We start from the raw sequence: 127,416 nt of genomic DNA, 5'->3' as shown, positions 1-127,416 counted from the left end.
CTTCATTTTCTATAGGAGATCTAGCGTGTAGGGGCTGGGGCATCCACAGCCCCCACGCTGGATCCGTCCCTGTCGGCTACCTGGCACCTCGTTGGTCACTCCCAGACCTCCTCTGTCATGACCTTCTCTGCCATCACCACAATGCTGGCTGTGGTGGTATACGGTGCAACCAACAAAACATGAGTGCTTGTCAGACGGAGGCAACAAAACAAAGAATTTTTAACTAACCAAAACATACCCTACACCTTCCCTGCATACGTGCACTTAAGGAGAATTGACATGTAACATGTATTTTAAAACATTTGTAAAAATAATTGCGCCTAGGATAATGGAACAAAGGGAGGATAAAATAAAAACTTACTTTACAAATGCCAAATAAACTTTTATATAAAAAAAATACTACCTTCGTTCTAAAAAAGTGTATTTTGCATTATTTATATTCAGCGGATTATTTAAAAAGTTTTATAATTAATATTTTATTTCCAGCAAAAATAATAATATTTTATTGTTATTAGATAATAAAACATGAACAATATTTTATATGTGATTATTTTTATATATTTTTTTAGAAAAATTTAAACAAGACGAACGGTTAAACATTGAGTAGAAAAATAAAGTCAAATTAGGATGTACGTAGTTATTAGGTCAATCTCAATGCCTAGTTTCAATGCCTAGTTTCGCTGTACAGTTTCAAAATAGCTAGCTTAATGAAATAATGTATGAAACAACTATTTACAGCAACAATGTTTCATTGTATCATTTTCAAAGCTATATAAATCATTTAATTAATTATACGCAGACAATGTTTGATTCTATGAAACGCCTTAAGCCCCTCAATGTGAATATCACTGCTTTACCGAGGACCTGGTAACAGCGCTCAAATATTTTATGGCCATAAAACTAATTCCTTCTCTCTGCTCATAGTTTCATGCAAATATTCTCTTTAATACTGATGTGTTACTTGATTAATGTGCATGCCATCTCCATAAAACCATCATTGAGATTGACCTTAGGCCAGTCTCAATGCATAGTTTCATGGCATAGTTAACTAGATAGCCGAGCCAGATGAGTTTCATAGGAATGAAACTCCTCTCTTATCTCATGAAACTCCCTCATTTAATGACCCTGCCAAGTCATCAAGTTTGCTGACGTGATACTCTATTTAATGTGCATGACACCCCATGAAACATGCATAGGCAAGTTTCAATGCATAGTTTCATAATATAGTTACAAAGACTGTAAACTAGGTAACCGAGCCAGATGAGTTTCATAGAGATGAAACTCTTCTCTCATCTTATGAAACTCTCTTGATTAATGTCCCTGCCAAGTCAGTAATTTTGTTTATCCGCTACTCTATTTAATGTACATGACATCCTATAAACATACCAGGTTTAGCAGTTTCAAAAACACGTTCGCTCAAAGACCGCAAGCCTAAAAGCGACCTGTCTCGGGGGCTGTTTAGTTCCAAAAATTATCACCCAAAAACATCACATCGAATCGTTGAACACCTAAATAGAGTATTAAACATAGATAAAACGAAAAACTAATTGCTCAGTTATGTGAGGAATCGTGAGACGAATCTTTTGAGCCTACATAGCACGTGATTAGACATAAGTGCTACAGTAACCCAGGTGCGCTAATGATGGATTAATTAGGCTCAAAAATTCGTCTCGCGGTTTCTAGGTCAGCCGTGAAATTCGTTTTTTCATTCGTGTCAAAAACACCTTTTGACATCCGATCGAACATTTAACGTGACATCTCCCAAAATTTTTTAACCTAAACGGGCCTCAACATGAAAGTCGTATTCAACACTGCGCAAATCAAAACGCGAAGATGGATATCTAAGGATGGGCATGGATCGACCCACGGATAGTTTAGAGTCAATTCTAGTTCAACAAAATAAACTAAGTTTCACTATAAAATAAAATTTAGTTCATTTAATTGAGCTAGAGTCGACCAAAACGGCCATCCCATGGATATCCGAAAAGCGAGAACGTCGAGGATAGGCTCCGGCCGGTGGCTATTCCCGTCAATTCCTCCAAAATGTCCAAAGCAGGAAACAAAACGTCCGGAACGTCCTATCTACCCACCCAGCGGCCCACCACCCCCAGCCGGTGACAAGTGGGCCAGACCACAACCTGTCCCCACGAGTCATACACTGCGCCCGCACTGCAGCCGCTGCAGCACGCGGCAGATCGATCGATCCCCCGCAGGCCGCACAGCCGAACGCATCTCTGACACACCAGAGACCCGACCGCCTCCGTCGCCTCGCCGTCGCCACGAGAGCGAGAGCCGCCCTACAAATACGCCCGCCGCCGCGTCGCGGATCCCGGCACGGCAGGCCCGAATTCCGAAATCTCCTCCTCGCGTCGGCTTCGGCTTTAGCTTAGCTCCCGTAGCTCCGGTGCTAAGACGGGGCCGCCGAGGGGGGCCCCGAGCCAAACCCCCGCGTGCTAGGGTTTGGTGTGTGTGTGTGTGGGTGGGTGGGGGGGGGGGGGATTGGATCGATCCGGCCGGCTGCCCCAATGGGGGATCGGGAGGAGGAGGAGGAGCTGCAGATGGCGCTGCGCATGAGCCTCCAGGGCTCGCCGCCGGCGCAGCAGCCCGAGCCGAAGCGCAGCAAGCCCCCGCCGCCCGCCGGGGAGGAGTCGCTGGACGCGGAGGCGGAGGCGCGCCGCAAGCAGAGGGAGCTCAGGGCCGCTGCCGCCGAGAAGCGGCTCCGCGCGTTGGGCTCCTCGCCCGTCACCGCCGCGGTGTCGCCGCGGCGGCCTCCGCATCAGCCGGCGGAGGCGGTCGCCAAGGAGGTGGAGGTGGAGGTGAAGGCGGACCCGGGACCGTCGGGGGTTTCTATGGAGGAAGCGAAGGAGGTGGAGGTGGAGGTGGAGGTGGAGGCAGCGGCGGCGGCTGCGGCGGAGGGGGAGCAGTTGCCTCCCGATGCTGCTGACAAGCTGTGGGTAATGGTGTTTGGCAGTAAGCTTCAAAAGGAGGTCTTGGCGCAGTGGAGCAATCAGGGCATCAGGTCAGTTCTTCCTGTCCTTCTATTGTCTCTTTCTTTCCTCTTGTCTGAACGGCGGTTGCAGGAGATCTGCAACCCTTCATCTTTCAGTAGTATATTAGAGGAAATAAATGGTCTGGTTATAGAACTTCAAAGTCCAGAGATGAAAAAAAATTTGATCCCATGCCACACATGTTATTGGTTACGTAACACAATAAAGATAATAAGCATGAAGAAGGTCCGGTTCAAGACAGCACCAAGAAGTGACTTTTAGTAACTTTTGGGTTGTCTGATCTTAAGGTTGTATACGCATCAACATATTTCTGTTTCCATGGCGTTGTTAGTTGACACGGAACATATGTTACCTTGATTAAATGGGTAAGGATGGACATCTGGAAGTGATGAAAGGGAGGGTATCCCTGAAATCCTGAATCCTCCTGAACCTGGTACCACTCTAGGTTTTAATTTTCGACTTTGCACTGGCAGTAGTTGTTTATATGTGCTATATTTATTTATATGTTAGATTAGAGGTTAGAACCAATATTGTAGTTGTAGATTAGGAAATAAGAGCTATCTGTGGTGCTTGTGGTTTGTTAGATTGGCAGCTAGTTATGCTTAACTTTACTCAAGAGTAACATCAATAGTGGGCAGGACCATCAGCAGTTAGTAGATATTCCATGTGCACGAAATATAGAAATGCACATTTTTTTTTAATTTTTGGTCACAAAATAGATGTCTCAAAAGCTTAACGCGTTATTTTGTCACGTGCTGATTTGCATAAATTACTAACCACGTGCCATACGTGCAAACAGTAAGCACGTGTGATGGTAGCAGCAAAGCAGGTTTCTTGTTTTAGAGATAAGATTTGATTGAGTTATTTGTTTCCTTAATTGTTAGTGATTAGAGATCAGCCTCTTGAAGGTCAAGTTATCCTATGTATATATAAGGACGGGGATTGTATCTCTATGAAGCAACCTAAGATGAATAGACATCCAGCCATAACACGTGCTCTTTCCTAAGGCCGTCTATTCTAAATCTATTCCTCCCCAAATTAGTACTCTCCTTCACCTACTGCTGTTCTACATCAAGTTGTCACCGTCCGATCTCCCTCTGATGGACATCTAAGCATCATTTACATCTTTTTCTCCATACACTTATTATCTATACTACTTAAAACATTAGTGGTGGTGTCCATTCTGCCTCATCCACACCCAACAACTTCCATCTGAGTCCACAGTGTCAAAAGCTCCCATACCCTGCCTCATCAACCCCTGCAACTTCCCATCGATTGCTGGTCGCATGCAGTCCTCCACCCCTCCACAATGCACCTTCTACCGACTAGAGTACAATGCATCAGGTTCACAAGCTACTGGCTGGAGGGATATTTATGTATGTGTATTTGACGCTGTATGCTAATTTCCCTTGTGTGCATGGTCTGCAAGTTTGCATGCTTCTGCATTGATGCATGACGTTCAGCATATCACTTAAATACTCTAATCAGGTTTATTTTCATAGGTTTACTATTGTTGTTACTAACCCTAAGCGATATTATGAGACAAATATCTTGATAAAAATCCTACAATTTTTCCCAGAAAACCTATAGTTTTACGAAATAAGGATATACAATGCATATTAATTCTAACATTAAAATTATTGGAGATAGCATTATATGCTTTGATTATCTGGCCATGCTAGAAGCTTATAATTTTTGCTTTTATCTCTTGAAATATCTGTTGCAACACGCGGGCTTTTAGCTAGTTCTCCATAATATTTGTAAGCTACTGCACAAGTTGAGCCCCCCTTGTTTCTTCAAAGTGATTATGATGTATAGTACAGCTGTTTTCTTGTGTCATTCACTCACCTGCTTAATTGATCTGATGGTTAAAACACACCGTAAATAGGTTTGAAGAAGTATCATATTAGCTGGTGAACTTTTTCCTTCACTGAGTTCTCAATGTTTGTAAACTGAGAAGGTTGAAATTTGATTCTTGTTAATTTTTGTAGTCAACAATTCATGCCATATATAGGCTGCTGTTGTTTATATTTGTGGTTTGCGCTGATGATTTATATATTAGAGTTGGGTGTTACAGAATGAGCCATATGTATTTTTAGCGGTTACGAATGATGCACATGTGATGCTAAATTCAAGATTTAAAGGGTAACTAATTCTGTAGTATTTGTGAAACAAGAGCTGCTAGGTGTTGCAAATCAATATACTATCTTCAATGAATAGGCGTTGTTACTAGGTTGATTTGAGGCTCTGAAGTAGGACTATTGTGGTATTGAACGAACCTGCATGCATTGTTTTTTGAGTCACTGACACTTCTTTGTAGATTAATCATGGTGCTTGTCTATGGTGGATGTATATGATTGTAGCTTAGATAACTGTATCTTGTTTACCTAGGGGTTGTAAAGTCGGTAACAGTCAACAATAAAAGCAGACCTCATGGATTGTCATCCCACTTCTTAAACCAAGAGTCTGATTAAATATGTTCCTGCCTCACTGACTTGATGCATAGAAGTTCCTTTTTTGGTAACACAATTACACAAGGGTGTGTGCGTGTGTGTGTGTGTGTGAGCCTTTGGTAGAAGTCTGTGCCCACCTGTTTAGAACTGTGTAACTACTGATGGGATGAAGAGTAGTGTGATAACCCCTGCATAAATTGCATAAGGAAGATGAGAAGCAGCTCGTAGTTAATTTTGTCCGTCATTCTATTCCCTGACTGGCTAGAGCTTTACAGACTTTGCACACTAGATAAGAACAACTACAACATATTTTAATTTCGATGCAAATGATTTGCTTGGATAGCACTGAGTCAATCATATCATGGCTTTTGTTGCACAGTTCAATGCTGTCCGATTAATCTGCTATTGTCTAATTATTATTGGATGCAAGCAGATTTAGCTCTGATCCTGAAACAACCATGGGACTGGTACAGCATGAAGGTGGCCCTTGTGGTGTCTTAGCTACAGTACAGGTACCTCTTCCTTGCTTTACCCAAATGCGATTAGTTGATTGTCCTTTTTGTATAGAAATGTTAATATTTTTCTAGCCTCCCTCTGATTTCAGATTTCCATGCTGAATTACTGACTAAAGTGTTTATTGTTACTTTCTGATGCTGCAACGTGTTATGATTTTATGAATTTATTAGTAGCGCATAACGACTAAATGATTTGAGAAACCATTGTAATTGCTGCAACTCCCTAAATTTTTGTTCACCTGTTCTGGCAACTCGAACTTTTTAGTTGGACTGCCTGTACATGGTCCTCACAACTAACCTAAGCAACCTGTCTAGTTACTGATGAAAGAAATTCAAAGTATCTTTACAAAGTGTATGTACACCCTCTATTTCAAAACATAGCGCATTTTGTTTTGATAGGACAACGATTTGACCTAACATTAATATATTAGGGTATAACTTTCATGACACAAAATTGAAATTATTAGATTCGTATTTTTGAAAGTACTTTCTTATGATTATACTATCTTTGGTCAAACCATTGTCCTAATGAAACAAAATATGCCCTATATTTTGAAATGGAGTACAAACAAAAATATGTTAGCAGGAGAAAGGTTGGAGTTTTGTGCTGTTCCATTAGATTTAACAGAAACAATGTTGTTTAAAGCTGAGTAGCTTCTTGGGATGTATTTTATGCACGATTTTCCTGATTTGTGACACTAATGTATCAGATAAACTCAAGGTCCAACAATATTTCACTATTTACTTCTGTTTTCTTCAAATCAACATTTCTGATGGTATGTTTCTTTGTGCAGGCCTATGTTCTTAAATATCTTCTGTTTTTCTCTGATGACCTGTGTAATCCAGAAGTTAGTGATCCGTTTTATGCACTGGGACAAAGACGCTTTTATCAGAGCTCTTTTGCTGCAAGGGACGATTTTTCTTCTCTGACTGATGACAGAAAGACGAGGTGGTTTCTTTGCTCCTTTTAGATGATTCTGATGTGATCATAATCTTTTGGTTATTTCTCCGCCCAAGTTCATATCAGGGAATGATAATTCCAATTTTGGCCAAGAAAACACTGGTCCTTTTCCCAACAAAACTTTGTTACAAATAAACTATTGAAATACTTATCAGAACAACATTAAAGCCTTAGTTTTTTTATTAGAGACCTTTTAGAACTATCATTTTCCTCTTTTCATTTTGTTATAATTTCCTTTATATTATTTACAATTGATTATTCTGAATGTCTCACGGAATATATTAAAGATGCACAATATGTACAGAGTAGTGTTTCCTTAATATTCTTTGCATTAAACTGATTGTTATTGAATTCTTATCTATTTTTTGTTAGAGCATTGGTTCATGCTATGCTGGAGATTCTATTTTTATGTGGAACCAGGAAAAGAGCTGTTGTAGCATCTATTGGAGATGTCAATCGAGTGGTAAGTGGATGTATTGAAAGATCAATCGATTCTAAGCTGTTTATACTTCCATCTTGAACATGCCAGTGATGCTCTTATGAAACTTATTGCAGGACACGGCTGCCTTCTTGGAAGGCCTTTCCGTTGACTCAGCTATAGATTTGCAGAAAGTTCTTAGAATAAGTACATTTACATCAAGGAAGGATGCATTTAACAATCTTCTAGCAAACATTTCTTTGTTTGAAAGTCGATTAGGAGCCATGCTATTTCTTATCTCTGCTCTTCTGTCACGGGGATTGGTATGCCTTTGTTTATCCTGAAGTTCTCAACTTTTTGTGCATTCTATTAATCTGTGTTCAATAAGTGAAGACATCACTATTTTAAAAATCTTATCAGAAACTTTGTGTATGTACCCTGGTATAACCCCCAATGACTTATTATGCATGCATTGGTAACACAAAATCATATTACATTTAAAATTGTCAATGTAGTAATATAATGACAGGGGAAATTGATGAATTGTTGTACCAATGAGAATGTGGTAATGAAAACGAGTGTTCCTCTGTTTCATATTGTAAGACGTCTTGGCTATGCCTAGATTCTTTGTATATCATCAATGTATATTGTTTATATATATATGTCTAGATTCATTAGCATCTATATAAATATAGACAATGCTAGAAAGTAGCATTGTGAGACGGAGGTAGTACATAGCAAGATTTCAAAGAGATTGGTTATATAAAGGGAGCTTTTGGGTTAATTCAGCTACCAGGATATTGGACAGCTAGTTATTAGTTATGCTTCCATTTGGATCAGGTCTTACTTCTCAGAAGAAAACAGTGTCTTATTCTATGATTACCGTTAAATTGTTTCTTCAGTTCATATATGTGCATGTCAAAGCATTTTGATATTGTCTTCATTTTCTTGCAATTTATGTCTTCGTATATGCAGGAATCTATTCAAGCAGATAGGGATGACCCAAGCCTCCCATTGGTCACTGCCCCATTTGGGCATGCTTCACAGGTATGGATGGCATTGTACCATTGTCATGGTAGATATTTATCTAGCAGAGTAGGCAATACCATGTTAGTCATACTGCACTTACTATTGCAATGTAGTGCTGAAGTCACTGGAAACAGTTTATATTGAACCAACGTTGTCAACCAAAATGTGATTTTGCAGGAAGTTGTGAATTTATTACTTTGTGGAGAGGCCGTGTCAAATGTATTTGATGGCAAGGTGGACTTTGGTGGTGGCATGTTCCTGAAAGGGATACCTAATGATGTTGAAGTTGGTTTCCTTACCCTTCTTGAATCGTTAAACTTGTGCAAGGTTGGTCAATACCTAAAATGCCCTAAATGGCCAATATGGGTGGTAGGAAGTGAAAGTCACTATTCCGTCCTTTTTGCGCTGAATCCCAATGTCCAAGAAGAGAATGAGCTGGAAGAGCGGGAATCTAAAATAAGGAGGGCATTTGATGCACAAGATCAAAGTGGAGGTGGAGGCTTTATTAGTGTTGAGGGGTTCCAACAAGTTCTGAGGGACACTGACATAAATTTTCCTTCTGATAAGCTTGAGGACCTCTGTAATGCTGGCATTATAGTATGGAGTGAATTCTGGCAGGCACTACTCCAATTGGATAAAAGGGCAGGAGGCATGAAGGATCCTACCGGCCTTATGGGCAAGAAGCAATTCACTATCTACCACTTCAATGGAATCGCGAAGTCTGTGCTTAATGGGAATGCTAACGCCGGAGGTTCAACTCCAATACAGAGACCCAGGCTGTGCAAGTTAACTGTCAGTGTCCCGCCAAGGTGGACCCAAGATGAGTATCTAGCTGATGTAGTAAGTGCGTCAACCAGTGGAAGCAAGGATGATGGTGTTCTTTCCCTTGCTCCACCGGTTCAGACTTCACAGCATGCACCGTTGGCGGACTGCATTAGAACCCGATGGCCACGTGCAGTTTGTAGCTGGATTGGAGATGTGCCTAGTATTGTCTGATGCGATGTCACCTGCTAGTCTGATTTCAAAGTGACTATTGCAGAATGCAGAGCAGGCTGCTTGAGCTTGGGCCATGAGGGAAGGAAGCCGCGGAAGTGACAACCTGCTCCTGTACTCCTGGTGCTGTTATTGTTGCAGCTGATGAATATATGATTTTTCTTGGTTGAGTTAATTGTCCTTTGATGTAATTTTACCAGGGACCTGAACATTCTTTTTCCTATATCGACATTAGTTGTATACTCGATTTTATGAATATGTTTTCTGTTCAAGATACATTCTTTTTTGTACACATACAGCTTGCAGTTCTATTTTAAGCCTGATAGAGTTGGTGACCTGAAGTCCACTTTAGTGTTTTTTTTTTCATTTTCTCTTTTGGGTTCAAACCCGAAACCATGTGAATTAAGTTTATTAACTATAATGTAATCAAATGTCAGTTTTTGAGGGAAACATCACCATCATGTTCTTTTTTCTTGTCCCAACTGGATACATTCATTTTAGCTTCCTCTGTATATTGGGAACTTGTGTCTTGCTAGTACTATTCTTTCTCTGTATTCTCTCTTGTATTATATCGTAAGACTTTTTTGGATATATATATATATATATATATATATATATATATATAAATATAATACACACACCATATGAACCTAAACGATATTACATTATGATAGTATTTAGTTTTTGAAATGTAAACAAGCAAAATATGGATTACATGGAAATAAACAAAACTGGATCGGTAAACTATTTAATGTAAACAAGACTAAAAGTATAGATTAAATATGGATTTCAGACTAAAAATATAGATTAAATATGGATTACAGAAAAAAACTGGCTTCGTAAAACAAGCCTGAAAATATAGATTACAGAAAACGACTTTAATTTGTTAGAATACAAAACTGGGTTCATAAACTAATTCTTATATGGCTAACCACACTAGTAATCCTTCTAGTGAAAAATATGCGAGGCAAACAAATTTGAGCGGAGGAAAAATCATCTTACCTTGGTGCATTTTGAGCGAATTTTCTCTCGTGGAAACAAAACGAACAGAGCAGAGGTTTTAACATGTTCCAAGCCGTTTTGTCCAAACGCAAGCGGCTTTCTTAGATGCAATATCTTCTTTGCGCGAAATTGTATTTTCCGTATGCGATGTCTTCTTTGCGCGAAAAGCGTCTTCTACATGCTGCCGTTTCTGCAGGAACAGAGCACGGCGACGGCGAGCAGGCTCCCCTCGCGCCGGCGATGAGCTCCACCGCAGAGTCCTCTCCCCCCGAGCAACCCCCAGCTCCAGCACCACCACTAGCGCCACCTTCCCCGCCTCCACAGCCCGCCGCCTCAGGCAATGAGGGCGCCCTCTCAGCCGCGCCGAAACCTAATCCCCCAACCACAGCCGCGGCAGCCCGGAATGCCTCGGTGGCTAGTGCTACCCCCGCCCCCGCGCCATCCGGATCGGTGGGTACCCTCACCCCCGCCCCCGTGCCATCCCGCAAGGCATCTGTCGCTACCTCCTCCTCCGCCGCCCCCGCCGCTGCTGCCCCCGCGGCGCCCCGGAAGGCATCGGGGGCAGCCACCACTAGTGTGCTACCTCGGAAGCCCTCGGGGACGACTACCCCCGTGGCCGCGGCACCCCGGAGCGCCTCGCGGGCCACCACTACCGCCATCGCGGTGTCCCGGAAGCCCTCGGTCGCCGCCAGAAATCCCTTGAGGGTAGCCGCCGCCACGACCGCCGTGGCATCCCGAAATCCCTCCTTGACGGGAGCCGCCGCCGCCGCCGCCGCCGCCACCACCACCACCGCTGGCGCGGTCGGGAGTGGCGGCGTCCGGACCGCTCCTACCCGGCCGGAGGAGTACACGCCGCGGATGGGGATGGAGTTCGAGAGCGAGCACGAGGCGTACGAGTTTTACCGCTACTACGGCTGGAAGGTAGGGTTCAACGTGCGGAAGGAGTACGCCAACAAGAGCAAGAAGACTGGTGAGATCACCTCCCGCAAGTTCGCCTGCTCCCGTGAGGGCTACCGAGCCAATGTCAAACGAGGGAATCAGATGGTGCCTATGCCGGACTCGAGGACGGGCTGCAACGCGCACCTCGTCATCCGCCGGAAGAAGCCCGGCGCCAGGTTAGAGGTATACGCCTTCCAGCCGCGGCACAACCACCCACTCTTCTCTACCTCCTGCATGCCCAATCCTCTGCAGCCCAATATTGTGCATTGGACTACATTGCCTGATGCTGTTACACCGCCTGACCTTTTGATGAATGGGGGTGAGCTGGGAGGGCAGAGTTCTTCTGAAGAGAACGGTAATGCGAGTGCAAGGGAAGCGCGCCGGCAGCCATTGCGAACTAGGAGGCAATGGGAGATGAAGTATGGAGAAGCCGGTGCTTTGTTGAATTATTTCCAAGAACAGTCTCTGGCAAACCCCTCATTCTACCATGCTGTGCAGTTGGATGTTGAGGATAAAGTGGCAAATGTTTTCTGGGCTGATCAAAGGATGATTACTGACTACAGTCAGTTCGGTGATGTTATTGCATTTGATGTGGTGTCTAGGAACAGTATAAGCCTCCGCCATTTTTGCTCTTTTGTCGGTTGTAACAATTTTGGTGAGCCTATTGTTTTTGGGCTAGCGCTCATGTATGACGAGACTGCAGAGTCTTTCCATTGGCTGTTCGAGACGTTCTTGCATACAATGTCTGGACAAGCACCTAAAACTTGCTTTTCACACCAAGATATGGTTATAGCAAACACTGTCTCTTTAGTGATGCCTGAGACAATTCATGTTATATGTGCATGGCACCTAAAGCATGCCGCAGCGAGGAACATAAATCAGCTTAAAGGTGACAGTGATTTCATGAAGGAGTTCAAGGCATGCGTCAATTTGTATGAAGAAGAGACAGAATTTCTCACTTCTTGGGATACTATGATCAATAAGCATAACCTCTGTGATAATGTATGGTTGCAAAAGGTATTTGAGGAAAAAGAAAAATGGGCTAGACCTTATATGAAAGGGGTCTTCTCAGCTGGGATGAAAGGCACACGATTGAATGACTGCTTACAGTCTGATGTGCGTGATCATCTGAGACCCGAGGTAAATATTCTTATACTGTTGGGGCATGTTGAGGCAGTTATAAATGATAGGCGGCACAAAGAACTGGAGGTTGAGTATAGTTCAAGGCTAAAGTTGCCTTACTTCAAAATTAAAGCTCCTATCCTGATACAAGCTTTTGAGGCTTATACCAATATGATATTTCCACTTTTTCAAGAAGAATACGAAGAATTCCAGTCAGCTTACATTGTGAACCGTGATGAAAGTGGCCCTTGTCGTGAGTATGTTGTTTCAGTTGTTGAGAAAGACAAGCAATATACAGTTTATGGAAACCCTACTGAGCAGACTGTTTCATGCTCATGTAAAAAGTTTGAAAGAAATGGTTACTTGTGTAGCCATGCGCTGAAAATTTTAGATGCAATGGATATAAAGTATCTACCAGACAGGTATATTATGAAGCGCTGGACCAAATATGCAAGGTGTTTGACGTTTGGAGATAGTCAAGGTCAAGCAATTCAAGCAGATAAATTATTGGAATCCTCTAGTCGCTATCAACACATATGCCCAAAGTATGTTAGGCTTGTTGCTCGGGCGTCAGAATGTGAGGAGTCTTACAGAGTACTAGACCAATGTTGGGTAGATCTTAGCAACAAAGTTGAAGAAATACTACAGAAACAGACTAGTGTTGATGCAACTCTGTCCCAGACTGATGTTCAGAGCCTTAAGATATCCTTACCTTCTATCACAAATGACACTGAAGCAGAAAATATCATGGACAAATCAAGTGGCACAACAGCAAAAGAATCAAAGAAGAAGGGGCAGAAAAATAAGGTCCAATCAAGAAATTGCATTGAAAAAGGTTTGCGAAAGAAGCAGAAGGTGCACTCAGAACAACCTGCAGTGCAGTATACTTTGTTAGATGGTTCTCAATCTGGAAACATGTTCCAGGTATTTTTCCCAACTTTTGTATAGTCAAACTGTAGGTCTGAATATTTCTTCATTTCAAACTATGAAATTGTCTGCTGTCTGGGATTCTACCCGTACCCCACATTACTTTGTTGAGAGATTTCATGCATTTTTTAAGTTTGCTTCTTGTACCGTTGTGCTGAAGTGATGAGGTACTGTTTCATCTGAAGTAATATTGCAATCTTCATGATATCATGTTAGCTGACTGTAATGTTACATGCATTGGTCTCAGTAATCTAACTTAGTAATTTTACGTTTATGTCGTGCTACATTTTTACTTAGTGCAATAAATATTGATGACGTTTTTCAACATTCAGGCCTTTGAGGGTCCTCCTAACATGTCCCCACTAGGTAGCCAAACTCCAACCTATAAAACCTACAGGGTATGAACTATGAAGTTACATATGAAGCCTCCCAACATATATGATGTTCTTTTAGTAGTGTTGTATTGGAAGTTTTTATTTCCTTTTAATCTAGAGGATTGAGATAGCTGTTTATTTGCTTTTAATCCAGGGGATTGATCTTTCAAGTCCGATGGGCCCAATTAGCTATGATGAAATGCCCTCTGGCTTGGATCCGACTTTCACCCCGGTATTAAGAACTTTTGATTAAACCCACCATGCCAATTCTAGCCAGCCTATTGAGTATTGGAAATAATACTGACATAATTCGTGATCGACACTTTTTCAGCATCTAGGTTTTGCAACCTATCACACTTCTCAAGTGTCAAGTAGCAGCCAACACAACCAGGTAAATGAGTAATAGACATGCCATATGTGGGTGCCCTTCTATGAATTTACATGTGAAGCTTGGTTTATTGAAATTTTGTTTCTGTCTGGTTTTTGTTGTTGTCTTCATCTACCTGATGAGAATTTATGCACACAAACATCTGAATTGACCAATCTGCGTTCTTCTCTGTAGGTCTTGTAGATATAAATGTCTACTTACAAGGTGTCGTGCTTCTCTCTTTGGAGCACAGCATGGAACACGTGAGCTCTGTCTGTCTTGGCGCCTTGTGGACTGGAGGCTTTTGATGATTACATGTCATCCATCAACTGTAGATGACAAGGACCAGCTAGAAATGGGCCTATACATACTGGTATGCTGCATTTCACTTGGTACAAGTAGTTGTAGTTAGTAGTTACTCTTGCTAGCAACTTGAGTTGATTATTCCCTATTGTAGTTGACAGGTTGGTACTACGAGCTGCATACCTCTTTAGCTTAGCTTGTATGAATGTATATATATTCTTGGATGTACAAACTGTAGTTCATAAGATGGCTGCTGCTGTTTGTGCCCAGGAAGTGCTTCAAGATGTAACCACAACTTAATGTATGTCATGCTCCCTAGTTTTCTGTTTTTAGTTACACTAGGGAGATTGACTTATGTACAGGACTACCATGGATGTCTGGTTAACTGTAGATTCACTTTGAGAAGAGGAGGGATGCATATTTTTAATTATCTATGATTATAGTAGATGTTGCATATAAATTACCTGGCGTTTATCTATTATTGCTAACTGTCCAAGGAAAGGTCAGTATTCAATATAGCATCCAATGAAGTGTAGAGGTCTGGCAATACATAGCAGTTGGCCAAGATGCTGGTATTTTTGATAGCTGGGTGTACATTTCACCAGTGTACTCACCAAATCATGCACACCAAGGTTGTCATGTTTTGGATGCAATGTGATCAAATACCCTCTAATAACAAACACAGTCCTAACTTACTGATCAAATGGTGTGATGTCAATTCTATATTTCATTACTAACTGAAAGAGAAAAAAATGTTGTAGCACCATTCTGATTTCCACTGCTGTGTATGAATATGCTGCTGCACTCATCAGAGCTTATGAAAGCAATGGCTAACTATAGTGTTAAATGATGACTAACAAATTAATCGTTCACCATTTGACCTTTCCAATGAATGTGTTCTTCTACCTTACCCCCTGTCGCACTGACTGTTGGGTCCATGGATCATAGCACATCTCTCAGGTCTCACCTTGTCATGTAAAATAAGAAAGTGAAAAAACAAAACTGTGGCTGGGTGGTACACCACCAGAAAAGGGCTTTAACCGAATAATACATGACATTATCTTGGATGGTCTAAGTCAGAACACCATATCGAGCAAGGGGCTAATCCAATTCTACTTTCTTGTTCTTACCATCGACTTGCCTTGACCTGTTCACCAAGGTAACCTTTTGTTTAGCCACACACTTCTATTCTTCTATTATGTTCTGTTATTTACTCATGTTGGCACTTATCTTTCTCAGATCAATAACCAGTTAAGTTTTGATGGAAACTGATGCAGTAGGTTGTCTCTGGTGGATGGAACAGCCTATAAATCGCACTATCTGCAGCACAGCAACTGTAGATGAAGAAAGAGAGAGAACCAAATGTGCTCATTTATTATCAGCCTTCAGTGATCGGTACCTGCTGTGCAACATGCCACAACTTAAATTCCTTGCAGTTCAGGTATTCGGCATTTCGACTTACAAATTACTCTACCATACAAAGTTCTTTTGTTGTAGTTGTAGAATGTGCTTACCCTTAAAAAAACAAGTAGCCAGGCTTCTCCCTTTTGTTCGCCAGTGAACAATTTTGCCTCTCATGTATAGGTCATAGATTGGCCATATTTGCATAATATGAACATAGCTGTCAAGCACTCACGATGTCACGCATTCCTAATATTGTTTCCGTTCTAGATGCTGTGGCAAGAGAGTATTTTGTGGTGCACTGCTGGGACAAGAGCTCTTCACGAACTCTTAGCCCGGTTGCTCCCCTAGGAGCTTAGCTCCTGCAGGTTGCACATCGCTTTGGCAATGCCTTTTTGTGTTTTCTTATTTCTTCTTTTTTATTTCTTTTGAGTAGTCCTTTTTTAACTGATCTTTTGTATTTTTTCTCCTCCTTAATGAAATGAAACACATGGCTCTTGTGTTTTCAAAAAAAAAAAAAAAAGAAGAAGGATGTCACACATTTGCCAATGTTAGTCTCAACAATCCACTCTCAACTGACAAGCCAATGCCCCCTGCATTTTCAAAAACATCTCAATTGACAACATGACAAGTGTAGGTGGTACACTGATACCTACAGTTTTTACATATGACACAACGTATTATTTTGTTAGTAAGGCTTGCATGATCTCCTTCTTGGTTACAGAGATCTTAATTTACATGTTACAGTACTGAGTTTATTTGATATAAGACATGATCTCTTAGAGATCTTACATGTTATGCCTAGTTATATTAAAATGCAAAATGAATTATAATGTTCTGATAGACTACTGGAAATTGTGAATCAACATGCAGATTTAGAATCAAAATACTGTGGTGTCACTGGATGTGAGCCTCCTGTGATAGCATTCAGTAGTCTTGGCAATGGAGGCATGTCAAGTTCAAGTAAACCCTCAAGGGACTGTACCACCTCACCCATTGTTGGTCGATCAAACTCATTGTCTTGAATGCACCAACATGCAATTTTGCAAGCTCTTTCAACCTCCATTAGGTTCACATCGCCTTTCAAATTGGCGTCCACAATACTTCCAATATCTCCATAGAGAAGCTTGCGTGCAACTTGCATGGGGAAAAAGAAGGAATAATCACCATCTCTGAAATATTCATGACTTGAGTTCCTCCTTCCTGATATGATTTCAAACAAAACCATCCCATAGCTATAAACATCTACTTTGGATGTAACAACTGTTCCACTAATCCATTCAGGGGCCATATATCCAATGGTTCCTCTCATTGTAGTCATAGCACGGCTAAATTCTCTCCCCAAAATCTTTGCCATTCCAAAATCTGCAATTTTAGGCACATAAGATGCATCAAGAAGTATATTCTCCGGCTTGATATCACAATGTATGATGCAATCCCGGCAACTATTATGCAAGTAGGCAAGACCTTTGGCAACTCCCATAGCTATTTGGTATCTAATAGTCCAATCCAAAACTATATTATTAGCCTCAAATAAACACACATCAAGGGAGCGGTTTTGCATGTATTCATACACAAGTAATCTATTGTCACCTTCACAACAAAACCCAATCAGTTTAACTAAGTTAATATGTTGGATGATTCCAATTGAATTCACTTCAGCCCTGAATTGCTTCTCTCCTTGACGGGCACCATCAAGCCTTTTCACTGCTATGGTAGAGTCGCTTAGATACCCCTTAAATACAGAACCAAAACTGCCTCCCCCCAACTTCTCTGAAAAGTTTTTAGTTGCTCGTTGCAAATCAATATATCGAAATGCAACGATCCCAATGCCACACTCAGGCTGTTCCTGTGTTGGAGCAAACCATTTCCGTTTTCTCACCCAAACTATCAGTAGAAGGATCATAAGAAACAAAGCGCCAATGCTCGCACCAATGGCTACCCGAATTATTTTTGCACTCCTTTTCCTTTCTGAACTTTGCAACTCTTTTGCAGCAAGGCGAATGTAAAGAACTCCCTCATTCCCATCAGAAGTATCAGATAGTTGCTTTACATTATACAAATCATCATGCCAAATGGAGCAGCCACCTTTCCCATAGGAATATGCAGTACAGGAGCAGTTGCTCAGGCAAACCTGTGAGCATTCATCTCCACTGGTAGCAGCCCGAACAATTTCAGCATTATGAGGCAGTCCAATGCTTTGCACAGGGTAGAACTTATCTGTGAGACCTGTCCTGTCCTTGCTACTGTCACAACTTAATGGAGTATTCCTGATGCACCCTCCTGTTCGATCATCAAGCTCCCAGTCCTCCTGTGATCTTACAGAGAAACCTTTCATACAGTCGCAGAATGGATCCTTGTTGTCATCGCAGATTGTGAAAGGTCCACAGATTGCGTGCACATCGCAATGAACTACTGGCTGTCTGTAATTCATCAACCAGTCTTGTTTCCCTTCCAACCAGATACCCACCAAACCTCTCCCAAAGACATCTAGTCCAGTGTGCACGATCGCTGTGTCATCATACAAAGTGTATGTGAAGTAGGCCTCTTGGTCATTGTGGACAAATGTGAAATTTGGCATGACAGCTCCAATCATCTCCGGCGCTAGGCCGAAATATCGGCCATTCCAGTCGCCACTGGACCAATACGTTATGGTTGAGTTCCATAGCAGATGACCATCACCATTGAGCCCTAACTCCAAGGAGTATATACCAGGAGCCTGATCAATTGAATTCTTCCTGGAAACAAGACGGCGGTTCAGGCCCGTGACCTTGTCCCAGCCGATCTTCGCACCAGCAAAAAGCGTATCTGTTGGGTAGTCGAAGCTCTGCCAGAATATGTTGGATGAGTTTGATGAGCTTCGTAGGACAAGGTTGCCGTTGTTCAGCAACACGGCGATGGTGTCATTGGCTGTGATGTTGGCACGGGTAGACCATATGATGGACTTGGTGGCATGATCGAAGATGGCCAAGTTTCCGTCACCGGAGATCGTGAGCTCCGGTGAAGCAGGGTCCACCACCGGGTTCTCGCCATTGGCGGTCCACAGTGGGGTTAACTTGGTGACCTTGTTGAACCATATGCCAAGGTAAGTGTTGTGGTTGGTGTTGGATGACTCATTGCCTGGCTTGAAGAAGCCGAGCGCAAACTTCTTGTTGTTGGAGACAAGCTTGTTGTTGCCGGCGAGTGCATAGGCAGGTGACACAGTGTCCGTGGCTGCAGAGCTCACCGGAGTGTGTAGGGAGAGGAGGAAGATGAAGCCAAGAAGGACGTGATGAAGGAGAGGCATCAGAGGAAGCTGGCAAGGAACAAGGGGGGAGCTTGGTGGAGCTGGAGGAGTGGGATGCTGCAAGCCGGTTCAGTTGCTGTTAAGAAATTCAGACCAGCGATTAGTTCAGCTCACAGAATCGCAGGTCAACGTGGTGGTGTGGGCACACATCTCAATCAGTCCGTATCAACTAATGATATTGTGTTTAACCTGAAACAGACCTCGGGAAGTATGATGGATTATATTGATATGTTATCATCTTGGTCAATCCTCAATGCTGGAGCGCTTGGACTTTGGACTAACAAATGATCCATGGCAACTAGTACACAAGAAGAAAAAGGTTGTTTTATGGGTCTGCCAGCAACACGAAGGTGAGTAGTATGTTCTTTAAGTTAACTCCTTTTAAACCTTGCAAAACACTGTACACGTTCTTCCATAACACAAATGCAGTGGTTTATTGACTAAGAAATGGTGTCAGGTCTAAATGAAAACCTCAGCTAGGAGGCAGAAAAATTAGGCTAGTTTTCCAGTGAGGCACTGATGAGATCGAATATGACATTCCTTACCCAAAGGCAAATCAGTCTGATGTTGAGCACAAATATGGACCACTCGATGGACCAAGCGATGCAAGATGTCGACTTCCAATGTCATCTTATGCCGACATTAAAAAAAAAATCCTTTCACACACGAAGCCGCAGAGAGCACAGTTCAGTCCATGGCCAACAAAAAAGTAGTCCAGAAAGGATGCGAGGGATTGGAGTAGATGCAAGAAGAAGTGAGGGAGTCAACGCAAGAGCCAAAAAATGGAAGCACAGGCATCAGAATTTTTTGAAAACGAGACAAGCATAGGAAGGGGACCATAGGAATGGACTGAATGGCGCTCATTGTGCAGGCACGTGTGTTAATGCTGGTACGCAGAAATCTTCAACCCTATCTTTTCGCTTTCACTTATGCTTATAAGTTAAAATTTGAATTTTCGATGTTAAATTTAGAGTTGATTTTGAGGTTTTTTTATTGAAGTTTATTTTTCAACCCTGGTTTTTAGATCGTTAAGAATATATATATAAAATTTTTATTAAAAAACATTTTTTAGTTATAAATATGCTGTTTGTCATCCCCTTTAGTTTGATCAGTATCAGGACCCTGAGATTGCGCAACTAGCTGGTACGAGCTTTAATTTTTTTGTTTGAGATCAAGCTGTTTTCCCCCTTCCCTTCCACATGCAGTATTTTGATTTTCTTTAAACAATTTTGATTTGAAACATGGTGCATTGGTGCATGTGATAATATTAATGCATTAGGTATGTCTAAAAGATTTCCAGGTTCATCAGGTTCCATGCACAGATGTTCTATTAATTAATTGTCAGATTAAATGGCGTGATGCCAATGCTACAACGAAAGCTTTCTCTGGAGAACAATGTGAAAATGGACACCACTACGCATGTTGCGAGTAAAAACAATGTTCAATCGTGCTAAAAATGATTATCCAGTCCACTTCCCATCCTTTTCGGTGCCTTTTCCAGAGATTGTGCTCACCTTCTCAGGATCTTGCATTGCCGATTGGATTATTGGAAGAAGAGTGTGAAAAGAGAGCAGAAAACTGTGGCTGGGCTTTGCACTGTTGCACACAAAGCGTGTTGAAAAATGGACACCCTCGGCCACCAAAATAATGGGGGCACGGCAAACGATGATTATTAAACAATACTGTCACACTGATTAGTGCCTTAACTATATTTTATCATGTCACGTAGGTGCGTAATCATCGGCACTAAAATGTTTGGTGCTGGCCGGCCACATTGTTTCCATGTTTGCTTGTCATTGAGCACAATCGGCGCACTAAATCGGTTGATCTGTGGTCTGAAAGTGATGGAATAGAATACACGTACGATGGCCTCTGCCAGATCGAATGTCTTCTCGTATTTCCTGCAGCCTGCCGCTTGTCGCTTTTATTGTTTGCCACTAAAGAATTTTTTGTCTATATATGCCATATATAGACTACATTTGTATAATGAGCATAACAATCAGCTTGTCACACATTTGCTAATGCTAGGCTCAACAATCCACTCTCGGCTGACAAGGTACTCGTCTCCTGTGCTTTCAAAAACATCTGAGTTTTCAACATGACAAGGTATATGCGGTACCGTGATATCTACATATCTTATTTGTTGTACCAAGTATATATATTTTGTTAGTAAGGCTGGCATGATCTCCCACCAAAAAAGGAAAAAAATGTGTGCAATATATTGAAAGCGAATTAAACACAATATATCTGAATTACTTCAATTACTTTCCCCTTATGGACATCTATTGAAAAACAGGAAGGGATTATTTGCAGTATGGTTTCAAACTATTTGTTTTTAATTCTAATTTTCTAGCTATGAGAAAATTAAATATAACTCTAGATTTATTAATGGTATTAATTGTAAATTTATGACACAGAAGGAAACATTGATCATTTCCTTACGGCATGCACAATGACGATTATTAGCTGACTCTCTCTATTGCCACATGAGTAAATATGATGACATGGAGGAAGGAGAAATAGGGAAAGATAAAAATAGTTGTTATGTATGACCACGACAGAGTCATCGTACTCTTATCATTTATTTAAGAAATTTTTATCACATGGGGTAGAATAAAATGAAAGAATAGTAATAAAAAACATTCTAATGTATTAACAAAGAAACTATACTCTGACTATATCTTTATAGATACACTTATAAAATAAGTTAGTGTTGCTGACGTGGATGAAGAAAGAATCAATATTAGACTCTACCTTTGAACATGCTCTTAATTTTTTAAGAAAATAAAGGCTTAACTGAGACACAAATTTAACGTGGAAACTCTTATGGGAAAAAATCACGGGCCAGCCGGTAATAGCCATTATGAGGTGATGATTACAATAGCAGGGAAATACAATGGGCCATCACACCTTTCTCGTGGAGCTTATAAGAGAGATATATAAGAGAAAATCCAAGAGTCCTAATAGAAAAAGACTCAAAGCCTTATTAGGAAAATCTACGAGTCTCAAAAGAAAATACTAGGATTCATCTTAGAAAACTAGAAATATAATCCAAATACATTGTATATGATAAATCGGATCATATCTCTCATATTTTTACAATAGAGAACGATTGTATACCTTCGAATGATAATAGGTACGAGGAATGCTACTCCTTGGATAGGCATACAGTGAGCGGTTAAAATATTTGGTGTGACATAAATAGTTTGTGTTCGGCAGCCCTCCTAGTTAACTTATTTTCTTCGTTTTTCGCGCGCACGTTTTTCGAACTGTTAAACGGTGTATTTTTTGCAAAAGTTTTCTATAGGAAAGTTATTTTAAAAAATCATATTAATCTATTTTATATTTTTTAATAATTAATAATTAATTAATCATGTACTAATCTATTACTATATATTACTTTTTTAACTACTGATTTATATTTGAATTTGAAGTTACTTAATTTCATTAAATTTTGGACGTTGCGTATAAAACACGTCCAATACAAAACATTCTTTCCTTTTATTTGTTCATTTACATACCTGCCATATTACATTATATCCTATGTGATAACTTATTTAATTCTATGAAAACCAATATAGTCATTACACCGTGAATGCCCTAATGCTATGCCCGATTTTCTTAAAACACAAGATAAATTATGATAGACCATTAGAAATTACAAATCATCATAGAGATTTAGAGTGACTCAAAATATTGTGGTGTCGCTAGATGTGAACCTCCTGTGACAGCATTTAAGAGTCTCGGCAACGGTGGCATATCGAGTTCAAGCAGACCCTCAAGGTACTGTACCACTTCACCCATGGTTGGTCGATCAAATTCATGATCTTGAATGCACCAGCATGCAATTTTACAAGCCCTTTCAACCTCCACGAGGTTGATGCCACCTTTTAAATTGGCATCCACAAGACTTTCAATATCACCATTGAGAAGGTTGCGTGCAGCGTGCAAGGGAAAAAAGAACGAACAATCACTATCCCTGAAATTTTGATGACTTGAGTTCCTCCTTCCTAATATGATTTCAAACAAAACCATCCCGTAGCTATAAACATCTACTTTAGATGTAACAACTGTTCCACTAATCCATTCAGGAGCTAGATACCCAATAGTTCCTCTCATTGTAGTCATAGCATGGCTAAATTCTCTCTCCAAAATCTTTGCCATTCCAAAATCTGCAATTTTAGACACATAGGATGCATCTAGAAGTATATTCTCTGGCTTGATATCACAATGAATGATGCAATCCCGACAACTATTATGCAAGTAAGCAAGGCCTCTAGCAATTCCAATAGCTATTTGATACCTGATAGTCCAATCCAACACTATACCATTACCCTCTAGCAAACAAACATCAAGGGAGTTATTTGGCATGTATTCATACACAAGTAACCTATTATCACCTTCGCAACATAACCCAATCAATTTAACTAAGTTAATATGCTGGATGATTCCAACTGAATTCACTTCAGCCCTGAATTGCTTCTCTCCTTGACGGGCACCATCCAGCCTTTTCACTGCTATGGTAGAGTCACTTAGGTAACCCTTAAATACAGAACCAAAACTTCCACCCCCTAACTTCTCTGAAAAGTTTCTGGTGGCCCGTTGCAAATCAGTATATCGAAATGCCTTGATTCCAATGCCACCCTCATGCCTTTGCAGTGTGTAAGTAAACCATTTCTCTTTTATCCTCAAAGCTATCAGTAGAAGGATCATCAAAAACAAAGCACCACCGGTGCTTGCACCTATGGCAACACCAATTAATTTTCCACTCTTCTTCGTGTCTGAACTTTCTAACTCTTTTGCAGCAAGGCGAATGTAAAGAACTTCCCCATTTCCACCAGAAGAATCATCAGATAATTGCTTTACATTGTACAGCTCATCATGCCAAACAAAGCAGCCACCTTTCCCATAGGAATATGCAATACAAGAGCACTTGTTCAAGCACACCTGCGAGCATTCATCTTCACTGGTTGCAACCTGCACATTTTCAGCATTGTGAGGCAACCTAACGCTTTTCACAGGGTAGAACTTATCTGTGAGGCCTGTCATGCCCTTGCTGTTATCGCAACTTAACAGAGTATTCCTCGTGCACCCACCTGTTCGATCGTCAAGCTCCCAATCCTTTGGCGATCTTATATGGAAGCCCTTCATGCAATCGCAGAATGGGTCCTTGCTGTCGTCGCAAATTGTGAATGGCCCACATATTGCATACACGTCACAGTAAAGTACCGGCTGCCTGTAATGGATTAGCCAGTCTTGTGACCCTTCCAACCACATGCCTGCAAAACCTCTCCCAAAGACATCTATTCCAGTGTGCACGATCGCCGTGTCATCATGCAGGGTGTATGTGAAGTAAGCCTCTTTGTCGCTGTGAACAAATGTGAAATTTGGCATGACAACTCCGATCATCTCCGGCGCTAAGCCGAAGTATCGTCCGTTCCAATCCCCGCTGGACCTATATGGCACAGTTGAGTTCCATAGCAGATAACCATCCCCACTGAGCCTCAGCTCCAACGAGTATATACCGGGAGCCTGATCAATCGAATTTTTCCTAGAAACAAGACGCCGGTTCAGGCTGGTGACCTTGTCCCAGCCAATCTTCGCACCGGCGAAAAGTGTATCTGTTGGGTAGTCGAAGCTCTGCCAGAAGATTTCGGACGAGTTTGAGGAGCTTTTCAGGACAAGGTTGCCACTATTCAGTAGTACGGCAACGGTGTCATTGGTTGTGACGTTGGCATGGGTGGACCATACGATGGACTTGGTGGCATGATCCAGGATGACCAGGTTCCCGTCACCGGAGATCGCGAGCTCCGGTGAAGTGGGGTCCACCACCGGGTTATCGCCGTTGGCGGTCCATAGTGGGGTTAGCTTGGGGACCTTGTTGAACCATATGCCAAGGTACGAGTTGTGGTTTGTGTCGGATGAGGGCTTGAAGAAGCCGAGGGCGAACTTTCTGTTATTGGAAACAAGCCTGTCGCCGCCGACGAGTGCATGGCCAGGTGACAAGGCGTCGGCGATGGTGGAGCTCGCCGGAGTGTACAAGGAGAGGAGCAGCAGGAGGCCGAGAAGAAGGACATGATGAAGGAGAGGCATGAGGAAGCACATGATGAACAAGGGAAAAAGCGTGGTGGAGATCGAAGAACTGGAGGAGGAACGGGATTGAAGCACAGTTGATGTTTAGAATTGAAATCAGGCAAGCGATTAACGCAGTTCACAGAATGGCGTGTTGTGTGGGCGCGCGCACATCTCGATCACTCCGTGTTAATTTTTTTTCGAGGAAGGCGGCAGGAGGATCACTCCGTGTTAATTGATGATAAGTGTGTTTAGCCTGAAATAGTCCTCGAGAAGTATGATAAGTTATCTGGAATAATCTTCTCATCTTGGTCAAACCTCAACGCTGGAGCGTTTGGACTCAGAAATTATCCCTGCCAACTATTCAAGACAGAGAGTGAGGTTATTTTATGCCTTCGCCATCAACATGCAGGCCCCATCTTTTTGATTATATATGGCTATGTTTATAAGCTAAAAAAAATCTAAATTTTAAAACTTAAATTTAGAATTGATTTAAGTTTTTTAATTATAGTTTATTTTCTAGTCTTTGTTTTTATATAGTTAAGAATACGTACTAAAAAATCTATCCATAAATTATTTTTTAATCGTTAATAAGCGGTTTCACTTATACTTCTAAACAGGCAAAAGATGTAAGTGCGGGGTTATTTCTTGATACCAATGCAGTGGACTCTACTTATTTCATTTTCTTGACCAAGAATCCTTATTGTTTTTCTACTTATAAGCATAAGCGTAACAGCATATTAATGATTAAAAATTAATTTGTAGCTAAAATTTTTATCCACATGTTCTTAGTGACCTAAAAGTAATTGTTAAAAAATAATTATGAAAAAACCCTTTAAAATCAATTCTAAATTTTAAGTTTTAAAATTTAAATTCTATCTTATAAGCATTGATGGTGGCAAGTCCAAATGAAAACCTCAGATAGGAGACAGAAAATTTAGGAGCGTACTCGTTGTTTCCAGTGGGCACGGATGATATCCGACGTTGAACACAAATTTGGACCACAGGATTGATCATGACCAACGATGTAAGATATCAACTTCAAATGACCTCTTTGCCGATATCAGAAAACACTGGTCATCGATTTGCTTCTAACATGTATAAGCGAAACCGTCTATTAACAATTAAAAGATAACTCGTCGTATATGTAAGACTTTGTATACATGTTTTTAGCAATAAAAAAAATAAAAGATTGAAAACATAAATTATAACAAAAATATCTTAAAATCCACTTTAAATTTAAATTTTAGTTTATAAGTGTAAACATAATTATAAGCATAACCAAGAAGACCTGGCAGCCCTGGAAGTAGTAGCAGGATAGGAGATTGCGCTCTGACATTAGCATGTTTGCTCAGAAAAGGGTGTGAAAGAGAACATAACCGTGGTGGCCTTGCACAGAAGTAATTTTAGCAGTTCACGAGGAGAAGGTATCAGGAGATATCATTTTTTCTATGTAAATTTTAGTATCTTCTAGTACCTTAGGTACCAAGAGGTACCAAATTTTACACTGAGCTTTTTTACCATCTTTGAAAAATATCTCAAGTTACCAAGAATTTTAGTACAAATTTTTGGTACCTCAAAGGTACCGTAATTTTTGAGTTTTTTCACCATCCTTGAAAAAGTATCTCAAGTTATCACTTTTTAATGTAAAAATTATAGTGTCTTGAGGTATCAAAAATTTATAATGAAATTCTTAGTACCTTGAGGTACTTTTCAAGGATGATAAAAAAACCCCACACTTTTTACACTAAAAATGATAGTATCTTAAGGTATTTTTTCAAGAATGGTAAAAAAACTCAAAATTTTAGTAACTATTAGTAACTACTCAAGTCCTGCAAAATTGCTCACGTTGAAAACTGATCAGCTGGACTGCCGGACTCCGGAACTAACGGAGACAAAAAAAAAAAGAAAAAAGAAAAAAAAAGATTAACACATATTGACTAAGGGGCTTAACTATATTATCATGTCAAACCGTTGCGTGATCGTACTTGAAGGATTGACACTGAACACCAAATTTCCTTGATCTCCATATATGTTTAGCTGAGTGCTTGCCATTGTGCTCAGCATGTCATTATAAATATAAGTACTATTTCACACGCTTTGAAATTTCTCCGTGAATACACAATGGTTGAACTGATAGAGTGCACGTATGATGACCTTTGGCAGATTGAAAGGTTACTGATTTTCCTTTTTTTTCTTTCATTACGCAGAAGACGCACAAAGAGCCCCCCCCCCCCCCCAAACAAAATATTTATCTATTTTTGTTCCATACATAAGTTAAAATTTAGCGAGATTATGATAGTGTTGATGAATAATACGGTGCATTTGAAGGACACAGGGATCAACTGACATGAGTATGCAAACGAATTTATCGAGAGGGCAAGAGAGACAAGATTTTTATACATGTTTAGACCTTTGAGGTGGCTAACAGCATTATGTCGTGTTCGACAGGAGACCAGCGTTCGCCCTATATCAATCTCTCATGAGAATAAATCATGAAAAGAAAAACCATAATTTAGTCTGCAACTGCATTGACAAATCTTGAGCATAGATGTTGGTGGCTAGGTGTTGTTGAACTTCTCCAATATTAACTCAATGAGACTGGAGATGGTTTGTATTGTCTTGGCTACGAAGGCCGCCCACTTCACTTCTTGGAGGACCACCTGTATTTACACCTTAAATGTTTCCTTGTCCTGATGAAACTAGGAATACAAATATAGGTACTGTCTGAATAGTCTTGGTACAAACAAAATTCTATATTTGTTTCAAAGTAGTATTTGATTGAAACTTTATCCATATGTATGGGTTTCCGGACCTAGTATGTAGTACACATGCTAAGGTGGTGTTTAGTTGCCAAAATTTTTTGATAAAAACATCACATCGAACGTTTGATCGGATATCGGAAATGGTTTTTTGGATACGAATGAAAAAACAAATTTCAAATTCTGGCTGGAAACCGCGAGACGAATTTTTTAAGCCTAACTAATCCATCATTAGCACATGTTGGTTACTGTAGCACTTATGGCTAATCATGTCCTAATTAGACTTAAAAGATTCGTCTCAAGATTTCTTCCACAACTGTGCAATTAGTTTTTTGATTCATTTATGTTTAATGCTCTATTTAAATGTCCAAAAGTTCGATGTGATGTTTTTGGGAAAAAAAATTGAGAACTAAACAAGGCCTAAACTAGATACTTGTAATGGGGCATCTTATATCTGTTAGACTGATAAATAGATATATCACAAATTACTTCTCTACATTATTTTACAACTTTAGTTACTGTTTACATAGGTTGAAAGCACCTAAAACTAGTTTGAACATTCAAATTTGAAAGTTCAAGCTCACTGTCATAAAAAAACTGAAAATATTTTTGAGCTTTGATAACGATGTCATATTTCTACAAAATTGCAACTAAAAACACACTTTCTATAAAAACAACAAAAGAAGAATGTTATTTGGGAGCAAAGTGAACCATTTTATAGTTTAGGGTAAAATGAGAAAAAAAACTAGTTTAGGTTTAAGTGATCCAATAAAATAATTCACGCGAGTAAAGTGTTTTTTTTAATTTAAACATGGAAACTACCACAAATTCCTAGTCTTGTTAAATTTTATATAGAAGCATGCTCATGTAAATATAATTAGCAATTTTACAGTACCTGAGTAGGTATCAGGAGGTATTTTTGGCACCTCCTGGTACCTTGAGAAGGGCTGTAAATTAAATTGCTCAAATATAATACGTGTTTGCATTCAAATGGTGGGTTTTTGCACGTGTATATAAGCATATGTGTTTGTACCGTGCTTTTTTTTAAAAAAATATTTATGGACAAAAGAATAAATCATGTGCAATGATTTTGATGATATAATGACTTTGTTTTTCTTCATTTTCTATCAAAAATTTTCAAATTATTTGAATTTGGATGGTTTTTCTCGGACAAAACCGAAGCCGTCTCCCAGCCGTAGGTCCAATTATTACGATAATCACGGTAAGTGGAACCATGCTAGCAGGGGGGCAGAAGACTCAACAGGCCTGCAAAAGGAAAGAAATGGGCCGTTTCCGCGGTGGCCACTGCGGAGGGCCGTGGCTGCCTCATCGCTCGGCGTCGTGGTCGTGGACGAGACGAGGACAGTGAGCCGCCACTGCCGTCGCCGACGGAGATGACAGATTACGCCGCGGCGGGTGCAATCTCTCCGCGTGGTAAGGTTTCGCCGTCTCTATGCGTTTTGGATACTGTTCTTTCCACCGTCTCTTAGACCAGTCTCAATGTATATTTTATAGAGGTGTCATACATATTAAATAGAGGACACACTATTAAAATTACTAACTTAGCAGCATCATTAAATGAGAGAGTTTCATAAGACGAGAGAGGAATTTCATCCTCATAAAACTTTTCTAACTTGGTTACTTAGTTTACAGTCTTATTAACTATACCATAAAACTATATATTAAGACTGACCTTTGTTTGTTTGTTTGCAACTAGAGCAGGCCAAATTTCTGGCGATATATGTGAAAGAACTAGTACCAGCAGCAGGATTGTATGCAGGACAGAGACTGGACAAGACCAGCAATCCCAGTAAACGATGCAGAACTGTGGGATAGCAAACATCGATCTACCTATCCATGTGAATACAGGTGTTGAAAACTCGAAAGCAGTAAACCACTTTCTTGGAAAGCCTAGAGGGCATGCATGACCTTCCATATTCTACATTGCTACAGAGGAAGCAATGGTGCCTGCTGTTGTGATTTCATCACTGATTGAAATTTCAACATATATCGACAATTTAGCTTACATTTGCGACTGGCAATCTTATACAAAGGAAAGTTGAATATAACGCCTCTCGCTGGTTATGGAAGAATTCTGTTTAAATATAAATGATTGTGAACATACTATTATCTGGATGTAGAACAAGAGCTTCCTGCAATAGCTTGTAGTAGTCTTGGCATTGGAGGCGTGTCAGGTTCAAATAAACCCTCCAGAATTTGAACCACTTCACCCATACTAGGTCGGTCGGACTCATTATCCTGAATGCACCAACAAGCAACCTTACAAACTCTTTCAACCTCTTTTAAATTGGCGTTGCCATGTAAATTCAGATCTACCAAGCTTTCTACACCTCCATCGAGAAGCTTGTGTGTGACTTCCACCGGGAAATAAACATCCTCATCGCTGCTAGTGGAATATCCTCCACTTGAATTCCTCCTTCCTGAAACAATTTCCAACAAAACCATCCCGTAACTATAAACATCAACTTTTGGTGTAACAGGCACTCCGCTAATCCATTCGGGTGCAAGATATCCTACGGTTCCTCTCATTGTCGTCAAAACTCGACTAAAATCTCTTCCTAGAAACTTTGCCATTCCAAAGTCCGCAATCTTGGGAGCGAATGATTCAGTGAGAAGTATGTTTTGAGGTTTAACATCACAGTGTATAATGCAGTCCCGACAGCTCTCGTGCAAATAAGATAGCCCTCTAGCAACTCCAAGAGCTATTTGATACCTAGTGTCCCAATTCAAAATTTTATCTGTTGAGAATAGATGAAGATCAAGGGAACGGTTGGGCATATGTTCATAAACAAGTAGCTTGCTATCATTGTCACAGCAGAAGCCAATTAGTTTTACTAAGTTTATATGTTGGATTAGTCCAATCGAGCTCACTTCTGCTCTGAATTGTTTTTCTCCTTGATGTGCACCAGCAAGCCTTTTCACTGCTATGATTCTCGAGCCATGGAGAAACCCCTTGAATACAGAACCGAACCCGCCTTCCCCCAGCTTTTCTGAGAAGTTTTTAGTCGCATGATGCAGATCGATAAATCTAAACGCGACGATTCCACTCTCACCTTCAACGTTGTTTGATGTGCAACTGTACCTCTTTCTTTTGTTCCACCAAATCACCAGTGCAGTTGCCAGCATAAACAGAGCAACGAAGCATAAATCGACCCTCTTGTGTTCTTTTTCCTACTTTGCTCCTCTCTTGCAGCAAAGCGGATGTAGAGGTTCCTTCCATTAGAATCAGCCATGCCATCACACTGCTGCTGTTTTACATTGAGCAGCTCATCGTACCAGACCGAGCAGCCACCATTGCCATAGGAATACGCAGTGCAAGAGCAATTGCTTGAGCAAGTTAGGGCACACCTATCCACGCTCGTAGCAGCTTCAATGCTGTAGCCATTTTGGGGCAACCTTACACAGGCTATAGAACGGAACTTGTCAGTCAAACCTGACGTGCTTCTGCTGCTAGCACAGTCTAATGGAGTGTCTCTCACGCACCCATCTGTCCGATCATCCAATTCCCAATCCTGTGGCGACTTCACGGAGAAACCTTCCATGCACTTGCAGAACCGAAGCTCATTGTCATCACAGATCGTGAAAGGTCCACAGACAGCAGAGACATCACACTGAACTTTGGGTTGGGCGAAGGTCATTACCCAATCCTGTGAGCCCTCGAGCCAAACGAACGTCTTTGTTCTACCCGAAACGTCCAAGAAATGATGGAAAACCACCGTCTCATCTAGCAAGTTGTACGTGAAGTACCTCTCTTGATCGTTGTCGACGAACGTGAAATTCACGACAAAGGGTCCTGCCATCTCCGGAATCGAGGGGAAGTATTGGCCGTTCCACACCCCGCTCGACCAGTATGGCGTGGACGAGCTCGATGCCGTAAAGATGTACTGATTGGCACCACTTGGATCCAACTCAACACGGTATCTGCCAGGAGCTAGGTCAGCTGAATTCTTCCTGGAAACCAGATGGGTGTTCAGACCACTGATCTTGTTCCAGCCAAGCTTTGCTCCGGGGAGGAAAGTATCCGTGGGGTGGTCGAAGCTCTGCCACAGCACGTCGGACGGGTCCGAGGAGCTCCGTAGGACGAGGTTTCCGCTGTTCCGCAGCACGGCAACGGTGTCGTTCATCGTGGTTCTTGTTTGGGCAGACCAGACGACGATGGATCCGTTAGATCGGTCTACGACGACGAGCCCGCCATCGCCGGAGATTGCGAGCTCTGAATTGCTGGGGTCCCTGACCGGGCTATCGCCGTTTGCCACCCATACCGGAGTTAACTTGGGGATTCTGTTGTACCATATGCCTAAGTACCAGCTTGTTGAGGTGTCGTGAGAGGAGGACTTACTGCTGCCGGTCTGGAGGAAGAAGCCGAGCGCGAACTTGCCATTGCTGGAGACGAGCTTGTCGTTGCCGGAAAGCGCTTGCCCGGGTGTGATGGTGGCGTCCATGGCAGCACAGCGTGCAGAGATGCGCAGCGACAGGAGTAATCCGAGAAGGGTGACGGCGAGAGGCATTCTGGATTAGTGGGAGAAGAGAGCGCGCGAACCGAGCAAGGAAATTGGGATGGAAATGGGGAACTGCACGGCTCCTTCTCCCCCTTCCTATCTCGTTGGTGAGCAGCTTCCTTGGGATGCCAATGCTCGACTCCATTGCCTGCTAAAAATGGGTAAGTTGGGTCAATGAATCTGTTCGTTTGTCACCTGTATGACCACGCAGGTACACACATGCTGCAGAACGGATGAAATACATGCTCTTCCTCATTTTAATGAATAATGATTTTGATCATTCGTTTTATTTAAAAAATTCGTGAGAATTTACAAAGATATAAATTATAACTAAAATATATTTAATAATAAATTTAATTTAATTAAAATAAAATAAATAATTATTACGTAAATCTTTTTAATATAATGAATAATCAAACGTACTTTAAAAAAATCAATAATGTCAGCATGTTAAAATATCGAGGGGATACTATTTTAGTAGTGATCAGTTTAGGAGGTGTTTAGATTGAGAAAATTTTTAGGAGAAGTGTTACATCAAATGTTTGACCGGATGTTGAAAGGGATTTGTGGACACGAATAAAAAAATGAATTTAACGGCTAGCCTGGAAACCGCGAGACGAATCTTTGAGCCTAATTAATTTGTATTAGCACATGTTAGTTACTGTAGCACTTGTAGCTAATCATGGACTAATTAGACTTAAAATATTCGTCTCAAGATTTATTCCGTAACTGTGCAATTATTTTTAGTTTATCTATATTTAATGTTTTATTTAGGTGTCCAAAAATTCGATGTAATGTTTTTGGAAAAAAAATTTGAGAACCAAACAAGACCTTAGAGTAAGGTTAATAATATAGCCAATAAGCTGGCTATAAGGTTTCTTATAGCTTTTTTTAGCCCACATATATACTAGTTAGTTATTTATCATTAATGCAGAATCCACATGTCACTCTCACAGAGTTTTTTTTTTTCCTATGTCCAAGCTGGTCATTAATGCAGAATCCATATGTCACTCTCACAGAGTTTTTTTTGGTTCCTATGTCCAAGCTGGCTACAAGCTAACAGACTGCTTACACTTTTTTCTCTCTGTATAAACGTATAGTCAGCTTATGCCACGCTCTCTTATAACTACTAACCGCTGCACCATTTTCTTTTCCGAGATCGCTTTCTCGTCCTGTCAGGCTCCTGCCATGGTGATTTGACATGTGATGCGTATTTTTAAAAATGAGAATGCTTGATCGGCCATGGAAACCGACTAGGCCATATGCCGTTTAGTGCTCTAATCATGAGAGTAATCAAGGTTGGTACTGACCGTCTCACGCTATGAGCTGGGCTTCTTATCTAGTTTTGTTGAACCGTGGGTCGTTGGTGCTAGTTTGGTAAAGCAGCTTTACATATTATCAGATCAGATTTGCGAGTTTTGCATCATGCTACGAAAATGCAACTTATACATATTATCAGACCAGATTTGAGAATTTTACATGCTACGGAAATCTTATAAATTTATACATATATAATATATTAGCATATTATTTTTTACAATGCTATTTATTTTAGTGTATGAAATTTCAAGCTAAGGGTAAAAGAAACATTTTTCACTATAAAGAATGTGATTAGCCATGTGGCATATCATGTGAATCTAAGTATGATTTTAAACCAAAATAAATAAGTTGAGGACATATATGGAAAAAATGAAAGCTCACGGGCTAAATTGAGCCTTTGATAGAACTTATTGGATGAGATTGGGTATTCACCACAGAAATAATATGAACTAAGCACCCTAAGTTTTTAATAATGAGCATAGATAGGGCAGGACGAAAATATGAGCAGATACAGTAGAGGTGAAAAATAGTCCTGCTTAGAGGGGAAAAGATAAGAAAGATCATGTTTCTTCGACAAGAGATCACCCAGAGCGGTGGGCTTGTGCGCTTTGTTGAAGTAGGCGGGTCGGAACTGGCGTTTACGCGCGTGGTACCTATCGTTGGTCCACCGTTGTCCACACCACCACGTGGGCCTACCGTTGAGCGTGCGACTGCATTAAAGGTCTGCGTTTTTTCAGGGACACGGGTCGACAGCCTCGAACGGCCGCGCCGCGCGCCTCGCCACGTGAGGCTGCAGACGCAGGGCTGCGCGGCACGACGGGGAAGCGCGATTGCACGAGTGTAAATGAAGTTGATGAGATTAGGTTGGCCGCAGCCCCGGACCAGACAGGGCCGAGGCGTGCGAACCTCCGCTACGTACGCGCGGGGCGGGGCGGGGCGGACGGCGGCGAGCAGTCACCGGCGGAGATGAGGATGTTGGCAGATGCGCGATGGCAGCATCTCCTCTCCTTGTAGTTCCTTCCACGACTCGCTCGGGGATTTTTTTTATTTGGAACAATTTCGTTCCTGTTTCGATTTTAAGTTTAATATTGATTTTATCCTTTATTTTTAGGGTTTTCGTTTTTACCCCTCTTTTTTAACCGAATAAACTGTTTGTCTCTATTTTGGATGGAAGTTATGTTGATCGTTAGTTGATCAATATATTTAATATAAAAAATAAAAGATTTACTTCCTGAAATAATTAATGATGAAATTACCATGCTTAAAAATTACATAGTTTTGAAACTCTGTCAAATATTTTAAAAAATTATAAGGTTTTAAACATATCATTTGAATTAATAATATATTGCTTTTGTATATTTCTATGATTTATAACGGAGGATAACAACACAAATGACTAAAAAAACAGATCAAAATAATATTCTCGTGCATGGGTAAAATAGTCATTTAACATGTCATTTAACACCGTTAGTCCTTCCATTCAAATGAGGGCAACCAATTCATTCAATTAAAAAAGTAAGGATAAAAACGAAACTCTATAAAAAAAAGAGCAAAATCAGTATTAGAATATGAAACAGGGGCAGAAACGAAATTGCATCGCTCTGAAACAACGGAGGGTAGCCCGCTCGCCAAACGCGGGTGGGATTTGTGGGATGCGCCGTTCCCGCCCTCCGCGCATCATTTGATTGGAAACTTTCGCCATCTCGTGCCGCCAATGGTGTTCGTTGAAAACACAAAAGATAGATTTGGATAAATTAGTTTAATTTTTTTGTTCTAGTTTGTGTGCCAAAGATTCGCTCCAGGGATATAATGCTAATATGCTACATTTAGGGTTCATCGTTCGCTGAACAAGTGGATAGTTAGATCGACAGTGCTGTCCAGGTGCTGGGCAGCTGGGCTGAGTCAGATTCTTACTGGAAACAATGCGCCAGTGCATACCACTGAGTTTGTTCTGGCCAATCTTTGTACCAGGGAATTAAGTACTTGCCAGGTGCTCAAAGCAGAGCCACAGATGATTTCGATTTCTGCAGTGAATGGAATGCATTTGTGCTAGTTGGTTTCCATATTCTTTTAGTTACTGACTGTTACCATCTCAGGTGAGGTGGTTTCTTGTTGTTGGTACAAGAACCTCCGTTTTTAAGCTTTGCATATATTTCATGCAGCGTGCTATTACATGTTGCATGAAGAAAGATACCAGTTTATGTGTTTGCAGAGAATCTAATATTCTAAAATGTTTTCAGGGTTCAGACTTCATGTAACTATAAACTACTTAATGGAGCCTCCCAGGTTTAAACATCGAACCTATCTTCATGTAATGTGTCAACCTCTTGTGAAGTTTGGTCCAGGCACACAACAACAACCTGTGAAGCTTCTTGCAGTTACCCTGCTTGTTATGAAGCTTGGTCCAGGTATCCTTCAACTATCTGCTCATATGGAAAAGGTGCAGTTAGGCCTTCTGGCAGTTACAATGATGACAAGTTCTCGAATTAAGATGCTATGCAAAATTTCTGTTCACTTTGAGTATGGGTCATATGCTTTTAGGGATCTTTTATCATCCTTAAAAGGTACCACAAGATACCAAGAATTTTAGTACAAATTTTTGATACCTTAAGATACTACACTTTTTACACTAAAAAAATAAAAAGTGTGGTAACTTGAGGTGATATTTTTTCAAGGATGGTAAAAAAGCTCATACTTTTATGATATTATACGAAATGATGTAGTGGGTGGCAACACATCATATTCTTATCATGTTTCTCATCCGCATATGTTTCAGGAGTATGATAAGTTCTCAAATTAAATGTTTGTATAAGCAAAGAAAAAAAAAATCTGCTCACTCTGAGTATGGGTTTCCTGCAATAGCCTGAAGTAGTCGTGGCACTGGGGGTATGCCAACTTCAAGAAAACCTTCAAGATATTGAACAACTTCACTCATTGTTGGTCGATCAAGCTCATTATCTTGAATGCACCAGCATGCAACCCTGAAAGCTCTTTCTACCTGCTCCCAATGAACATCGCCATGTAAATTTTGGTCCACCAAACTCCCAGCATCACCATTCAGCAGCTTATGTGCAACTAACACAGGGAAATATTCATAGTCATCACGAGTTGCAAATTCTTTGCTTGAGTTCCTCCTTCCTGAGATGATCTCCAGCAAAACCATTCCATAGCTGTAGACATCAACTTTTGACGTAATAACTGTACCACTAATCCATTCAGGGGCAAGATAACCTATAGTCCCTCTCACTGTAGTGAGAACTTGACTAAACTCCCTTTCCAGAAACTTCGCCATCCCAAAATCTGTAATTTTTGGAACAAATGATGAATCAAGAAGTATATTTTCTGGTTTAATGTCACAATGTATAATGCAATCACGGCAACTGTCATGAAGGTAGGCTAGTCCTCTAGCAACCCCAAGAGCAATTTGATACCTTGTGCTCCACTTCAAGGATGTAGTATTACTATGAAATAAATGAGTATCGAGAGAGAGATTTGGCATGTGTTCATAAACAAGCAATCTTCTATCACTTTCACAACAGAAGCCAATTAGTTTAACTAAATTGATGTGTTGGATGATTCCAATTGATCTCACTTCAGCTCTGAATTGCTTCTCTCCTTGGCGAGCACCATCAAGCCTTTTAACTGCTATGATATTAGATTCAGTAAGAAACCCTTTGAACACTGAGCCAAAACCACCTGCACCTAGTTTATCTGAAAAGTTGTTTGTTGCATGTTGCAGATCAGCATATCTAAATGCAATAATACCACTACCATCATGAAACTTCTTTACTCTGTGACCAGATAGCCAACTCTTGTTCCTTCGAATCATCAGTATCAAGAAGACTGTCAATAAAGCAAAGGAAGCGACACTTGCACCAATGACAACACCAATAGTTATTGGTCGTCTGTTGCTTTTTATACCTTGCACCTCTTTGGCAGCAAGGCGAAGGTAAATTGTTGCTCCATCAGTATTATCATCACAAGGTAGCTGCTTCACATTAATCAATTCGTCATTCCAAACAAAACATCCATTATTACCGTAGTAATATGCTGTGCAAGTGCAGTTGCTTAGGCAAACTTGTGCACATACACCTGAACTTGTAGCATCTTCTATGTTGTGGCCATTATTGGGTAATCCAACACATGGCATAGGGAGGAACCTGTCTGGCACACTTGTGTTTTTGTTGATGCCACAATCTAACGGAGTATTTCTCATACAGCCGCCAGTTCGATCACCTAGATCCCAGTCATTGGGTGATCGTATAGAGAAACCTTTCATACAGCTGCAGACAGGAAGCTTGTTTTCTTCGCAGATTGTGAAAGCTCCACAAATGCCATATACATCACACTGCTTTGGGTTTGTGTAGGTTGGTACCCAATCTTGTGCCTGCTCCACCCACAAGAATATCTTTGCTTGACCAGAGATGTCCAGCGTAAAACGCATGATTGTTGTGTTATGTAGTAAGGTATATGTGAAGTACTCTTCTTCATCATTGCTGACAAAAGTAAAATCAATTAACCGTTTACCTGTCATCTCTGGTATGGAACCAAAGTAATGGCCATTCCATTCTCCACTAGACCAGTATGATATGGAGCTGTGAGCTGAAAGGATGAACCTGGCAGAACCATTGTTGTCAATTAACTCATAACTATACATGCCAGAAGCTGGATCCACGGAGTTTTTCCTGGAAACAAGACGCCGGTTTAGGCCAGTGACCTTGTTCCAGCCTAGCTTTGCTCCGGCGAGATGGGTGTTTGTTGGGTAGTCGAAGCTTTGCCAGAAGACAAGTGAAGAGTTTGTGTTCTGTAGGACAAGGTTGCCATCATCTGATAGCTTGGCCATTGTCGTGTTGGCTGTGATGTTAGCCTGGGTAGACCATATGATGGACTTGGTGGCCTGATCTAAGATGACTAGGTTTCCGTCACCATAGACTGTGGCCTCCGGCGAAGTGGCGCTAGTGACAGGCTTATCTCCATTGGCAACCCATACTGGAGTGTGCTTTGATACTTGGTTGAACCATATGCCCAGGTACCAGTTGGAAGCATTGTGGGAGGACTCGCTGCTGGTTTTGAAGAAGCCAAGTGCAAACTTGCCATTGCTGGAGACAAGCATGTCGTTGCCGGTGAGTGCCTTCCCAGCTGAGACGGTGTCCGTTTCCGTCGCCTTGCAGGATGCTGGAAAGTGGAGAGTGAAGACCAAAGGGACTAGCACAATGATGGGGAGAGACATGGTGAAACAGAATGGTTAGCACAGCTGCAATGGTAACTTGGGTCAGGTTAGATGAGAGAGGATGCAACTGCTACTTCAGCGTGTGGATACGAGAAAACACACTAGTGGATACGAGAAAGCTTGCATGGTCGTTGGGACTTGGCAGGTGCAAACATATTTGAAGGCAGAAGCTAGAAAGATGGAGTCATTGGCCTGACCTAGCATATACGGCATTAAAAAAAGTACATCATGACAGAGACATATGCGCGACTCTTAGGGCCAAGTGACCAATTAATCGGCTGGTTAATTAAAGAATCCGAAAGTACAGCTGATTTTTTTTTTTTGTCAGTGATCATCGACTGGGTTGAAATGGTACCTTAACATTGGCATAAATAACATCTGAAATCTTGCAACTTGTACCTGCTAGTGACGGATGATCCAAATTTGGGCTCAACATCTGCATCGGCCGGCGAATTAAAGAATGCGAAAGTACGGGTGATTTCTGTCAATGATCTACTGGGTTGAATTTGGATCCAGTCATGGGTAAAATGACATTTTGACAGCGGCACAAATGACATCTGATAGCTCTCAACTTGTACGTAGTGACGAATGATCCAAATTTGTGCTCAACATCTGTTTGTTTTCAACTTTGAAAACTAAATCGGGTCACGTCTTCCTGGACTTCTGTATTATTTGAGATGTTTTTAATGTCTTATCATTGCGATGTTTTGGACTGTGGAGCTAAGAGATAACCTGGTCAAACAGCTCGGCACAAAGTTGGCGTCCAGTGCAATGATCTTCAGAGAGAAACCGTCGTCTGTTTAACCTTTAAAATGCAATCAAGATTAGCATGGTCATTAAACAAATGTTCCTTGTAAAGTTGGCACAAATTCGATCATTCGCTGGAAGGCCATAATTAGCCAAACACGCGACGGGGTTGCTATCTGACTGATTTCGATAATCTTGGATAGATTCTTTGATATGCAGATTAACGACGTAAGAGCCTCATCTTTTCACTTATTTTGAGATTTTTTCTTTGTGGTTGCTTGTAGATCACTGTGAATATGTATATAAAAATTTTATTTACATATTATTTTTTTGTTTATAAATACATTAGTTTGCTATTTTTCTTCTAAAAGCCAAATGATGACAGATTTTATTCTAAAAGCCAAGCCAAATGATGACACGGAACGCTGCGTTCTTCAGATGGATAAGTAACCGGCGTATAGAAAGCGTAGCAGGAAATTAATTAATTTATTAGTTATAAAAACATAAAAAGTGGATTGATATAATTTTTAAGCAATTTTCTTATAGATATTTTTTGAAAAAAAATATAGAACATGAGTTAGTAAACCTATCTAAAGAACGCGGAGTAGTGTAGTGACGTTAGGACTACCAAGAAAATGGAAAGCGAGACGTGTGGTTTATCTCCACGTGGCTGAGGCACGGTCAGCTCAAAAGTAGCTACTAGTTATAAATAACGCTTCATTCTAACATATACGGATTTGTTTGGTTTGAGAATAACCTGAGATTATAGTCGGCCATAAGGCCCGACGGCCCGGCAGAAGGCATGGCGTCGTGACCCGGCCCAAGCACCAAGGGTAATACTGTTTTTTTTTAAGTTTCTCTTTCCAAGTGTAACAAAAACACTAAATTAATGTCGGCGGTGCCCAGTGACAAATTATCCGTTTCTTTTTATGCCTTGGGGCCAAAATGCGATTTTACGGCTATGGCAAAGAGTGCCAAATTTGAGTGTCCTGTAGCAAATTTTTCCTTTTTTTACTACTACTTGAGATACTTGTGTCGTCTGGCGTAGTCTGTAATATAAAGGAAAAAAGGAGCGACTCATTGGGAAAAGTATTCTAAACTCTTTAGAAGATATTCTCTTGTATATTACATATTATTTAAATAGTCATCAAAAAATAAAAAAAATATGAAGGTAAAATAATATAATATATATCACTATACAAACTTATAACTTCAAATATAACTTCTACCTTCTATAACAAATACGAAGGCTCTCAGAAATGAGACTATGAGAATCTTGCGATCCATGGTTGGTCGTTGGACGTTGGTCTTCTTGTCCAAACCGTCAGTTCATTGACCCACGTGTTCAGCACTTCAGCTGGTAGCTTGTTGTGCTGTGCAGGGAGGAAACGGATGCTGGGCCTTTTATAGGGTGAAAGATCCATAGCTGTTACCGACTATACTATTCGTTTCAACAATAGTCTTTCAGGGAGATATTCATTACTTATATAATTTATAAATAAAAAATAATTTATAAATAAAACTGTTATATATGTATTCTTAGTTATCTAAAACAAAAGACTGAAAAAAGTTCAATAAAAAATTTTAAAATTAACTTTAAATTAAAGATTAAAAATTTAATATTTAGCTTCTATATATAAGCATAAACATAAGTAAAAAAAAGACTAGGGCAAACAAAAAATAAAAAGCTAAATCTCTTGGGAGTTCGTGATAACAAATCTTGGTGCCGACCATCATGTGATTTCAATTTACCAGCTCAAGTTTTCAATTGAGAATAATCCGTACAGGGAAAATTAATTTCTGCACAACTATCATTCAATGAAAATTATCAAATATGACTATCTTAGAATATGCAATATTATGAAAAGCTCCAATATAAATATATAGTAGGTGCGATGATGAAGTCATCTATTATATGTATAAAGTAATAAAAAAGGAGCCTCCATGTTGTCTCTCACGGGCTAGAAATTCTGAGATTAATCGAAGAAAAATAAGAGAAAAAAGGAAAAAATCAGTCGGTCAAAAAGAAAATCTATTGATGATTATTAGCAAATTCTATCTTCAATCGGACAAAAGAAAATCTATCGAATCCATCATTAGCAAATTCTATCTTCAATCGGACAAAAATAAGTCTATCGAATCCTGGTCATTAGCAAATTCAATCTATCGTCCCTAGAAAAATAAGAGAAAAAAGGAAAAAAAATCAGTCGGACAAAAAGAAAATCTATGGATGATTATTAGCAAATTCTATCTTCAATCGGACAAAAGAAAATCTATCGAATCCATCATTAGCGAATTCTATCTTCAATCGGACAAAAGTAAATCTATCGAATCCTGGTCATTAGCAAATTCTATCTATCATCCCTAGCTTAAGTTCCGATCTCTGTACACGTGTTGGAATCGGACAAGGAAAATCAACAGAAAATATAACAGTTTTGCTGGAATTGAACAAGGAAAATCAATGGAAAATAAGAGGAAAAAAAGAAAAGATAATATTTTTTGAATCGGGCAAAGGAAAGAAAAGATCAATTAAAAATAAAGAAAATAATAGAAGAGTCCATGTATAAATATAGTTTAGAAAAATCCAAATCTCGGATTTAAAATTTTAAAATAATTGATATTGATGGAAGAGTCCATGTATAAATACAATTTGGAAAGATTTAAAATTTTGGTTAAAAAATTAAGAGAAAGAGTCAATGTATAAATACAATTTAGAAATATCTAAAATTTGAATTACAAATTAAATACTATGCATAAAAGAGTTTACGTATCCATATAGTTTATAATACAAGTAAATGGGTTTCTATGTCAAAATATAATTTAGAAAAATTAAATTCGAATTAACAATTAAAATATAATTATTATCAAAATAATAGATACTATATAAATATAATTTATAATAATGCTAATTTAGCAGCAAAGAAACTACATTGAGTTCCACGACCATGCTTGCCTACACTTTGAAGAACCATGGGCTAGCTACACATGGACCGGAGGTTAATAAAAATGTTGTTTGGAAAAAAGCACTATTACAAAACTTTAAATATATATGTCAATCTTTTACTGTTTGTATCGTTAGATCGTTATCACATATCATCAAGTTTAGAATTGTTAATGAGCCGAGCATGAGCGAGCTCGCCTGAGCTAAAAATCAAGCATGTATAACGTAATAGGAAAAAGAGCCTCCATGTATCTCTCATGGGCTAGAAATTCTTAAATTAATCGAAGAAAAAAAAGAGAAGAAAAAAGAAAATATCAACCGGACAAGGAAGAGATAAAAATAGAAGAGCACTAGGCGCATGCACGCATCGATCGACCTCCATGCATTGGACGGGGACGTTGGATTTGCAATCGGACAAGGAAAAGAGAAAAAAAATAATGTTTTTGGAATAGGACAAGGAAAGAAAAATCAATTAAAAATAAAGAAAAATAAAAAAGAACTCCATGTGTAATCAAGTTTACAAAAATCCAAATCTTGGATATAAAGAAAAGAGTCAATGTGTAAATACACTTTAGAAAAATCTAAATCTTGGATTAAAAGTTTTAAAATAATTGATATTGAGGGAACAACCCATATATAAATGCAATTTGGAAAGATCTAAAATTTTGGTTAAAAATAGAAAAATTAAGAGATACAATTTCAAAATTAAAAATAAAGATAAATAATAAAAAGTGTCTGCGTGTAAATAATTCTCGGATTAAAAAATTTAAAATAATTGATATTAAAGGAAGAGTTCATCTATAAATATAATTTGGAATCATCTAAAACTTCGGTTAAAAAGAATCAGATTAGAAATATAATTTCGGAATTGAAAATAAAGAAAAATAATAAAAATAGTCCAGGTGTAAATACAGCTTAGAAAAATCAAATATTTAGATTAAAAACTTTAAAATAATTGTAATTTACGAAAATTGAAATTCAAATTAGAAATTAAAAAGTAACTATTATCTGTATAAGAGACCCTATATAGATTCAATTTATAACGGCTAGTCGCGCAATATGCGCGGGCCACCGTGCTAGTTCATATGTATTAGGTATTTAGGTGCATTACTTAAAATATCAGAATTTAAATGTCGACGTGGACAATTATGTTCATACAGGACAGGTGTACTCCTAATAGGAATTTAATTCGATAGGGATTTATCGCTAACCCCTATGTTTTTAAGTGTGTTTATGGGATGTATGTATCCATATATGTGCGTGCATCTTTTGTGCAAGAAAAATAAAAGAATGGATTCATTTCCGGTGTATTCTAGTTGCAGTAGAATTTAATCGACACAATTGATTTATTTTTATTGAACAACTATGATAAATTATAATACCAATGATATTAGGTGTAATAGAAATTTGAAGGGGTAATATAGTCATTTTATTGTGATCTTTATTGCAAAAAACAAAACACTATTAATCAATTAATTAACAAAGTGAAAAAATATCATTTTTAATTAATGACTGGGATTAGTTTTACTGACAGTATAATACTATTGGTAGAATGTACTGGATAGAGAATCTAAAAGAATAAGCCGTTATTTTCAGCACGTGTCATTTGAGCCTATTGAAATCCCAATGATGTAGGCAGTACATGGTAGACCCTGATATTGGTCATATAGCCCCCCTGATATTGGTCATATAACCACCAGAAATTGGCACATATGCCTAGGGCGCCATCATGGGTAATCAAAGAAAACCAAAAAATAAAAGACATAATCCACATCATCAAATTTTAGTATTTGCATGCACCAAGAAGAGGGAACGCAACAAAGCCTTGTTGCACACAAAAGAACCCATCAGGGTCGCCAGAGGGGTGGAGGTACAACATGTTTTTTTTTTCTGGCACAAAGAAAAAGAGAAGGTAGTCAGTTGCAATTTATAAAGAAATAAAGAGAGCAAGTGCAGTACATGTTGAATGTCACCTTCCAGCAATAGCTTCGAGCAGCCTCGGCATTGGGGGCATGTCGACATCAACAAAACCCTCGAGAATTTGAACCACCTTACCCATCGTTGGTCGGTCAAATTCCCTGTCTTGGATGCACCAGCAAGCGAATTTGCAAGCTCTTTCAACCTCATTGAAGACAACATCACCATGCAGACTTTGATCTACAAAGCTCATGACATCCCCCTCGAGAAGCTTACGTGTAATTTGAATGGGGAAATAAGCCAAGTCATCACCATTGCTACCGTATTCTTCATGTGTATTCCTTCTTCAGAAATGATTTCAAACAGTACCATACCATAGCTATATACATCCATTTTTGGCGTAATGGCCACTCCACTAATCCATTCAGGCGCAAGATATCTAATAGTTCCTCTTGCTGTAGTCACAACCCGACTGTAGTCCCTTCCTAGAAGCTTTGCCATCCCAAAATCTACGATCTTCGGAACAAATGATGTATCAAGAAGTATATTTTACGGCTTGATATCACAGTGTATGATATAGTCCCGACAACTCTCGTGCAAGTAAGCCAATCCTCTAGCAACTCCAAGAGCTATTTGATATCTGACGTTCCAATTTAGAGTTGAAGCACTTTTCTGGAATAAATGAGTGTCAAGAGAACTATTCGACATGTATTCGTAAACAAGTAGCCTTTTGTTGCCCTCACAACAAAAACCAATCATTTTGACTAAATTAGTATGATGGATCATTCCTATTGAACTTACCTCAGCCCCAGAATTGCTTCTCTTCCTGGTAGGATCCATAGAGCCTTTTCACTGCTACAGTGGTGGACTCATCAAGCAACCCCTTGAACACAGCACCAAAGCCACCTGCCCCAATCCTCTCAGAAAAGTTTCTCGTTGCGCGCTGCAATTCTTTGTATTTAAATGGAATAAGTCCACTCCAAACGTGACTACTCTTCACTAACCTCCTTTTGTTCCTCATGACTCTTAGTATTATGATGAGTGCCAAGATACCCAAAGTTACAGAAGACGCAACAATGGTAAAAACTCCAATGGTAACTCCATTGTTTCTTCTAGCTCGAAACTGCTTCTCTCTTGCAGCGAGACGAATGTAAAGAGCTTCTCCATTGCTGGTAGCACCATCACTCGGATGGTGATTCACGTTGAGCAACTCACCGTGCCATACGGAGCAACCACCGTTGCAAAATGAATATGCAGTGCAGGAGCAGTGACTCAAGCAAACCTCCTCGCATTCGCCTGCGCTTGCGGCATGCCCTATCTGCTGAGGATCAAAGGGCAGCGTAGCACCCGCCATAGCATAGAATTTGTCGATCAAACCCATAGTGCCATTGCCGCCGCCGCTGCTGCTGCTGCAATCTAATAGGGTGTTTCTTGTGCATCCACCAATGCTGTCTTCAGCTGGGTCCCAACTGCCGGGTGACGATAGCTCCTCGGTGGTGAAACCGTTCATGCAGCTGCAGGACAGCAGCGTCGTGTCGTTGCAGACAGCGAAGGAGCCACACGCCGCGTGCACCTCGCAGTACTGATCGCCTGGGTGGGTGAACACCCTCACCCAGTCCTGCCTGCCATGGTGCCAGACGAGCACCTTCGCCTGCCCGGGCACGTCCAGGAAGCTAGCTGTACGTCGTCTCCGACTCATCGCGCAGGTGGAAGTGGAACGCGTAGGACACCTCCTGGTCGTTGTTGACGAACGTGTAGCTGAACCGGTGGCGCGCCGCCATCATCGGCACCGAGCTGAAGTACTGGCCGTTCCACTCGCCGCTGGACCAGTACGGGACGGACGAGTTCCACAGCATCCGGACGACGCCGTCGCGGCCGAGCTCCATGGAGTAGACGCCCGGAGCATGGTCGGTCTTGCTCCTCCTTGAGACGAGGCGGCGGCTCACGCCGGTGGTCTTGTTCATGCCGATCGTCGCCTCGGGGAGGAGGGTGTCCGTCGGGTGGTCGAAGCTCTGCCACAGTACGTCGCCGCCGGAGCTGCGCAGGACGAGGTTCCCGCTGTCGAGGAGGACGAGCACGGTGGTGGTGTTGGCTTTGATGCTCGCTTGGCTGGACCAGACGGTGGCGTTGGTGGCCCGGTTCACGACGGCGAGGTTGCCGTCACCGGAGAATGCGAGCGCCGGCGAGGTGGGGCACTCTACTGGGCTGTCACGGCTCGCTACCCACACGGGGGTCAGCTTGGGAACCCTGTTGAACCATACACCTAAGTGCCATAGCTTCAGAGCGTCGGTGTGATCGGAAGTGGACTTACTGCTGGTATGGAAGAAGCCGAGCCCGAACTTGCCATTGCTGGAGACAAGCTTGCCGTCGCCGGCGAGCGCCTGGCCAGGCGAGAGGGTATCCGTCGCGGCCGCGGCGCACCATGCGCGGAGGAGGGCTGCCACTAGGACGAGGAGGAGAGGCATGGCGATCGAGGAGACGGGGAGATCGAGTTCAGGTTGACACGACGTGTAGTACGTAGGCGTAATTTTGCTCAGTGGAGTAGGTTGTTCTAACTTCTACGGAATGCTAAGGCGTCGGTAAGCTGCCGAGTCAGAGTCGGTGGTGAACGACTGAACGTACTGGCCATGCTAGCTGCTCCCCCGTCCTAAGTTTATTTTTTTAGATTTGGGTTACAGATGTTTAAGTCTTCGTCTTATTTAATATTATTTTGCTATTAATATTTTTATTGTTATTAGATAATAAAATATAAATATTACTTTATGTGACTATTTTTTAAATTTTTTTATAGTTTTTTTAAATAAGATGAATAGTCAAACGCTAGAAATAAAAACAAAAATAATTTTTTTAGGACGAGATAGTAATAGTAATGCAAAAAAAAAAGGTATTTTTAACATGGAGCACATGAAACATGATAGGCTTACACAGTTACACTAAACGCGTTGGGGAGCAGAGCCGCGCATGCGCAGGGCGGACGTGTTGAGGCCTCGCTCTTCGCATGTGGAAACGATTTGGCGAGCTCGTGTGCACATTTCCTGGCAACTTTCCAGATAGAAACATGCAGGGTATCATTTAGATTTGGGGTTCTCACGGGTTTGGTACCTTTCAGGATTTGGAGTTAACTGGTTGGACGTGAGGGAGGGGTGGCATCGAACGGGAATGGTCGGAATCAGTAGCAAATCACTTGAGTGATCATAGGTCAATCATATTGGTTAATTTAACTAACTAGTATGGTGACCCGCGCAGAGTGCGCGGCTAACGTTATGAAATTTTTTATATAATATCAAATATAGTTTCATATTATATAGTAAAATATAAATATTAAGGTGTAAATATAGTTTTAAACTCAGACCTAATTTAGATCAAACTTTTACATTTGAATCTCCACGCAAAGTAAGACAGTGGTTCTTTTTATATTATCTTAATAACATAATATATATATAAGAATAATACTACAACTGACAAAAAAATCTGATTTTTCCCTTTTACCTAATTCCAAAAAAATATTATCTTTTTTATCTCTTATTTTGCTTCGATGGCTCGATAAAAAACATGATTTTCTTTCTTTCCTTGTCCGATGAAAAAAATCATTATATTTTCTTTTTTTCCAAAAAATCACGTTCTTTTTTCTCAAAAAAACTCCTTATCCGATCAAAATATCATTATATTTTCTTTTTCTTCTCTTATTTTCTTTCTATTAGTGTGGGATTTTCTAGCCCTAAGAGTAAACGTAGTGGCTGTAGACCTTATCTTTTATTTTTATTTTTTTATAGAAACACAATAATGAGATGTCACGTATAAATAAACCTGATGTATCCGATCAAATTAACGTGCACGTGAATAAGCCTGATCTGTCCGATCAAATTGACGTACCCGTGCAAATATTTTGATCTTCTTTTCTTTTTTTCTGATTGATCTTTTTTCTCTCTCTTATTTTTCTTCAGTTAATCTCATAATTTCTAGCTCATGAGGTACAACGTGGATGCTCTTTTTTATATTACTTTATATATATATTGTTCGTGAGAATTTCTAGTATGATGGCCTACGTATACTGCATAGACTAGCATTGTTATAAATTTTATCTATATAGAGTCATTTATCTCGATAGTAATTACTTTTAAATTGTTAATTCGGATATTAGTTTTTTTAGTCATATTTTTACATAGAATCCCATTTTACTTGTGCATTAACTCTTTTATGCATAATATTTAATTTGTAATTTAAATTTTATATACTTCTAAATTGCATTTGTATTTTGACTCTTTCTCTTAATTTTTTCCTATTTTTAACCAAAATTTTAGACTTTGTAAATTGTATGTATAGATAGACTCGTCTCTCAATATCAATTATCTTAAAATTTTTAATTCAAGATTTGGATTTTTCTAACTTTCTTACACATCGACTCTTTTATTATTTTCCTTATTTTTAATCAATCGGTCAAATTAAAAAAATCTTTTCTTTTTTTCTCTTATTTTTCTTTGATTTTCCTTGTCCGATTAGAAAAACCCGTTATTTCCCCTTTTTCGTCCTGATTCCTATTAACGCGGATATCGTTTCCAATTGACCAAAATTTTAGATTTTCTAAATTGTATTTATAGATAGACTCTTCCCTCAATATCAATTATTTTTAATTTTTTAATTCAAGATTTGGATTCTTCTAAACTTTATTATACATGGACTCTTTTTTTTCCTTATTTTTCAACGGTCTGTCAAATTTAAAAATATCTTTTCTCTTTTTTTTCTCTTTTTTCCTTTGATTTTCCTTGTCTAATTAAAAGTCCGTTACTTTTTCTTTTTTCAGTCTGATTCCTATTAACGTGGATATCGTTTCCTACAGTTTCTATATTCACCAAGTCCGATCCAATTAATGTGGGATTTGCTGTGGCTGCTAGTGGGCTCCACCTCCTAGAGCCTACTTAACGATCTCATCGCTTGCACTAACGATCTCCGGTTGGAGAGTCCCGATTTTCTTTGATTCTTTTCCAATTGCTTGTCCGATTGATTTTTTTTATTTTTCTTCGATTAATCTTAGAATTTCTAGCGCGCGAGGAGCAACATGAGACTCCTTTTTCCGTTAATTTATATATATAATATATATAAGATAGATAGATTAGTGTCAAACATAAGACGTTGCAGACACACTTTTTAAAAAGGGAATCAAATTCTATTTATGACTAAAACAGACATGGTTGAAAACGGTAACATTTTTTTACGAAAATAGTGCTCGGTAGATCCGGAATTTCTGTGATAGTTTTCACCCTCATTGACTATGGATCAGGCGCCCGATTTCTAACCGAAAATCAAGCGTTGTCACACCGTATCCAATACAATGTTTAGCTGATAGGTCAAAAATATTGCAAACTATTTATCAAAAAAAAATATGCCAACTATTAAAAAGAAAAACACTGCCCAATAGTAGTGGCAATAAGCTGGATTTAGATCCTCTGCAGTACTAAGTCTAACAGTATATAGAATTCATATATCAGTTAGCAGTAATGACTATATTCTTATTCCCAATTATAATTGGTCCTATACGTGATCATTGCTTAACGTTTTGTAATCGTTTTCACTTTTCACCAGGCCAGCAGGGAAACACGGACCATATTTATTGAGATTAGCTCCATTATATGGTGGTTCTTTCTTGCATGATTTGTTGGGGATTGCCTGAGTTGTGACTGGGGCTCTGAAAATTCTGACTAGTTCTAAGAAAGTTTGTGAGTTCAGGCGTGGCCGGTTGGCCCTTCATGGAAGAACAAGCCCAATGGGCTGAGCCCATACCAGAGTCCTCATAGTGCTCGTCAGGTTGGAATAGGGATGGAATGCTTGAACTAATAGACCGAAATTACACAAAAGAGCGGTGTATTCCATTTCCATCCAAATCATAAAAAAAATACATCTGATCAAGAGAAAAAATACTAATACTGCACTTTGAGTGTGTTGCAATGGTTCATACTTGCATTTCAACTATACTTATAAGCCAAAATATAACTTTTAGAACATAATTTTGAAGTTAATTTATGATTTTCCATCACAATTTTTTGTACAACATTTATTCTTTTAATCACTAAACACATATATAAATATTAATTACAAATTATTTTTGGATTGCTATAAATTTGTTTCACTTTTCCTTCAAAATAACAAAACGATATCCGAAATAGGCTTTCGACCCGAATCAGAATCCTGAGGGAGAGCAAACTAACATTCTCAGATATTGGACGATCATCCAATAGGGCAACAAATAAACGAGGAAGCAACCAAACAAGCTCCACAATTTGGCAAGAACTGGCTATATTCCATCGATGTGAACTCATTTCAAGCAAGTGATGATTACAAGACAGCTAGCACAGATTCACGAGCAAACACTTCTAGATCTAACGAGGCATGAACTGGAACAGGAGAGCAGCAAGGCTGCCGATGCAGCAGAGGGGGAACCCGATCAGGCCCTCTCGCCCCTGATGCGGCGGGCGAGCTGGATGTCCTTGGGCATGATGGTGACGCGCTTGGCGTGGATGGCGCAGAGGTTGGTGTCCTCGAAGAGGCCGACGAGGTAGGCCTCGGCGGCCTCCTGCAGCGCGGCAACGGCGGAGGACTGGAAGCGGAGGTCCGTCTTGAAGTCCTGCGCGATCTCCCGCACCAGCCGCTGGAAGGGCAGCTTCCGGATCAGCAGCTCCGTGCTCTTCTGGTACTTGCGGATCTCCCTGAGCGCCACCGTCCCGGGCCTGAACCTGTGCGGCTTCTTCACCCCGCCCGTCGCCGGCGCCGACTTGCGCGCCGCCTTCGTCGCCAGCTGCTTCCTCGGCGCCTTCCCGCCGGTCGACTTCCTCGCCGTCTGCTTGGTGCGAGCCATCGGATCTCTCCCTCTCTTGTGCTTCGAATTCGAATGGGGTGGAGTGGCGCTGCGGATTCGAACTGAGGCGTGGGGAATTTGGGATTGGGGTTTGGGGGTATTTGTAGCTGCTGGCGCGGGCGGGAAGAAGGCGGGATCGCGAAAATTTTCGTGGGAGGAGCGGCGCGGGCGCGGGGAGATTTTTGGGTGGGTTTGGAGCGTCGGATTAGGTGGGCGGCTGGGATGGCTCCAACGGCGGCTGCGATCCGTGGGGTGGTGAAAGACGCGACGCTATTGGCTGGGACGGTATGAGGAGGATCGGTGGACCCACGCGTCAGAGGATAGGATACGGGGGGCTTGTATTGTTTCTCGTTTGCGCCCAGTTTACAAGTGCGGCCCGGCCGTTGGCCCATGGATGGCCTCCCCAGCTAGCCGCCGCCGCGGCCGATGAGGCCATGACAGCGTCTCCTGCTCGGTTGATGTCTCGTTCTTTTGGTGATGAAAGCTCGTTTAATTTAATGGTAATTACTTAATAATATAAATAATAATATTAATTAGTTGAAAATATATTTAAAAAGATTAAGAGATGAATTTTTATATAGAGATATTTTAAAAAACATATCATTTAGTATTTTAGAAAAGTTGCATACAAAACCGAGAAATAATATGCATGGTGTCAGTGCAAACGAACGCAACCTAGTGGATGTGTTCTATACAAGTGTTTTTAGCTAGGAGTTCGCTAACTTTCGATATTCTAGCCTATGTATTTGGATGTTTCATTGGTTAGATTAAAATACTGCTATGGGCTTTTTATGATGTTTCATTTTACATCTTCCATCTATTCGGATCTAATGATATCTAAATAGCTCAGAATTGGTGTTTCATATGTTGTGGCAAAAATTGTTTAGGCGTGATTCAATTCAATTGTGTTTCATTATTTCATTAGTTCAAACATTTTTTATAATGGGTGAAACAACACCCCATTTTTTTCCCATAAACCAAGCACCCGATATGCAGCCCGTCCATAAACTAGAGGATATTTGAGGAAATCAACTATTTTTTCTAAAATATATGCATTTCAAAGAAGCTGTAAGTGGATGCTCACGATATCTATACTCCTATAAAAAGGAGTAGTGGTGGTGGCAGTGAGATTGCCACCACCACCTGCCCTCACTACGGTTTACTATAATTTAGCCCTCAAATTTCTTGATATTAAAAACTAGTTAAATATAAATTGATATCTACATATAAATTCAAATTAAGGTGACTATTTCATATAAGAAAATTTGATAACATATCATAAAATCCGTAGCAAAGCACGGGTATTTAACTAGTACTTTAGAAAATACTCTATCCAGCTTAAAGTATACTCCCTTTGTTTTAAAATATAAGCACTGATGGTTGGTATTCAAATTTTATATCATAATATAAGAATTTTGTTTGCATTAATTTCATTATTCCAATCATTTCAGAACCAATTAGGTGCTTGAAAAAGGAATATAATCAATTTAAAAATAAAAAATTAACAACTGAAGCCACTAAATAGGAATCTTTTGGCATCACATTAGTATTTAATAGACAATCAAGAAATGCTTGTGTTTTGGAATGAATATAGTAGCTACATTTAGAATTCAAATTTATCTCATGTACAACCATTTATCCATCTATTTTCTTAAAATCAAGAAATTGTTTTGTCCCAAAATCTAGGTTCTAGGAAACAAATCGCACCACATGATTTTTGTGTCATGGATGCCTCAAAACTTTGGGTTGCCACCACTTGAGCTAGCTGCCAAACACCCATGCAACGGCAAGCATGGTGGTGGCAGGGCTTCTCTTGGCCTCCTCATGTAGTGCTGCAATGAGGGAATGCATTGAGGATGGCAACGCCATTGGATCAAGGGCTTCTGCACCTAGATCTCGTAGTGCAACAACAAGTACGGCAACCATTGCTTGTTTTCCTATTGCCAACTTTGTCTCATTTTTCTCTGTGAAGCTCCCCTCCTTATCTTATATGTTTCTAAATTAAGACATGGGGAGCTCCAAGGTAAAGTGATGACTAATGACTTGGGTAGTGAGGGGATGGGATTAGATATGGCATTGGCGTTGCTTGGGAGAGGACCCTAACATAAGGGTTTGCCAATAACTGGAGCATAAAGTGGTCCACAAGAAATATCATGACTAGAGCCGTGGGTAAAGGCATAGTTGAAAATACCGAACCAGAGGTCAAGCTAGTTAGGCTACCAGTCCAATGACTCCATTGGTCAAATTGCTAGGGTAGCCAATTCAAGTGTTGGACCTTAACAAACAAACAGAGTGTCCATTTCAATTAGAACACAACTAAAGTAGTAACAGGATGGTAGGGTGCAGCTAGTGGTAGTTATGCCATTTTCAGGCAACATTGGGCCTTCTTTAGCACATTAATAAATGTAGAAGCTCATTCATCGTAGACTGGTCAATCCAATCATCTTGGTTTAACTCTAGTTCACAATAAAGCCAGACTCACATGTTTTAGGGCCAGTAAATTGCATGGGTGTCCTTTTAACATAGGTTTTTGGTAGCACACTAGGCCAACAACAATGATGCTTATAAGTGCCACGACTATCGAAGCACCTCTCTCTCCTTTCCTTCACGGCAGGACCTTACTAGTGAAAACTAAAAACCATGGCTAAGGATTTTTGGATGGATGCAAACAGTGACACCTTTGGTGTTATGACTTCCCTAGATGCATCACCTTTTGAGGTCCCGTTTCTATCTTTTTTTGACTTTGGGCAACAAATCTTGAATAGTTGTGTTGCTCTTGGCTATTTGGATAGTGATAGGTCTATGCGAAGGATGAGCGTATCTTTCTTCTTTTCTCACCCTCCTTCTCTATATAACCTTAATCCATGGTGACGACGAGAGCACATGCACCCTATGGTCAGCTATCAATGATGTGTGATATATTTGCGGCTTCATATTAATATTGATAGCAATCGGTCACGTATAGTGGTGGCCAACACAATGCTAGATTCTTACACCTGTGGTGTGGCAGCTATTTTGGCACATGGTATGGTTTAGTGGTCGTCAAGCCAACCAATCTTTTCCGTAGTTTCTTTTTCATTCTTGATTATACCGTTTAAAGACCTGCTAGATCAATAGAAACTCGCTCTGTACAGTGCAGTGGACTCTAGCAAGAGAGAGAGGAGTGTAAACTACGCGATCCGTATGCTCTAATACTCTTGCTACTCCATCCGCGAGATCACAATATCACACACAATCACAGCAACGTCGCATTGTTCAAAAACATGTGGTGAACCATGGTAAGGCGTGGAACAACGGCCATCAGGCATCAAAGCTCCGAAAAGGAATTAGAAGTGCAGGAAGCGATCGATCAGCGATGACAGATGACTGGTGTGCTCATCACACTTTGTCGCCCAAGATTTGGTCCCCGTCGCGGCCGCCGAATCATACTCCAACTCACCTGAAAGGGACGATTGTTTGATTTTTTTTTTTCTAAGAAAAAAAGGATAAATGGCATGTTTATAAACGAAAGATGATTTATGCATAAAAAATTTATATATGTGCTCTCAATGATATAAAAGCTAAGGTTAGAAAATAAACTATAATAAAAAAAACCTAAAATTAACTATCAAATTTTGACTAAGCAAAAGCGAAAGAAAGTCGGTAAGCCATGCAGCCACTCATTGGCTCCCCTTGTTTTCACCCTGCTGCTGTCTGTGTGCTTGTGTCAGTCAGTTTGAGAGGCTTTCATTCAAGGAATCAGAGGCTGAAATGAGCCATCCCCACTAAGCAATTGAGGCTGTAAGATGGTACTCCAGTCATGCATCAACCAGATGGGAATCCCCTGGCTTTACATGACATGTCCCCCCTTTAACTTGCCGCTTGTGGACTAGGTTTGTTCCCTTTGCGGCTCCATCGGGTTAATCATAGGCTATGGCTTTCGGAGAATATGATATCTTGTTGTAGTGGGAGAAATGGTGGTCAATTCGAAATCTAAAAGTCGAAGATCAGAAGCATTGTGACTATAGCTCATGATGGAAAAAACAACTGTTACTTTCATAACTTTTTTTTCGAAGAATTTCTTTTTTTTTCTTTACTCAGCAGGAGACAGGCAAAATGTCAGTCTTAGAATTCATAACCATAGTTCATGATTAACCAAGAACCGGAGGAGGAATTCATTGTGTGGAAATTAGCATATACTTGCATGTCTCAAAATATTAAAACCTAGCATTAAATTAGACATAGCTTAGTATTACGAATCTGAACAAACCCTCCGTCTAGATTTACAGTGTCACGTCAAATACTAGGTAGTAGAAGAAAATGTTTGTTTTAGACCTCTTTTTTTTGGTTCTTTCTCAAGTATGTACATGCAGGATACATAAAGGACTCGTAATTTTATTTGGTAACTAACAATATTTCCTTTGTTTTTGATCTTTACTATCCAAGTATGTACATGCAATATTTACTATCAAGCAAAAAATCATCTTTTCTTCTCAAATGCAAGGGTGCACAGATATTTTGATTATAAGCAGGACATTCCTAGTGTCCGCAAAATTGGCAGACACTATCATTGCTAGCTTCAAGTAGTTCATACTTCATACGCTAGAGACTTTTCTTAAAAGCAAACAGATGAACTCTGTCAACCAGTGGCTCCCTTTTTTCGTAAGGGACAACAGAAATGCTAACATCCCTTTCAAATACTGATACATATCTTCTTAGTGGGTCCTTCGAACAAATAGAAAGAACTGCTATCAGATTCTACTTAACACTGCTACAACATTCTCATAACAACAAATCTTCTGAGTGAGTCGTTGGAAGTATAGTGGAACTGTTATCGGGTTGCAGAGTATATGTAACACTGCTGCAACATTCTCATAACCACAGGTTCAGAAAAGAGTATCCCGTTCAGTGGGCAACTGGGCATCGAGCAATTTTCGTTTTCAGTGTGCACAGCTTAATGTTCTTGCTATTTTCTTTTCCAAATCGTGCGAGAGCCACACAACTAGCTAGAAAATTCTTTAAAGGCATTAGCTTTCCATGAACTAGAAGAAAAGATTGTGTGTGCATTGGCCACTTACCTTTCAAGCTTTTGGAGCAGACAGCACAAATAGCCAAAGTGCACAGGCCATAGTCGGGCGTGGACCCACCTGTCAATTCTGGGGCATACATGATCACAAGGCATTCAGATTGCTTAGCCCTCATCTCTCGATAATTGCAGCAGAATATGCTTATCCCACTGACTTGAGCCTTAGCAACTAATGCTTGATTTCTAATCACCATAATGGTTGATTGGTGGTGCAGCACCGCCATATGATTAGATCTGCAATCTTCACTCCTATTTCTTCCCTACAAAATGGCATTACAAATGAGATTTACAGAAGCCAATAGCACACTTTTTTTTCCACGGCACATTCTCAAAGCAACATCAGGTATTAATACTACTATTAAAACTCCAAAGCAATCTGTACAGCTTTTCCTACTACAGATCTACCACACAATGTACAGGCCAGTTTGGCGGTCACACCTGATCAAGTCCACAACCTACTCCATTTCACCCCACTCTCTCATGCTTGATGCAACAAGAAAGCAATGGAAGATTCTAAAAATCATATGTAGTAACCAAACCTTCAGGTCTAAGTGGCACCAGCACAGGGAGAGCTGGCACTGGCTCGGCCTGGCTTCCCTCAGACTCGGAGCAGCCAGAGGCCTTCTGTGGTGCCCCAAACAGGGACTGCCGGCATGTTGGGCATGTGGACCGTGCCAAGAGCCACCGGTCAATGCATCTGACATGGAACCCATGGTTGCACTTTGGGAGGACCCTGACATGCTCCCCAGCCTCAAAGTCAGAGAGGCAGATTGCACACATAGGGCTCACAGCATTGAGCTTCAACCCAGCTGAGTAGAGAAGAATAGGCATGGATCGAAGGGCCTTCCTCCTCAGCCCGCTCTGAGCCAGCCGTGTGACCCGGTTTGGCTCATGATCCACCACCATCTGGCTTGAACACCTTAGTGCGCACCGGACAATTGAGTTAAGCCCGAGTGCACAGATCAGTGCACAGAGAAGAACAGCTAGGATCATGACGATGTTTGCATCAAAGTTGGTCCCAGGAGAACCACCTTCAACGACAGTAGCACTGGACACTGGCTGACTAGGGCCAGAGGGTTGCCCAGAGAATGGGGTGTGAAGCAGTATCCTTCTTGAATACATCTCTACCTTGGTGTACGAACACAAGCTTTCTTCAGAATCCTGCAACTGAAGATCTTGGGCTCACCTAGTTCCGTAGGTATGCTCTGTTCTTCCTCAGAATCATATGCGGGTTTGTGGTGAAGTATTTATAGACTCTTTGACACGACAAATAATATGGTTTCGTTTTTCTTTTGTTTGGTTTAGTACGATTGGCTACCCTTTGGGTCCTGACAACCGATTGAGACAAATGCTTTTGGCAAAGGCCAGAAGGTGCACAATTGGAAGCTTCTTTGCTTGTGGCAAGTGGGCTGCATCTCAGTGGGGCTTCTGGGAATTGGGGGGCCACAAGCAGCACCATTTCTTGTCTGACTAATAATACTATAAACAACATATGCAAGATGGAGATTATAGCTGTATAAGCTGGAAAATATATTTGTGTTCTCAGGAATACGCCAGCTGAAAGTTCATCCTGGGTGGCTATAAACATTTTTGCAAGGAGCTACAAAATTGGCACAATGGCACATACTCTTAATATTTGCAGAGAAAATATGTGATTCCCATTGCTCCTTTATACAGTCTTGCTACTTTGACAGAAGGAAGTGGATAAACTAGTTAACTGTTTATGAAAGGGAGAAATAGGAATACCTTGATGCAAAATAACTTTGGTGCCCTTGTAAATTTTTACGGAAACACTACCACTAAGTGCCAAAAAAAATTCTAGATAAGTTTATCACTTTAAATTATCTTGATTCATCATGAAATTGCATTATTAACATTAACAGATCCAGAGGGAATCAATTGCAACATGATATAAATTATGTAGATTCTGCAACTTGCAATTTAACTATATTGCTGTAGGAACAAGGAGATTGCACTGAATACTGAAAATGAATCATTTAAGCTTAAACACAAAGCAAACAGTGCAGCTACATATTCTTGGTGCACTCACAAATCATTATTTATTGGTAATAGCCTGTTTTGATCCCCTCCACTTTGTGTGTGCCAGAATCAGCCAGCTAGCAAATTGGGGGCTGACTTGTCGCCTTTGAGCTGCTTGGGCCATCAACAGCAATCCTACTGCGCAAAGCACCTGTCAAATGGTTGGTTAGTCGACCAATAAAAAGTCAATTCTGGCACAAAATAAGTTAAACATGTTATCTTGGGGCATTATATTAACCATGAGTGCTCATCTGTCCACAAATCTGCACGTTTCTGTCATGAAATACCAGCATATACAAGCTCAAAGCCCACTTAGGTGTCGAAGTCACCTGCATTTCATATCCAATCCTGGCACATAAATAAGTTAAACACATGATCTTAAAGCATTATATAAACTGTTAGTGTGGTTTCATCCACAGAACTGTATGCTCAATTAAATGGTAACTACATATAGAAGTTCAATAGTCACTCTGATATCCAAGTCAGCTTCATTTGACTCATCGATAAGTGTAATAAAAAATATTACTTAAGTAGTCATACTAGATGATTCAAATAATCTCATTGAGATGTTAAGCACAAATAGTAAGAAGCAAATTTCCTAAATATTGTTTGGTCATTGATGACAACTAAGTGTCTATCAAATAAACATACCAACACAGCAACACTGAACTACAGGGCTGTGAGCCTGTGATTGACGACAGTTGGATGAGCCTGTAGGATGGTGAAGGATCAAATGCCTGAGTGAGGGCCTGAGGGCCTAACATCACAGGGGTTTTAGATGAGATAGTGCCCCAAAATATGAAAACTGTGAAGACATTTATGATGGTATCATCGAACCAAAATTTTCAGGCAATAGCCTGTATACACCATGAAGGTGATCACCAGGACATGTTATTCTTCTGTGAAGAGAAAAGAACATATATGTGCAAAGGTTGGGACTGATTCCTGATATACACAGAACTGTTTGCCTCAAGCACTTCTTGGTTTAACCATTGCACTAACACTTGCTCAGTGATGAAGTCGTAGACATCTACGTGTATGTGATATCCTTGTCCCAAGCTTTCCCTTGTTAACCTTATCTTAGCTCATTGCTTTATGCTTTGGTGTCCTAGTCTACATAACCACTCTTGAGTTACAAGTAAGAGATATAGGATTATTATCAACAGCAAATGAGACAAAAAGTAGCCCACAAAAAGGAAAGAGATGGAAAGTATAGACATATGGATGGTTACTATTTACTAATGAACTGTCCATCCAGATAACTGAGATAAACCATGCAGAAAAGTGTAGAAGAAGCCCAAGTGCACAATTACTCTAATGCATTTGGGCCTTGTCCACATTCTTCCACATCAGATTGGCCAAATTGCTAGGTTAGAATTATTATTAACTAGTTGCATTATAGTATTAGACTAGGTATAGCATTAAGTCATAAAGGTTCAGATACTTTGGAACCAAAAAATCTCCGATAATGTTGGCCAGGAAAGTTCAGTACAAGCATATCCAGTATTAATAATTCAATAATCATTAACAAAAACCAAGATTTATTTTATTTGCTTGATGCAATTTTCAACTCAGCATAGCATCAGCAGCAAGTACACCCACTGTCCAAAACTATAGGGCGCAAATTGCTTTGTTAGGACATTGATTAAAAAAATGCTCTATTAAAAATACTTTCTTGTAAAATACTTTGGTTCGTATACAAAAGTATTTTCTTATTATTATGATTTTGTATCACATAAATAATATATTAGTAAAGCAATTGTTAGTCAAAGTCTTATTGTAACAAAACAAGATACACCTTATATTTTTTGACAGGGAATATTACATATCGAAGTCTTTATGTATTTTAGGAAAATTTTGTAATTTTGGAAAACTTTAGAACATTTTAACATCAGCTAATTTGTTAGTGATAATGCATGGCAATATTTTTGATAAAATGACGAATTTCAGGGGCGGATTTAAGGGGGGGGGGGGGGGCTAGCGGGGTTCTAGCCCCCCCCCCCTACGCGCTGGATTCTCTGTGGAAAATAGAGGGGAGGGGAGGGGGAAGAAGAGGGGAGGAAGAAGAAGAAGGGGGGGGCTGAAGGTGGAGGAAGGTAATCAGTCCCTTCAACCTTCGGATTCTAGATCCGCCACTGACGAATTTACATGATCTTCTTATTTTGAAGCTACCATCAGTGAAAGCCTTATTTGGTGATTGTCATAGGAAAGAGGAATTGGTGAAACATCATGCTGATCCATGGTATCGGCATGTTTCTCAGATTCACTTTTTTCAGCTGTTAATGCTGGTAAAAGTCATTGACTTTGCCAGGTTCTTCATCAAATGAGAAAAATGTCTTATCCCTCTCACTTCTCAATCTCTCATCTATCCATGAATTTATTTCTTATCTATGATTCAAACTTCTTTTTTCAAAACTTGCAACTCAATAATATCAAGCCATTATATCACGCTAAGCAATCACAGGAGCAGTCCAAAAAATTTGCTTAAACTAAAATTTCTGTGACGCTTACTTCCATCCATATTGAGCAAAAAAAGAATTTCTGATAGAGTATACAAAATGTTTTTGTTCTTTATTCCTCCCTTGCTAGAATACACAGAGTCACAGAAGATAACATACTAGATAGGAAAGAAACAACAAGAAAGACAGATTAAGAATCGATGACAGTTTTATCTAATCTGTAATATCAGAACAAAACTAAACAAAACCTTCATCCCAAAAAGAATCAATTCCTGGCTACGATAACCCGGAATTGTTTTTTTGTCTTGGATGGAGGGTGTAAAATTATAGATCACATCGACACATCCATGCTTATCAAAATGATTATGATTCTTTTCAGGGGTGGATACAAGAAAAGTAAAGTGACATAGGAGCAAGGACTTAATAGTGAAAGCACTCACAATTTATATCTTCACTAACACGATCATGAATTACATGGAGCAAAATAAATATTAGATTATCAGCAAATGAGAGAGGTGTCAGTATCAAGAGATGCTCACACTTACATTTTATCAGGCATTTTCACATGCCTTAGATGGGGCATTTCAGAGTTTGGTTATATGAAAAATTCAACAACTAACATTAGCTTCGAAAGTTTGCCAGCTAGCTACCTTATCATTCTTCATTCGCCATCACCCTCAATACTACATCAGCTGTATTAAAACAAATTTGCCAGGTATAGCCAGGTTTTGTCAGTACCATTTCCATATGCAAAGTATGTTCCTGTCAAGATTTTCTAGAAACTCACCAACATTTTCGTGAGAGGATTCTGCACACTGGAAAATAAAATTGCGCGGAGTGTCAAGGCGATGCATTCGGGGAAGACCCGAGGCACTGGCAGCACCAGTTTCCTAGCGAGCGCGTCATCACAATTTCGCAAACATAGGGAGGAAAGAGGAAGCGAAGGGAGGGAGGGGCAGGTGCTCGCTTACCGAGGCTGGTGCTTGCAGCGCTAGACGAGAGGAAGCAGAGGATCTCAATCCGGAACTGGCAGGTAACCGCGCGAGGACGGCGGCCATGGCAGCGTCGCACTCCCCGGAGACCTCGCCGTCGGCTCGGGCTCCTAGACCGCGAAGCACGACGCGTGCAGGTTCCGCTCCGGCGGCTCCGCCCCAGTACGAGCTTCCTCGTCCCCAAATCCATCCCCCCCCCCCCCCCCCGCAACCCCACTATGATACTACCCCCGGCAGACCCTAGGGCGTCAGTGGGGAGCTCAGCCTTTCCTAGTTCACGCCGCGAGGCCATTGGCAACGCCGCCGCCATCGCCGGCGAACAGCACGGGAGCGGCGGAGGCGGCGATGGTTGATGGGTTGGTCCGTTGCCTGGCTTGACTGACTCTGCTCTCTTTGTGGGGCAGGCCTTGCCAGATTCCGGGCCCATATTTGAAAGCTTTGTTTTCTTGGGCCGCACGAAGCCCAATAGAACGATGAAGCCCAGGAGGAAAAATTACCAGATGGCTTCCTCGACAAGCTGGCTCCCGTTTCCTCGGTTCCTCTTCCTCACATCGCCAATGGCTCAGATCACAGTATCTTCTAGAAACCTCCAGAACTTTTTCCGGGAGGAATCTTGTATTCTTGTTTACCTGGTCGAGGGAGAAGGAGCGGCCGCGTCGCGGCGTGATGTATTACCGGCTATAGCCACCGGAGGCGCACACCGGTGAGGCACTGGCCCCTATTTGGCCTGATCGCTACTTAGCTAGGTGCGTTTGCGGTTTGTTCTTGCTTCGATGGTTGCCGCTTGGGAATTATGTGAAGGGACTCTGTTTGATCTGTGGCGGTTTGCTAAATTTCTGGGTGTTAGAGTTTGGACCTCCAATTTGGGCGTGGAATCGTTGCGATTTCTTGCCGTGCCCCTCCCGATTTCGAATTGTTTAGACAAGACATTGCGTTGCTCCCTGTTCTGGTGCGCTCTTTTACTGGGATTTTTTTCTCTCTTGCTGCATGTGCAGTGGGTGCTTTCATCGATTCGCCAGTTCAGTTCATGAGAATTTTTGTTATCAGCGATCAATTTTGTGTATGAATTAGCTCCGAGGGCTTGTGAATTTGCTGTTTAGGATGAGATAGGTTGATGACATTTCAGGCCATTCGGTCTACTATCTCTTATGGGCTTCAAATTTCAGTGCTGACTGTTCGTTCATGCAACCATGCCTTGGAAATTGGATGATAGATTGTCTTGTAGTTACTCTGCTTGTACTAGTAGCGTACATGATCATAATACCCTGGTTCATGATGCACAACTGCAAGATCAATGAACCCACACCACCATAACATGCTAACACACGCTTCATGCAACTTAACCAAAAGTTGTTGTTAGCATATGACAATTCACTGGTTGATTTGGTTCACAAATCACAGACCGGCTATGATTGTTGTCATGGAGCCTGTCTGCAGCCATCTGTGTTCTAAGTTCAGTGTATATTTTTTTTCGCCGGGCTGGCAAAGGAATGATGGCCAGATTTATTAAGATGATAGGGAAGATAGTGTTATGGCATTTACCTGAGCAAATTTCTGTTGCGGATTTGGCCGGGTGAGCCTTGTGCAGTTTTCTGTTCCTGCAATCTGCCACTAGATGAATTGTATATCTACCTTTTCCTAGCTATTTCCAAGTTGCAGGGTGCAACGATGGTAATGTTTTTCAATGTTTCCTTTACCACTTATGAGAGCTTTTTTTTTTTTGGGTAACAAGCCTAAACTGGTGAGCCCCTTCCTACATGCATATTACTATGGTTGGAATTCTGAGGTAATGAATTTACTTATTGAAATTGTTAGTTCTGCACGCAATTTATTTTCATCGGATGGTGCCATTTTAAGATGGTCTGAATATATCTCACTGATATTTCACTTCATATTCTCAGTACAAGTGGTTATGTTTGTCTTTATTTTGCAAAGAAGTTTATGTTGTTTTCTGAATTTTCACCTACCTATTAATCATTGCTACCCGCAAGTCAAACGCCAATTACATCAGTGGGCAAAAATAATTAACTAGATTTGCCAGGTTAGATATGTAAATGCATATTTACACACTATAATCTATCCTCTCCGTTTTATAATATAAGATGTTTGACTTTTTTGCTTACAATGTTTGACCATTCGTCTTATCCAAAAAATTATGAAAATATTATTTATTTTGCTTGTGACTTACTTTATTATCAAAAGAACTTTAAGCATGGCTTGTCATTTTTTATATTTGTACTAAATTTTTAAATAAGACGAATAGTCAAACGATAAAAAAAAGTCAAAGTTTCCTAGCATGTCAAGGGCGTCAAGCCCTCAGGTAGCCAGCACTCGGCTACGCAGCTCGTAGTCTCGGTCCGTCGTCTTCTTCGGCGAGGTTTCCCCCTGCCGCAGGCTTGGTTGAGAGAGAGGGGAGATAGATTGATAACTTGCTTGATTTAATTGTTATCCGAAGTACAAGATAAATAGGCCGTAGACCATAAACTTGGAAACTATTAATTTGGAAATAACTAAACTAGGAAATAACTCTTCTAAAATCAAGACTAGCTACTATCCTCGGCTCTGCCTTCCTCTGCTGTGGACGTCTGGGCCGTGGCTCTCCTAACGTCGCGGGCTCGACGTTGACGCACGTAGGTGTGTCCCCACATGACATAGCATACATATAGTGAAGGATTATCAATGTTTTCTAATAGTTCAGACCATCAGATGGCTATGTTTGCGTTGTGGTAAATGTTACTTCTTCCGTCGTGTAACGTCGTTAACTTTTGAATCTATATTTGATCATTCGTCATATTTAAAATTTGTATGTAAATATACAAAATTAAAAGTCATGTTTAAAGTCCATTTAGTAATAAATCAAATAAAAAATTAATTAATTAATATATAAATTTTTCGAATAAGTTAAATAGTCAAACATATACATAAAAGTCAAGGTGTCAAATAAAGAACATAGAGAGTATGTCATTTTCAGAGAAATGAAAAGTGAAAACGTTTAGTTTGACCACTTATGTGGTTAAATCATTGTTCAGGAGGCTTTTTTATCGTCCTTGAAAAATACCTTGAGATATCAAAAATTTTAGTGTAAAATTTTGGTACCTCGATGTACTAAATTTAATATCTTAAGATATTTTTATAAGGATGGTAAAAAAGCTTCTGTGTCACAGTTCACGGTCACAGGCATTCCAGCACAGTGCATAGAACATGCATTTCATATTTGGACTGGTAAAAACAAGGAAACGACATTACAGCAATTTCATGATTTCAAAAGAACTACATACTTCAATCTGTATCTCTTTGAAAGTATGGAAGATAAAAATGTTGCAAGCACGGACGCCCTTGGAAAGTTGCTCCTGGGCATACTGATTATTTGCCTATAAGTTTTAACCTCGAGTTTACTTAGCTACTCTGGTCCCTTCCATCAAAGGTATGCTCCATTCTAGCTTATGCCTCACCGAGCAGAGGTGCTGCCGATCAGCCACCTCTTAATTAGATGGTGGATCAGCACTGAAATAAGATGGCGAGGGCGCCATTGCCAAACTCACCGAGTGCGGAGACGGCGGCGGGAACTTCCTGTGGCCACGTGGCGGCGGTGCTGCTTTGCCATGGGGAGCTGGCGGTGGATACTTTTGTGGTGGAGGCGGAGTATGCGGCGGGTAGCGGGACGGCGGCGGGGGCGGCAGGTGGTGAGCCGGGGGCGGCGGCGAGGTGTGAGCAGGTGGCGGCGACGGATGGGGTGGCGGAGAGTAGTGAGCTGGGGGCGGTGGCGACGGGTGAGCCGGCGGCGGAGTGTTGTGATGAGTTGGGGGTGGCGGCGGCGGCGTGTGGTGGTGAGACGGGGGCTGCGCCGGTGGGGCCTCATGGTGCTCATGGTGGCGGCGGCGGCGGTGGTGGTGGCCGTGGTGCTTCTGCTCCGTCGTGTTGTAGGACGGCGGTTCAGCCGGCGACAGCTCACGGTGGTGATGCTTCCCGTGCCCAGCTCCATGCTGCTCCATCAATGGCGCCTCGGCGTAGGGAGCCGGAGCCTCAGATGGTGCCTCGACTGGCGGGAAGGCATAGTGAGGCAAGGAGGAGGCGGTGCAGTGAGACGAGAGCGCCGCCGCAAGAGCGACGAGGAGGGCAATGCCCATGTGGTTCGTGGCGGCGGCCATCTTTGGCTCGCTTGGATTGGCTCCCAGCTCCCCTCCATTTGGCGCCTTTTTATAGTGGACGTTTGAATCTCTAGTTTGTTCGATGTTGCCAAACCCATTATCTTGGGTTTGGAGAGCTGGAGAGTAGAGAGAGGGCTATCCGGAGAAATGTTGGAGCGCCGACTGGGCCGTGTGGCAAGGGGGCTCCAAGTTCCACACTTTAGCCCCAAGTTCCACGCTTTTGGACCGGTACCCTGCGATTCGGTTCGAGTGCAGTTTTTACCTTTTAGCGTGAAGATAACCTAGAGCAAGACTAATAATATAGCCAACAAGTTGACTATAAGATTTATTATAATCTTTTTATAGCCCACTCATATAATGGTTAGCTCTTCATCTTTAATGCAGAACATACATGTCTGTCTCATATGCTGTCTTGGTTCTTGTGCTTGAGCTGGTTATAAGCTTATAGCCAGCTTCCCATCTCTCTCATCTGTTCTCTCTTCCACATCAGCATTTAGCTGGTTTATAGCCTGCTATTGTACCTGCTTAGAGCAGGTACAATAGCAGGCTATAAGCCAGTTCTAAGTATATTTTAAAGAGATAAGATGAGAGAGAAGAGATGTGAGCTACTAATTTGTAGCCAGCTGCACGCGGACTCTAAGACAAAATGTGTGTATGACATGTGGGACCATATATTGATGTTTTGTAGGTAACTATTGTATGAATTGGCTATTAGATTGACTATAGATGAATTGGAGCTAGTAGTTGGCTATACTATTAAACTTGTTGAGCAGGTACAATAGCAGGCTGTAAGCCAGTTATAAGCATATTTTAAAGAGATAAGAGGGAAGAGAGAAGAGATGTAGACTACTAATTTATAGCCACCTATACACGGTCTCTAGGACAAAATGTGTATATGATATGTGGAACCAAGTATTGATGTTTTGTAGATAACTATTATATGAATTGGCTATTAGATTAACTATAGATAAATTATAGCTAATAGTTGGCTATACCATTGAACTTGCTCTAAAATCATTCTAGGGCTGTCTAAAATCACATTCAAGAGTTGAGATTCATGGAGACACTATTCATTTACAGTAAGACAAACCATTGGTACATGCTGTAGCGCTAATATTGTACTAGCAATTAATCTGCCCCTTCATTAGGAAAATTGTGAGTTCATTAATTTGAAGTAGTCATGTGGTATTCTTTTTCCGGCTTGTCCCTAGATTATTTCTTGACTTTGTGCACATGTTTTCCAAACTATTAAATGTTATGGTTTTAAAACATGTATATATAGAATTTCATCATATCATATTTCTAAAGTAGTTTTTTTCAACTCATAATAGTTAATTTCATTATTTATATCATTAAATGACTAAGTTAATCTTTTATTTTTCATCTAAAAACACATTTTCATCTAAAAAAGAAGACATCCCTATACATTCAGTTGGTAGGCTGGCACTTCGAGTTCAAACTCGGCCTTAGTGCCTGGCTGCACTTCGATTTCAGAGTAGTAGTCCCATATTAAAAATATTCTCAGTAGCTTGATAACACGTATTTTTAACATAAAACAGCTGATAACACTCAAACGTAACGGTGAATTATGTATTCTACGGTATGTACGTGCCATTCAAAATACATTTACTACCTCCATCCCATAATAATCTTATTTTTCGTTTTTCCTTATCCAACGTTTGACCATTCGTCTTATTTGAAAATTTTATACAAAAACCCACGTATAAAGTACTATTCATATTTTATCATCTAGTAACAATAAAAATATTAATCACAAAAAAATTCAAATAAGACGAATGGTCAAACGTTAAACACGGAAAAACGAAAAATAAGGTTATTATGGGACGGAAGTAGTAGATGACTTGTAGTGCTATTAAGAAGTGATACAAAGTATTCTCTCTGTACCACATTATAAGACTCTCTGGTCTTGACTAGATTTATACGTGTGCTAATGCAAACCATATACATTAATACATGGATGAATCTAGACAAATCTAAAAGGTCTTGTAATATGAAATAGAGGGAGTATATATTATAGATATATTGTTAAACACTCAAATCATCCGTTATATTGTACTCTTTTGCTTGATGAAGGATAAAAGATTATCTAATTTTTTAATAGCTATTTAATAGTACAAATGATAAAATTAACTAATACAAAATTTAAAAAAACTACTCTACAAAGATAAGACGATATACTTTTATATATAAATTTTTTATTAAAAAAATATATTATTTAGTTGTTTAGAAAACACATACACAAAACCGATAAATAATCTGAGACAAAATAAATGTAGTATTAGAACTGATAGCAAAGTGCCTACTAGTGTATTTCTCTTTCGGCTGTATATATCTGTACCTAAAGTAGTCAAGTACAGAGTAGCATGGAATATCCTGACCGATCTGTCGATGTGTCCTCTCGTCATTAGCTGAATAGTTGCACTGACACTTTAATGGGCTAGTTTGGACCTTAAAGGACGGGCGTTGATCTCTGCGGCTGCGGTGTCTTTGGACCGAACCACAGTGCACAAGAGATACTAGTGGGCTTCAACGACGTTTCTTTGGACTGAAGAAATTTTCCACAAGAGAGTAGAGCTCACAAGAATTTCGTCGGTTTGGCAGAAATCAATCTAACGGTTCTAGGAGTAGACTCTAGAAGCAGAGGATAGAAGTGCGCCAAGTGATAGTTTGGCATTCAGCGCAATTTTGCATTTGACTTCTGCAGTACTGCAGTTTTGGAATGTAATTATTATCAGTCTTGATTGGTTGGCTCTTGCCTTATGAAATCACGTCGTCTGCATTTTATTTTAGGGTCTACTCGCTTTGAGAAAAATCAATAAATGATTTGGATTTTCTTTTTTTTAAAAAATTCTTATGAAAGTTATTCAGTTGGTAAAAATGGAGTATGGAAAAAACTAAAGTTTTTCTTTGTTACAAGTTGCAGAGAAAAAAATATAGGAAATTTTCCATTCACTTATAGCTCTTTAAAAAGTTACTATGAATTAATGTATGCATGTATTCATATTTCTTTACGTTTTCTATTGTTATAAATTAAAATTCCTCTAAACCAAATAAGCCCGTAAGAACGTAATTCTGAATTTCTGTTTACTGCCTTGGTGTCGGACAATATCTTTGCAAGTTCTTTACCTGAGGTCTGACGAAGCTCACAGCAATTCTGGCATTGATAACATGAGTTCAAGATCCAGGAGCCATGATGCTAGCCACATATACAGGTTAGTTTTCTGCAGAAACAATTTCCTTATCGTTTCTTATTGTCCATCACGAAAAGATAAAACTGCATTATTAAGCGGCTATGCTTTGAGGCATGTGAGCTGCGCAGGATGGTTAGGCCAAACCGGCATCGCCGGCGTTATCCGCTGGTAAGGTCAATCTGAAAGGTGCACTCAGTGCTTTAGGTGGATCTAGTCTTCTCATGACAGTGAGATCTGAAACCATTTTTTTTGTTTGCCAATAAAGCGTTGGAACAGCCTGCGTGATTGATTCCTTATTCCTTAACATAGAAAATTTACCCATAATGGTCCATATACGAGCACGGAGCTATCATTTTTTACATTTTACCGGAGCAAGAGCATGAGATTAATTAAAAGGGATCAATTCGAAGAGTACATTTTTGTGTACCTCTACATTGAGATTAATGTTGCGTAGCCGGGCCGGGCCGTGCAAGACCGGGAGGCGGGCGACGCGACATGTGTCCGTTCTGTGACTTCTGTCTGTCTCTCGGCGCGAGGGCGTGGTAGTGGTGAGGCGCCCAACCACGCCCCTGATTTGCAGCCGCGAGTCACGAAGAAAAGAGAAGCTAGCCGCTGCCTGGGCTGACCCACACCACCGAGCTGCACGTAGTCACTGGTGATAGTCCCATGCCCATCCATCGTCGTCACCCCCTCGCCCATCCATCTTTAGCCTTGTCGGGGACAATGATTGATTTGATTGCCCTGGATGAACCTAGAACGCATGCAAGGAACATGAGGATACCTAAACAAACAACGAAATTATCAAATTAGTAGATCGAGTCGGCGAATCGAACCAAAAATAACCCGGGACAGGAAGAGCTAGCTGCAAGTAGAGAGGCGAAGGACAGAGGAAGAGGCCGCCCATGAGGACCCCTCAGCCCCCAACTAGAGATGGCAACGGGTATCCATCGGGTATTGCTATCTCATACTTATATCCACTAGTACAATTTTGTATCATTAAAATATTCATATTCGTCACGGGTAAGAAAATTTCTCCATACCCATACCGCTTGGGTAAACCTTACCCGTCGGGTCACCCATATACCCGTAAAAGTTCAAAACAATCTAAATATCACGGTTTCCATATAGTATATTGCATAGACGCTAGATACTTAGGACATCACACATTCATACAGTGTGGTGGAAAATGTATGGATGGTTTAAATACCTATGGTTTTGGTTAATTAGGCTAGGCTAATTTAATATTAGGTCATGACATGTATTTAAACTTGCGGGTATTTATTACCCATGGGTAAACAAGTATGGGTCATAAAAATGTTTCCATACCCGCGTACCCATCGGGTGAAATAATTTGCCTAATTACTTACCCACATGTAATATATTTAGCTCATATCCATACACTAATAAAGTAAATACCCATCGGATCTCGGATCGTGGGTCCCCGTTACCATCTCTAGCCCCAACCACGGAAGCCTCCTTGCACCTTCGACAAGCTGCAGCGTCCTCCGGCCCCATCTCAAGTTTGATTGATTGGGCCTGGGCGCGCCACGGGCCAGGACGCCACCCTACCTAATCTCGTTCACGTTCATCAACTTGGTTCATTCTCCGCATCGCACCCATAATTTTATCCGTGGTTAGCACGGCGAAAACCCTTTTTAATCGCCGCCCGCCCGCCGTGCTCCCCCGGTCGATCGCTGGCGTCGCATTGCTCGGCTGCTTCTCGCGCCTCCGGATGTGGATGAGAGACCCACCCACCACGCGCGCGGTGTCGGCACGGCGCCGCGACAGTGGTTCGGTTTCGTTCGGCATGCGAGTGGATGGATGGATGCGCGCGAAGGACGATCCGCTGCTCCCGCGGCTGCGCGGGTCAAAGCCAATGGGCCCCGCCTCGATGGCTCATCCTCCCCTGCGACGCGGGGGCATTATCACCGATCATCATCAGCGGCGTGGTGGCCGTGACGCCGGTGACTGGAATCCATGGCGTGCGTGCTCGTCGCCGTCGTCGGCTCGTGTTCTCGCGCGTCACGGGGAATGGGTTCACGGCTCACCGCTTCACAGGGGCACGCACCCCATACGGTCTCAAAAATGCGTTGTAAACGAAGCTGCTGCCCTGTTCGTACTGAAAGTTGGAGAGACGGCTAATGTGGTCGTTGTTACGTGGAGCCTCGTAGCATTTGTTGTTTTGGCTTTTCTGGATCCTTCTGATCCATGCTGCTGAGTTCCACGCTGCTCTTAATCAATGTCAATGATAGTACTTGTCCATAGTTTTTCTTGCTTTCTTCCTTCCTTTCTGGACGAAGGGATCGGCATCATACCCTCAGCCAGCTGTTCTGCATTTGCCCCAACGGCTGATGATAACTTCATGAGGTAGTAACTACTCCAGTAAACTACGTACCCTACCTCTGTACTTAAGTAGTAACCCGTCTTTGGGATTCCAGGCAAGAGTCGATGAACTTTCAGGCCGGTTAAGACTTAAGAGCGCCATTACTGAAACCTGCCCTATAGGTTATTCTCATGTCCTCGCGCACACCGGCGCAAGGTCCTCTTCCCCTTGCCCAATGGTAACGCAACTTCCCACAATCAAAGCTTACATACGTTCTAGTACGATAATTTTTCAGTATCTGGTACTATGGGGTGGTACTATAGGGGTTGTTTAGATGGGGCTAAACTTTTTAGCCCCATGTCACTTCAGATGTTTAGACACTAATTTAAAGTATTAAACATAGACTAATAAAAAATAATTTTATAAATGAGCGCTAATCCGCTAGACGAATTTTTAAGCCTAATTAATCCATAATTAGAGCATGTTCACTATAGCATTACATAGGCTAACCATGGATTAATTAGGTTTATTAGATTCGTCTCGCAAATTAGTCTAAGATTATGCATGGGTTTTATTTATAGACTACGTTTACTATTTATAATAAATGTCTAAACATTCGATGGGACAATGGACTTAAAAATAAGTCTTTGTCCCGAACACCACCATAGGTATGTGTTACGTGTATTTCACTGTAAAATAATTAAATAAAATGCCCTTGTATTTCAACTGAACTCACATCCTACTGACTACAGCACTATACTCGTAGAAATTGTCACTTCATTTAATATTTTTGGATTTTGGTATCTGTGCATTCTTTTTCCCATCTTCTTTTGCCTGTTTGTGCCTTTTCATGTCAAGAAAGAGGTGGGGAAGGGGCGCAAAATACACCTTTTCTGAAGTTTATTCCAGGGATCCCTGACATCCATCGACAAACCCATGTGGGGATATATGAAAGATAACCCGTTTCGTGTGAACTAGAGGTAGAGGCAGCGAACCGGTGTATAGATTGAGAAAACTTTTAGGAGAAGTGTCACGTCAAATGTTTGATCGGATGTCGGAAGAGGTTTTTGGACACGAATGAAAAAACGAATTTCATGGCTAGCCTAGAAACCGCGAGACGAATCTTTTGAGCCTAATTAATCCGTCATTAGCACATGTTGGTTACTGTAGCACTTATGACTAATCAGGGGCTAATTAGGCTTAAAAGATTCGTCTCAAGATTTCTTTCATAACTGTGCAATTAGTTTTTTAGTTCATTTATGCTTAATGCTTTATTTAGGTGTCTAAAAATTCGATGTGATGTTTTTAGAAAAAAATTTTGTGAACTAAATAAGGCCTGAGCAAAACCGAAAAGAAATGCAGCGTCGTGCACGACTACGACTGTGCGAAAATCTGAGTAGTTTTCAGATCGGCAAAGCGATTTCCAAATACATGGAGCCATCACATCGTCTGCTGACACTCTCCCAAACATGTGCTGTCGTGCGCCGTAGTATATGCCTCGTTCGGTGAAAAAATATTACAGCTGAAGAGAATCGCAACAACCCCGCACTATATTCGTATGATCAAGTTGAGTAATAGAAAACGAGTTTTATATGCAATGGCTGTCCCACAGAGTTCCTTAATGGAACAAAATATGCTAATGCTTCTGTTCCCAAGTTTTATCTAGTATTAGTATTAACCATCTCAAGTGTGACAATAATGTCCATGGTCATAGTTTTTCTTGAAATGTACCATGTGAGTTGGGGGTTATAGTATACAGAAGTACTGCTCTCTCCGTTTTCGTTCTATATCGTAAAAAAATGTTTAGATTTATCTATTGGTTAATATATATTATTTACATATATCTAAATTTATTAGTATTTATATGAATCTAGTTAATAAAAAATAAAACATTCTAGAATGGATGCATGGGTAAAAGCCTGTTAAGAAGTGAAAACACGATCTGTCTTACCATTTGTACAATTAACAGGGGCACTGCTTGTTGGAGTAATATGATTTTATCCTCTTTAGTGCTGCTATAATATTTGTTCACCTTACCTTTTCGGCTTTTCACAACAAAGCACTTGAACGGTTGAGCCTTTGGAAGACCAGGATCTGTTTTGCTGATTTCAGCTTGCATACCGCAGTTTATTCTATGCGCTTCTTTTACTGCAACACCAATTTATTCTACCGACCAATGTCCTTGTAAAGCTCTCTCTCGCTTCGTCGAATTCATTACTCCACATTTGTCGACATCACTGTGAGTCTGTGACCGCAGCTTTCACACACCTTGCCAAAAAATTTACTACTGGTACCACCACCACCCAGCTTCTCTCTGCTCATCATATTCCTTATTTAGGCCTTGTTTAATTTCTAAAATATTTTTTTAAAAACATCACATCGAATTTTTGGACACCTAAATAAAGCACTAAATATAGATAAACCAAAAAACTAATTGCACAGTTATGAAAGAAAATCTTGAGACGAATCTTTTGGGCCTAATTAGCCCATGATTAGCCATAAGTGCTACAGTAACCAACATGTGCTAATAACGGATTAATTAGGCTCAAAAGATTCCGACATCCGATCAAACATTTAACGTGACACTTCTCCCAAAAATTTTCTCGATCTAAACACCACCTTAACATGGCTATATGAACTGTAGTAAGATCCACTTAATCACTAAACCATGCTTACACTCTGTACATACGTTCTTTGTTGCACTCCAAAAGTTCATCGTGCACGTCTTATCTGAGTTCTTGCTGCACTCGAAAGTCCATCGGGCAGGCGTGTGCTTGCGTCGAAAATGGAGATGCAACAAGCCTGATGATCCTGAGCTGGTCCTGAAGTTTTGGAGCAAAAGGCTTTCGATGCCACAGCCGCATGCAGCATGGGCGTCCTGCAGAGTGCAGAGCGGCCGCTGTGGCCTGTGCGGCGGCGAGAGAGATAAGACTGTAGCAACGCGTGACAGCTCACGGCTGCTGCACACCTGCGTACGTGACCAGACGACTGCATACTTTTATATTGCCGTCGTCACCAATGGTCATGCTATGTCACACCGTGGCCTCTTTCTGATGGAAGTATTTATCGTCTTCCAAGTTCCAAGTGAATCTATGTCACTGTGGCAGTGTGTGTGGCGTTTATCGCTCGAGCTGGTAGCAGTTTTTGCGTGTTCAAATGGCATGTTTTTAATAGGATATATAGATTAATGCATAATATATCACACATTAATATATTTTATCAGTTTATTTATTTTATCAATTTGTTTAAATTTTTATAATATAATCATGACATGAGAAAACATATCATTTGGTCTAAAAGAGTGCTACGTCGAGTGAAGTTAATAGGCTTTTATGACATGCAAACATCACTCGTCGTCGGACCGTGCAAAAGTACAGAGATACGAAATGCTGGAAGATGAATACCACGTTAAGGAAAACAGGTTTTACTTCCATTTCCGCTGTTTATTTTTGGGGTTATACCGTAACACAACAATACCATACAAATTACCACGGACCACACGGCTAGACCGGACGAACAGTACAAAGTCGACCAACACAACACATCACATCACACCATCTAAGGGAGAGAGCACTGGAGCAATCTGAAACTCAAGGCATTATTTCTCCTCGCAACATATTTTGGCCCTAAGCTATAGGTAAACGACGCAGCAGCAGCAGCAGCTTGTTGGCAATGCATGCAGCAACTCAGGGATCGAAGCCCCCTCGCGTCTCGTCTTGTGGCCTCTCGCACAACACTTTGGTCCATCGGTCGGTCACCTTCTGCACGCAACCAACACGCACCGTTTTGTAAGAGCTCGGTTTAAGTTTCATCATCTGAAACAGCGCGCGAGAAATGAAATACGTACCTCTGCTCGGAACGTGACGGAGAGCGCGGCGGCGGAATGCAACTTAGTACGGCGGCGGCGGGCCGGGGGTGTAGGTCGGCGGCGGCTTGTGGTAGGGAGGGTTCGGCTTCGGGGTGTACGTTGGCGGCGCCGGAGTGTAGGTCGGCGGCGTGGGCGTGGGCTTCGGGGTGGGAGTGTAGGCTGGAGGATTCGGCTTGGGATGCGGCTGGTACGCTGGCGGCGTCGGCTTGGGGTACGCTGGTGGAGTCGGCTTGGGGTACGTTGGTGGAGTCGGCTTGGGGTACGATGGAGTGGGCTTCGGGTGCGGCTGGTACGTTGGCGGCGTCGGCTTGGGGTACGCTGGAGGAGTCGGCTTGGGGTAGGCTGGCGGAGTCGGCTTGGGGTACGATGGAGTGGGCTTCGGGTGCGGCTGGTACGTTGGCGGCGTCGGCTTGGGGTACGTTGGAGGAGTCGGCTTGGGGTACGTAGGAGTTGGCTTCGGGTGCGGCTGGTACGTTGGCGGTGTCGGCTTGGGGTACGCTGGAGGAGTCGGCTTGGGGTAGGTTGGCGGAGTAGGCTTAGGGTACGTTGGAGGAGTTGGCTTGGGGTATGTAGGTGTCGGCTTCGGGTGCGGCTGGTACGCCGGCGGCGTCGGCTTGGGGTACGTAGGAGGTGTTGGCTTCGGCTGGGGCTGGTACGCTGGCGGCGTCGGCTTGGGGTATGTAGGAGGCGATGGCTTGTAGGTTGGCGGCGTCGGCTTGGGGTATGTAGGAGGCGTTGGCTTGTAGGTTGGCGGCGTCGGCTTGGGGTATGTGGTAGGAGGAGTGGGAGTGTACGTCGGAGGAGTCGGCTTAGGAGTGGGCGTGTATGTGGGAGGAGTCGGCTTGGGAGTAGGGGTGTACGTTGGCGGTGTCGGCGTGTACGTCGGTGGAGTCGGAGTCGGCTTGGGCGTCGGGGTGTAGGTGGGCGGAGTGTAGGCCGGGGGCTTGTGGCCGGACGGCGGCTTGTGCTCCTTGGGTGGCGGCTTGTCGTGGTGGTGCGGCGGCTTGTGCGGCGGCTTCTCCGGCTTCGGGGCGGGCTTCGGCGTCGGGGTGTACCCGCCGCCGTAGCCGGCGTCCGCCGTGGCCTCCAGAACCACGCTCATGGCCACGAGGGCCATCACGAGAGCGGCTTTGCCACCCATTCTCACTCACCTCACTGCACTACACACTCTCCCCCCTCTGTGTGTAAAGCTTTCGCCCGGGCAAGCGAGCTCGGGGGCGCGGTGTGTGAGGAAGGCTCTACCCATGCCACCGCTTATATACACGGCGAAGTGTTGGATCCTTGCGCGGGGAGGCGGGCCATGTGACACCACCGAGCGAGGTATAGCGGGCGACCGGGCGGCACCCGGTGGTGGTGGTGAGGCGAAGGGGATTGGCGTGCATGTGGGGGAGGGGAGGGGGGTTTCGCCGGTGGTCACTCGCTTGGGGGGTCGTGTCCACTGGTCCAGGCCGTGGTCCGAAACGTTTGACGTACGTGTAGGTCAGGAACTCTAGCTAGCACTCCATACTAGTGTACTAGTAGCTGTTTACCAGGGAGGGCCCTCGGTGGAGCAGGTCGTATTCAGCTCTTTAACCCTTGTGGCACGCACGCTGTCACAGCTCACAGCAGTAATAAGCTAGCAGCACCGTAGAAGCACAGCACGCACGTGACAGCTGCGTTTGTGTGCGTTGTTGTCGGTGATGAAGATCAGCGGAGTATAGCATTCGTCTGTCGAGGAGAAGAAAAGCGGAGGGAGGAGGGAATTGTCGGGGGGAGGGGGAGGGGGAGGGGGAGGGGAATGGGGATAGGTGCTCTTGGCCAGTGTTCTGCCAGGAAGTTTTTAGTATAGTCTCTGCCTCTGCCATACACTACTCCAACCCGAATGTCGACATCGACTTGCTTGTAACCATGCTCAGTTTGCATTGGATGAGTAGTGAGTACGCTTGCGGCTATGTTCTGCATTTTGCACATTGTGATCGACGGTGTTAAGTGTGATCATTATGTGGAGATTTATTCCGCCATTGTTTTAGATTGCTCCGTTGAGGCCAGAACACTACCTAAAACATAAGGCTTATCCGATTCCGCATCACGTCTCGATCTAGGTAAAGAATGATTATGCCATACGTAACAATCATCTGGAGCACACAAGCAATACTCTTATATATAACTACCGCAGGCTTGCTTTTATATGTAAAAAGGTCGAAGATTATCTATTTTAACATCTATTTAGAGATATAAACAAGAAATTAAATAACATAAAGTTCAAAACCTACTTCAAAATGGCAACATGATAAACTTATATATAAAATGTTTTATTTATAAAACACACCATTTAGTTGTTTAGAAAAACATACATATAAATAAATTAAAAAATAATCCGAGGATAAACCGATAAAAAAGAACGCATCCTAAGTATTGCTTGTGTTTGTACCCACTCTGACCCCGGCCGCTTGCCTCATTTATGATTGTTTTTCTCTAATACTCCTATCGCTTAATTAGGCCACCCATGACACTTCACTTTGACGCTTCATCGATCCGCACATTTTTGATGCAACTACATACTGCATTGCCCTAAATCGTGACGATATACAAGCACTGAAGCACCTAATTAAATAGTTAGCTTTTAGGGTACTAGAAATAAACACAGGGCGTTTTATTTTCCAATGCCGTTTTTGAACTAGGGCAACCTTGACTTGACAGCTGGATGGTTGGATGGTGGTCACAGTTCGAGTATCAGTGTATCACCAATTGTCTCTCGGTCCCACCTTTTAAGTTCAAATATAATAATTTTGAAAAAGAATTCTTCAACAGCCTCTTCATCCCGATGTCGAACGCTTGCCAACTATCATCCCTAGCTGTTCAAAGCAAAATAGCTCGCTAAAAATAGGCCGTGTTCGGGAGACAAGACAAACAAGCCAGATTTTTTTTCACACGCACGCTTCCCAAACTGTTAAACGGTATATTTTTTATAAAAAAATTATTGAAAAGATGCATTAAAAATCATATTAATCTATTTTTTATTTTTTATAATTAATAATTAATTAATCATGTATTAATCTATTACTATGTTTTTCCAACCCACATCTTTCATCTTCGGAACGCGGTCATAGTCCACCATGAGATTCCCCTCTTTTCCCCTCTCTCGTTGACATAAAATTTTAACCAACACGCAGAAGACTTGAGAGATTTACTTAACTTTTAACTTTATAGTAGGTCCCAAAGTCTTCATGATTCGGTGTACGCCAGTCAATTTAACCTCTGCAATTGACAATTAAGATAGAAAGAGTTCGATCAGACTAACTAGCTGATCGACCAATAGACTAACGGACATTTAGTGTAACCAGTCAATTGGCCTAAAAGCACCGTAGTAGGACAATCGACTATATGATTAATATGAAAGCAATAAATATGTGATAGGCTCTAAAGATCATCAACCAACTAAGACTTATAAAAATATTTAATGTAGCTTACTAAGAATAATCTTATAAATCAGACTTAGCCAAGACAATCCAAGAGTGCGATTAATTGAACAGATAAAATATTTTAATGATGAAAATTCACTATCAACATGATGAATTGATGGCCATCGGGTGACTGAACATTACAAAATGTGGATCTACCACTGCAATCAATCTAGTTTATTAAGAACAGTCTTAATAGATTAGACGTAACTGAAACAATATAAAATTCACCTCAGCTATCAATTTAATAAGACAATGGCTTATATTTCATATAATAAATGATATAGCCGATAAGATTATGGGGGTGACGAGAACTCATTCAAGTGATAGAGATCGAGCGGGCTAGCCGAGAGCTCACTTCATAGGAAACTACTATTAAGGGTGGCGGTGGGCCGAAAGTTATGTGTTCCAATATTTTTCAAGGCCCCTAGGTAAATATAATTATACTATTAAAACTTACTTATATTCCGATTTAGTTGTAGACCACCAATCGACACTTATTTTTAAAAGGTGGGACCCCCAAGGTAGTGGGGTGGTTATTAGAGTGAAAATGAAAAATGGCTCTCTAAACTTTTGGATAGTTGGTCAAATAGTGATTTAGAGATCCAAAAATGGTTATTTCTATTGGAGGTGTTCGTAAGTCACAACTTTGTCAAGCAACTTTAGGGTATGTTCTTTTCTCCCTCCGTCCCAACCTCTAGTCGTATGTTTTCCGCGTGCATGTTTCCCCATCTAGTAAATGAGGTGGTTTTTGTAAAATTTTTAAGTAGTTCTCCTAAATAAACATATTAATCCACCTTTTAATATCTTTAGCTAATATTTAGTTAATAGTATGCTACAATGTTGTTACGTATTGCAAAAAAAGGGGAGAAGTTCCCAGCCCCTATATTTGCTTAGTCTAGTGTTTGTTTTGTAGGCACATGTTTGCAATACGATAACTTTTTTTTTATTCTCACTTGTCATATGCGTATTTGTTAGCCTAAACTTGTCTAACTTCTGCCCAATAATTTCTAAGACATACAAACTGAGGCATACCACACCTTTTATGGAGACCAAGGGATTGTTTGGTTGCCAATCATACCTTGCCACCATTTGCCCACAGAAGTTGTCACACTTGACTAAGTTAAGTTTATAAAATACAAGTCTAAAGGAATGTGACCACTCTTTTTTAAGTTACTGACATGTGGGGCCTAGATCTTATGTAGTTTTCATGCTTCAGTTTGTCAAACTTTTATAGCATAATGTGGCAGTCTCTGTGGCTTATAAATCATTGGCCACAAGTTAGGCAATTTTGAGTCAAGAGATATTCATATGACAAGTAGGGACACGAAACCAAAACATGTGGCAACAGAACAAACATTAGGCTAAGTTGGTCAAAATTGTTTGCCATAATTGTAAGAATGTGATCTTCACCCAAACATCCCCTAGTTTGCCAGAAGAGAATCTTGGCATAACTGTGTTTGCAACCAAAAAAACTGTCAAATTTACATAAACTTTACGTATGACAAACTATGGCAAAATGTGAATGACAACCAAACGCTTCGTAACTTTGCTACAACTCAATTTATCAAAAGTGTGTGCAAGCCACTCAAAGTATGGCCAACAAATTGTTGGTCACAACTCCGGCAAACTTTGGGTAGAAAAAAAAGGAGTATGCCTCGTATGCTTATGTGCTAACAAAGTGTGGCTTAGCTCAACGATAAAACTCAACCAAACAGTATCACAATAAGTTATGGCACACCTAGGATTTGACATATGGTAAACTTTAACCACGAACCAAACAGCCATAAAATTTTGGCAAATTAAGGCGAGCAACGAAACAAGCAGCTCGTCTCACAACCAATCACTTCCAGTTCAACCAGCACTACAAACACGGCTTGATGAAACAAATACCATCTGCTCGATTATATGGCCAACAACTTTAGCAAATACGGGTTGCACCAAGGAAAGAACAACCCTGAAAAGGCTGAGACGTCCTCTTCTTTCCTCTGCCAAGCTGCAGAAAACCAGGCAAAATTTTGGTCTCCCCCAAAAATCGAGAAGCTAATTCTCGTCTTTAATGTCTTTAATGGTACATGGACAGGACAAACACTGGAATCGCTCGATGTACGAACAATACTTAACAAAATAAAATCTTATAACTAGATGCATTACAAATCCGTCTCCATCCAGGTTAACTGTACCTGTCGGTGGAGTAAGCAGCTCGCGATAGTTCTGTTGCTATTAGAAAAACTATGAAATCCACGCATTTCTGCAGTTATATTAAAACAAGGACGAATTTATATTAAAAAAATCCTTATCTTTACACATATATTTTTTTTTAAATCCCTAGCTCGAATTAGTCATGTGACACAAAATCCATGAAAAATCCTTAGCTTGAGATACCATTCACACCAGTGTTGTTTCCACCATTGGACACATCACAAGGTCGCAATAATTGCTCTGATATTTACGTTGCGCACCTATCCACCTACGCCTTCATGAATCCACCGCTGATCAAGCCGACTCGCATTATGGCTCAGCACCTGTTCATTAGACTTTGCTGTAGCTTTGGCACACTACTTGTGTTCTAAGACAGTGATGAGATGCCATGCAAAACAGTGTTTGTGCCTAATGTGCATTGCCCTGTGGGGGAAGTGTACATGCTTTTTGACAAGAGATGGATGGGCGGTATGCTGAAAGTGTTTTCTCTGCACATGTTGGTCATCAAAATACAATGGCAACTGGCAACCACTTTCTCAGTGACTAGACAGATTTACCTACGTTGTTTGCACTTAAAAATGCTGGCCAGCCAAGTTCTTGTAGCAATGACAGAGATTACAACACTTTCAATAGATCGAACGAAACATTGATTATTGCAAAGATAACGTGCCCGCGCACGCGGTTAAACATAAACTTATAAGCTAGAATTTGAATTTTCAACCATAAATTTATAGTAGATTTTGAGTTTTTCTCATCGTAGATTATTTTTTAACCTTAACTGTTACCGCATCCATTTCATGTTGTAAGACTTTCTAGTTCTGTTTAGATTCATCCATTGATGAATATATATAATCTGTATATATGTCTGGATTCATTAGCATCTATATGAATCTAGGCAAGACTAGAAACAGAGGGAGTAAATCACTAAGAACCCATATATAAAAAGTTTATTCATAAATTATTTTTTATTTATAAATATGTTATTTAACCTTTTCTCTCACTGAGCAAAACGATCGCTCCAGACAGCATACTCACGTACATACGTACAATCATAGCAATACCCTCTCTAATATTAAAGTTGTTAGGCAACTTCCGGTGCATTTTACTTGTAGTATTATACTATCAGTAGAAAAAGAGTATTTTTATACCTTGTTAATTATTTGATTAGCAGTATTTTATAATTTTGTTTTTTCGATAAAGATCACACTAAAAAGGATGCTATTACCCCTTCAAATTTCTACTACACCTAATATTGTTGGTAGTATAGTTTAATCACAGTCATCTAATAAAAAAATATCAATGGTATAAATTAAATTCTATTACAAGTAAAATATACCGGAGTCGATCGAGAGAATCCGGCAATGGTCAATCCTGACATCACTAAATTTCTACCATTAATAAGCAACCGTACCTGATAATATTTATGCGCACCAGAATTTAAACTCTGGTGGATGTATTTATGTATCCACGACTTCGCAAAGACCATGCCGATGATTCCCCAAATGAAGGGATATTGGATTAACTCAAGTGCGGCGGTGATTAAAAATTTTAGCCCATCCCGGTATATGTGGATGGTGCTCTCATGTTTCATGTTGCGATTTGGCGGTTGTGTAATTCTTCATTCGGGCAGATGAGATTCTCACGCACCTCTAGAAAGTTCTGGAGAGGCCATTTCTCTAACCCGTAAAAGGAGCCGTAGCCTATTTTATGGTTGCTACTACACACTGGCAAATGGGTAGGCGCTTGGCGACGATTATATGTGCAGTACGGTAGCTAGGGGTTCTGAATATATATGTAGTTTCGTGGTTTCAGTGTCTATTATCATGCATGCATCCATGGTTTGGATATGCTTTGAGAGCTAGGTGCATGGTTCAGATGATAGGAGAGAATCTCTCTCCCCTTTTGCAAAGCACGAGCGCCATGATTTCGTTGAATGCTTTCTAGGAGCCACGCATGGCAGGAACACCCATGATATATGTCTTGGGTCACTTGATCAAATTGTTCCAGTGACAAGACACCAGAAGAAACCTCAACTTAATGTGGTTTCAGAAATTCAGCTGAGCTGAAGAAAGTAGAAATGGACCCTTAGTTCAGTTGGATTGTGGAGGAGTTTTTTCTCTCGTTTTTTTGGCGGCTTATTGATTTTATAAAATGGATTGGCAGGAAGCCGGAGTCCCGGGAAATGGCTTCAAACTCCTTAAGAATTCTGAATGGTGAACTCTGCTCAGCATTTTGCTTCGTTCTGATGTGCATGTGCTGGCCTACAGTAAACCTATGAATTCTGAAATATTCCCATCGAAACCCACAGACTTTCGAATAGTGGCACTGTTTAATTACAAGTCTATCTAGCACTGTCTTACAAAAGATTGCAGCCATTGCCTATCCAGGCGAAAAAAAGAGGAGAAAGCCGGCATCAGAGATAGGGTTCCCACGTGTTCGATCTTTTTGGGGCTGAGAACACATGCATATAGAATTCCCAAATTGGATCTGCAAGTTGGGAAATATTAGTACTAGTGTACACAAGATGCACGCTGACATGTCGATGCATGCAGTAGTAGCGAGAGTGTGGACAAAAGTTTGGCCGAGCGAGCAGTGCTTGGGGTGAGGATGTGCCTGAGCCGAAGAGCAGCCGAACAGGGAGGTGAATGATCTTTTGGACGCTACCCGAGCACCCATGGAGCCCCATCTAGTTGAGATAGACTCGGAGCACAACTCGACGACCCAGAAAACCATGGCGAGAACCAAACAGCGATCGAGCAGCTAATTTGTTTCCATAATTCCTAGGATTAAAAATCAGTTCTAAGACTAAAACATAAGTCTCTTTTAGTTCTATCCTGTTTATTTGGAGAGACTAAAAGAGACTAAAATCTCATTAAATAACTCAATAGTACACATCTCACACACATAGCTATAGACATAGAGTATTAGAGTAGGTGTACTGTAGGTTTTTAGTCCCTTTTAGCACCTCCCCTAGAGACTTATGGACCTAGATAGTTTTAATCTCTATTAGTCCCTCATATTTAGTATTTTAGAGGCTAAAAGAAACTAAAATAAAGAGACTTATGGATAAGTACCTCCAAACAAACAGCCCCTCATACTGAGAAGGCCGTTAAGCCGTGGATCTGGGAGAGCGTCCAGCGAGATGCAACCAGAAGTCCAAACTACAAAAAAAACCCGTGGTCGGTCCGGCCTGCAATTTGTTCTCGACTGTTCTGTCGCGTAACAGCCCAGAGAAAGACAGAAATCAGCCCATAGATTGGTCCAGGTCCAGCACCGGCGGAACGTCGTAGCTATTGGTTGGAGCTTTTCTATGTCACGTAAAACAAACTGCCTAATTAGCGTAAGTATTAATTATTAAAAACGTAAAAGTAAATTTATTTGATTTTAAACAACCCATATAAAAAAAATTCATACAAAACGTATTGTTACCAAACGGAGCACAACGACCGCGACTGCACCAACGCACTGCACGGCACGGCAGCGACCGGACCCGTGCGGCTGCCCGCTGCCCTGCCTACCTCACCTCGCCGTACTCAGAGAGCCAGTGTAGTGCAGGAGGGTTAGGAGCATTCATCTTTAATCTCCTTATATCTGTCCGATTTGCTGAATATATTTGTTCTGTCATTGAGGCTTTATCGCAAGCTGGATTGTATGGTTAGCCTGTATTTTTAGTAGTGGTTTGCAGCGGAGTGCTGCACCATCAGTACTTAATCATGGATAAACTATAATCGAGTCCAAAAAGGTCACAATGAATTTTAGTAAGCTTTCGAATAAGGATTGGAAAGTGATTGATGTAAGAATTGGAAAGAAAGTAAGTAGTCGGAAGGGAAAACAATGGGTTTGATTTTAATTGTGTTTTAACAAGTCTAGCTATGTTTATGATTTCTTTTTTTTTTCAAGGTTCCAAAGGTGTTTCTCGAAAAAAATGGTCATTATAAATCGTCTTTTTCTTTTTCGCAAAGTGGTAATTATAAGAAAAGGTATCATCTGACTAGAAACTAGATGGGATTTGCCAACTTAAAGATCAAGGTGGACTTGGTGTTTAGAATATTGACATACAAAACCAATGCCTACTGATAAGATGGTTGTTTAAATTGATCAATGAGGATGGCGTATGACAAAAAATACTTAGGAGACCCTCCATTCCAAATTGATCATCATATAAGGTCTAGTTATGAAGACCAAGAATCTATTTAATTAGCATTGGAAGACTAGAGTTATAAATCCCAAGCTGCATGTACATCAAAGCTGATTGGGCAGATGCATGCCAGCATTTAATGTACGTGTTAACCAAAGAGTTTTCACACTACAATCAATGCATAATAGGCTCTCTTCTCTTATATGATGATAAATTTGGGATTTCTAGTTTTCTCTTGTATGACTATTAATTTGGGATGGAGGGAGTAATAACTAGATAATTACTCAAGTACACAAAAAGCCTGGGGATTCCCATCTTTTGTCTTGACTTATCAATGTTAAGGACAAGTTTTTAAACTTGGGAAAATCTTTGTTCTTAACCATGAGAATAATGTTAGATTTTGAGAGGATAAATGGATTAGGAATATATCTTTTAAGGAGCAGTATACCTCTTTATATAACATTGTGCGGAAGAAGAATGCGTCTGTTGCTATTGTGTTAAACTTTGTTTCATTACATGTTTCTTTTAGAAGATCGTTAGGGCACATACACAGATTTGAATCTCTCAGTCACCACGTAAGCAAATTTGGTGATATGCAGGAAAGAGATAGAAGGAGAGAGAAAAACCGTTGTCATGCATAGCAACGGCTTAGAGTCGACTCTTTGCATTTATTAAAAGAAACTTTCTTGCATGACGGTGAACAGAAAAGAAACTAACGTAATAAAAAATATTTTATTATATTAATAAAGAAATTATATCTGACTCTACCTTTATACATATCATTACAAAATAGGTTCTTCTTGCTGACATGGATATCAAATAAAAGTCGATAATGAGCTCTACCTTTGAACATGCTATTAGAGCAATTATAATAGTAGACTATAAGTTAGCTATAAGCTGATGTGGAGGAAAGAGGTAATGAAAAAGAAGTGGGGTTGGCTTTCATGCAAGAACCAGCTATACACCAACTCTTAAAAAAATGCACTAAATGCAAAGGTAAGAGAAAGAGATAAAAGATAAAAATTATAGTCAATCTATTATATGTGTTGACTATAATATAAACTTATAGCTAGTAAGTTGGCTCTACTATTAAACTTGCTCTTAGTGAATCAAAATCTGGCTTCATGATATAACTTGGTAGCCTCAATTGTGCATGTTACATTAAATAAGGATAAAGATATTTTTAGATGGAATCTCCACCAAAATAGTCAACCTTCTATTCATTCAATGCATTTGTCCTTAATTAAGAATGGTTATACAGAGAGGAATAAGTTCATACGGAAGTTAAAAGTTTCACTAAATTTAAAGTTTTTTTTATAAAGGGGCAATTTCAAGCAAGGACAATTTAGCAAAAAGAAATTGGAATGGTAGTACAAAATCTTGTTTTTTTATGCATAATGAATCTATCCAACATTTATTCTTTAATTGTTATATTGCCAATTCTTTTTGGAGAATTGTTCATGTCTCCTTTTATTTCAAATCACCTAAAAATGTTTCACATTTGTTTGGGAGTTGGTTGGGTGTGATGGGTTCTAAAGTTAATAAATTTTCGTGCTAATAGGAGCATATGTTTTATGTTGAGAACTTTGGCTTATAATAAATGATATAGTTTTGATAAAGCACCAACTAATTCCTATATGAAGGTAATTCACGGAGCAATCCATTGGCTCAGGTTGTTTAGGCCATGCTATAAAGGTGTGATGACGATAAAGGACGAGTTCTTGCTGCATGTCGTAAATTATAGTAAAGGGCATTGCAAATTTTCACTAATTTTGGGTGGAGAGTTAGGAATACGATATCTTAATTTTATCTCTTGCTTTGGTGCCTACTTGTTTATCCTTTTTGTCATCACTTTGATTTTGTAATTATGCCTGTTTTGATTTATAACTCATATAAAGTGGTTATAGCTTCTTTTAAAGCATATAAATGTCATATGGTATTCTCCATTATCTAAATGAGACTTCAACTCAAGTACCACCATGTACTTATTTCTTTCCCAATTCCTAAATTAAGTTTACAAAGTTACGAACATGAAATAAAATATTATAATACAACTAAAATTTGAAATTTAAATCTTACAGTACCGTGCAACGTACGTGTTAACGACTATAATAAGAGCTAAAACAGCCATAATTTGTTAATTAACAAATAAATCATGTTGAATGGACCGGACGGTACGTAGCCAGTGAGCTACTCCTGCAGTTCAATCAGCGGGATGGGTTCAACAAGCCTCGGCTGGTGGAGTCGCCACCAACAATATTACGCCGACGAACACGCCCGGTCGGCCGGATCACGTCGTTGGAGTCGTCCATTAACCCTGCCGGCGACACAGCTGTGGATCCACGCCTGGAGGCTGAGCCATCGATCGATCGGCGCTGGCAGCTTCGAGTTCTAGTAGGTGCACGCCGGAGGCGCGGGTCGTTCGGGGTAGGGGAGGCGTTCGGAAGCGGCGAGGGCGGCGCGGATAGAGCCTTCCTGGGCGTCGTCGCCGGCGTGGCGCCGTCGTTGGTGGGACTGGGGGGAGTGCTGGCCGGCGGCCTGTGCGAGTGCGACGTAACAGGCTTGTCGTGGTGTGGCGGCGGCGGCTTCGGCTTGTGCTGTGGCTTCGTCGTCTCCGCCTTCGGGTCGTGCTTCAGCAGCGTCGGCGTAGGGGTGTACCCGCCGCCGTAGCCGGCGGCCGCCGGGGTCTCCAGGACGAGGCCCATGGCCACTAGGGCCACCAGGAGAGCGGTTTTGCCACCCATGTATATTGATATATTTTTGCTGGTTTGCACAGCACGTCGTGGGCGGCAGTGTACATGTGAAACGCTCTACCCATGCAACCGCTTATATATACACAACAGCGTAACACTTCCATCATCTATCTATCTATATGTCTATGTTGTTTCGATCTCCTGGTCTGGGGTTGGCTGCCAGCCTGCCACTGATCGCGAGTACGGTAAACACGCACGCACGCACGACGTTCAAACTTGGAAAGGAAAGGCCCTAGGTAGGCATGCATTGCATGGACTTCCACACGCGCTCGAGTTACATTTACAGGTTCTACGCTCCCATGGCACACCGTATGGGCCAGCAATCGAGGGGGGTTAATGGGCTGGGCTCATCTCCTTAGTTGAAAAGCCATAATAGGACCGGTCTATAGTCCAGCGAGCAACCGAAGGCTGAAGTCGAAATCTAGCGAGTGCGATACACGTATCGCTCCGGTACGGTCCGCTGTTTGGTCGCTCGATCGTGCGCGTAACAGCCGAAAAAGGCAGATGGAAATCGACCCATATATATTGGGCCATCACCGGCTCCTCTAGTCCACTCAACAAGTTTAAAGCCGGACGTAATCCGAGGTAAAGTGCAGGCCGGCCTAATTCGCAATCTGAGCTGAGGTGCACGCCTGCCCAAGTCAGCACACACAATCGCCCCAGTGCATGAGCCATAGAGCATCTAACTCCTAACAGCTTATCTAAATTTGATCATCTATATATTTATTTAGATGATTATCTAAAATAGTTTTATCCTTCATATCTATTTGTACTTCACCAGATCATTCATATATGACATCCTCTGTATCTCTTTGAAGGATGAAGAGATCATCTAAATATGAAGTTTGAGAGATCATCTTAAATATGAAGTTTCTTTCTTCTAATATGGATCACATCTAAAAATAGATAATACGATCACTGTACTATTGAAGCTCAATTCTATTTTCATGATAAAGAATGAAATAGATAAGACGTTCGAGAATCGGTGAGCAACTATGCAAAGGAGGTAGAAAAGCGAGTACTAGTCCAGTACAGTAGTAAACCCTGTGGCGACGAAGACTGGGGCACCAATGCACGGCACGGCAGCGACCGACCGTGTGGCTGCATTTGCGTGCCTCGCCTCGCCGTGGGTTCGGAGCACCAGGATCTCTTGCGTTTCCTTGTAGTGCGGGTTACGTGGTCATCAGAGCCAGCCAGCCCTGGTTGCTGCTGCTGCTACCTGCTAGCCCTGGCTACGGGCAGCGGCAGGTCTGGTCACCTCGAGTCACCTGGCGCAGGAAAATCAGAGCCGCAGCAAGCCGTCGATGAGACTGGTGACTGGACGCACGCACGCACGCTTCCGAGCTCCCTGTCTCGATTGCGGGATCGATCGCCGTGTGAGAGTGAACTCCACGCGAAAAAGGTCCGTGGATGCGCGGGGGGTGGTCCGCACGTAAACGCGTCCACGGACGGATCCGCATGGTCGGTCACCGCGGCCTACTAGTGCGGTATTTCGTGGTCCGCACGTACGTATCTGCTTTGCTTCGATCTCTCTCTCTTTTTTAGCGCTGGCTGACTGAAGTAAACCGAGTGTATCAGGGTTACGTTGGAACCAATTGATTCTCCAGATAGACAAAGGATACCGGAATTAAAGAAGGGCATAATTGCGTAAATGAAAGTGATGCCATAATTAAGACATGATGTGCCTCTAGGACATGGTGAATCCACGGCAATTTGCAACGATAGTTAGTTTGAAAATTAAATAGGAGAAAAAAAGAAATGGACTTCACGACAGAGAAGAGAAAACGTTGGGCACAACATCTCATAGAAGTATTAGTTTTGCATCATCAGAAGAGTATCAAGAATGCACCTCGCCAATCAAGCCACCAACGCCGAGAAAGCCAACGATGGCAAACCGATAAGCAGAGATTGAACGCTGCAATATGTCGTCCTAGTTTTGAATTTAAGAGGAAGAGAGTCCGAGAGAAGAAAGATTTGCTAGTTCCTTATATAATCGTTGCCAATGTGACAACGAGGGGTGCCACAAAACACCCCCCTAATGTCGTTGTTTGAAGCCAACTAATCATGAAAAGGTAAAAACATATGCTTCTTGACACCACCATACAGAATGGTTATAATAAGATAGTATGTGAGAGAAGAACTTGTCAATGCCAACAAAAACAGCTTATTTAGCTGTCAAAAACCGAAGATAAGGTCTCCAACGAAGAGGAAGACCACAACACCGAAAATGTCTCTGCCCACCAACCCAAGAAAATTTAGGAATGTTCCTATTTTTACTTAGAGAGCATGAGCAGGACACCTCGATAAATACCCATAAGGGATCTAATGCTTAAAGCCTCACCAATTTTAGCCCGATAGACCGCAGGGCAAGGTATTGGCTTAGAAACGATAAGCCAATTAACCCTTGTCACTGGGGCTAAGACACCTCCCAAAGCCATCACTATCTCACGTCTTCTAGAATGTAGTTGTCGCCATCGCTCTAACCAGCTTCCTCACCGAGGTATCACAATTCACCTCCGCATGTCTCATAATCATTGTCACCATTTGCACCCTCTAACATTGCTGGTCCACCCACGATTATCATCTCCATGCGCCACCACACTTTGGGCGTTAGCCTTACCACAACTATTAACACCATTCGCCTCCTTTGCCATGTCTCCCAACTTGCTTACAACTCTCTCACGATCAGTCGTTGCCTTGTCCTTTCCTCATTGTTGACCATACGCTACACCAATTGCAATTGGACTTGTCATGTGTGTTTGGATGCTTCCACCAAGGGAACATTGAATTTAGCCATTTGAGGAGCTGGATCTGGTCAGCGCCATAATCGTTTCCCTAGCTGCCTTCAGTCACCCTCTTAGCTTCTTCTGGATCTAGCCATGGAGGAGTCTGACCTAGTTTTATGTCACGCTATACGACTAGTTCTTCATGCCAAAACTGGGTGGCAAACAAATCCCTATTGTCATCTTCCTGCATGCCACAAGTTTTCAGGGATAAAGGCAGTAGAGAAGGTTGCGGGTGACAATAACAAAGGTTTTTGTCACCCATTGAGTTGACCACATGGGCGCTGTGGAGGGATATGTGATGTCAAGCTTTGCTACTCATCATTGAAATGCAAAGTACATGTCGATCACTTACAGCCGGGTGTATTACTTTAGTGTTTGAAGTGGTTTTGAGAGAATTGACTCTACGTTAATACACATTGGCTAGTTGATTTTGCTTTGAGCAGTGACGGAGGCAACTCCTCAGCAAGTTGGACGACTAAGTAGGCTCCATCACTGTTGTCTCCACTACAAAATGCCTTCGAGATTCAAGAAAATTGGTACTAGATTGTTAAAAAATTATTGTTAGTCACCCGCAGTCAACGGTGTAGTTAGCACTGCCACTAGCTCAGAACATCTCAAAGAACATGGAATCTCATTCTGCATATAATATATTAGCCAACATAGCAAAGAAATTAAAACAAGGCTAAACAGACAATCCATTTGAACGAACAACCTATCGGAGTGGCTAAATCCGAAATGTGAGTGCCATCGTTATTTTTTCCCATACACAATCTCTCCTCCCTTTCTTCCTTTGTATGGATCCTCTTAACATGGATGGAGAAATTGGTTGGTTCTCTCTAATATGTATAGTTTGTTGGAGTAGGTAGGAATATGAAAATGATAATTATGGGTGATGATAAATCAAACAATCAGGGTGATCTTTTGGTTTTTAAAGACAAAAAGACATATTTGTAAATAAAAAATAATTTATAGATAAAAATTTTATATGTGTTCTTAGCGATCTAAAAACCAAAGTTAAAAAATAAACTACTATAAATCCCCTAATCAACTTTAAGTTTAAAGTTAAAATTTTGGAGAGCTAAATTTAGCACCTCTCCTAGGCGAGTGAATGAGTCCCAACTTAAAAAACTGCCTTTCAATGAAGTCTAAAATACCATTGGAAACGAGATCGTCGTGTTATTAGCATTCGCGCAGTAACTGGTTCCATCTTTTTACTCCTTTTCCTTGGCTGATCGAAGACAGGGTGGACGGCGGCCAGCTTGTATAGGGATCGGTAGGGCACGCTGCAGTCAAAAAAAGGGCACATAACACCCACCGCCCACCTTCTCGGACCTTCCTTCCTTGGCACCATCGGTCGGCATGGCATGGCCGGCCTGCCTTCTCCCATCGCCTACGTACTGTAGTATTTTTTTATTTTAGTTTGTCATTTTGTTCTTATTTAACGAGTTACTTTGTTATTAAACTAATTTTAATTCTGGCTTTTAACAGTCGGCCGGTTCGCCAATCGACCAATTAAACGGGTTGCTCACTTAACTGACTTAAGCGGGTTCGTGGATAGACTCCTTACGCCCCTACTTTTAACCTTTTTTTATTTATATAAAAATTTTAATAGCCAACGACATTAAATAAGAACACAGGAGGAAGTGCTTCACGCTCTTCTCGCCTAATTCAAGGCCCCAAAAGACCAAAAGGGCGTCCTCGTGAGTCAACTATCACCGCTGCCCGTATCTCCTAAACAACAATTTACGAGCTGCGCGGGATTGACTCGATGACTCCCTCTCGCCTTTGGTTACGACTTAAAAAAACTATAAAGAGATCACCGGAAACTTTGGTTCTTTGCCTGGCCGGTCGCCTACTCGCGCTGCGTCCGATCACATTATAGAAAACTGCTACTAATTCCTAGAACTAATAAAGCAGAAAGGAAGTTAATTTGTTTTTCCTCGTGTGATTGGCTTTAGTTAGGTGATCGATCAATGACCCCATTAAGACCCTTTTTGTTCGGAACAGTGATAGAATGGGCAATCACTACACGGTATATTCTTAAACGAAAAATAATTTATAAATAAAACTTTTATATATATTCTTGATGATCTAGACACCAGACTGAAAATAAATTTCAGCTAAAACCTTAAATTCAATTATAAATTAAATTATGGCTTATAAGCAGTAGCGCGAAAAGATTAGGTGGAATGTTTCGATTTATAGGTGAAAGCAGCAGTTTCGTCAAGATATATTCTCCAGTATTCGCCTTGCTTGCTTGCTGGAGAGAAAAACATGTCACACGAATTGTTCGGTTGGTCCGTTCAGACATGGCCTGGCGGCACGGACACGTCTCGTCGCCTCCATAGCACGCGGGTGGCGCGAACCAGACATGATGCATGACCGGTCAAATCGAACAGGGGCTTTGGTCTAAGGGTTGTTTAGATGTTTTTAGCCCATGTCACATCGGATGTTTAACAGGTATTAAACATAAATTAATAAAAAACTAATTTTACAAACGAATGGTAATCAGCGGGACAAATTTTTTAAGCCTAATTAATCTATAATTAGAGCATGTTTACTTTAGCATCACATAGGTTAATTTTAGATTAATTAGGCTCAATAGATTCGTCTCGCGAATTAGTCAAGATTATAGATAGATTTTATTAATAGTCCACGTTTACTATTTATAATAAGCATCCAAATATTCGATAGGACAAGGGAATTAGTATATTGTCCCAAACACCATCTTAGGTGATGTTTAGATTGAGAAAATTTTGGGAGAAATGTCACATCAAATATTTGAACGGATATTGAAAGGAATTTTCAGACACGAATGAAAAAACAAATTTCACGCCGAAACCGCGAGACGAATCTTTTGAGCCTAATTAATCCGTCGTTAGCATAAACCGCGAGACGAATCTTTGAGCCTAATTAATCCGTCGTTAGCATATGTTATTTACTGCAGCACTTATGATTAATCAAGGGCTAATTAGGCTCAAAAGATTCATCTCAAGATTTCTTTCGTAAATGTGTAATTAGTTTTTTTAATTTATCTATCTTTAATGCTTTATTTAGATGACTAAAAATTTAATGTGATGTTTTTGAAAAAAAAAAAAAGCCTAAATTTGCCAGCCTGTAGGAGGCGTCTCGTCTCGTTAGGCTTATCCTCTGATGACCATGCGTGTTGCTTTCTGACTTGGAAGATATGCCATGCACACTGTAATCTCTAATTCTGTGCCAGACCACGGCACCGATCAGTTTCGCTTTGTTCCCAAAGTTGTTGTGCTTGTGCATCGAGTGGAGATGCATGATCGACCAATATCGCAAATACAGAAGGAATTTGATTTGGAGATGTTTCCGTGCGTCTCTTCTGATCATGCAAAATTGCAAACTTTTGGACTAAGAATCAACTCATCGGTTAATTTCCCATTGATTTTGTTTTTCCTATCAAAACTCTCTCTACCCATGTACAGATTATTTTTGTTCTTCCCTTCACGAATCAATTCGATCTCCTGTTTCTCTATAAACTTACAATTAAGAAAAAAAACAAAAGAAAACATCGAAGAAGAAGAGTAGAAGGGAACAAGAAGTTGATCTCCTGTTCCATGGCACCACTTCCACTGCATGATCGCCGGACCAAGCTTCGATTTTTAGGTCAGAACGGCATGATGTGGGTGGTCTTGGAGTCGTAGCCGGCGAGGCAGCTCTTGGCGTTCACCTTGTAAATCTTGAGCAGCTCGAGCGCCATCTGCCTCGCCGCCGGCGAGCACCCGCTCTGCAGCAGTAGCAGGAGCCTCGTCAGGCCGCCCTCCGACGCCGCCGCGGCGTCGGCGGCGCGCCGGTCCTTGTACTTGTGGCAGACTGCCCAGAGCACGGCCACCGCGGCCTCGGCGCCGTCGCGGCCGGCCTTCATCATCTTGCCCACCACCGCCGGGACGGCCTCCTCCGCGTGTTCGCAGAGCGCGGCGCGGCCCTCGGCGCAGCCGACGGCGGACTCGAGGATCCGGAGGGCCCTGGCGGAGGGCCCCGGCTCTGCCGTCGCGTGGAGCGCGTGCACCGCGGCCGGGACGGCGCCGAGGCGTACCATCTCGGCGCGCGCGGCGCGGCGCGACCGGGAGATTGTGGCGAGGCAGGAGAGGCCGGTGTCGACGGCCTTCATGTCGAGGCTGCCCTTCTCGTCGACGGGGCCGACGAGCCGTATCAGCTCTCCGACCAGCTCCGATGACTCGGCGATCGCCTCCTTCGCCTCGCCGGCGGCATTGGCTAGCAAGAACTCGACCAGCCTGGCGGCGTCGATCCTCGCCTCCAAGCCGCTCCCTCCCCGCAGCACGCGTGCCAGGGACGCAGCCGACGCCGACGCATCGGCGGCGAGGCCGGCGGCTACCCGCTTCTTGTTCGCATCCTCGATTCCATCCAACGCGACGGTAGCAGCGAGCACCCTGACGGCCGCCTCGGCGCCCTCGACGCTTATCTGCTGCTCACCCTTCCTCCTAAGAACCGACGCCACTGTCTCGGCGGCGCCGCCGGCGCCCACCAGCGTATTCTTCTCAAACTCGTCAACGTCATCGTCGGAGAGATACGCCGCCAGCGCACGCAGCGCCGTGGAAGGGTCAGCGTCCGACGACGCGACCTGCCGGACGAGGCACGCGGGGGAAGGGCCAGCGCCGGAGCCCACGGAGCCGGCGGCGGGGGAGGAGGAGGCGGCGGAGGCGGACCAGTGCGCGATGAGGCTGCGCAGCGTGAGGTTGGGGACGAGGTCGGTGGAGGGGAGCGGGAGCATGGTGGCCGGGCAGGTGTTGTTCCCGGAGTCGAGCCACCGCTGTATGGAGGCCCGGTCGTAGGTGACCCCGGTGCACAGGCTCACCGGCGACCGCATGACGTTGAGCGAGATGGGGCAGCGGAAGAAGCTGGGGATCTTGACCTCCAGCCCCTGGTGCTGCGGGGGGAGCCTCATGCTAGTGGTCGACTCCTTCCTAACCATGGCGAGACCGAGACGAGGTGGGAGACGGCCCCCGTTTCTTGGGCAGGCAATGGCCGCGGAGGAGAGAAAAGCGAGAGAGAGGGTGGAGGAGAAGGTGGGGGAGGGTATATAGTGCTGGTGGAGTGGTCTTTGCGCCGTGCGTCCTGGTCTCCGTGCTCGTGTGAAAACCCCACTACCGTTACAGTTTTTCTCTTTTTTTTTTTTCCAAATGGCATTTTCAGCTGTGGCCCTGGAACTATATTTAATTGGTATAAGAAATTTTTATCGCCGAAATGATTACAAATGGGTCCTCTCCGGTACCGAAATGAATTTATTTCTTTTGTTCAAATATATTATAAATTTTACTTATTTTCTATAAACGTCTTGTCTAAACCAATCATAATTTCATATACCTTCTCTTCCCAATCAATTATTAACTTTTACTCCCTCCATATTTTTTTATATGACGTATTTGACTTATAGGTCCATGTTTGACTTTTCTTCTTATCAAAACATTATATAATTATTAACATTTTTGTTATAATATGATTTAGAAATACAGGACTTAAATATGCTTTATAATTTTGCATAGTTAGATATAAATTTTAAATAAGATCAGTCTACGATGTCATATAAAAAAATAGAGACGGTACCACTTAATTTTTTAATAATTTCTTAACCCCATGAAAACAATAGGACTGCATACATTTTAGCAGGGGGGGACTTTTAATCTCGCTTCTCATTGCAGGTCGGTCGTCTTAGCAAGCCGTAACCAAAATTTAAAATTTCAAACCTAATTTTAAAATTAATTCTAAGGGTTTTCAATGTAATAGAACCAAAATTCCCATTTTTGTTATTGTGGATAGTTTCTTTGACCTTGGGTTTCAAGCACAAATAATACAGGTATAAGAAGGCATCTCTATAAATTACTTTTGTTTTATTAACTCAACCAACTGGAGTTGAAACGACTATGTACTCTAATTTAAATATAAAATATCTACTCTAAAAGTTTCGATAAGTCTAAACTAGCACATAACAATTTGGTTAGAATCATATGACAACACTGGTAATGAAGTTTACCTCATCTAAAGCACAGACAACTTCTAAACTTACCTTAAAAGTGGTAATTATAAATGTACTAGTTATTATAAAATTATCAGTAAAAAATTATAAAATTACCACCAGAACTATCATTCGTTCGAGTAGTATCCTTGCAATAAAAAAAACGGTAACAAATTTACAAAGGCCTCTTTAAAGGGGCAATTCTCAAGATCCATATATATGAAAATCCTATTAAAATTCATGTGTTCTCGATAAAACATGTTATATTAGTGGTCGTGTTCTTTTTTATAGATTATTCACATATTATTTCTCGGTTTCTTTTCTGCACGTTTCTCAAGTTACTTAAATGGTTTATTTTCTTAGAAGTTTGTATGAGGTAGTTCATCGTCTCACTTTTCTACAGTATATTTTTAACTTTATATTACTTAATCTAATCGTTTATATTATTAAATAGCTAATCAAATAATCTTATATCTTTCAACATGAAAAGAACATTGCCATTGTAGTAGTACTATGCAACTTTTCCTTTTGTTGGGAGTGTACGTGCAAAAGAGTGTGTTACAAAGAGCTGCGTGTGGCGAATACCACGAGAAAAAGAAAAAGGAGGAGGGGTATTCAAAGAGAAAGGCAGGATGAGTCAAAGGAAGCAATGAGGGTGACGTATTGGGCTGGGTGAGCGGTCGCTTTCGCCGTTGCTTTGGCCGCTGTCGTGCTGTTCCACCCCTCTCCCTTTCTTCTCTCCTTTTCCTCCTCTAGCTTCCCCTCTCGTTATCGTTTAACAATGTATTGGCAAAAAATAACGAAAAATTTACTAGAGCAATTAATGGCCCGTTTAGTTGGGAAAGAATTTTTTTATGACGTCGAGTATTTGGTCGGATGTCATAAGAATTTTCGGATATGAATGAAAAAACAAAATTCGTAGCTCGCCTGGAAACCGCGAGATGAATTTTTTGAGACTAATTAATCTATCATTAGCACATATAGATTAGTGTAGCATTTATGACTAATTATGTATTAATGAGGCTTAAAAGATTCGTCTCACGATTTTCTCCTAAGAGCGTAATTAATTTTTTTGTTTTATCTATATCTGATGCTTCATTTAAACGTCCAAAGATTCGATGCTATATGTTTTTAGAAAGGTTTATGTTTTTTTAGAAAGGTTTATGGAACTAAACACGGCCTAACTGGCTCTGCAGCGGAGAATGAAAACTGCAAAAACACAGGGAAAAATGGTTGCTTCTCTTTTTGGAACTTACAGTACATTATTCTGGCTGGGCTGCGCAGATTTTGTTCTCTCCGGTCAATGGTCAGCGATATGGATCCGTGTCGCCGTCGCCCGGTCTTTGTCGAAATGGAAACCGGAAAAGGAGAGCCACGCACGCTAGCTGGTGCCCGACGCTCGCTCGCTCTCTCTCCCCGCTCGCTGCCTCGCGTCCGTCCGCGTCTCTTGTCGCTCGCTGCCTCGCTGGTGGCTGCCTGGCCCGGTGTCGCCAACTCGCCGTTTCAAAAGAAAGAAAGAAAAAAAGACTTACCTCCACTCTAAAATAATTTTAATTTTTCTCTCTTTGGTTGTGTCACAATGATTTTATATTTTAAGTATTTAATATGTTAAGGATAGAGAAAGTGCGGAATATTTGCATTGAAAATGAGGAAAACATTAAACATTTGCATTCGAATATGAGAGAGTAGAAGACATATCTATTGGAACAAGAAAAGACAGAGAATATTCAATTTTTCTAATTTTTTATTCTGGGTATAGAATGATCTAAAACGAAATTATTCTGTTACAGAGATACCTGTCTTTCTAGAATTTAAATTTTATCAAAAATAGTATTATCCAATAGTACTAATTATCTTATCAAATACCACTTATTCAAATTTATCCCCAATATACTCTTAACTGCGCGCTCACTCCTAACCGCATAATATTTAATAAGTAGTATTATAGTCTTTTTTATTACACACAGAAAATAATTTAAGAGTAAAAATTTAATATGCATGTTCATAAATATCTAAAAGTAAAAAGTTAGAAAATAAACTATAATTAAAATTTTTTAAAATTAACTTCAAATTTAAAGTTAAAAATTTTAAATTATGACTTATGAGCACAAGGAAAATGGGATAGATGAGGTGACTGTATTCGTCAAATTTGACTGGGATGTCGGCTGAAATATCCGAGGTAGTAGCCGATACCAGCCAGCTCGGCCGTAGCTGTGCGTGCATCCGGCCAAATGCGAGTAAAACAAATCATACGAGGACGAAATATACGTGTTTGATTTTTTTTCGTTTATTTAGTATACTCCTAGGCCCTTTCCCTCCAACTTCTTCTTGTTAGTAATTTGTTAATTTATAAGCCACGACAGAAATTTATATTTAAAACGTAGTTTAGGTTGATCACAAAGGTTTCTAGTTTTATTTTCAGGATTGTTTGACAAACTGTTCAAATATATGGAAGGATTACCTGGAACTTATTATTTCAATTCTATGTTTAGTTATTTTATTTCTCTCAAAATAAGTTTATATTTTAGTAACTGTTGCGTTGTATTTTATGAAAGTATGATAAAAATGCATTTGAACTTGATAAAATGATGGACAAATTATATTATGATTTGATAAAGTAGTTGATTTTTTATATTTTTATATTGGTATACATAGGATGGGGACTAGAAATAAAGTTATTTTGGAATTGATGAGTATCGTTTGTATTTCGAGGTTTCCCATGTTCGTTGCTTTGTTGGATCACCATCTTCCTTTTTTTTTTTTCATGTTGTTGAGGTGAATGGCGTTCACCGTCGCAATGACACCGTGACTTTGACGCTTCATGCCATGCCTGTCTACGTTTTTACCTTTTCCTTGAGAGGACCGATATTTTCACTTTTGAGAGTAAGTTGTAAAGCTGACTTTCCCTCGTCTGTTCAGGTGTGCTCGTTGGATGAAATACAACTAGTCTTATATACTACGATTTTTGTTATTTTTAAATCTTTTTTATTTTTAATTTTAAAACTAAACATTTTAAAACTTATTTTCAAACCTAAACGTCTTGACAATAACACCACGCTTAGGGTATGGTGTAATAGAATTATTTTGCCATGTTAGTTTTTGGATGTGGCCAGATAACACAGCTACACCATTTATATCGGTGTGACAGTGTAATTTTACCGTGCCTGCTAGATGAAGTGGCCAAAATGTTTAGATTTGAATATAAGTTTTGAGAATATTTAGTTTTAAAAGTTGGAAAGTAAAAAGGTTAGAAAAAAATCCATTTACCTATCCTTCGGTTAAATAGTATAAGCATTCTTGACTATGAGGAAGCCGAAGTGCGCAATTCAAATATAGGATGCAGTTTTAGTCAGCTTTTCGTATTTAATTATGACTTTTTTAGGCAAAGGTTAACCAATTTATTTCCCCAAATTTAAACAAAACCAACTGATAAATATTTACATATTTTAAATATAAAATATGAAAACTTATATAAAAATAAAGTAAAGACACACATGTTAAAAATATGCGCTTCTACATGGCCAACAAAGTGAAAAAATAGGTGCTTGAAATCTCACAAATACCTTAAAATATTAAATAGGACAGGTAAGCGAAATATGTGCATGAGATTAACAATGATTAGGTTCCAATGTATATTGTGTTTATGGATCCATGCAGTCAATATTATAAATCTTAACCATTGGTATATAGAAAGACAATTTCATCTGCACCATAATTTGTTACTCCCTTGATTTAGAAATACTTATCGAGTTAACCTTTGACTAACAATGTTTTGATCCAATTGCACAACATAGTCTTGCTACAGTTATATTTGTAGTCAGAGATATTTTTTTGAGTTTCAAATATTTGTTGATAATCATTTATTGCATTGCTTTAATATAATCAATTAAAAAATTGTGGCAAAAATTGAGAGTCTATTCAGTTTGGACGAATTTTAGCCGATAGGAATAGGAAAAGTGAAGAATAGTAATGTATGCCCACATCATTTATAAACAAAAATTTCAAAAGATTTAAGGGGATTGAAATATTTCCATGTTTTCTCTCTACAACACGTACAACATGAAATTTTAGTTTGGTTTTCATATACTTCATTACTGCAAAAAAAATTGAGTGCCTATTTGGTTTAGATGAATTTTAGCCCATAGGAACAAGAATATATGTCCACACCATTTATACATTTTTTTCCAAGAGATTTAAGTGGATATAATTTTTTCTATGTTTTTTCTATAACTTGTAGAAAAGAAAATTTTACTTTGGATTTCATATACTTCATTCCTGCAAACCAAATAATTTTTCATAGAAATTAATTAATCCTATTTCTAATAACAAGGAATATAAAGTTGAAACTATAAAAAGCTCATGTGTGTGGTAGCTATATTTTATTCGAAGTGATGAAAACTACTAATATTACACGTCTCAGCATATACCCTTTGCTGCATATGTCAAGGAATTAAAAGATGACACCGAGGTACAAAATCCAAAAGGCACCTTGCTTGGGAGTCAGACCGGTTTCCATTCCCAAACCATTCATTAACAAGAACAAGAACCACGTTTGTGATTCTCAGAGGCAAAGGGGAGCATTTCACAAAGAACATGATGCTATACCTAATATTATTCATATTCCACATGTATCTTCTCTGATCCGCGGAAGTTGAGACGGCGCGCGGCGTGTGCTGGTGCTAATAATTTCCAGCCTCCAGATTAGCTGGGATGATGATATATATTGGAGTACTATAGCATTATTATAGATAGCACAAGGCCACCAAATCATTTATGCAGATCTTGCTTGCTTGTTTGACTGATCAAACAGTACACCATTCATGCCTGCCGGTGCATATTATATGTCCGGGCTTTGTTCTAGACAGAGTAGTTAATCTTCTTCTCTTTTAATCTCAAGTAAATTATACCCATGTCTTTTCGCGTCTACTTGTACTAATAAGCCAAAATTTAAATTTTTACATTTAAATTTAGAATTTCTTTTAGGATTTTTACCGTAGTTTATTTTTCAGTCTTACATTTTAGATCACTAAAAATACATATATAAAAATTTTATTTATAAATTACTTTTCATTCGTAAATATGCTGTTCAATCACTCCCTTATTCTCTTTTCACGTGAAGATAGAAAATCATGGCAATTTCAGAAAAATTGAAGAGACTGACTACCATCCAGTACACAAATAAGTGAAGACAGTACAATTTTTAATTAGTCTAACTTGTATGGTCATCACTCAATAATATTAATCTTATATAATATTGTAGTATATGTGGTTGTTTGCTTGTCCGCGATGGAGCACACACACTGTGGCGTTGGGGGACCTGTGTTTTGGTCTTTCCCCTTTCGAAAATAAATGCTTTCGGTGGCTGGGAACCCACACGCAGATACACAGGCCCCTGCCACGAGAAAACTAAATCTAGTGTGAATTTAAAAATACTTTTTTACATTATTGTTAACCACATCTCCAGGGTTGAAAAGAAAGAGAGGAAAAATCCGTGCATAGCTAGCTGCAACTTCGTTGTTCCAAGTCAATTCTGCCGCGTCGTTTCCGTAGCATTATTAACGACCTGTGTGGTACATCGATCAATTTCCAGACGTCGCTGCTACAGACGTCGATCTGTTGGTCTGCGATATTACAAACAGAACAGTTTCGGTTAAGGTGTGAACCGGGGAAAAGGTTGAGAGTCAAGTATCCCTATTGCTACGTCCGTATCGGTCCTCCAACGTGTTACTCGGGAGTTCAGTCGGCCTGATCGATCTGCAAGACCGGCATTCCGTTCATATTCTTTGGTGATGCCGGCAAGACCAGCATAATTAATGAAAGGCAGATCAAAGAATAGATTTCCATTAGAGCAGCTCCAATAGCCGACTATAAGCTAGCTATAAATATATTTTAAAGAAAAAAGAGAGAAGCAGTGAGTTGTATGTGTATGACAGGTAAGATAATGTAGTATATGTTTTGCATATAACTATTATATAAATTGATTATAGATGATTTAGAGCTATTAATTAGTTGGCTATACTATTGAACTTGCTCTTAGACATATATGGTTGCAAAGGATTTACATTGTGGGGTTCAACTGTGCAAGGGTCATTACAAATTAAGGTCCTGGTGATGGCCCGGGACAGAACTCACGGCCTCCCGAGAAGTCGGAGTGTGTTAAAATAGGTATCGAGTATACTAGCTGAGTTGCTTGACCTGCTCTCTATTTGCCACTGTCATCGGGGTAATTTTTTTTGGTTTAGAAGAAAATGTCACATGGTATATTTGTAAAAGGAGAATAATTTGCGATAGAATTTTTATATTTGTGTTCATAATGTTCTAAAAGACAAAACTTAAAAATAAGCTGCAATAAAAAACATCAAAATCACTATAAATTTAAGGTTAAAAATTTAAATTTTCATACATAAGCATAAGAAAAAAGGAAAAAAAGGATGGATTTCAATAGTTACGCACCGCCATCATTTCTCCATCCACACACATGGGTTCCATTGCAATCGACGGTTATGAATTGATAAGGGCAAAAGGTATTCTGGTGTTGTCTAGGGTATTTTGTCATGGACGGGCGACGACAATTATGGTGCAGTTTGAGAGTGAGAACATTGACGAGAGTTCCAAACCTAGCTTCCTTTTAGGATAATTTTAGGCCTAAGGTAAATTTGGAAATGATATTGGTCTATCGTTGGACCGGTAATTTTAGATGTTATTTTTAAATTTTAGTTTTGGGAGCAGGTTTAGGTATGTCTTGGAGATGCTTTTATTTTCGTTGATTAATAAAACACCATCATCTTGAAAAAAAAACCATATGCTCCTTGCATACCACCCCTCTTAATATTTTCTGCAAATAGTTACAAGAATATTTTGAATAATTTAATTGGTTCGTTGGTATACATAGGTCGATGTCGATCCATCGTATGCTGAAAAATTCCAGCTCTAAATTCAGTCTATATTTTGATAAATAAAAATAAAAGAGAACTACTAGTATACCATGACTTTTGTCTATAATTAACTTTTACTTTATAGAAGTCAACTTCTTTTTTGTTGATATTGCAGGTTGAAATGCTAGTTTTCCGTAGAACAGAACTGATCGTATTGTTCTGATGATACTAAAGACCCCGGCGTTGAGAAGGAAAATCACTTCGCATACACGCAGAGCAAATATCCAGATTACCATCATTTGTGTTAATCAAATCATGGACCTTCCCAATTCCCATCATGCAAAAAGATGCCCCTCGTCTCCTTAGTGGTGCTACAAATAGGGACTCACACAAGCATCATTGTGCTTATGTTTCTTTGAGTAAAATCATGAGCACTTTGAATTATCTATTTTGCTAACATGAAACGGACGTAGTGTTAGTGCACTTTTGGGTGAGGAGAGCTGCACCCCCAACACTTTAGTCCAACCAAATTTTGTCCCCCAAGCGAACAACTCCGCTAGCTAGCAAGGTCATACCGATCTGTTGTGATGCGCTCTTTGACCGGAAAGTTCAAAAGATCATACAACCCAACTCCGGTCACCACCAAAGTGCCTTTTTCTTTTTTTTAAAAAAGAAAAGGTTCATGCATATATAGCTTTATGGCCTTAGCTTTAAAAGAGATTGTTATTTGCTATGGTAACCCACACCAATGGTCTTATGGTCATATATAGTTGTACAATAACCCCAGCGCAATATAATTTCCATTGAATGCATCCTCTGCCTTTTCCTTTTATACTTTTTGTGATTTATATATAATTATTCTAGCAACTTTCAAGTAATAAAGGGGTTTGATCTCGATATATACTACCTCCGTTCAAGTTCACCTTTCTTAGGTTTGTAGTTGAACTAGAAAGATGGCCTTATTAGAATGGATGAAATATGTTTCTATATATTCCTAATGAATGATCACAAAATACAATCTACAACAACAGATAGCAGCAGTTGGATATATATAGTATGTGTTATTTGAAGTCGCAAGCCAAGATGGTTTGAAAGTAGTTGAACTATAAATTCTATTTATTCATAGAGTTCTTTATGCCATTGATTTCTTAATTACAAGACTTTTTTTTTGAACGAACTGGTAATTACAAGACTTCTTTATGCTCTCATTGGATAAAAAAGGGCCATCTACTCAAGGTGAACTAAACTTGCATTTTTAAAAGAGTAATTGTAAGCCAGGATGGTTATAGAGTAGTTCAACTATAAATCAATCTATTCTTATGGACTAATGGACTCCTTGATCACAAAAAAGAACATATACTGAAGCATGTGATGTTGCTGGGTATAACTACAATATGAAGTAACCATCCAATTTTCAGCTGAATCCCCCTAACGGTAGGCCTCATTATTTCCCCCTGCTCCTGGGTAGGTTGCTGTGTACACGAACAACAAAACATAGCGAAACCGCATTTCCCTGGTCACATCCAAATTCATCCAGATAGGAGGGGGAAAAAAGAGTCGAAGCCCCTTGGCCCCCATAATAAAAGAATAGCTATAAATCGCTTTGAATTATGCCGGAGACTGCAATCATTGACCAGGGGCGTGCAAGTTGCGTGTGTGCGCGACCACGAAACTAATTAAAGGTCGCGTACAAAAAAAAAAAAACTAATCACACTAATCAGCACCCACAATGGCACAATGCCTACCACTACCTCCTCGCCCAGTCACCGGTCAGTCGGTCCATCCCAAAGCAAAATCGCAACTGGCTCCGATCCACTCCACTCCACTCCACTCCGCTCCGCCGCGGTCGAGTTCCCCCATCCCACTCGCACGCACGCACGCACGGTCTCGTCCCGTCTCGTCTCGTGCAGTGGTGGTGGCGCGCGGCGGTGGCGGTGGAAGAAACGGACGGGACGGGGAGCGAGAGACGCGCCCACGCCTCGGTCACGTACGTTACTCGGGCGCGCGACGATGCGGAGCTCTGCACCTGCGGGCAGAGGCGAGCTGCGGGTTTTCCTTTTTCTTTTCGATTCGGGTGGGTGGTTCGCGAGGTGACGCCGAGTCGCGCGACCGAGCACAAGAGGGACGCAGCGGCGCCACGCGAGGCGAAACTAGCGGGGAAAGCTGCGCAGTTCAGCAGATGATTTTGGGAGGTTCTTGCGTTCCACACTTTCCACCCTTCCACTGCGCTGAAAGCAGTCGGAAGCGGTAGCGTGTCTACGGAAACAACAGTCGGTTGATCGAAAATTAACTATATTTGTTAATTTAGCTAGGTATTTAGTGTTGATTATATTATGATATTAGTAGAATTTTAAAAAAAAACAAATTCCAGGGGATGCATGCCAACTCGAACTGTGAAGATATTACCCAGCTCTGAACTGTAATCTCTGCTAGTGTTTTGCAAGGACGAGGAAATCCAGTTTGTGAATTGCTAGTATGTTCCTTATTTGACCTGAAAACATTATTGCCGATCGGGTTTGCCTTTCAAGTTGCAAGATTGCCTGCCGTGCTTTAGGAGATAGCTTCTCGATGCCCGCTGCAAAACGTATGTTAGTGACGGAGCGTTAATTGGATCAATCTGCATGGTACAACGTATGCCGCTACTGCCAGTAAACTTCGTTTAGTCTAGTTCTAGTTGAGTTGCGCAACTTGTATTCCGACGCTTTCCGATACTATACACACGTACACGTCTCCTCTCCGTTCAATTAATAACTCCTTTGAAATTCCAACGCTTTGCAGATTCTAATGCCTCCTTTGAAACACGACAGTTTTACAAGATATCCGCATGAACCCGTTTCATGACTAACGAACAAACCTCGTGTTGACAGGAGGTTTGAAAGAGGGGGGGGGGGGGGGCCTCACTTGTGTTATAAATGCACATAGATTTCTCATGAAAAAGCATGATTCCTGCGGAGATAGACAGGTAGTAAGAAACTTCCGTGCATTAACATTTTAACAGCGGTGTGGATATGATCTCTCTGTTTTGCAACGAGATGTGCATGTGCATGTTACAGCTGAATCCGGAGTTAGGCCAGCAAATCAATCTACAATCTTAATCTAGATCGATCCGATTAAGCTGCCTAACTAGGACTATTCGTCTTTGTCTTCTTGCCGTGTCCTTGCGGCTACACTTAGTTCGCGGCTTCGCGCAACTAGAAGGATTGACGAAAAACCTCTGGACACTACCACGAGACAAATGGTTAAAGAGAAACACCCAGAGATTTTGTGGCTAGCTCTACAAGATGGTGGGCTAGGTAGCCTGGGTTTTAAGCTTCACTTCTACCTATGTAAGCCTGGGTTTTAAACAAGTCAGAATTAATCAACCATTTTGCTTGTTTTCGGCCTTTTGCTTTCTGCGCGCATGGTTCCGGTCCAACACGGCCTGCTCCTTAAATGGGCCTAAATTGGGCCTTTTCTCCGTCAGGCCCATTCCCCATGTGCACTCAAACGTCAGATGACAAAACGAGAAGGACCGGATGGCCCAGCCTGAGGCCTGACGCGACAGCACTCGCTCATGGCACCCAGCCATTTCATGATTTGTTATTATGCCCAACAAAAATAAAATGTAGTACTCGTATTTTGTTCGATACTGTTCAGCGGTATGCAGATACCAGGCCGGCCGACCACGGCCAGCAGCAAAAGTTGTACTGCTCGATCAACCGCCGGTCGGAGAATCCACGGCACTGTAGCACCGGCCGGCAATTAATCATCTTCGTCTCTGTGCTGGACGTCACCGCGATCTACCGATCGATGGAGAGTGACACAACGTAGAAGTAGCCGGCCGCTACAGCCTTATGCATGCATGGATGGATGCGCGTCCTACTGGTCTAAAGAATCGCCAGATCGCTAGCTGCTACTGATGTGAGCACTCGAGAGAGATGGTGAGATATTGATTGCCATTGCCATGCACGTCTCGATCATGCTACAGCCTTATGCATGTACAATGGTGATTGCTTGTCGATCTTTTCAATGAAAAAAATCCAAATAACATATTTATAAATAAAAAATAATTTGTAAACAAACTTTTTATATATGAATTCTTAGCGATCTAAAATCAAAGCTAAAAAAACTTCGGTGAAAAAACTGTTAAATCAACCCTAAATTTTAAGTTGAGAATTTAAATTTTGGCTTATAAGCATAATCAAAAGTAAAAAGTAAAAAGATTGGAATGCTCCTGCTTAGTAATATTCTCGCTGTTTAGCTGTGCTTAATTAATGTTAGGGAGGGTGTACATTCGGTCAAAGTGAGATTTTCAGAAATTTCAGTCACTTTTTATCTGCACTATCACTTACTTAAATAAAGTTCATTTTTGCTTGACAAAAGATTGAAGAGTAAATTATTCTAACGTCAACATGAAATAACCATAAAACTCATAAAAATTATAAAATCAAACAGACATTCAAACTTATAAAAAATAAGGAGAAAATTCGATCAAACACAAACATCTCTACAAGTCAATTTCTCTTCTAAATTTCCACAAAACATCCCGTTTTCATCAATTTCTCCTTTTCTTTTAATTCCTCACGCCAGCATCCAGCATGTCCTCTCTTGCTACGTACCTTGCTCGAGATAAAATACATACTGTTTCATTCTCCGAAACAATTCTATAGTATTTGATAATATGAACACCATGCTACACTCGTGGAATTAGAAAACTACTCCATCCATTTCATAATATAAGATGTTTGACTTAATGTTTGATCATTCATCTTTAAACAAACTTTATTTTGCTTGTGACTTACTTTATTATCAAACGAACTTTAAACACGATTTGTCATTTTTTATATTTGTACTAAATTTTTAAATAAGACGAATGGTCAAACGTTACAACTAAAAAAGTCAAATATTTTACATTATAAAACAACATTATAAAACAGAGGTAGTACTATATACCTTTCAGGAGAGGTACCAAAGTTCCTATGACTCTGCTAAGAGAGAAGCTACTGGGAACGAGAAATTAAAAGAATAGAGAAATCGCTAAAGAAACAGAATGTGGGGTGAGATAGAAGAAGAATTATTTTATATGGGGTTTTGTGTACGAAAAAGAATTGTAGGGGAGAATATAAACACTGGTGACTCGTAGGGAGGTATTTGGATTTTTTTCCCTAAAATAAAATAAAACCACGTATAGGTTCCGTTTAATATCGAGTGAAAGAGAGGCCACGCAACAACTTTTCGTACCCCTAAACTGTCATACCTACTCCCTCTGTCCAAAAAAAAAAGCTAATTCTTCGGTTTCCGTGTCCAACGTTTGATCCGTCTTATTTGAAAAATTTTCAGGAAATTAAAAAAAAATTAGTCACACGTAAAGTACTATTTATGATTTATCATCTAATAAAAACAAAAATATCAATTCCAAAAAAATTTGAATAAGACGAAGAGTCAAAAATTATAGGTAAAAAGTAAAAAAATTGGTTTATTTTGAGACGTAGGGAGTATGTTACAAAAATAAAACATTTCTATATTGTGTATCATAGATTAAGTAGATGTTAAAAATATCATTTTAGTCATTTTAGCCATTTCAGTGGTCAATTTTTTACTATATTCCCTTTTGATTGACTCTACGGTCATTAGAATGATTGAAATATAAATCAGTGCATAAATGTTTATATTGTTGTATAAAACTGTAAATTCTATAAATACTTATATTTTGGGATGAAGATGGTGTGTTTCTTACCAAAAAAATATGTAGAAAAGTTATTTAAAAAATAATAAATCGAAATTTTAAGTTTAAAATAATTAATATTTAATTAATACACTAATTACTCACCTCGTTTTATTATCTTCTCCTTCCTTTCATTTTTCTTCTCAAACTCACTAATTATAATGAAGAAAATTAAAATATACTATTGCATGTTGCATATATAACACCACGATTTTGGCTTAACAATGTGCTATTTCCGGTGACAAAAAATTTGTAATTTTTCGTGTCTAAAATGTAGCAAATCCCTTAATAAACTACACGTAGGTCTTTTTCGCCTAAATAGCATGGACTTTGCAGTGAGATCAGATGCTAGAGGCCTAAATCGATCGGTGTAGTTGCATGTGGGTTCAGTTTATCATGGCCCGTTGCTTCCTCCTGGATTCGGGGGCTCGAATGCAGTATCACTACTTGACCCTTCCTAACATTGGACATGCTGCCGCTGTTCAGAACCATACTAAAAAAATGGCTTTGTATTAGTTGCTGACCGTTTGAGTAGATGCATCATGCATGGTACGTTTCATGTTGTTTTATGCACGCACGGTGGCTGAATTTGGGGTACGTACTTAATCAGTGTGAGACACCTACACAATGATAAGTAATTAACTGATGAACTCCCAAAAAAAGTCTAGACAGGAAGTGACTAATTAACAGTGGGGCCATTGTTTGTTGCATGGGGCTGCAGCAATTAGGAGACCCTAATCCATGATTGCAGCCACAAGCCACTGCATTGTCTCCCTTCCTAGGGAGCAGGCACTATTTTGTTTTGTGACCTGAACTTTAGCCTGTGCCGGTTGCATCCTGCATGCTCTGTCCTAATTCGTGGCGTCGTGCTGCGTTGTGTCTGCGGCGGTGTGGCTTTATGTTTACTTTAGATTAATTTCCTGCCATTTCTTTTCGATCGGTTGCCTGGTCCTCCTTTCTAGGTATTTTGTTTGGGACGTCTCATTCAAGCAAAATTGTGTAACATTGTCAATTTGTCGTGTGCCTCAACCGGCCGCCTTGCAATCAAAGCTGGGTATTGAGTGGATACCAGGCTTCGTCTTACCGCAGGAGATGGGGTTACCATACCCCGGTGGTAAACACGGCAAACCGTGAAAAACCAAATAAAATTTATTAAAATTCTAAGTTTTTTTTGAAAAAAATTGTTTTAATCTACCTTAGTTAGTATGTGGATATCGTTATCGTATTCGGATGATAAACACACTAACCTCTTAAGGTGAACTTGGATGTTGTACAAAAAAAAAAACCTTGGATGGGTGCATATCGAGATAACTTTGTCAAAAAAAAAAACTTTCAAGCTAGGAAACTTACACCATATTATGTGCTAATATATATGGTAAATATAGTATGTGGTACTGTATTTAGCCACGACATGTAAATCCTAATAGTAGAATCATACAACTTCAACTTATACCATCACAACCACGACGTTTCTCATCACAAAAAAATAATCTTTCGGACAATGTATCAACTTATTCTCTATGTATGACCAGTTGAATCTCAGGATCTGTTTCCTCCGATATTATGCATGATTTGTTGTATGAGCTTGGTCTCTATCTTATGACAACACAACCAAAATTTAAAATTTTAAACTTAATTTAAGGAGGCTCTTTACCGTCCAAGGGATGGTGGTGAGGCTCTCCATATCTTTTATTTTTCCCTATTGTATTTCATTCGAAATGGACGGCTAGCTCTATTTTGGTAAATCTAGGTATAACTGGATGAACTGTAATAATGCTCTAATTTTAGAGTTAAGTTAAGAATTTTAAATTATAGCCCATTTTGCATGTCTATTATAAATTTGTATTACAAATATCAGCTCAAAAAGACCGTGTTCGTTAGTAGAGTACTGGTCAACGTATCCCAACCAATCCAATTCATCGTATAGATACCAATCAGTGCTGATGTTTGTGCAGGTACATGAACGGGTGATCATTACGCAAATCAGCGAGTGCATGCCCAAGACGGCCATTGAATTCCCAAGTGTGGGGGCCATTCAGTGATCAGAGATTCAGAGAAAACACAGATCTCCCTTTCGACATCTGGTCAAACATTTGACATGACACTTTTTCAGAAAATTTTCTCAATCTAAACACCACCTGCCATGGGCCTTCTTTAGCTCCTACTTTTGCTCACTGCCTCCCTTTTCTTCTGAATCTCCCCTGATCTCCTCCTCCTCCACAAGACTTGGTTTCTCACTATACAGGTGCAACCGTGCAAGCACCTCTCTTGTTGATTAATGCACTCAACATCCTCAAGACCCACCCATGCAGACCCCACACCGACCATGTCCATCGCCACTGTTGCCCCTGATCAATCCTCAAAACTATATCTTCATAGGCCATGGACATAGCTAGAGGTAGATGGGGGCACATTTATTTCCAACCTCTTCACCAACTTGATCAATCTGTAGGTGCAGGCAGAGATAATTAATTATCCTCAGATATATACCACCCTAAGTAGAACCTTCTTTGATCCCAATTGGAGAAAAATGTTTGTGACTTTGTACAATTTTCTCATTAAATTTGTTTTGTACAGGTTTTTTTTTATAATGGAAGATAACTTTCCACCAAACTAAAGACACACATAACCATATTTATGGACTCTAGAATTTGAATCTTGCGGGTGGAGTCATGCACTGCCAATTGTAACTGCTCTACCGGCCACTACGCACCGATGTAATGGTGTTAGGGGATCGATCAAATACAACCTAGTACTAAAGATACTTCAAAAAAAACGAGGTGGGGGCAGCAAGATCTATTTGTCAAGAAAATTTTAAAACACATGTGCAAATTTAAAAAACCCTTTGATTGAATTATATTTCTGGATGCTGTCTTAGAATTGATGGGAGTATTCGGTTTTAACATTGAGCACCAATATGCATAATTGCATTGATGTAGATTCAGCAAAAAAACAAAAAAAAAAGAAAGAAAGAAAGAAAGAGAAAAACTCCCATGTCATTCATTCATTTCTTCTTATTTTGTAATAAACAAACAGTGATAAAAATGTACGTGAGCTTTATTATTGGAGTACATGACATCCTCAGTTCAGACCACCACATACTTTTTTGTACAAGCACTTTGCAGACACATAGCAGCCATGAACAACGTCATGCGTGTGGAATTGTGGGATGCAATTCCCCCTTCTTCCCTTGGGGCTGTACTGAACATGTCCAGCATATGTTCCTATATAAATTTAATGGCAGCACCTATCTCCTCTTCTCCCCAATGCTGTCCATACTCCATACTACACACATACGTTCTCGATCAACGCGTTCGCTCGCTCGCTAGCTTATATATCGCCATCTCTCATCTCTTCCCACCTCCCCCCTCACCTGCATTTTGCACTCACCAAAACCCTCATCACACACTAGCCACAACAACTCTCTCCAGATTGCAGGCTGCAGCCTCGTCTTGCTGCTGCTGCTGCTCTTCATGGGGTGGTGCTACTGGCAGAGGAGGAACTGCAGGAAGACGAAGGTTCTGCTGCAGCTCTGCCGGTCGACCTTGCTGCCGGTGCTGCTTCTTCTGCTGGCGTCGAGCTGCCATGCCTCGAGGGGCATGCAGACCTTCAAGGCCAGGCCGTTGGAGAGGGGAGCCTCCAACCATTTCCTCGGGTTCTTGCCGAGGGGGCCGGTGCCGCCGTCCGGCCCGTCACGGCAGCACAACTCCGTCGGCCTCGACAGCCAGCTGCGGACTCCATGAAGATGGACATGGACACCGGCCGGAGCTGTTCAGCTGTAGAGCAAGCAGTAGAGATCATAGCAGAGGTTGGAGTGGAGGGCCATAGAATTGGATATAGATTTAGTATAGAGATCATTATATAGATACAATTTTTTTGTGTGGTGTAATTGGTGGTATGTATGTATATATATGAGCAGCATGTGCCATGTAGAAAGTGGTTACATATTTTGGAAATTAATTGAGAAAGGAGTAGGTTTTGGTGATTGATTAGCAACGGCTTCGATCTCTTGCTGAAGCTTCTTCCATTTTCCTATTTACTCTTGGATGCAGAGTTGTTGTCCATCCTCTTTTTTTTTTCATTTATAAATTTGATTTCATTTCTTTATTAAAGCTAATGAATGATATGATGCATATGGCTGTGCCATTATCTCTCCCAAGAGAAAAGGAGACTTGAGAAAAGGAGATGATATTTTTGAAATTGGCCAGCTTCCGAGATGACTTTCCTGCAGCTTGGTGGGGGCAGAAATGCAGGGCCAACTTTGACGAAAAACGTTGAAGTTGGGAGATGATCCTACTTTTTTTGACCATATAAATTAAAGATATTCCCATCCTTAAGGGGCACTGTATCCTTATCAGTTTTACTCCTCATCATTTATAGAGACACCTTGTTGCATGACATGATGTAATTCGCTTTAAATATTTCTCGAAGCTAGATTTGTTTTCTAAATTAAATCAATCTATCCATGTATCTATCTAGCTGTGTGTGCTAGCTGCAACCATGTAAGGTGACTTACAGCTCGATCGACAGTAATAGCGGTTTGCAACCGAATCATTTACCCTAACGAGCTCAAAGTTTGGTGTGTTAGATGCGCATTAAACCTGTGCCAAGTAGTTGGAGGTGATCATTAACCCTTTGTCAATCGATGCTAATTAACTACTTAACTAACATCACGTCATGCCGTCACTAAACAGTGCGTGCTTATTATTAAGTCTTGCGTTCAGAGTAGTTGGTTTTGACACTTTTTGCCTGTGATATCTGGTCAAGTAGTAGGATCGATCCATGGAAAGACAAGCAGGTGTGGATGAGAAGGCTGAAGGCGTGATGACATGACGTTATTTGGACATGCTGCTTTTTCGTATACGCTTAGGCCCTGTCTAGTTCCTAAAATATTTTTTAAAAAACATCACGTTAAATCTTTGGACATCTAAATAAAGCATTAAATATAGATAAACTAAAAAACTAATTGCACGGTTATAGAAGAAATGTTAAGACGAATCTTTTGAGCCTAATTAAAAAGTGATTAGCCATAAGTGCTACAGTAACCAACATGTGCTAATGACGGATTAATTAGGCTCAAAATTTGCAAACTAAACACCACCTTACACTCCTATATGTTTTTTTTTCATCGCCAGGAGAGAAGGCTCTTGCCCTATAGGTTGGAAACGCTGATGTGCTCGTCTGAACTAACAAACACGGTTTGATATCGACAAGTTTAGGAAGATAAAGCTAGGATGGGGGCAGGAAACAGATCGCATGCATGCAGTGCATGCGAGGAGATTAGTGATTCAGTACGTCTTAGCACAGTTAATCCCTCCTTTCAACGACTCGTGATCGATCGATCAGGGGTTCTTCTGCTTCGAACCAAACCTTTCATCACATGATTCACAACACGCCTGATTCCAAACGTTTCAGCACATCGTACGTATACTTCGGATCAAACCACAATCTGTGCAGGCCGTCCTCTCAGACAGATCAGAAGCATGCCCCAACGAGAGGTGCTCAACGCTCATAACTGGCACAGGCGCACAGCGACTCGAAAGCTTTTGAGGACATGTTAAATCATGTTGTCAATTGTATCATTATTATTAATTTATTGAGCCATACTAAGGTGCTCCATCTTATCTTTGGGGTGGTAAGAGTTAATAGTGAATCCTAACTATTGATTTATTTTATTGATTATCTACTGCTAAATATAATTCCACCTCTTAATTAATAAATCGTAGCAATAAAAAAATAATTAATGCATATAGTTATCCTTTCCGAGTTTGATCACACATGCAATGGAAGGTGCATACCAAATTTTATACTTTACAAAACAAATATGCTTAACATTTCAAAGTGCCATACTATATAAATTTTCAAGTTCTTAATATGGGAAATAAAATATAAATATATTTGAAATTATGAATATTTGAATTGTCCCCAAGCATCAAAATGCATATAACCTAAGTATTGATACTATTCTGGTATCGAATTTGAATTATGCAAATTTAAACATAAACGTTAAATTTTTATTCAGGTTGTACATACATATGGTGTTGAAGATCTGAAAGTAGTTACAAATTAGGATTTGTAAAAAAATGACAGGTCGATCATGCATGCATTTATTACCTACTTTATTGGGCCCAATGCATTCTATAGCAGGTTAAATATTTTTGTTTTTTTACTTTTCTATCATGTATTACCTCAATGAGGTAAGATTAATGACATCCGTTAGATTAGTTTTAAATAGATGGTCCAAACTAAATATGGAGTACATAGTCCTAATTTATTAAAATAAATTTAACGAATTGGATATGATAATTTTTAGACGGACGTATCTTTAACTAAAATCATAAATTCGGTGCAGGCCGTCGTCTCATACAGACCAGAAGCATGCCCAACGAGAGGTGTTCAATGCTCATAACTGGCACAGGCGCACAGTGACTCGGAAGCTTTTGAGGAGATGTACCGTGTACGTGGAAAGGACGAAGAGCGTACGAACGGAACCAGCTGGCTGGCCGATGGTCTGATCTTTTCGCCGCTGCTGTTGCAGCTACTACCATTCGTCATTCGATCTGAACAGGGAGTCCGGGCGACGTTTCGGAGAGGTGCAGACGTAAAGGCCAACACCACATTCACGGCCAATAAAAGATCGCCTGTGCGCAGCTGCTGCTGCCTGCAGAGCTGCTAGCCTTCCTCGCGTCCGTCGTCTGATAGATCGGCAGAAGGCAACGACGCCGGCGGCCTGCCAGTCCTGTGCCCTGTAAGCCTGTAGGAGAACAGCAACACTTGCCCAAATTTGACCCTTCCTTGGTCAAGCCGTGCAGCCGTGCCCCGTGCTGTCCGAGCTGCTTAACTTTTACAGCAAAATTTAGGGCGCTGCACGGCTGCAGCGTTCAGCTATTATAGCCTTCCTTCCTGCCTGCCTGTTTGCAGCGGCGACCAAGGAGAAGAAAGCTACTATATGCAACGGCACAACGCTAGCGTGAATGCACTATGACACGGATCGATGCATGCAACTCGAGGAGGCAGCGAACACGCAGGGATCGAATGGAATGGAGGAGAACACAATAAATACGAGTGGGTTCGAACAGAATTACTCCGCCACAGAACTTCCACGAGAGGACGCACGCAGTGGTGGGACGTCGCACGCAACCAGCCGGTCGGCGAGTCGCATCGCAGGTATACTCCGCCCGGCGCGCGCATCCCCGGGAGCAATGCGCCGGCTGGGTTTCTGACACCGTGCGGACGTTTTCTCGTAATTTAAAAATAAAACTTTTATTTATATACATATTCTTGGGATCTAAAATGTAAGGTTATAAAATAAATTTTATAAAAATTCTAAAATAACTCTAAATTATAAATTTAAATTTTGATTTACGAGTAGAAGAAAAGGATATGATACGTGTGTACACGATCAAGCATGCGCATGCGGTGCAGCCGACGTCCATCTGTCGCTGCGTCCATCAAACGGGCACGCGGTAGGTTAGGTTGTCGTTTCTACGGACGCGCGCTTCACATGGGGCATGGCTGCCGGTCGCCAACCAGCAACGGGCCGGGAGCCCACCTTGGCAGCGAAAAGCCTAATGGGTGACAAGTTCGCGTGTCCGTTATAAACTTTGCAACACTTTATATATATAAACTTTACATATATATGTAAATTTTCTACGTACATACTTTATATATATAACCTTATATGATGTATAATCTTTATAGATATACTCCATATTTTTTAAGATAATATTTTTCATGTAAATATTTTTAATTAAACATTCTATTTGCTAGAAATTTATTTCTATGCATAAAGTTTTAAAACATAAAATTTCAAATATAAAATAAAACTTTATTCATGCAGATACAAATTATAAAAACGTTGTGTATATTTGTGTGGGTTAACGGGCACACAAATGTTCGCCCATTAGACATGCCCCTTGGCAGTTGGTGCACGCCCACCTTCAAATACGGTTGTTTGATTGAGCTACGCATAAAAATTACGGTAGATAATTAGCACATAATTAATTAAATTTTACTTCTATCTATTATAAACTTAAAATGAAAAATTGGAAAATCCTTCAAATATCACTCTAGTTTGATATCTACTTATATAAGTTGATTTGCTATAGATAACTCTCTAGTTTATTTTGGTTTGAAATTGTCCGTCACTCTCGTACTTTTTGGGTTATACATGTGCATCAACGATCTGAGACAATTTTTTTAACAGTAACACAACTAAACCAGCGCAAGTCGGTGTAGGGCGAATTGGGTCAGTGGATTGAAAGGACAACCTGTTTTTTATTTCTCATCAAAAATAAAAACCAACAAACAAGCAGGAGATAGTCGTGGTTGTTTTTTATTAGCTTGGCGCAAGTGATCTAGACACCTACTCTGTCACTGGTAGGTCGATGAAGAAGATCTGTATCTTAGGTTTAGTTCCCAAAACATTTCTCCAAAAACATCATATCGAATCTTTGAATATCTAAATAAAGCATTAAATGTAGATGAACCAAAAAACTAATTGCATGGTTATGTAAGAAATCGCGAGACGAATTTTTTAAGACTAATTAGTACATGATTAGCCATAAGTGCTACAGTAACTAATATGTGCTAATGGCGGATTAATTAGACTCAAAAGATTCGTCTCGCGGTTTCCAAGCGGAATCTGAACTTTGTTTTGTAATTAGATGTGATGTTTTTAAAAATATGTGTTTAAAAATATGTGTTTAAAAATTTGATGTGATGTTTTTGCAAATATGTGTTTACAAATTTGATGTGATGTTTTTGCAAAAAAAATTTACAAAATAAACAACCCCTTATGCCATGAGTTTTTTTTATCATCCTTAAAAAAATATCTCAAGGTACTAAAAATTTATACTAAAATTCTTGATATTTTGAGATATTTTTCAAAATATATTTTTCAAAAATAGTAAAAAAGCATAGTTGTATACGTGAGTCAAGCGTGCTCGTAAACAGCATCGTTGGGTTCCGGCATTGAACATAAGCTTAACGAGGCAGAAAGCGTGTATGGAGGCCTGAATATTACTGTGAGGACAAATGTCACAAATCCACGCATGCGGGAGCCACATCCATCCTCCGCAGCAACAAGGGCGATAACCGATTGCCAAGATTGTCACGGGTGTAACAACCTACAATATTTATTAAAGAAACTTGGTTTCTTTTTTGGCAAAATGATACGCCAAAGTACTAAAGTGAGCAGTGATGGATGATTTAGCCGTAACGAACTATAGATAAGTGGATGGTGAATTACTGAATTGGTCATGGATGATTAGTCCAATTGACTCTGTGGTGCGGCAGTGGAAGGTGTCCCCGTTCCCAGCAGCAGCCATTGTAATCCGACGAGCGAAAGAAAATGTAGGGCACCCGAAGCATTTTTATCGTCCATTTGCGGGCGATAGCATTGCCCTCTGACGAGGACTTCACACCTATATCACACCATTCCTGTCGAATTTTTCCGTGGCTCTTAAAGCACAAAACACGGAAGAAATGGGCATATCTGAGCACCGGATCAAGCTATTCTAGATTTGTAGGTACTCCGTGATATCGTAGATTCTGAATAAAGATTCAAGTTCCAAATTCAGTTTAACATAGTCAAACATAATACTCTGTGAACAATGTTAAAGGGGCTTGAACAAGAAATCAGGGGTCGCGCAAACAATCTGAACACCGGTTCAAGCTATTCTAAGTTTAACAGAGCCATACATGGTAGGATCAATGTTAGGCTTGAACAAACAATTCAGGGCTCATGAAAGGAATCAACTGAATCTACAAATGCTTCACGCACACTGACTGGAGCACCATGAACACAACCGGAGCAAAAAGAAATCAACGTGCACCCCAGAAACACGTTCTTATTACAGCAGCAAAGTCTGGAGCAGGCTGAATTACTTGAAGTGCACATCTGTTTGATGATCTCCTTGTTATTGGCAAGGTAGCTACACAGTAAGAAGAAAAGAAAATCGGCACAACTGGTTCTGATATGCATCGTTCTCTCAGCAAATCAATGTTCTGCATGGTTATGATCTGCAGACTTCCCTCATGCCCTTAGCTCAACATAGGAACCTGAGATGCCTGATGTGCCAATCAGAGTGATCTGCAAGTGCAATAAATAAATCATGAGCATCCAGTGTTGAAAATGAAGCTGTCCCTCTTCAGTCCAAACAAAGAGGGAATGCAAGCATATCAATTGTACAGTGACATGGAAAACATTATTCCACATGTTATCATGAGCTCATCCATTTTCATTAGAAAACAATTGAAACTCTGCCACAAGATAAACTGATCAAGCATCCATTTAAATTTACATTTATCTGAATTCTGGCATATATAAGGTATATCTAGCACAGGACTTTGGTAAAAGAGGACGCCCTTGCATTTGTTCTCAACTTACTGTTGGCAATTTCCCTGCTTCAAACCAAATGAATATGTAGACAAGATGATAGTCCTAGTTCATTTGTTTGGTTTTTCAGATTCGGTTAAGTGTCCGTATACATTCTAAGTTACTCTCTCAAGTTGCAAATAGATGATGTTTTAAAATCTGTGCAGTCAAAACATCAAGGTCTTAAACCACTTATATATTTGTAAAATGTTAAGATTTGATATGCGAAAATGGCATTAGTACATTTGTCACAGTAAACACTATGGTGTTGTTTTATTTTTATTATATATATACAAATAGAAAAGTAATGGCAAACAATGCTCTGTGCCGATGTTCTGATTGTCAAGTAAAAAGGAATGTACATGGAATCTCTCTTTTTTTTTCCCTTGTATCAAGCAAAAGAATAACAATCACTGTACAGACATATGACCTACTCCGATAACAAGTGAGAATGAGCAAATATGATGTCAGATATGAATTTATCTTTAGTCATAGAGAGGTATTCTTAACACAAATTATTAGTGAGATAATAATTTACAAATACTAACTCAGATTACATGCTAAAAATAACATATAAAGATCAATTTGAATGGATTCACAAAAGAATATTTAAAATTGAATGACAACACACTGCCCTTTAGAGATTACATCACCCACAATGCTAGTATAAAAGCTGACACATAAGTAAAATGTACAGCAGGGACAAGAAACATAAGAGATGAGCATACCTTTCCCCACTCAGACCCTATGCCACTGCATCGCATTTTCAGGTGTATCATTTTAGTTCCCAATTCAGTCTCCACTTTCTTACGTAGATAATTTTCCTCAGGGCCAAATGATTCCAGATATGTCATGTATCGATTGTATGCAGATTTAACAGCATCTTCTATATAACCAGGCAAGGGGCCAACATTCTGCAAGAGCAGGGATGGTAAGACAAGTAAGCATTAAAAAGGGAATCATCGCCGAATCCACAGAAAGCAATACATCAATGAGGGGATACTGCTGATTTAGGTACTGACCTCACCAGTCAAACCACATAGATCATCTAGAGCCATTCTTAGGGTGACTAGAACCCCACCAAATTCTTCACATGCCTCAGCTGCACGGAATACATTTTTCAAAGCCTCCTGCCCAGCCTGATCATCGGTAGCTTTGGATACGGCTTTCTTTGCTTCACGTACAAGAGAATCTGGAAGTTCAGTCCAGCTAGCAGCCATCAAATCCTTAAACGCAGACTCAACTTCTGGGTCAGATATTGCAGGCAGATGCTTTTCATTTGAGCTGAACAAGCGCCTCAAGTTCCATGAGAAGCCATTGTTGCCACCTGAGTTTAAAACAAGCATAAGATACACAACAACAAGCACAGAAAATTTGAGATAGGGATCATGTGTAATTTTGAAGGAACAGTGTTAGCGTTGCAGCAAAATGAAGATACAAAGTGCTGCATCAATGATTCCTTCTAGGTAAATAGTGAAAGTTTTTCTAAATCATCCCTGTATCATACTTATTGAGTTCTCCATTCTTATAAATTCATTGCGTAAAAGGACATACAGCAATTTATCAGTGGTTATTTTTCCTGCCGCTATATTATTGAGAAAGATTACAGAATATTTAGTCTAGTTACTTCAGAAAAAAGAGTGAAAGATCGGTCTTGAACCTCCGAAACCGTTATCTTGCTTAGAAGCAATACCATTTAAAACCCACACATGATTTATATTATGTGATCAAACCCAATCATTTGATGCAGCACCAGCTTGATAAACACTTCAAGATCACACATCTGAACTGCAGTTCAGGGTCATATTGGAAATGTAAATATTTATACAGGAAATGCAAATATTTACACACGCAGTGTGAATATTTTTTTTCTACTGATGCTGTACCTCCTGCATGACCTACAATTTGCACTCGCCACCTACAAAACTTATCCTTAAGTCTAACTTTCTGATAAATTATTCTGACCAGTGAGTCAGTGACTACGTAATAACATGACTCCACTATCATTAGAAGCAACATAATCCAACCCCATCTTACACAGTTGCAATCCCGCAATCAATCAGATTCGACCACAAGGTAATCACAAATCTGGAACCAGCCTGAACAGTGAACAAGCAAGCAACACGCAGGGAACCCTAAAACCAGGCATCGGCCCAATCCAAGCACGAACATAAAAGGCACCCTCTTCGACGACTACAAAAGAAGCAAACCAGCAGGGTCAGATATGGGAGGGGGACCTGCGACGAAGGCGGCGGCGGCGGCGATCGGGCGCGCGAGGGGCGCCACCGCGGCGGGGCGGGAGGCGGTGAGCGTGGGCAGCGCGGCCGGGGAGATCCGGAGCAGCCGTCTCGCCGCGGCGGAGGAGGAGCGGAGGGCGGCGGCCATCGCGCGGGGGGGCAAAGGGGAGAGGGATCGCCGCGAGGTGGAGGCGACGGAGACGGAGACGGAGACGGAGGGCGAGGCGAGGTTTCGTCGGGGGGTGGGTGAAATGGAATCGGCGTTTTGTCGCGATGTTTTCTGCTCACGAGAGCCCACTGTAATCTGCGCTCATGCGGGCCCTGACAATTCGGCCAACATGGGCTGAAGCCCATTCGAATCAGCCCGATGATATACTCGATTTTTTTTTATTTATTAAAAAATACAAAACTATATTTTTATTTTCAAAATTTACAAATCAATTTTTTTGCAAAAAAATGCCCAGGCGCTGTCAGCTGCCATCCCTAGCGGCCCCGCTGTCTGCCATGTCATCTTTCCGTCCTATGAAAGGGTGACGGGAGGTTAGATTTGTAAATTTCGGAAATGAAAATGCAGTTTTGTAAATTATTTAATAAATAAAATAAAAAATTCCATGATTGCACTACCAAAGTTTGTTTGTGAGATTTCAGGACGTTGGAAACCTCTTGTCCAAAATCAAAACCTACACGACATTAGTGAAATGCACTTGCCAGTACCAAAATGCTTAAGAAGCGAGGCTGGTTGTCGACCAATTAAATAAATGGAAATGCTACGGAATACCGTCCGGAGCAAGAGCGACGGGATACATGCACCAGCTGCTGCAGCCGCTAATCACCCGCAAAAGCGTCTCTCCTTCCGCGTGCTCCGCCCGTGTCACCGCCGCCCGCCATTGAGGAGGAGATGTGCTGCTGCCAAGCAAGGCGTGCTGCATCTGCACGCTCGTCATGCTGGTGCTCTTCGCCGTCGGCATCGTCTTTGGCTTCGGCGTCTTACACCCGCGATGACGACGTCGATGACTGTGGCAACAACGGCGGCTGCGACGACCGCGGCGACGGCGACGAGGATTCGCTACCGGTGATATAATATTGTTCATAACACCATTAGTACCAGATATGATACTGTTCAGGTATTATACATGGTACATATAAGGTATCATGTTACCTGAGCATGTTACATATGAGTTACCATGTAACCTGAACATGATACCATGCCTAATACATTTGAGGTAACATGTAATCTGAAAAGTACCATGTTACTTGGATAAAGTAACATGACCAGAGATTATCCCGATACATAACGGGATATCGTGGGGTAGCAGACCCCTTAGAAATTGGATCCGTAGTATAGTATTTCCGTTAATAAAATACTCTCCCTGAGAAAGACCAAAGTCTAAAAATGGAAATTGGCATGAATGCAATCATCTCCCCCATCACTGCATTAGCTCACTATAAGGATGTAGTAAATGATCTCCCAATAAATCACACGGACCGATTGATCGATCATCCATGCCACACACTCCACCGATCAGTCGTCCCACTCGTTTTCGTCTCCGCGGATGACGGCGTGCAGGCCCACCGAGACGAAGAACAGCACCGGCGTGGCGACGCCGGCTCCCACGGAGACGACGGCGACCCTCCTGGGCACGCCGAAGCATCGGAAGCAGCGGAGCCCCGGCAAGAAGCGGAGGTAGAGGCACCACAGCCACGCGGTGGCGGCGCCCGCCGTCAGCGCGGCGCACGCGGACGCCCGACGGGCGGCGCGCCGGCCCGCCGTCGCCGTCATGGCCACGGCCGCCGCGGTCATCTGCGCCGCGCAGCACAGCAGCATGTACGCCTCGACGGCGCGCATGGCGGCGGCTTCCTCGGCCGTCATCCTCGGGCAAGAGCACTGCGAAAATCGAAGAAACGGGCACGCATCACACACATTAAACGAGAAATTCTAGTGGCCAAGAACCCAGCACACTCGAGGTTAATTATTACCAGGTATTCTGCCATTCCTGCACCGTAGATTGACACGATCGCGTGGAACAGAGCAACGCACGACACCGTCCAGCCCCCGAAACAAAAGATGTATTCCAGTGATGCAACCAGCGGATACAGCATCATCTCTGCGTTGGAGGAGAAAAAAAAAAGAAAAAACATCATCACATAGATAGATTGATACACATATATAGAGTACGTACTCAGGCAAAAAACGAACTGAAGGGTTAACAGGAACTCACTCTCAATCCTACCAGCAGAAAAGACCCCGCATCCTGAAGCTGCAGCATGCTTCTTCATGGGCTCAGACCTACGATCGAGTTGGCAATGGATTCGTAGAGACGTAGACTCGAGGAGGGGATAGTGATACAGGCACATGTGAAACGAGACGGCTGACAGCACTACCTGCAGCTAAACGCATTGACATATACGCCAGGATCCAGGATGCAGCTACTAATCTTTGCGATTAATTAAAGCCAATATAACTGGCCATGGCAGTACAGTTTTGCACAAGAACACAAGATGGGCTGTCCATGGATTGAATGAATGCAAGCACAATAACAGAAAGGAAAAAACGGACACGCAGATGTGACAGCGCTTAAACTGCCATATATAACCGGCTTTTGCCAAGCACCATCGGCGAAGAGATAAGCCATAGCAGTAGTGGAATGCAACATAAGGCAAGGCGTCTGCAATGCGCTGTGCTCACAAATGCGCCATTCTCTTCCGATCCAGGTGCGCACAGCTCGACTTGTAAAGCTGTAACGTAAAAAAGAGGTGAGATATTAAGGATGTGTATCGGAAACTTTGGTGATTTTGGAAAGATTGTGTTCGCATGTGGCGACGGTGCAGCACAAGCAAGACCACCAACGATTGCTGTTTCCATTTCCGTGTTGGCTTGTTGCGAGTTGCGAATGGGTGGAGTCGGGGAAATTGAAGAATGCGCACGCTACCACAGAACCCATAATAGGTAATGGTGGTGCCTATTCATTTAGGGCTTGCACAGTGCTCCTACGTGGCGAGGAGCTGGTTCTCCAGCTCGACATGAGTCGTGCCCCAGCCGGGGTGCACGTCCCTTGGCGAGGGGATGGTAGCCCTGTCAGAGAAGAGAGAGAGGAGAGAAACCGGAGAAAGCAAGGAGAGAGACAACAGAAATGGCGCCGGAGGAGCACCGCCTGTCGCCCTGATGTGCCACCGGCCGGACCCGCCGCCCCGACGCGCCGCCGACGAGGACCGCCCTTGTCCCGACGCCGACGAGCTCCGCCCGGTCGTCCCCGATGTGCCGCCGCCGCCAAGTGCGCTGCCTCCCCCGATGTGCCGCCGCGAGGACGCGGCCGCCTCCTAGATCCGCCGTCCCCAACGCGCCGCCGTCCGGATCCGTCGTCGCCACTGCCCGACGGCCGGATCCGCCGCCGCCCGTGACGCGCCGCCGACCTCCGGCGACGGCTGCCGAGCTCCGATGACCGGGAAAGAGAAGAGAGAGCTCGGGAGAGGGCCAGTGGGCAGAGAACTCAGGAGATGGGACAGGGGAGAGAGAGGAGAGAGAGTTGCTAGGGAAATTAAAAAAGTTTTGTAGGGCCCACCTGGGGCACTTTGCACTGTGGGGTGTGTATCCTCTTCCTACGTGGCATGCTAGGGCTCCTCATGTGGGGAGCCTGCATAGCGCATGCCCTTAGAACCAACACCTATTAACCATTTTCCATATGTATATAGGATGAAAAAAGGGCACCTTTGAGGCTTTGAGCAACTTTAGGTGTCGGGTTCTATAGACAAACTGACAATAATGTTAGTATTGGTTTTTTAAAAGAATCGTCACCTTTAATATATTATAGCTGTCAGTTGATTAAATCTAATAGTTGCCGGTTCACACGCATATAGAAGCTAAGCCAAGCCGAGCTAATAGCGGTGGATCTAGCAAACGATACAAGAGGGGTCTGAACAAACTAGATTTAGTTTCAGCTCCCCTTTTCATTGATCTTTGACAAAAAAAAATTAATAGATGCTTAGTGAGGACATTTCATAGTCTTAACGGGACTACTGGAGTAGTGGGATTCGAGCCCTCATCACGCCCACGCTAGATCCACCCACGTGAGCCGAGTCCACTGTTGATTTTTTCTCCCCACTGCCCTATCCACCGTCGTCCACCCACCACCGAGCCAACAGCCGCTCCTCTCCCGTGCGCTCGTCGCCTACACCCTCTCACTAACCGCCAATGCCCCTCCCATGGGCTCCTAGTTGATGTCAATGATGGTAAGGGGGCACCGGGCACCGCCATTGAAGAGGGAGCAGCGGGCGCCCATGGTAAAGAGGAACGGTGGAGAGGAGTCGCAGCAACCTCTCATGGCTATGGTGGCAGCGACCTTGACAACGGTCTCCAGATCCTGCCGCGTTGCTCCACCCTTCCCTCTCCCACTCACTCTCAGTGGTGACCATCCTGAAAATGACTGCACTTGCCGCCTTGGGCTCCGCGGGCCACCCATGGCCCGACAACGGGATCGTGGGCCACGATGGGGATACAAATTTGGGACAGCAATGACAACGTCTTCCGGTGATCTGCAAAGTTGTAAATTATATCAATATGCTTTTTCTTGATTTGGGAATGAACATGGAATATGTGACCTTGTGAACTCTATTCTGTAATGGGCACAAATGTAGGGTGGGGTTACGCTTGAAGCACTTAGCTTGAACTCGAATCGAGTTGATTGCTTCGAGCCACTCTTTTTTGTGGTCTTGTGGCAAATCAGAGGTGTCGCTTCTCAACACTCATTGTTGTTGGCTCATATTATTGGTGTTGCTTAATTGATGTCAATGGAACAATCAGCACCCATGGACCTTTCTGAGATGACACCATGCGCCAACCTGTAGCGGTGGCAACAACTAATATACAATGTTTTGTTGATTCCAAGTGGAGGCGGGAGAATCTAGGACCATGTGTATGTGGATATTGTTTTGTTAGGGCCAACGCAATACAGTCTAAGTAGTAAGTAAATATGGGTGAGTGGGTCCACTGACGGTAGGTAATAGTTGTTAAATTTGATACATAGAAACAATTGAACACCTAATAAGGTAAGACCATATTCTAATAAAAAAGAGAGGTTTTGGGTGGGAGATATGACCGTGGAGTGAGAGAGGACGAAGAGAAGAGAGAGATTTAATATTTGTTTAGTTCTTGTTATCTAGTCATAGTGTTATTGTTAGATGAAATTACTACCTGCATTATTACTTGTTGCTACACCTTTGAACTAGTTAATAAGGCTCCTTACTACTTCCTTTTGAACATTATGAATTTCCTTACTCTCGCTTCACTACATTTGGGCCCACTATTATACTAGAGTGATATAGCTTGCTCTTCACTTAA

At 41.1% G+C, this 127,416-nt stretch overlaps 11 protein-coding genes and 2 pseudogenes across 13 annotated transcripts; 2 read left to right on the top strand and 11 right to left on the bottom strand.

The window, feature by feature from the left end:
• Nucleotides 1-2,511: 2,511 nt before the first annotated feature.
• Nucleotides 2,512-9,713, top strand: LOC102713542 (ubiquitin carboxyl-terminal hydrolase MINDY-3). The gene is made up of 7 exons (XM_006653326.3): nucleotides 2,512-3,019; nucleotides 5,895-5,973; nucleotides 6,771-6,925; nucleotides 7,310-7,400; nucleotides 7,493-7,678; nucleotides 8,331-8,402; nucleotides 8,562-9,713. Exons 1-7 carry the CDS (start codon nucleotides 2,526-2,528, stop codon nucleotides 9,378-9,380), a joined length of 1,896 nt encoding a protein of 631 aa, XP_006653389.3. The 5' UTR covers nucleotides 2,512-2,525; the 3' UTR covers nucleotides 9,381-9,713.
• Nucleotides 9,714-10,526: 813 nt separating this feature from the next.
• Nucleotides 10,527-15,088, top strand: LOC102708145 (protein FAR1-RELATED SEQUENCE 7-like). The gene is made up of 5 exons (XM_006652220.3): nucleotides 10,527-13,364; nucleotides 13,700-13,765; nucleotides 13,896-13,973; nucleotides 14,073-14,132; nucleotides 14,304-15,088. Exons 1-5 carry the CDS (start codon nucleotides 10,527-10,529, stop codon nucleotides 14,310-14,312), a joined length of 3,051 nt encoding a protein of 1,016 aa, XP_006652283.2. The 3' UTR covers nucleotides 14,313-15,088.
• Nucleotides 15,089-16,376: 1,288 nt separating this feature from the next.
• On the bottom strand, nucleotides 16,377-19,246 carry LOC102707860 (G-type lectin S-receptor-like serine/threonine-protein kinase At2g19130). Its single transcript, XM_006652219.3, has one exon. The coding sequence runs from the start codon at nucleotides 19,096-19,098 to the stop codon at nucleotides 16,675-16,677; it is 2,424 nt and encodes an 807-aa protein (XP_006652282.1). The 5' UTR covers nucleotides 19,099-19,246; the 3' UTR covers nucleotides 16,377-16,674.
• A 3,530-nt stretch (nucleotides 19,247-22,776) lies between these two features.
• On the bottom strand, nucleotides 22,777-25,191 carry LOC102713269 (G-type lectin S-receptor-like serine/threonine-protein kinase At2g19130). Its single transcript, XM_040523191.1, has 2 exons — nucleotides 23,094-25,191; nucleotides 22,777-22,985 (listed from the first exon to the last, which is right to left on the bottom strand). The coding sequence occupies exons 1-2, from the start codon at nucleotides 25,189-25,191 to the stop codon at nucleotides 22,777-22,779; spliced, it is 2,307 nt and encodes a 768-aa protein (XP_040379125.1).
• A 4,561-nt stretch (nucleotides 25,192-29,752) lies between these two features.
• On the bottom strand, nucleotides 29,753-32,461 carry LOC102712990 (annotated as a pseudogene).
• Nucleotides 32,462-36,042: 3,581 nt separating this feature from the next.
• On the bottom strand, nucleotides 36,043-39,008 carry LOC102707391 (G-type lectin S-receptor-like serine/threonine-protein kinase At2g19130). The gene is made up of 2 exons (XM_006652217.2): nucleotides 36,610-39,008; nucleotides 36,043-36,195 (listed from the first exon to the last, which is right to left on the bottom strand). Exons 1-2 carry the CDS (start codon nucleotides 39,000-39,002, stop codon nucleotides 36,192-36,194), a joined length of 2,397 nt encoding a protein of 798 aa, XP_006652280.1. The 5' UTR covers nucleotides 39,003-39,008; the 3' UTR covers nucleotides 36,043-36,191.
• Nucleotides 39,009-44,617: 5,609 nt separating this feature from the next.
• On the bottom strand, nucleotides 44,618-51,516 carry LOC102712721 (annotated as a pseudogene). Its single transcript, XR_005811604.1, has 3 exons — nucleotides 51,053-51,516; nucleotides 46,312-47,165; nucleotides 44,618-46,280 (listed from the first exon to the last, which is right to left on the bottom strand). The product of XR_005811604.1 is annotated as a G-type lectin S-receptor-like serine/threonine-protein kinase At2g19130 (transcript).
• A 5,331-nt stretch (nucleotides 51,517-56,847) lies between these two features.
• Nucleotides 56,848-57,854, bottom strand: LOC102706834 (RING-H2 finger protein ATL72-like). The gene has a single exon (XM_015836837.2). It carries the CDS (start codon nucleotides 57,642-57,644, stop codon nucleotides 57,036-57,038), a length of 609 nt encoding a protein of 202 aa, XP_015692323.1. The 5' UTR covers nucleotides 57,645-57,854; the 3' UTR covers nucleotides 56,848-57,035.
• Nucleotides 57,855-65,193: 7,339 nt separating this feature from the next.
• On the bottom strand, nucleotides 65,194-66,170 carry LOC102706555 (extensin-1-like). Its single transcript, XM_006652214.3, has one exon. The coding sequence runs from the start codon at nucleotides 66,159-66,161 to the stop codon at nucleotides 65,496-65,498; it is 666 nt and encodes a 221-aa protein (XP_006652277.2). The 5' UTR covers nucleotides 66,162-66,170; the 3' UTR covers nucleotides 65,194-65,495.
• Nucleotides 66,171-75,104: 8,934 nt separating this feature from the next.
• On the bottom strand, nucleotides 75,105-76,776 carry LOC102712440 (extensin-like). The gene is made up of 2 exons (XM_006653324.3): nucleotides 75,544-76,776; nucleotides 75,105-75,457 (listed from the first exon to the last, which is right to left on the bottom strand). The coding sequence occupies exon 1, from the start codon at nucleotides 76,703-76,705 to the stop codon at nucleotides 75,587-75,589; it is 1,119 nt and encodes a 372-aa protein (XP_006653387.3). The 5' UTR covers nucleotides 76,706-76,776; the 3' UTR covers nucleotides 75,105-75,457; nucleotides 75,544-75,586.
• Nucleotides 76,777-94,257: 17,481 nt separating this feature from the next.
• LOC102712164 (U-box domain-containing protein 27-like) lies at nucleotides 94,258-95,929 on the bottom strand. Of its 2 annotated transcripts, XM_040522960.1 has the most exons (2): nucleotides 94,953-95,929; nucleotides 94,258-94,751 (listed from the first exon to the last, which is right to left on the bottom strand). In XM_040522960.1, exons 1-2 carry the CDS (start codon nucleotides 95,844-95,846, stop codon nucleotides 94,521-94,523), a joined length of 1,125 nt encoding a protein of 374 aa, XP_040378894.1. In that variant the 5' UTR covers nucleotides 95,847-95,929; the 3' UTR covers nucleotides 94,258-94,520. The 2 variants fall into 2 exon arrangements, with proteins under 2 accessions (XP_040378894.1, XP_015691451.2); XM_015835965.2 differs by having other exon boundaries at nucleotides 94,258-95,929.
• Nucleotides 95,930-119,116: 23,187 nt separating this feature from the next.
• LOC102706093 (succinate dehydrogenase subunit 5, mitochondrial) lies at nucleotides 119,117-122,334 on the bottom strand. Its single transcript, XM_006652213.3, has 4 exons — nucleotides 122,082-122,334; nucleotides 120,867-121,171; nucleotides 120,573-120,758; nucleotides 119,117-119,559 (listed from the first exon to the last, which is right to left on the bottom strand). Exons 1-4 carry the CDS (start codon nucleotides 122,227-122,229, stop codon nucleotides 119,503-119,505), a joined length of 696 nt encoding a protein of 231 aa, XP_006652276.3. The 5' UTR covers nucleotides 122,230-122,334; the 3' UTR covers nucleotides 119,117-119,502.
• An 856-nt stretch (nucleotides 122,335-123,190) lies between these two features.
• Nucleotides 123,191-124,647, bottom strand: LOC102711881. The gene is made up of 3 exons (XM_040523672.1): nucleotides 124,301-124,647; nucleotides 124,059-124,186; nucleotides 123,191-123,966 (listed from the first exon to the last, which is right to left on the bottom strand). Exons 1-3 carry the CDS (start codon nucleotides 124,434-124,436, stop codon nucleotides 123,604-123,606), a joined length of 627 nt encoding a protein of 208 aa, XP_040379606.1. The 5' UTR covers nucleotides 124,437-124,647; the 3' UTR covers nucleotides 123,191-123,603.
• Between the last annotated feature and the right edge of the window lie 2,769 nt (nucleotides 124,648-127,416).

Source organism: Oryza brachyantha, chromosome 4 (assembly GCF_000231095.2).
Source record: "Oryza brachyantha chromosome 4, ObraRS2, whole genome shotgun sequence".
In the NCBI taxonomy this organism is placed as follows: domain Eukaryota; kingdom Viridiplantae; phylum Streptophyta; class Magnoliopsida; order Poales; family Poaceae; genus Oryza; species Oryza brachyantha.
The sequence above is the reverse complement of the archived record's forward strand: the minus strand, read 5'-3'. Positions and strand labels throughout refer to the sequence as shown.

Coding starts and splice junctions, on each gene's coding strand:
- LOC102713542 (XM_006653326.3), top strand. CDS start 2,526: ATGGGGGATCGGGAGGAGGAGGAGGAGCTGCAGATGGCGCTGCGCATG. Junction 3,020..5,894: donor TGGAGCAATCAGGGCATCAG/GTCAGTTCTTCC, acceptor GGATGCAAGCAG/ATTTAGCTCTGATCCTGAAA. Junction 7,679..8,330: donor CTCTTCTGTCACGGGGATTG/GTATGCCTTTGT, acceptor TCGTATATGCAG/GAATCTATTCAAGCAGATAG.
- LOC102708145 (XM_006652220.3), top strand. CDS start 10,527: ATGTCTTCTTTGCGCGAAAAGCGTCTTCTACATGCTGCCGTTTCTGCA. Junction 13,766..13,895: donor CAACCTATAAAACCTACAGG/GTATGAACTATG, acceptor CTTTTAATCCAG/GGGATTGATCTTTCAAGTCC. Junction 13,974..14,072: donor TGGATCCGACTTTCACCCCG/GTATTAAGAACT, acceptor ACACTTTTTCAG/CATCTAGGTTTTGCAACCTA.
- LOC102707860 (XM_006652219.3), bottom strand. CDS start 19,098: ATGCCTCTCCTTCATCACGTCCTTCTTGGCTTCATCTTCCTCCTCTCC.
- LOC102713269 (XM_040523191.1), bottom strand. CDS start 25,191: ATGCCTCTCCTTCATCATGTCCTTCTTCTCGGCCTCCTGCTGCTCCTC. Junction 22,986..23,093: donor ATTAGGAAGGAGGAACTCAA/GTCATCAAAATT, acceptor CCAATTTAAAAG/GTGGCATCAACCTCGTGGAG.
- LOC102707391 (XM_006652217.2), bottom strand. CDS start 39,002: ATGTCTCTCCCCATCATTGTGCTAGTCCCTTTGGTCTTCACTCTCCAC.
- LOC102706834 (XM_015836837.2), bottom strand. CDS start 57,644: ATGTATTCAAGAAGGATACTGCTTCACACCCCATTCTCTGGGCAACCC.
- LOC102706555 (XM_006652214.3), bottom strand. CDS start 66,161: ATGGCCGCCGCCACGAACCACATGGGCATTGCCCTCCTCGTCGCTCTT.
- LOC102712440 (XM_006653324.3), bottom strand. CDS start 76,705: ATGGGTGGCAAAGCCGCTCTCGTGATGGCCCTCGTGGCCATGAGCGTG.
- LOC102712164 (XM_015835965.2), bottom strand. CDS start 95,846: ATGGTTAGGAAGGAGTCGACCACTAGCATGAGGCTCCCCCCGCAGCAC.
- LOC102706093 (XM_006652213.3), bottom strand. CDS start 122,229: ATGGCCGCCGCCCTCCGCTCCTCCTCCGCCGCGGCGAGACGGCTGCTC. Junction 121,172..122,081: donor CGCCGCCGCCTTCGTCGCAG/GTCCCCCTCCCA, acceptor TTTTAAACTCAG/GTGGCAACAATGGCTTCTCA. Junction 120,759..120,866: donor TATGTGGTTTGACTGGTGAG/GTCAGTACCTAA, acceptor CTGCTCTTGCAG/AATGTTGGCCCCTTGCCTGG.
- LOC102711881 (XM_040523672.1), bottom strand. CDS start 124,436: ATGTGCCTGTATCACTATCCCCTCCTCGAGTCTACGTCTCTACGAATC. Junction 124,187..124,300: donor TTCTGCTGGTAGGATTGAGA/GTGAGTTCCTGT, acceptor CCTCCAACGCAG/AGATGATGCTGTATCCGCTG. Junction 123,967..124,058: donor CAGGAATGGCAGAATACCTG/GTAATAATTAAC, acceptor CGATTTTCGCAG/TGCTCTTGCCCGAGGATGAC.